Below are 142,922 nucleotides of genomic sequence, written 5' to 3'. Positions count from 1 at the left end.
CACAATACATCTTATGACTCTCCATATAAACTCTTATCAGCAGATTTTATAACAATCATTTTAACCACCATACAGTTTGTAATTCATTTTTTTATGGACCAATAACCGAGCGCAGAAAACATGTTGACTCTCCCAGACTGACTCATAATATAATATTTAATCAGTCAAAAGAGACTCATGCAGGTTTAGTGTTTCCAGAGCTGTAGTCTGGATCTAACTGAAAAAGACAGTTGCACAGTTAAATCTCTAGTCTCAATACTACACTCTTCAGGAACGATGCATCTTATTTACTTGTGTAGTGGTAGCTCACTGGCGCCTCCTTGTGGTTAGATTTTGTTAATAGACCTGCTGGTTGGACTCGCGTAGAAGAACAAGCATAAAGCATAAAACATGGAGGAAAATTGCAAAAATAATCTCCTGTCATCTTACTATTAATGTACCTCTTTTCTACCAGACAAAGAAGATGAAATAAATGATGCTCCTTCTGTCAAACACTGCAGGTAAGATTATCACAAGTGATAATGCAAGAAAAGTTTAGTGAGATTAGAAACTATTGTCGACCCGGGTTCATCCTTCTTTGAGCACTTTTATTCTGCTAAAGATTTCCAGCAAATGTGTCTTCTTGCAGGTGCAGATTTTAGCCTGTTCTTTGTCAGGAATAAATGTAAGAATTGTTTCCAGTGCAGTGGACTGAATGGAGCTTCGCAGGGAGGCTTTCTGCAGCTACTGCGGTACAAAGAAAACACACAAGTAGTAGCATATTGTAGCATAATACTAAAACACTGTTTATTGCATGTTATTTTAGGTGCACAATGCAAATCCATGTGATCAATATGCACTTTGCAGTTTATACGTTGCTATGGATGGAGTCATTTTGATTATTGAGCTGGAGAAGCTTAAACACTTTACTGTTTTAAAAAAATAAATAAAATAAATAAATTAAAAAATATATAAATATATAAGCTATATTATGGATATTTCACGTGACATTTTTATGTACCTATTAATCACCTGTGTGAGTGGGTTTCATTGAATCTGATGAGCATCTGAATCTGTTTAACAGCTCATCAATCATAATCTAAATAGTCAATCCAACTGTAAACTTTTCTATGGATTTAATATTTGGGGGAAATAAAGAATGAAATAAATCCTGTTTTGTTATCTTTTTATTTGACAGCCTTTGCATGTAGACGTTAAAGGGCATCGTATAAAACTAATATATATAACTAATATATCTTGTATGTGGCAATAAATAAATGGTTCTATTTACTTTAAAGTGGTGACAGTAGAGGCCCGTTATTTATTTAACGATGCTGATGAAGATTTTAGGCTACAGATAATAAGATACCACAACTCTCTGAATTTGTAAATAAAACATGATAATCTCATTATTTTAAAAGTCAAAAAAAGACTATTAAAATAGATAAGGTATAAGCTGAACAAACGCAAGTGCTGCAAAGTCCGGATTCAATTTATTCACAATGAGCTCATACTAATATTTAATCGCTAAATGCTTTTTTTTAAAAATTATTATTATTTACTTTAATAGGCTTCATATTCAGAAATGTGCCTGAATTTAACCAAATAAGAGGAAAAGAATTCACCAGCGCTGGTTGAACATTTATTGAGCTTATTTTAGATCCCCAATGTGCGCTTCACTCCAGTTTACTTGAATTAATTGCAAGGTTTTTTTTCCACCCATCATCGACCACCACCGTGCAGAATCCACGAGTGAATAAAACACTTCATGTCTTCGAGCAGTGAGGTTGGCTGCGCTCAAGGACACTGTGGAAAGTGAATGCGACCAGTGATCGGATTCAAGACATTTTAGAAGCCAGAAGCAAGTTTTTATTATTATTTTTTTTTTAAATATATATTTGTAGAACTATAGACTGACTGATGTCGGTTTCCAATTGCTTCAAGAAGCCTTTCATCGTGTATCTGTCATTATTAAAACTAACAAAGTATCCCTGTTCTTTAGTACTGACTTTAACATACTTTTGAGATGCTTCCTTGAAACACAAATGGACTCCAGTAATTTCACTCCACGAGCAAGATTAAGGAATCTTTATATGCAAAAATAAAAGTTACTGAGGCTTACAGTAAATAATAGATGTGAATCATATTTTCCACTGTGTAAATCTGAGGGTTTAAAAAAACTCTGCTTCTGAATTAAACTGAATGGTTCAATGCAAGGTCTATAAGAAATAAAAACTTATCCATACAAATGTTTTTCATCTGACTGCCATGTCATATCTAACTACCTAAACAGAGTCAAGGCAAATGTCATCCTGGACAATTCATTCATTACAAATAAAAAATAATAATTGCAAGTACAATTGGCTATATAAAAATAGCAGGACATATTCCTATTAGTGATTTAATACAATACAATCTGCACTGATTCTGAGATACACCTACGCCGCTGCCTAAAGTGATGCATTTGCTGAGACTTGAACATTTTTCTGTTTCTCTCTTGTTTGTCAAATTATAAGGCAGAGATGAGGGATTTCAAGGACGCATGGACTTCAATTTAATCGAAGAGGCTGAGAGTGGAGTGGAAGAGTGACACACAGAGGAGAGAAGTTCATTATTCTGCTGAAAAGGAAACCAATGGCTTTCACAGTCACCATGGTAACTGGCCTTTCTTTTGCAGTCAGACCTATGATAAGGTACTTCACAGCATTAAGCACAATTATTGCAAGGTAAAAGGGGAAATATTGCTTTCCAATGCTAATAGATGTTAGATATTGATTGGCATGGCAATTCATATAGAGGAGTGCCCCAACTGTTTCACCTGCCTGACTCTCTGCAACATTTAATGAAATTTGATGGAGGATAGGCCTTTGTCATATACAGGGTTAGGGCTAGAGCAGTTCAAGCCCACTTCAGTTACTATTGCATCTTTACATGAAGATGAGAAAAATCAAAAGTCTTTACTTGTGACAGCAGAGAGATGAAGACAAATCCAGCAGTGAAACAGTGAGATAAAGCTGGAAGATAACCAAAAAAAAAAAAGAAAAAAGGAAGTTGTGATTATTTGTGAATGATGAGGAAGCTTTTGGCTCTAGGAAAGAAACAGAAAGGGTGTTTTTTTTTTTGTTGTTTTTTTTTCCTTCTGACTACCCTTGTTGCAAAGTATCTCATAACATAAATACTAAACACCCTCTGCTTCCCATCATTAGCATGTCATTTTGTTGTCAAGTGACCCTGCTCGCACTCTCACACAATGGCAGGTCGGCCTTGGCAGCAGCGAGGTCAGCGCCAAGCACAACTCCAGGCCATGGGGGGGCTGTTGGTTAGTGGCAGCCTGCTTGGTGGGTGAGAGGACTGGAGGATTAGCACTGACGAAAGCACGGGAGCTTGCGTGTATGTGTGTGTGTGTGTGTGTGTGTGTGTGTGAGTGTGTGTGAGCAGGGATAGGGTGGTGGGTGGCAAATTGTTTTAACCCCTATTACAGCAACTGCACGGCGCTTCTCTTATCTAGGCCGCTGCAGCCACTCATTAATATTCCGTACATATGGCACTGCTTTCTGTATCATTGTCTATTAATGGGAGGGATAATCGCTCATTCAATTATCAGGCAGTCAGCAAAAGACCAACCGTGCCTGCACACCCCTAGTTCACACAGTGGCACAGCCCAAAACAGAGGTGTGCCAATGAGAAGGTGAGAGCGATAGCAGGGATTACAACATATTAGCTACTTTAATAAGGCAGGCAGCTGGAATAATGTGAAGCAAATACAGACCTGCAAACATGCCTGAACTTTGTAGCAACAAAGAGGGAAAGGGCAGTATCATCTAGCTTTTTTTTTTTTTTTTTTTCTCGCTCAGGCTGGCTTAAAAGTCATACATGGGCTTCTAGAACACATCAATGTTATGGCCGTGATCCGTGTGATGGTTTCAGGGAACGTTTCATGTCTTTTAAAACGGAAACGACTCTTTTGTGGCTGTGATCTATAGTCAGAAAAGGCCGTCAATAGCTATGCGATAGACTCTGACAACTGTGCTGTGGAAAGCTTGACCCTGACGACTGCAGGCCAAAGATCTGTGAAGTGATCAAATGCAGCGTTCATCCCTGTTGATCTGTGCTTTGTAGCTTTGAGACCGTACTGTGTCTGTGTCCCGGCTGCCAGGGCCGTGGCCTGGATATAAGGGGGCTGCTGATAATAGTATGACCTCTGGCTATTTTGACCTGGAGAGACCTTGTTGAGTCAACACAAGCACACGCTCAGAAAGAGAGTTGGAGTAAGGTTGTTTAGTTATCCTGAGTTTCTTCAGGAGGTGGGCCAGAAGAGTGGGAGTGCAGAACTGCTGCTAGCGGGGGTGTTTTCGGGGAGTGTGAAAAAGATAGGAGGTGAAATGTTAACAAAATCTTATAAAATCCGTAGTTTGATAAATTTTCGCATTTTGAATGAACCGAAGGCGGCTGTGGCTGTGGAGGGCCTTTGTTGGAGGTCCCATTTTCTCTGGCAGAGCAGCACGCTCACAGGGTCAGCGAAGTTACGAAAGTAATTAAAGCTTGGTGATTCACTGCCTGCTGCAGAGAAAAGAAAGCAAGCTGTCATTCTGATTTAGAAAAATAAATTACAATTTTAATAATGGGGGAGGATGGGGGTGCGAGAACATCTAGAGCCTTGGTGGGTTGGGGGGAGGCGGGGGTGGGCATGTTGGATGGGAGGAGGGGTCGAGGGGGTTGCTGGCTGCCTACTTATCAATAGTTGCAATTTTTTGAAACCGCATCGGTAGTACATTGCGAGAGCACAAGTGCCCTTAAAAAAAGAAAACCCTGGAACATTAACATACTGATTTCATGCGCATGGCAAAGGGCCTGAGCCAATATCAGAGAGGACTCAGCAGTCCTATTGTCTGCTGGGACTCTGGTCCCCTCTGATATGAAAATTCAATTATTTTATAACTAGATCTGGCGCCGCGTTTTGACAGTCAACGTTAGCGCCTTGCCAGCTGCATCAGTGTGGGGGACCAGAGGCTCCTGATAGCGAGAGGGAGGCCTTTCAGACATTGACATGTTTTTGGGGGACAAGATTGCCTAAATGTGTTGCATTTAAGGACTGAAAGTTAATCTAATGCGCCACCATTATCTCACTCAGGTAATTCCAATACCATCCTCAATCTATGTTTACGCTCATGCACGCACCCGCATACTCGCACATCCATTCATTCTTCAGCACTTTGAATCTGATTCCCAGGCTTTCTGCATCCAAACAGGTAATGTATTTATTTATTTCTCAGCAGTGCATATTCTCAGGGAACCGGAAACTATATAAAATAGAAGTTGTTTTCTAAGAGACATCAGCAGTTTCTAGGGAGTAATTCTGTAGGAAGACACACAGGAAGTATGTGGAATATGAAATAGTACTCAATGCCAACAAATTCTTTTCAAAACAGAACAGTTTTCATTTACTTTTATACTTTTGGAATACAAGGTGCAAATATATACAGACTTATACTGTATACATTTAACTGTGAAAAATGATTGACACTTTCTCCCAGATTTTCTCAAATGCCTTTGTCTGCAGAAACTAATTTTATGCATTTTATTACTGTACAGTTATTATTCTCACAATTTTGAACGCAGTCCATCCATTTAAATGCATTTACAGCAGTGCACACTGAAACTTTTGAGGTGGTATCCATGCATTCACACAAGCTGGCCCAATTTCACAATTTATGGGACAAATCCTTTCATTACCCCCGTGTTTCATTATAAGTGTTCTGAGGGGGTCTGTTAAGATTAGGGAACAGGAAGCAGCCCCCTGGTATGGCCCTCTCACTCAGACCCCACAGTGTTGTGCTTATTAACCCAGCCTGGGAGAAGACGTACCTGCCTCCCCTCATTAGGCCGCGGTGGAGTACGCGCTCAGCCAGCAGAAGAATAGAACATTAATTAGTATTCTCCACAGGGGGAACTGCCATTAGCACTTAATTAGCAGTAAGAGTACTATTCAGTCAGGCGGCCAGTTAGTGTCTAATACAATATGTTCTGTGTCTTTTCCTTGTGTGTCATGGCAAAACGCTGATGAAAGACCTTGTTGTTTGTGCATGTGCTGCTGAGCAGACAGCGGCTTCTGTATACATGCTAGATGGGTTCAAAGTTTAGCTTCGGGTGCTCCTGTTCTCTTTTCATGCAGCATATAAGGCCAGATATGTCTTGAGTTTAGTCTGATTTCATGTAGAGACCCAGGGAAGCTGGGTTTGAGGCATATTATAGGCCTGTGTTCTGAAGTCAGCATCCCTTTATCCTCTTCTCTGTAAGATTTAACTCTGTGTGCTGCCCTCTCAGTGCTGTTGACCTCCATGAGGGCAAACGCTGTTCTCATCTGCCCGCACAGCTCAGCCCGCGGTGGTAAAGTGGGTGATTAGAGGACTGAGGTCAACTTTTCCCATTGGTCTCAGGGAAGTTCTTTGATCTGCTGAGTAGGCATTCTTCTCTCTCTTTTTTTCTGTGTTCTCTGTCCAGCACTGTCACCACCAAGAAGGACAAGGGAGGCTGTTAACCCACCCCAGTCCACTCCTCAGCCTCACTGGTCCTCACCCTCCCCTCTACTTTAACCCCCCACCCCCACACCACCACTATCCCCTCCACCACCCTTCTTACACCCCCCCAGTCTTCACTTATTGCTTTTGGAGCTCAGGGCGGATGGTGGCTGTGGTACCTTTCACTTCCCGAAATCTGAGAGGTGGAGAGCTGTCATTTGCCAATTTGGCCTGAATGGGGCGGATGGCGGATTGAATGTCGTTTTCCCACCAGGCTGCACCATCCAGACCAGCAGGGGAGGGGAGGGGGAGGCAGGGAGCGGGGTGTAATGTTAGAGTAAAATTAGAGCTTTGATGGCAGCTAATAGTGTGTGATGGGTGGCACTGACTGGATTTCCAGTAAAGACGCCACAGGTTCCCTGCCTCTCTCTCTCTCTCTCTCCCTCTCCCTCTCCTTCTCTCTCTCTCTCTCTCTCTGAGCCAAGTACTGACACACCTTTAAGATTATGCGGGTTCTGCCTTCTTTCTCAGAGCTGTAATTTCTCCCTGATGAGTGTAATTATACATCTCCAACTCAGCCTGCTTAAGTCAAAGGGCCAGACTGGTCCTGTTTCTCTGTGTTTTCTGCTCTCTCTGTCTCACACACACACACACACACACACACACACACACACACACACACACACACACACACACTGTACATACACAAACACCCAGAAATCAGCCTTTGAGCAAGAGAAGACACTGCAGAACAACACTCTCATATTCCAGGGCCAGGTGAGCAGCGAGCACGCACAGATTTAGTTACAGAACTCCTCCACTAGCTGGGTAGAATAAGCACAAAGTCGACCCCAACAGAAGAGTTCATGGTATCATTAATAATCATCAAGAGAAACACAAAGCTTATAAAGAGTGAGAATTAGTCGCTTTTTCTAATTTCGATCATTGTATAAACTGAATGCCACAAAGGTATTGTGTCACATCTGACCTTGCAATGGATATGTGTTTATTTTTCCTCTTTCAAGGTTATATTACAACATGAGTGTATGGCAGTGAGCATTTGTCTTCAAACAAGTAAAGGATTTTTATGTTCACAAGACATCTATGCAGGTTCTAATCCAGCTCTGTGATACATCAGTAAATGGGTTGATGGATTCATGTTGGCCGGGATAGGAAGGGTCTCTGGTGTTTCCTTCAGGGGCTTTAAAATCCACATTAATCACTCTGGCCCCGAGCTTCCCCACCCACCCTGCTCCCACCGAGAGACACGAGGTTGCATGAAACACAACACTGGGACCCGCCTGAGGGCTACCAGGCACACACACACATACACATACACATTACATTAGATGTTTTGATAGCTTCTGAGACACGAGCGGCTCCGCGATGCTGTCACATATGGAGGGTTAAAGGCTTCTTAAATATCCATATCAATCTGCGCGCTTGTCAGCTTGACAATGACGGAAACAGAACACCATTAACAGCGCTGCGAAGTATGATCCTCATCTGTGCAACATTAGAGAAATAGATGGGTCTGTGGACGACATTCCTCTGGATGTTAGCCAAGTAGACGTGCAGAGTGAATTCTAGTTTTGACTTTGTGGCAAACATTAAACGGCTGTTTGTGCTGCTTGACATGTGGTCAGGTGTATTTTGTAGAACTCTAGCAGAGCATGGGCTGTTTCTTCGCATGATGGAAAGTCAGAGAGCTAATATCCTCTTTTAAAATGGATCTAATTGCACAGGATTTATTGTTCTGTTTTGTTTTGTGGTAATGCCTATATGCTTGTGACCGTCCGAGGTGATTGTCCTCTTCCTGCTGCACAGAAAGCATTGTACTCTGCTCTCCCGGGATGGGAGATGTTTTGTTTTTGAGCTCTTTCACACCAGCTCTCTCTTTCTAACACAATGGCCCTCTCTCCTCTCACCCAGTGTGGCAACCCTTTCAAATGGGAAGCTCCAGGTCAGTTTCCCCTGCCAAGTTTTGCAGCCTGCCATGTTGTCTATTCTGCTCAGCTATTTAAAAAATGTTGAATATCAACAATGGCTTTCACTGGTGCATTGTCAACTTTTGTATGAAGCAATCTTGGCTGAATGAGATGGGTCCCAGAGCAGGGAGAGCTCAGCTGCAGTGTGCACTACCACACCAGTGACTGCCCGGCTCTCTTCCTTTTTATATTTCTCTGCTGCACTGGGAGCTGCCATGGTGCTGGTTCTTCGCCGTGAATGGCCGTGGCTGAAGGTTTGGGCCGTGGATGTCATCGCTTTCTTCCAGTCCATTCTCTGATACCTCCTCATGGTCCTTCTGGGCCTGGTGACAGCAAGCTGTTGAAGGTGTGTCTAACAGAAGGATTGGGAAGCAGCAGCCTTGGGAACAGTCAGAGCTTGGTGAGTGTCCTCAATTTTCTGGCCAGAGTGGGAGGAGGTTAGTAGTAAAGAGAGGGGAGAAGAGGGAGGGGACGTTTAGGGAGATGGTGTAGGCAGCTTTGCCTTCTGTGATGTGTGTTAGTTCACTTCCTTCATCTGCTTCATGTATATGTTAAAGCCACATGTGGTCGTCCAGTGGAATCTCTTATTTTTACAGAATGTCACCTGTTGATAGAGATGCCATTCTGATTTTATATAGTAAAAGAACATAACAGGTACTGGGTTACAGAATAATAACATGTAATACGAATCACATTTCTTCCTTCCCTTCACGGAAAATCAAATCTCACGGCTCTCTTATTTGCCTCCACTGTCCAGTCTAAACACTTTGACACCTTAACATTATTCAGATTACCTACAATGCTGGACGTTTGTCCTGTCGGATACGCTGGATGCACCAGTGAGTTTATGCTGAGCACAACCACATACATCTATGTTTGTGTAAGTGAAGAGAAAGATGAAAGCAAGAATGAGAGCTTGCTTGCAGATAATAGTAGCTTAAGCTCTTTGTCCTGCTGTCAGCCACAAGAGGAGCGAGTCTGGAAATCGCTCCAATGCAGCGGCAACATCTTGTATGTTTCATTGACATATCAGTCTATGGGGCAATGAGCCGTCGCCTCTGCACTCCTCTGCACACTTCTGCGCCGTGTGTGTTTGTGTGTGTGTGTACGAATTGGTGGCACAACAGGGTAGTTCTTTATTATCAGTGTCAGTGAAAAGCCAAAGTCAATATAAGGCAAAGGACATCTGCATCAAATACAGGGAATAAAACTTGATCCAACAGTTACATTTACAAATTTACATTAAAAGTAAATAATGTTTTTATTTTTTACAGCACTTTAAAATTTTTCTTTCTTTTTTAAACACTACAGTATTTAGAGGCATAAAGTTGATATCCTAAATATCAGGGATATAGATAGAGCAGACAAAAAAAAAATCCACTTACATTTTAAAATTATGTTTTTCTTCTTGCTCTGCTATTTGACTAGCTATATTTTCATTTATTTCATTCATTTATTTTGAAAATTGTATTTATTTGTCAAACTAAACCCTACAATTTGAATGATAATTTTAGTGTAAAACACCCTCTTTTCTTCTTTTTATATCAAGCTAATTTTTTTTTTTTTTTTTTTTTACAAATTACCTACAGTCAATAAAAAACTCCATCAGCATGGTGCATATTTGTAGGAACTTTATACTAATATCCTGCAGGCTCCCCGTGTAGAGTTGTCTTACCTTCTTGAGGACCTGTGTTGTCCTCTGTGTCACCTCTCAGAGCTCAACCCAAGGCAAGGTGACCAAACTCATCTCAGACCAGCCCATCCATTATCTTGTCAACACAGCCTGCTTCCCACCTTAGTTTGCTCTTCTCCCAGAAGACTTACCGTAATGAAATACGCAATAATCACCACACTCATCTCGTCATGCTCAAGGTAATTAATATATTTAGAGGGCGATGGCTAACTCTTAATTAAATTATGCCTCTTTTAATGAGACCAAGACTGGGACTAAATTTATGACCACTATCTTCTTTATCAAGTGCTTGGCACGCAACAAAAATTTGTCATTTTCTCACAAATCACAGAGATTATGTATAATGGTACTCATGATTTATATATCAATTTATACTTGTTTGTTTCTTTATTTAAGGCTTAATAAATTACCTCTTATAATTACCTAACCTACTTTTGGGTTCTTAAAAACCCCAAATTCTGCAATTAATGCCGTGCATATTGCTGTTACATATTCATTTTGGAGGAGAAAGCAGATAACAACTGGGTGACATTAATCATATTACAAAATTGGGTGTATTTAATTAATTAAAGTTACATTGCAAATTAATTGTGCATTCTCACAATACTATCTTAAACTAATGAAGGCTTGACAAAGAGACTGTTTCATTTTTTAAAAGAGGCTAGATTAGTGGGATCTCAATTATGGCTAAAACAAAAGAGTGCTGCTTGCTTGGGCATGGCGCAAAGCAAAAAGTGACCATTCAGCACTTTCTCCCAAACAAAAAAACGAAGAAAGTTTCCTTTGTTTTTGGAAAACTGAACATGGCAATGATTCAAAAGATACATGGAAAATAATGAGTGTTGTAATTAGCCAGTCAGGCAATAACAGTATTAAAATGATCATCATATAGAGGTGGGTGATAATGCCATTCACTGACAGCAGTTTTCAAGAATCAGACATCAGTTTGATGACAGACCATCATAACTTTAATACTGGAGCCACACAGCATTCAGAGGCCTGATTTAAACTGTTTTTTCCTTTTATTTAGAGCATTTGGTATTTTCCAGATTGTGTCTCATAATGTCCAGCTGTGTAGCAGAAGATTGAAACCAGCAAATGAGATGCTATATTCATTAGGTTCTTTAGGATAAAAGAAGATTAAACCGATCAGAGGATCAAGTGAGTGATGAGCTCTAACTGAGGAAGTTTAGGCATCAGACTTTGTTCCAGACGAAAGAAATGATCATGTTGCTCACTTATTCTAAAACAGCACATGGTTTAATCCGGCATCAGCCACTGGCTCAGAAGCAAAACCATATTTATTGAAATTTTCTGCTTAATTAAAACCGAATTGAAATTTGCTTTCAATAGCTATGAGGTTATAATTCACAGTAATTTAGTATTTTATTTTTCATTTAACGCATCATATACCAAATCTCTTAATATGAGTGTTTCTCCTAATCGGCTAAGTAAACGTAAAGAGTCTTTGTCTAAGAAATGACTTGAAGGGGCTAATAATCATTGTATATTCATTTAAAAATGCTTCCACCGATGTCCTCTCCTGTGATATAATTTCATTAGATTTTAGCTTCATTAGTCAATAACCCCAGCAAATGCATGTGTCAATTACAGGAACTCCAAGGGTCAGTGAGTATATGAATTTTTAACTGCACACCCTGCTGCACGTGATTATATTGAGTGGTCTTGTAACAATGATTAACCCCCGCGCGTGTGTGTTTGCACAACTGAGCAGATTTGCATGGCCCCGTGTGTTGAGCATACTTGATAAAATGTGTTTGAAATGTGCATCTGGAAATGATAAGCAGCAACAACCAAAGAGGTTGAGGTGATGAAGTGAAAAACTATTCCCTTGGCTAGGATAAGTGAGATGGAGCAGAGTGTTGGGTGGTCACGCCTTGTCTGCTCATGACAGTGGCGGGTTAAAGAGATTACACTGGGTCTGTGTCAGCAGCCTTGGCCTTGCTCACACAAGAACATAATGAGGAAGGACATGCTTGGCCTGCCGGGGAGAAAAAGAAGCTGAAGTTTGAAGCATTCTTCACAGACAGACAGAGGAAGAAAACCGCTTCTTGCATGTTGTTTTACAACCAGAGGTCATTAAGTTAGACGGTTACATTCCACAGAGCCGAACAAGATGTCTGTTGAGTGTGAACATATCACTTGTAGAATTCAGTCCCCTCCACCACAATGAAAACACAAATTACTCTGCTGCAGTGGAGGTAAGAATGCAGCGTCCTCCATTAGCCTTGAGTCTTCCTGACAGATTTGCAACCCACCCCTAAAGCTCTCCTGAAAATCAATGCACCTGTCCTCTGAGTGTGTGTTTTGGTTCTTTTGAAGGTTTGAGTGACAGTCTGCCTACCTAATGACTGAACTTAGATGCTTTCACTGCCAAAGATGGGCCCAGACTAAGACATGATCCTGGGGTTGCATCCCAACATGTGGTGAGTTGGATAAAACTGCATCTTGCTCTTCTTCCATTCTCTCTCATAACTGTGGACTAAAAGGCATAACATCATAATATGATAAAATCTCATTTAGAAAACTCTAAAAGGGAATAATTACAGGAAAAAATGCACACACTGTGCAGAGCTAAAAATTTTCTCTTGAAAATCAGTTCCTGGCCTCCAGGAAACCTCACCTTTCAGTCCTGTTTCTTAAGTGCTTGCAGGGAACAAACACTTAAAAGCATCAGAGAAAATTGTCATGAATGTAAGTAAAATATTTTTGTAGTTTTCAGTAAAAGAGCTCTCTCTGAAAAGCCACAAAGTGAACAGTACATGTCATGATATTATTCATGCTGCATATACAGAAATATTTTTCTTCAAAATAAAACAAAAAACTCTCATGATGTGACTAAGCTCCTACTTACAAAAGAAGAACTTCTAAAATAATAAATCAGGCTTTATGAGGTACCTGTTGCTGTTAGAGATCCTTATTATGGGATTTTCAATAAATTATCCACCAGTAAAAATATTTTTTTTCTTAATCACATCAAAGAAATTTTTATGGCAACGTTAAAAAAAAACAGACACAACAGAATCTATGAATCGACGAGACTAAAATGATTCTCAAATCCTGACCTGCATTAAACAACGATATCAAATTTATTTAAGTATTTAGTTAACCTGAGTAATTTTGTCAACCGCGTCTAAGGGTCAAATAAGTCAAATTAACACCAGGAATACTAGCCCTGCTTTGTGAAATAAAGAGGTGATAATAGCAGTACTTTTATTCCTTTAAATGACCCGTGAATATTATTTTACCTGTGTTGAACTGGGAGGACGCAACCATTCACGCCGACACAATAGGAACAGCAGACCGTGCGTAAATTGCATCTTCATTTGCATTCCTGGTCCAAAAATCATGCAAATCTTAATGAGACAGTCTCTATTGTGGCTGTAATTGAAAACCCATTCTTTGTTAATTACTGTTTCTCAAAGGCCTTGTCCACAGTCACTGAGCTGAAACAAAAAAAGTTATGATTCGGGGGGTCGTGGGGTTTAAAGTGGACAAGTAAAAATAATGTTTGGTGCTGGTTTCAGGTTCGACTTTCGACTGTGTAAATATATAACCATCTTCCCTGAGAGTTATTAAAATGTTATTTAAGAGAAAACCTGTAATGACAATAAAAACCTCTAAACGGCAATAAATTACAAGCTGTTATCACTTCGTTATTTGCATCTTAAAAGCCGAAATAATCGATTAAATATTGTTGCAACGCTTTTTTTTTCTTGTGACTTTACATTTTCTGACCAAAGTTCTCCATCACAGCAAAACGGATGCGAGCATCGGAGTGATTTGTTTACAAAAGTAGGATTTATGTCATTTTTGTGTAAATTAGTCGATCTGAATTGATTTTTAATTCCCACTAAATCTCTGGGCAAATATTGCATATCCCCCCCTAAGGCCTAAAGGCCACAATTAGATCTGTTCTTTAAATCGCATTACTTCATTTGATTTGATATCAGGTCTAATGTCGTCCTGAGAGTCAGATTCAACAAAGTATTTATTCTAATAATCAAATGCATCTATATTATGCAACGAATTAAATGAATTTCTCTCCAGACGGTGATTTAAGAGGAGCGTTTGTTTTTGGTAGATGCGTCACGCACATGCGCATTTCATTCCCTGTTAACATTATTTAACATTAAATCTTTCATAATCGTGCTGATTACATGCAGGTTAGGTTATATCCTCCCATCAGGACCTCGACATATTTCTCAACATTCAGCTGTGGGATCCCACAGCCGCGCGCCCTCAGAGCCCCCCGTGGGCTGTCAGGCTCGTTGTGGTTGAATCAGAGCAGACTGTGCTGGTGGTCTCCGTTCCTTAATTAGGAAATTAGCTGCACAGAGGCCCTCATTACCAAACCCCGGGTTACTCCTGGAGGTTTTTTTTCCTTTCCCTTCTACCGGTCAATTTCCATAAGAAGATTACAAGCGGATCAGTATTGAGATCTGCCCAGATAAACAAATAACTGGTCCCTGAGAATTAGATGGCTACTAATTGGACGGTAGTTTTATTGCTTTTGCTTCTGTTTGTGACGCCCCATTGAACGTGGAAATTAAATTCATGAAGTGATGTCTCTTTTCAGCTGATTTACTGTGACTATACCGGTTAGGATCATATAGGTTTTCCCTCCGTTAAGATATTTCTAAAGCTTTTCGTGCGTAATGTGCTCATTAATGTCAAAACCAATAAATGTCATGTACTTTTATTTACTTTTTCGCAGCCTAGACTTAAATGCCTGCACGCACATGGTTGGCGACTTTAAATAAAACACCTGTAAAGTTTTATTATGCAAATGTATATTTCCTTTTTTTTTTTGCTTTCAGATGCATTCATTCTCGGAGCAACATCTCCATGATATCGCTTCAGTAAATATAACGAATGAAGACGTATCCGGATTTTTTTTTTTTTTCGTAAAAAGGCTCAATACAATCAAAATTTTAAACTTTTTCTCGTAAAATCTAACTTGGAGCGCGTCATTAGAATAAATGTAGGAGATGAATGTAATGCATGGGAAATGTGACGGTCTTGTGGCGTCTGCGCGCCGTGGAGTCTCAGGTGGACGCACCGCCATACATCTGTAAATGCAGATTTACTGGAGCTCCATGTCAAAGACCCGGGGGGTGAGAGACTCTAAAATGCACATACCAGAATAATCCCCGAAGTGCTCATCTAAATACTGAGGTGTTAATGGTGGTTTTCGAAGGGTGAATCGCTGGTATCATTAGCAGGTGTGAGTTTTGCCTTGTTGAGCGATTGGTTTCAGCTGCGTTTCACATCGTTTGCAAGGAGACACTTGCAAATGCAGGCCACTCCAAGGTAATCATTTTAATATCTATTAGTCCAGCGGGGAGAAAACAAGTCAGCAAACAGGTTTTTAGGACGGGGCACTGGCTCACATGGCCGATGGAGATGTTTGTCATGTCTGAAACCAAACTTTTCCTCAGGGACCACAGAGATGGCCCGTCCCCTCCACAAGAGGTCGTTGATGTATTACAGTTTTCTTTGGGAGCTTAAACACCGCACAGACACTGACATTAACGAGCACAATTAAATTCAGATAGTTTGTTTTTATTATTTCACCAAACTAAGATGAAAACATCACATGAAATAAGAAGATTCGATCATGTACAAGCTCTAAATAAACACACCTCATTTATTTCCCATTTTAAATATTAAAAATCAACTTTATCTGGTTTTATTTCTACCTTAAGTCTTGTGTGTTTAACATCAAAACACCGACTTGAATGTTATTTAAAATAACTGTTTGCAGAGGGAAGACAGTGAATAAATCCAGCCTTTCGGCAGTTTTCCCCCCTGTAGCTGCTGAAAAGAAATTCAGACTCAACTGTTTACAGTGCCGAAGGAGGCTGCAAAACTCCTGAAAAAACTTCCAAGTTAAGTAGGCCAAAGAGGGATTCAGGAAAAATATAAAACGATAAAAAAAAAAAGACCTAATTGTCTGTGAGCGTCGATTGTAATAAAATCCACTGGAAAAAATTAGGTTTATTTGATGTTGGCGTGTGCTTTGTGAAATTGTGTTGAACACAAAAAAAAGGAATAATGGCATGTTTGACAGCAGGTACAGATGAAAGGGCTCTTCTCCGCCAAGGGCACATTTTATTTTAATATGCCATTCTCCTTTTAACTTCTACTATTTTCACTTATATTTAACTCGCTCTTGGCTTGTTGGGATCCGCAGATGCACAATATCTTTTTATTTTATCCTTCAGAATCTTTGACTTTTTGTCACATTTACGATTAATTTATTTTATTTTTTTATTGAATAAGTCAGGAATTTGTAAAGAAAATATTAATAAATTCATTTTTTATTTATTAAAAAACGAATGATTGGGATCAGAGTGTTTAGCGACGAAAATTCTAATGTAGTTCAAATATGCTTTAATCACACATGACTGACAGACTAAAGCTACTACATTATGAATACATTAAGAATTTGTCCAAGATGCAGAAGTGCTGTTGTTTTAAAACTTTACCTCTCCTTCCTACTCTAACCAAAACACTGCTGTGTGCGCTCTGGTTGGTTACACGGCAGATAGGGGAGCTGCGCGCTGATTGGTCACCTGCCTCTCATTGTTATGCTGTCAATCCACATCACATGGTCCAGCCACTAGGCCTATTAACACATGAGCTTGCCGACCAACTTTTACAGTCTTGTTTCGGAGCCGTGGGGTACAGAGCAGCTCAGAGCGGAGAGAAACCAGAAGCACCTGCAGATACACTTGCCTCTCTGGGCACAACTTTTTTCATCTGCTGATACTGGTTAGTATCTCTACCTCTTTGACTTCGGCGGTGATTTGTGAACTTTTTCTTTTATGTGCCTGTGAGTGAACACTAAAAGTCGCCTGAATGTATAACATGATGGAAACCGAGATCAAGACCCCGCTCCCGCAGTCCAACACGGGCTCGGCGCCGGGCGCAAAGAACAACAGTGCCAGCGACCAGGAGCGGGTGAAGCGGCCGATGAACGCCTTCATGGTGTGGTCCAGGGGGCAGCGGAGGAAGATGGCACAAGAGAACCCTAAAATGCACAACTCTGAGATCAGCAAACGGCTCGGTGCAGACTGGAAACTTCTGACCGACGCTGAAAAGAGGCCATTCATCGACGAGGCCAAGCGTCTACGCGCTATGCACATGAAGGAGCATCCGGATTATAAATACCGTCCCCGCAGGAAGACCAAGACCTTGCTCAAGAAAGACAAGTATTCTTTGCCCGGGGGACTGTTGGCGCCAGGGGCCAATCCAGTCAACAACTCAGTGTCAGTGGGACAGCGGATGGACGGTTACGCGCACATGAACGGCTGGACAAACAGTGCGTACTCCCTCATGCAGGACCAGTTGGCCTACCCTCAGCATCACAGCATGAACAGCCCCCAGATCCAGCAGATGCACCGATATGAGATGGCAGGGCTCCAGTACCCGATGATGTCTTCAGCGCAGACCTACATGAACGCGGCGTCCACGTACAGCATGTCACCGGCGTACACGCAGCAAACCACCAGCGCCATGGGACTGAGCTCCATGGCGTCCGTTTGCAAGACCGAGCCGAGTTCACCACCGCCGGCCATCACGTCCCACTCTCAGAGGGCGTGTTTGGGGGACCTGAGGGATATGATAAGCATGTACCTGCCTCCCGGCGGGGACAGCGCGGAGCATTCCTCCCTGCAGAGCAGCCGGTTACACAGCGTCCATCCGCACTATCAGACCGCAGGGACTGGCGTCAATGGGACTCTACCTCTCACCCACATCTGAGAGCCCCAGGAAGCAGAGACTTCAAACTTTTTAAAAAAGTACTTGGATACTTGAACATTTTTGGTTGCTAAACAACGTTCGAAAGTTTTGTTCAAAAACGCTTTTATTTCAGTATGTCGGAGGTGTCCATTTCACAAGCATCCGAAATGGAGCCAAGCTGAACGTTGAGCCCATCTGAGTAAATTGCATTGCAAAGAGGCTTTTTATCACATGTATAAGCAATCAACTTATGTAGAAGAATTGGACTTCTATATTTTAAATAATGCCATATTTTCTCTCTATGAAAAGGCATGTGGCCTCATGAAGAGGCTGGTGTATTTCAGAAAGATGGATGGAAAGTTGGTTCATAAATGTTTACACTTAATTTGTAGAATGTCAGTTGTATTGACTGTGTCCAAATTTTGTAGTCTTTCTTTTGTTCTCCCCCTCATGACCTAGGTTAAAATGAAATGTTAAGACTGTGCGGGTCGCAAACGCAAGTTTTATTTATAGTATGATTTTTTTTTTCTTTTTAGCTTGTGAACCCGATGTTTTTGTCACGTGAAAATGTTCACTTTGTTTTGTAAAAATGTTTTGTTCTGTGATGGTTTTGACAGTGTCATGTTTACTCATTATCCTGAACGAAAAGGTTTATTTAAACTGACGTTTCTACATATTTTAAGACCATCCTCTATTCTTAAATGCTGAATAAATTTGTACGAAACTTGATCCGTGACTCTGTGGTTTGTGTTGAACAGAAGTTTGGGGAAACTGTCTTTAATCGGTTTATTTAATCAGTTTGAACATAAGATTGAACAGAGATAATTTTGATGGAGATGTTTAAAGATCTGCAACACTTAAATCTACTTTTATTAATTTTCACAATGATTAAACTGGAAAAAATATCTAAGAAAAGAAACTGCCAATTTGTCCTTATTTTATAAAACTACAGGCACAGGCTTATTTTCACTTGGGTTTTTCATGATGGCAAATTCTAAATTTTGTCCTGTCCCTGTGTTAATGCTTTAACATCTAAATAATAATTAACCCTCATGGTCTAAACTAAAGTTGCCCACTTTATGTTAGGAATGTATTTATTTTCCCGTTTTCATCCTAGTTTTATAAAGATAATATTGCTGGATTCCAAATACTTTTTATTTATTTATTAAAAGATTTAAATAGTTATATTTAAAAAAAGCTGCACATGTATTTTTTTATTCGGCTGTGGTGGAATATATTTTGATGTTTGCTCACAGAAACATCAGCTTCATTAAAGCTGGTGTGAAACTATTATGTAGCTTATTTTCTAAAAAAAAAAAATTAGTCAGCTTGTACTGGGTACAAATTTTATATATATATATATATATATATATATATATATATATATATATGTATGTATATGAAATATGGTAACTTAAACAATGACAAATGCTGGATGACCTTGTATTCCGAATGGACTGATATCAAATGTATAAATACATCAGGGTGAAAGTACTTGAACACTTGTTTTGAAACTTTTGTTAAAATATAGTTTGATGCCAGTCCTGATGTACACTGATCAGCTGAGCTAAAATAAAAATTAAGACTAAAGCCTTTTTTTAAAATATTGTTATTTTTTAAATAGACTAAAATAATTGTATTTTAGCATAATTTTTTTGTTATTTTGAAGATGATGTGGTTTTTCCATGCTGTTTTCACATATATTTTGTGATGCAATCAGAGCCACTTTCTTTTTTCTCATGTCCACTTCTGTGCAGTTTCTGTGGAAGTGTGATGATGTGATGAAGCCGTTTCTGTGCATCTTGTATTTGAATAGATCAAACTCGCAATCACTGTAAGATCATAAACGTATTTATCCGTGGTCCTGCTTCATATTTACTGTATAAGGTGAAGGTGTTGTATGGGAGTGCACCGGCCTGCTGCCTCAGTGTACCTGACTACAGAAAGGCTCTGGCCACCAAGAGGGCTGAAGCAGCAACGGTCCTGCTCGCCTTCCCACACTCCCTGTAGGACTTGATCCACAGCTCAGCACAGCGGCCTGGATTAGCCCCACGCACCTTTGTGGAGGGAAAGATTATCCAGACCTCCCTGCATTTACTGACAGGGTCTTAAGTCACTCTAGCGTGCCAGCAGCCACCCGTCACCTAATCACACTCCCCAACTCATTTTTTTGTAATTAAGCAGCTTTTCTCTTACCATCCTCGGTGTCAAAGGTGTTTGCCGTGGAGTGGACAGGTGGATTGCATTTGATAATTTATCAAACTGAGAAAGTTATGCAACTTCAGTACTGGTGTCACCTGCATAACCCTGTGATTAGTACAATACGTTGGGAATTGAACTTTCAGCCTAAAGTTCTTGTTTTACATGATGCAAATGTTTATGTCTGTAGTTTAAAATATTTTCTGTTTCTGTAATCTTAGATTCCTGGCAAATAAATGCCATGCCTAATGATGAATGAATGTTGATTTAATGTTGAGGAGAAAATGTGTTTTAGGAGAAAGGTGTTTGACTGGACACCCCATCGCTATTGATTGTGTTTGAATGTTCTGGCAGTGAGGCCATCGGAGTTGTGCTCCCCACCACCCACATCCCCCTCGCTCTCCCCCTGCTTAGCGCCCAGAGGGCCTCTCTCTCCAGTCATGTGGAGCTCTATGCCCACTCAGCAAGTGCAGGCATATCCCACTTCCATCTGCCTATGACCTCACAGCCCCTGTTTGTTTAACCCCCTCTCCAAAAACTAACCTAATTATAGCTCTGTAGAACATGGATTCAGCGGATTCCCAGTGGATTTTGCCACTGTAGGTTTACGTGCACACATGTATGAGTGTCTGTTTGCGGCGTATGCAAGCCTACAGATTAGCCATGACAGTGCCACAGGCCATGTTTCAGTAAATCCGGTTTTTCACATGTGTCTCTCCTCATATTATGTCAAGACATGCCCTGCCAGTTGCAGGTCTGGTGGGAGTATATGTGAACAAGGTGGTAACAGCAGCATGAGCGTGTACAAGGCACTTTTCTACGTCAGTGTGATGAGTGGAAAACTCATTACACATATCTGGCTGGCAGGCTGACGTTAGTGACATCACTAATTCACCTGCTGGACTGGCTGGACAACTTAGAACAGGAGCACACCTTTAGATCAAACCCCCACCTTCACGCAATCTCAAAGGTAAATCTGGAGTGTCCTCTGATGTAGAGATCAGAAATCACTTTACAGCATATTTTGAGTGTAATGGTTGAAGAGACGAGTGAAGTTAGGGACTGCACCTATCTTCCTGCATTGACAGTCAGACTGTATTGATTTGCTGTGGCTGGAATCTCCAGGAGGCCCTCAGTACTGAGCCTGGAGGGGCCTACAGTTGCCTGTCCAGTTTGGGCAGGCCTGTCCAGAGTAGAGGGACTGAGATTGACAGCAGAGTGGTGTGGTGTGTGTGTGTGTGTAGAGGTGCGGGGGGTGGGGGTGGGGGTTAATCTCCCTGAACTGGGGCAGATGTTGTTAACGAGCTCCTCTCAGGTCGACTCCCTGCGTGGGAAAATGGCATCAAATCCTCCTGGGGTCAGGGCTTTTGGGCTGACCCACTGAGAGCCATCCCTCTCCACTGCACCGTCCTCTCAATCCCTCTCCATTCACTCACCCACTCATTCACTCATTCACTGACAGCACTCAGCAAAGACACTAGAAAATCACATTTGACCAATTTTATACCTCTCCTCTTTTTAAGTACATCCCCAATTTCAGCTCCTTGCCTGAACGTACATGAGCACCGACGGACTTGTTCAGTGCAGAAAATGTCTCATTAATGATAGCTGTGGTTGTATGCCATCGCATTACACAACCACAAGGAATGCTGAGTGGGAAATGCTTCAAAGACAAGCATGCCGCCTTTCAAGAAAACTGCATCCGCCCAAAAGAACTTGTGTTTATGTCTGTGGGAAACAAATTAGCTGAAATAAAACTTAATAGACCTTTGGGTGCCTAGGTGATAGGGTCAGGTACATTTAAGAAATCAATTTACATCTGTAAACACCCTGTTCTTATATTAACTATAAAACTGTGACTTTGATCTGGTATAGAACGTTGTTGAAGGATATTCAAGAAACACCTGAGACCTTGATTTCAAAGCTCAGTGGAACTTAAACCTCTATCTAAATATGATATAGGTAAAAGAGAAGTCAGCCTGTCACTGTACTGTTTTTTTTTGTCCTGTATATTCACATTACTTCATGTCAGTCATATCTCAAAGAGAATTCATTTAGATAGAAAATCTCCTAACCATAGCATGTCAACATGCCTACTTTAGGATTTATTTTGACTTAGCTTCTAATGCGAGGGTCATCCATTAAGGTGTCTGAGTGAAGGTGTGTTTACTTTGTCCCAGCAGGTGTGTGTGAATATGAGACTTTTCAAATATGAGACAGGATTACGGGCTTTTTGTCCTAAACAAAACAAATACAAATCACATGAAGAGTTGAAATGGGAGGATTCTGTTTGCATATTTAAAAAGTTCTTCCGACACGGATCCTTTGACAGTCTGTTCAACTAAGCATTGCTGAGGTTTTACTTGAACTTGTTTTTGCTTGTAATTGTGGATAAAGGAAGCTGTGCAAAACCGCACACATGAAAAGGCACAGAACCAAAATTGCAACAGGATTAAGAGGCCTCATCCTGTATAAGGGAAATTACGCACAAACGGATGATTCTAATATATGTGAAGCTTGTACACTAAAGTAGACTCTCTAGTGTAAAAGTGTGTCTGCTGCAGATGGTCCCTTTCTATACACTTTGTCTATGAACACTGGAGCATGTAGCGTTGCTTTTAATTTGCCAAACCGGAGTTCTGACCCCACTTCTGACCTGTCCTGGAAGCCTCGAAAAATGGGGCCAAGTATACGTGCAAAGATGTATATACGCCTAGGGACAGTGACGTGAGTATGGGACTGCTGCAAGACAATGCAGAGTCAGGGGCTAAGAAGTTAAGGGGGTGACAAGAGGGGAAGATTAGGCGTTTCATTTAGGCCACAGATATTGATTAGTGTTTGCTGAGGACAGTGAGAAGGAACACAGATTGACAGACACACAATGGCAATGTGGTCACTCTGCTCCATAAGAAGCCCCCTGATCATATCACTATTGTCAGGAGGCGTGTTCATGCAGAATGCACATAATCTGTACCCACGTGTGCCGTCTACAAGTACTCCATAGACAGGACATAAAAACTCATGCACACTTGATAGAGAATATGTTATCAAACATCTTCACAGATTTATTCCTCTGGGGGCACTGGTCAGGTTTAGGGCACTTTGTCTTGTGGTGTAGCCCCGTCTGCATGGTGTGTGTGGTTTATGGGAGGGTAACCCTGGGAACTTGGGGGGAGGTGGAAGACACTGGGCTACGGGTCAGTCCTGACTGACTCTGTCACTTATTGATTAGTTGCCATGGAGAGTTAGCCAGGCCATCTCTCTTGGAGGTGTGTCCCCGAGGGCCAGCAGCTCTGCCCAGATGAGCCTGTGGAGGCTTTGTCTGCAGGGGGTCGCTGTGTGTGTGTCTGTGTACACTGTGTGTGTGCGTGAGCGTGTGACCTCGCTAACACTCACTCCTGCTTCCTTCATCCTCATCACTCCTCCTTTACCCCCTGGGGTACTTTTTCTGAAATTTTGGGCCTCACTGGGTGACCCTCCTTAGTGGACCAATTCCCAGCTAATCTGCAGTATCTTCTATAAAATGCACCAGTGCTCATACATACATCAAAACTCATGGGAGCTGTAATAATGGGGATTGCAAATAAATTGTCCAAACTTATTGAGCTGTGTAATCCCCTTCATAGTAGCTGGATTTGCCTACTGATATGATCCTCTCTCATCTATGTTTTTTTGTATTGTCATTGTTTCTGTCGAAGTTTAGAGGGCAGGAGAAGCAGAAGTGGGTGCAGGAGAGAGGTGCGTGTAGGCCTGGGTGATGGAGGTGCTCCACCTGCAGCAGCTGACGACTCTACTGAAGCCCAGCAGGGGACAGCGGTCCAGGGGCGGTGGACTCTTCACACCTCTCAGGGATAATTAGAAGGATTGGGGTCACAGGTACAGAACGGGATCATACTAGTATGTATTTTTATAGGCAAAGTAGAAACATAACTGCAAACAGTATAAAATGGTCAGTTTATTCATGTTTTTTTGCTATGGTTGTGAGTGTTTCTGACAGCCCATATTATTGTATCTCATATAAACATCCTGAACATCCTTAAAAAAATAAATGAATTGTTTTTGTAAACTTGGGTTTAATATCTTGTAGAACATTTTCTATTAGTTAAAAATAATAATAATTGTTTGAATTTCGGGTAATGTAGATTTAGAATAAACTGCCAGGTCAGAGAAAACGAAGGAGAACAGTAAAAGTAGAAATAAAGCCCTGGGTTCCATTCACTGTTTACACACAGTTCATTTTTACTGTTGCACTTAGTGCAGATATGTGTACAATCTGCCTAAAACCCACTTGCAGCCTGTCTAATTGGTTGACTCAGTGTGTATTTCCTGCCCCATTTGACTTCTTTTTTTTTTTAGTAATGTCATTATATTTACAGATCTTAGAAAGCATCTTGATGGTTACAATCAGATCATAATTGGTAGAAACAATGACCAAAACAGGGACAAAAGACCCTAGTGGCCATAAACTGAAATTGCCCTTTAATGCTTTTCTCATTTAGATTTTTATAGCAGTCCATAAATTTAAAAGTTCTGTTTTTGACTGTGATTTTAACTTTAATTTGTGTATTTATTGACAAAATGATGCTAACTTGTTCTCCGTTGGAGAAATTGTACGCAAACTTCTTACACTGAAACTTGACGACAGGCCCCCAGTATCCCTCCCTAATATCACACCTTGGATGCATAAACATGCCTGTGCTCCACACATCACCCCACCCCAGGGGGTCCTGCATGGCTTTAGTGCTGCACTGTGACACCAATCAGAGGAGATGGCGGGCTCCTTTGTCATGCAAACACCAATCGCTTCTTGTCTTATTCAAATGTCTGCCCTCTCTCATTCTCCTCTCCCTCACTCTCGCTCAACCCCTACTCCGCTTCACCCCCAACCATTACCCTTCCACTCCCCTACCCCCGACTCCAGCCTCCTCTCAGTCTCTCCCTACTTCTCAAGTCCAAGTAAATCCTCAGTGAGTGAAGAAGGAGCCTCCGGGCCCGGGGCTGCTGAGGCAGGCCTCTCTCCTGGGGGTCAGCCTGTGTCTCAGTGCATGGGGCTGTTTCCAGGCCCGACCAAGTCCATTTCATATTCAAATGTTACAATCAGGCCTCTGACCCACAGGGGGCTCTTTATGGTTGCGGCCCCAGGTCACAGGGTCAAGATGGTGATTTAATAGCTCAAGCAGAGGAAAGAAGCGGGGGAGCCAAGTGATTTAGGGGATGAATGAGTAATAAAAAAGCATTTTTCCTAAGTTGTCATGTAAATTTCAATCCTTATTCAGTATGAGGCTCCCTCCACATTAGGGGCCTTCCTCAATGGCTTTCTAGTGGACTTCAGTCATTCAAAATTAAGAAAGTCCATTTTCTGCTTTTACTCTTGACTTGTGCTTGGTGTAAACAGTAGCGAACGGTAAAGCGGCAGAGGATTAGCGAAGGAGATAAGAAGACGTTAAAGAGTCATCATGCTTGTATGGTGCCACTGTGTCTCAGATGTCCTCATGCTCTGGAGTGGCCTGTTATTCCTGTCCCCAAGGGTGTGTTCCCAGCGCAGCAGCTCCAGTAACATAGGCAGGTCTGTGTGATTATATATGTATTAGCGACGGAGCGCGAGCTGGAGTGTATGCTTGTTTGTATACAGAGTAATTCATATGGCTGTTTCGACAGGTGGACACTCGAAGCTTCACATGAACTTAGACCTTGAATAAACTGTGTTTGGTAGGTGTATCTTCACCAGCGTCACCACAGAGTTTTCTAACCGTGACTCATTTGGCGTGTCCTGTTCAGGCCTTCCCCAACCTGACTCACCTGAATCACTAACACGCTACCCAAAAGCCTCTATGGTAAGGAGATTAAATTTTAAAGTGATTTCGTCTCCCATTCTCCAAATCATTGCAAGCACTTTCTGAACTGAATCCTGAACTATTTTATTGTATGTTTAATGACAAACTGATGAAACTAAGTAGTCTAATGATGGGAAATAAGATACAGATGTCAAACTAGACCCCTACAGTGTGGATTATTAATAATTCTTGATTTTTTTTTTTTTTTACATTAGAAAAAAAAGTTTCACAACTACAAATTCAGATAAATTTGCCATTGTATATAAAATTTCTGTATATTCTTACAGTTAATGACAACAAAGACACAGTGAGAAAATAACTTTAAAAATAGAAATAAAAATGACTATCTTCAAAAATGTGACATATAATAAAAAAAAAAAAACATGCACTGACAATGCAGCACAGAACTGAAACAAAAATACACAGCATGGCCTAAAAAAAGAATAAGTAAAAAGTAATATAGATGAATAAACATAGTTTTGCATTTGAGAGTAGCTTTAGCTTTGATTACAGCCCACAGTCACCATGGTATCATTTTGATAAGCTTATGCAATGTCACATCATTTCACATTATTTCTATCATTTTTAGATACATAAGGTGTTGATCCTGGACCTGACCAACTGAAGATCATAACACTGGCCCCACAGGCTTGTACTGTAGGCACTAGGCATGATGGGTAATCACTTCATCTGCCATCTGCCTCTCTGAAACAGGGTCAGTCTAGACTCATCAGACCACATGACCTTTTTCCATTTAAACACAGTCTAATCTTTATGCTCTCTATCAAACTTTGTATAGATAAGCTACTGCATCAGTTCAGGTTAAATAAATTACTGTTGATGGAACATATTAACCTCTGCAGTAATTTTGATCTTACCAATCGGCTTACTTAAATCTGGGTTTGGACTTTTATTTTGGCTGGGCTATTTAGATGGCTTCTTATTTCCACCTTGATTTGCACTGTTCTTATGCTACTGTGTCCTAGTGAAGAGGATATTATACAGTAGGAAACAACAGTGCTTTGTAAATCTTATTTATTGCAATGCATTCTCTCAACTGACTCTTTTCAGGTTCTATATATCAACACTTTCCCTATAATACCTGTGAACTAAACTTAACTAAAACAAAAATAAATAGTAAATGAAAACCAGTCAATAGTAAATTTTAAAAATGTAAGTCATGCTCTTGCATTCTGGCTGAAAATAAAGAACAAACTGATAATAAAAAAATCCCAAACTGTAGTAACTCTTATATGCAGACTTTCATATTGCAACCACAGTCAGCAAAAAAAGTAAATAAAACCTTCACAGATTCACTAATCTTGAATTTTTGGCAGTGACTCCACAGCCATCTTACGGTTTAGCTTGTGCCAATTTCTGTAAAAAAACAAAAAAACCCAAACAAACAAAACAACTATGCACAGCAATTCCACTTTGATTTTAATGGCTAAAAACATTCCCATCCACAGGTTGAGCTCCCAGTAGCAGAGGCAGAGGGCAGCATGATGGGATGATATTGAGGGGCCACTGCAGGGCAAGGTAGGGTAAGCCTGAGTGGGCACAGCTGTGGCTCATAGTCATTACTGCTTCTCTGCTGGTTTAGAAGAAAAGGGTCACTCCTGCCACATGGCCACTCTGCCACGCCCGCCCACCGTCCCCTGCCACACACACCCAGGAAGGCCTGGTAGCGCCAGGCGGCACCACTCGCAGTTTGCACTCCTCTCACGTGTAGCAACGCAGTGGAGCAAAACAGAGGGGTTCTGCCGAGGAGGCAAGAGTGAGGGGAAGGATGGATGGGTGTAGAGGTTAACCCGGGGTAGGGGGGCTCTGTTCCTTCCTCTCTTATCTCCCGACTGACCATTCTCTTTCTCCTCCCCTCCTCCACCGCTACACCCCTTCGACTCCTTTCCGACCCCCCCCTCTTCTCTCCCTTTTGTGGCCTGTGCACCTGCAGCCCTTGAGTCTGGGTAATAAAGCTGAAGGATTTGTCTACTGGAGGTTGGAGGAAAAGTGGGGGAATCATTAGACAGCATGGGGAAATACAAAAGCAACAGGTTCAAACTGTGGTTGTTTGATATGGTGCTATGCCATATTCCACAGTGATGCCCTTGATGTAATGCAGTTTGACATAGAAGGAATGAGTTTAAGCAGATTTGTGTCCAGATTTACTCTCTGTTTGGGTTTGTGTCATTATGAATCAGTTTGATCTGACACATGATCAGCTTTCAGCCCTCAGCCTGTCTCACTTTTCTTTTCAGCGCTACATATATGTAAGAAGAATCAACTGCACTGTACTAAAAGAATGGCTTTTGGTAAAACTGACAAGCTTATAGTTTTGGATCACAGGTCCCAGAGATGCTTTAGGGGCTGATGATGACTTCTAATGATACAAATAATGATAAAAAGTGGACTAGAACATGATGTTTAGAAGTTTTTGATGCCATTTTTTAGAATATATTTTTAGGTGTAGTAATATTAAAATTTCCCCATAGTTTCTACTACTTTTATATCAGGGATGGTTTAGGGTCTTTTTGATATTTTTTGATAAGAAAATGCAGATCAACAGCAGCTGTGTTGTTGAAACCTTGACGTGTAATATGAAAATACAATAATTAAAAAAAAAAAATCCCCTTAACTTTGTGTCTGTGTGTGTTTTATTAAAAAAAGTCTAATTAGCAGAATAATGAAGATATACATGCAAAAGGTTGAACACTCCCCAGGGAAGCAGCCTGTACAATCATATGTCCACATGAAGTGTCTTATAAAAGTAAAAATGTTCTCCCAAACTGAATTAGTTGTTTGGTGCAATGGGGATATATAGGTGAAGTGAAATCATTCTTTGCCATATTCTGCAGAGTCTCTGTTCAATTCCCCACCTGTTGTAATGTTATGTTCAGTCATGTAGAACTTTTCTCTCACCCGTTGCATGCCAGACCCCCCACATTGTAAATCGGTGCAAAGGGAAAAAGATTCAGCTCTTTCAGAGTGCGACCATGAAGGCAGGGGAAATCACTCTAAACGGTCTTAATTCTGCCATTAGATGAGAGGGAGCGCTGTGGGGATTGGCTGGCCCTATGCTCCATATTCACAGAAGCAGGATGAGGCTGGAAAGCATGCTGAGAAAATGGTGTCGTAATCAGGAGCCGGCAGTTCTGCCTGATCAGGTACACTAGCCCCTCTTTTCGTTTCCTCTAACCCCTCCTCCTCCTCTACTCTGCCCCCCCTTCATTTCTCTTCCCTTACCCTGCCCCGTAAGGAGATCCTAATAAGAGTTTGGACGTACTGAGCTCTTCTTATGTGAAGACCTGGCAGGAGGGAACAGAGATGAGGCCTGAGGTGGGGGTTGAACCTTGAGGTACAGAGTTCTGGTGGTGGGATGGTGGGGGGCTTGTTTTTTTGTTCCCACATTTGATTATTCAGGTTGGCTGAACTAAATTCTAAACCCATAAAATTCGTATCCCCTCTGGGGGACCATTTGCATATATTTCAGTACCCCCTCCCTCACATCCCAATTCCCCTTTTTTTCTCAGAAAGTGAAAGAGAAGGCGAAGCAACCAGGCTTGTCTAGGCTTTAAGATGTCACTGTGGTGTGAAATATGGGCGAACAAGCAGGGTCTTTGAAACTCAAACTAACCCCCCTACTAGCCTCTGAGCTGCCACCACACACACACACACACACACACACACACACACACACACATATATATATATATATACAGCCCCAGTCATCATCTTGCACTCTACTAGTTGCTGTTCTTAAACAAGAATTAAATTTCACTCTTACTCTGCAACTTTATTTTCAACTATCCTCATTCTCATCACCCGAGGTTTCTTTAGGTGACACACAATATGTAATGTATATTCATGTGTGTGTAAACGCTGGATCATAAACTGCTCCTGTTACACTTGTCTTTGTGTTTGTATGTTTGGACCCTCATGAGTTGAAGGCTTACATCCAGGTACAGGATTGTCAAATTTTCTGTCAGCAGCTTTTATACAAAAGATTGAAAAACCAAACAAACCCATAAACCATGACATACTCTGCCATTACATCAACAGCAGGCTGAGATGAGTTCCAGATCTTTGATAAACATGTCAAATCAGGACTTGTAATTTTGCCAGTTTCTCTCTTATTGTTGTCGATGTAGGGGATTAATTTTCAGACAAAAATGTTCTGGAGCCAGGTCTTAAAATTCCGCTTAGGATGTGTGCCCACCGGAAAAAAAAAAGAGTAAGGGAACACACATGTAGCTGGGCACACCAGCTCAGAGAAGGCCACTGACTGGGGCAGGGCTCTACATACCCAGTCAGCCATAAGAGACACCTGTTCGTTTGTTTGGCTAGCAAAGTCGAGGTTTTGTTTTTCACGGTGCCAACCAGGCCCGCTGGCACTACTTTTACAGCCCATCTGTATGGATGGTTGAAGTTAGATGACGGTCTTTGAAAAAGGGGAGGGGGGAGTTGATACTTGATGGCATTTTGGTCACATGGGGTGAGTTGCTGTCATCCTTTAACCGCCCCCCTGGACCCCCATTCCCTCCCCCTCCCGTGCCCACTCCCTGGTGCACAGGCAGAATGCAGTGTCAGGAGGGTGAGCACTGAGCGCCCATTGTGTGTGCTAACCAAAGCGGAATGCCCGGGTGACAAAAGGGGGAGGAGTGGGCTCAGGGCACACAAAGCCAGGGGGAGGAGAAGGGTGGAGGAGGAGGTGGGGAGGGAAGGAGAGGGGGGCAATCTGCTGGGGGCTAAATAGACCCACTCAGCCCCAAAAACTCTAGGCACCCTAAAAATCTTCTCCCACCTCCCCCACTACCCTCTCGGCCTCACCAGGCCTCCCGGGTTTTGTGTTTGGGTTGTACAGTAAAAGAAGAAACCCCACAACAAATGAATCTTCAAACAGTTAGCTGTTGGTGTCGATGTTATGACTCATGCCCTGTTTTTGCCAGCGGTAACCATGGTTTCCAATCTTGATCATCAGTTAAGGATGTCCAATCAGTCCTCTGTTTCACTGTCAGATACTATTTGTAAGACACACAACTTTCAAGTAACATAAAACTTTAGACCTCAACTTCAGAAAAAATAGATTTTATTTGATAGATTTTATTTTAATTAAATGTTGTAACATTTCCCACACTGATATCTACGCTGTGAATGATGACTATATAACCTGTGGCTTTGTATACATGTGTTTGTGTGTGTTATATGAGGGGTGGGTGAATGTGTGTGCATGTAGTCACCTGCCTATTCTAGAAGCTGAAAGAAGTCTCATCTGTGTAATATCGCACGCCAGAGCCAGCCTCTCCCCTCCCACACAGAACCTGGGGCAACAGTGCGGCCACTTAAAAAACATGCCAGACAAACCCTGAATTAACTCTTTCTTTATACCACTACATTTTCCACATGCAAGTAGGAGCAGATCCATTTTGTCGAGGCACTTTTCAGCTGCAGGACCAAGGACTGATTAATAGTAATTATAGCTTTATCTACTGGATGAACATTTCTGCTTATTATGAAAAGAGAGAACAGAACCCTTATTTGTGTTCCTTACACTGAACTGCAAATTAAAAGATATTAGCTTTATTGTACTTGCATTGATGTCGACAAGAATAATTATTTTATTTAACTAGAAGCATCAGCAGCTCCTATAGCATCTTTGGCACCTATGATCCAAAACTTAATAATATTTCAGCATTTTCAGAGCATAAAGTACTTGGCTGAGGTTGCAAAGAAACACAATGCCACCATTAAAATGTATTACATTTCTCAGGTGAGGATGCTATCACTGACAGTTTGGGTGACCTCCTCAGAAAACCACAGGGTCAATCTGCAGTGAACTTTGGTCCCTTGTGGTCCTTCCTCTTTGCCCAAATGATGACCATGCAGATCAAAGGGGGTGCTCTAAAAGAAACTCTTGATGGTGACCACCCCACCCTCCCTCCCTCTCTCTTCCACTCCCCTCTTATGCTCACTTCACATCTGAACTCCCCCTTTTTCTTTCATGCAAACCTCAGCCTTTCTCGTTGTATTTACATACCCAGCTGCAGGGCAAAGGTAGTTTCCCGTTTTATCTGCTGAGTTCATAGGAAGTAGCTTGCTGAGTTGTTTTTGTTTATGTGTTGTTAGTGAAATGCAGAGGGTCAAATGCAAGCCTCAGGGGTATGTTTAGGTCACAGAGCAAAGCTTGCTGAGTTGATCCCAGTGGCGTTTTAACTCAAACAGTGGGTTTTGTTGGCTGTGTGTATATGCACGCGCCTGCACATGTGCTCATGCATGTATGCACATGTGTGCATGAATGTCAGGTGAGTTTGTGCTGCTGAAGTCAGAGCCCCTCCATCAGTGCTGACCCAGGCAGCCATCATTGTTCTCGAGCTGTAAATCACCCCGCTGCAATCAGGGGCCTGATCTAGGCTTCTCTGAGCCCTCTCCACTCCAGATGATTCCCATCCTGATTGGCCTAACTGGACTCCTGTCTGTGGTGGCAGATTAGCATGGATTGTTTTTTCTCTGTGGCATACAGATTGGGCCATGTTAGCATTCACACCTCCACAGAGTGCCCCAGGGCACTGGAGGGACTTCTCACTCCAAAAAAGCAAGGAAAACCAGACTTGGTTTAAAGCTCTGATAACTCGATAAGAAGAAGTAAGTGACAAATAAAAGATACCTTTCAAACATAGCCTCAAGAACTTAAATCAGACAGGATAGACCTTTGCGATTCATTGATGCATATTGTGGTTTAGGAAGGAATGTGTTGGATCCATAAATTATTGTTGTGGTTTAGTTTTGTATTTATTTATCCTACACTTTTACTCCTCACTGGTGTTTGTAATGGTCTAAAAATGTTAGACTGACATTAACAATAACTTATGACAGGACTGATAGAATCACTTTATTTAATCCTGTGAAATCTTTAATTACCCCAATAATCAACAGCGTAACTCAGTTGATTGGCTTGGATGCTGAAACAAAATGCATCAAAAACTTTTTAAAAGACTTTCAGAAGGATGAGATGAACTGATGACAGGAAGAACCTGAATTTCCCTTAACTCAGTCTGAATGAACACAGTGATTTACTCTCATTTGTACAATTTTTAACATTTATGTATGTTCTAAACCATGTGTTAAACAAAGCTGTAATTGATCTCAGAAAAAAAAAATCAAGACACTATTATAAAGTGATATGGAAATGATACCAAAAATGGATAGGAACATTCATTTATACACATATTTGCTATTCATTCTTTTTTTATAGAGATGAAGCCAAATGTGAATTTGAATAAGTGATGGTTTGTCATTTTTGTTTAAGAAAACATTCTAATACTACATAATATAAAAAGGGACGGTGATGTTGTTGCTTGATTTATTGCACTTCTTCAAAAATGTACTTACTGCTTCATTAAAACTCAACAGCTTTTGGGATCCTTTTACAAAATATCACTTCTGTCCCCCTGTAATACTAGACATATTCTTGAAGCCTTCTACATACTGTGTGCAGTTCTAACTCTTGGGGTCTTTTACTCAGCCCCAGCATGGGGCCTATGAACCTGAGCACCTTGTCAACAGCAATCAAGGAGTAACTTATAGACAAGAAGGCCAGGTCCACTGCTTTCCATGAAGAGGGATTTCAGTTATCTCTCAGTGTCTCTGCAGTTGTTATGGGTGTAGATATGATGACAGGAAATCAGAGAAGCAGGTTCTGATTATGTAGGATTACTCTATATGTTCCAATAGCAGTCTATATTAAAGTGTATTTAATTTCCTTTAAGTACAGTGTGTTCTAGTTAGCGACAAGCTGAGTGAGGATGTTTTACAAGCTGTCTCAAAGTCTTAATTCCATTCAGTATGATTTATCAGCATGAATATCAGGTGAATAATATTAAGTGATATAAGAGTGCCAGGGATAATACATAGATACATTTACATGAAAATGATAAATGTGATTAGTGAAGTTAACTAGTCAGGACCCCCCACACACAGACACACATGATTGTATCCCATAGCTGGTTGAGTTATGTTGTCATGGCGATGCTCATTGTCCGGGCCTCATGGAATCCTGATGACATCACAGTTATTCCATGGTCTGTGTGTTCAGTGAGGATCACGGGCTTCAGGTCTGGATCAGGTCTGAGTCCTTGTCATGGATTACAGAGAGGAACAGACACAGAGCTCCAGGAAACAGAAATCCATCATCTACACTAACATCTAGCCAAACTTACTTTAAGTACAAGAAGAAAATACATTAATACATTCAAATTTGGATGGGTAACCATTAAAGCCTTAGAAGTAGTTTAGCTATGCTCCCAAATACTGCTATCTTGTGCTTTTTTTTTTTTTTTTTTTTTGGCATTTTTCAGTGAAAATCAGGTATTTTCCCATATTTAACGTACTGATACATAGATTATCATTAAACCTCAGACTAAATTCAAAGGTTTTCCTATCAAAACAGAGAAAACTGAAGCAAAATATATCATTAGCTGAACATAAAAGCAAGAATCTACATCTAGTGCAGTTTGACAAAATACATGGGTTTTACTGGTGAATCAGTGAGCCCGTTTACATGACCATAAAAATGTGGCAACTGAGAGTAATCTGATAATTGCCGTAATCAGATGGGACAGTTTTACATGCGCTTCAGAAATGCAATAATCGAAAAAAAACCCCAAAAACTGGTTTACAGGTTTCAGTCCATTATTTGATTTCTTTCGGAGTACGTACGTTATGACGTAAGATGTACACTTCCTGTTATTTTCAAAACATCTGGTCTTTTCTCTGACATTCTAAAGGACAACTTTTGAAATGTGTTGCCATTCCTGTATTTCCTCCCACCAACCAGATGGAGGATGTTGAGAGTTTTCATTTGTTGTAGCTTGAAAGTTGTTTCCTCTTCACTCCAGAAATGAGTGTTTTCTGACTTTTCGCTGCTACATGCAATGTTTATTTACCTTTTTCCTTGGGCTCACGTTATCACTGCGTTTTCCAATTTATTTTTTTTACACATGCGCACATTGCGCAGATGTAAAAGAACGAAAGAAATCAGATTAACATGTATACAGGTGTGAAGACATCGGAGTATTGGGGAGAAATCTAGGTGTGTTAATCCGATTTCTCATAATCAGATAACTGTCATTATTGGATAAAACCTATCAGATTATCCTGTTTGATCACTTGAATAATCTGATAACTCCAGAAATTGGATAATGATCGAAGTATTGGTGTGTATGTAAATGAGCTCATTGTTGCAGAAGATGACACCATTTCTACGATCATTACGGAGCCTCTGAATATCCAAAAAAGAGACCTTTGATGATGCTGAAAAGCTGAGAAACTGCATTTTACCAGAATTATTTAAATGTATTGATAGGATTAAGAGGTTACACGTAAACCATTCTGCTTTTGTAGAAAAACATAATGGAAATCACATGTAAATGCAAGAGTATTGGAAATCAATAGTGGCAGAAAGTGAGCAGTGCATGCTCACTCCAAACCAATAATGATTTATCACAATCTTTTGTTCCAGATCACATTTCTTATGTTAATATCTTTATTTTCAAATCCTGTTAGTGGATTATTGTGAAAGACAGTTTTACCTTGTGCTGCATATGAATTTGTTAATGATGATCTGACGCTATAAACTATCCAACTTGTATTAATTTAATCCACTACATCAGCAGAGACATGATTACTGTATTAAACTTTAAAAGAAAAGAAAAAAAGACAAAAAAGACACTAACTAAACTAAAAAAAACAAAACAAACACCCTCTAAACAGAATGCTTCCCCCCAAAATGTTAGCTCATTACTTGACGTACTCAATCACTATTTGTGAACATCCTTTGTATTGAAAATGTACAAAGTGATGTACTGTTAGTTAGCAATTTTCAATTTTGTAAAACAGAAACAACTACAAAAGCACTCGGAGAGCGTAGACCTCTGCCAAGGCAGATCAGTGCCCCCCCCAATCACCACCAAAATTAAATCATTTGTTCCTTGTGCCAGTATCAACACTTCCTGAAATTTTCATCCAAATCCGTCCATAACTTTTTGAGTTATCTTGCACACGGACAGACAGACAGACAAACAGACAAACCAATGCCGGCAAAAACATAACCTCCTTGGCGGAGGTAATTAAACAATACTTTTGGTATTAATTTCCATTAAATGTTTTGGTTTTTTATTTTTATTTTTTTATTTTTTACTATAACAGCTAAGACTTTAACATTACTGAAATGTTAGATTAAATGTAAAGCATGTTTTCTGGACTTTTCATCTTCATTCCATCTTCATTTATCAGGAAGTAAATGAAAAGTAATTTTATGTACTGAATTAAATTACATTGATGAGGTAATTAAACATAGTTACGTTCCATTTTTAAAAGAGTTTAACCTGTCAACTGGATGTGGTGATAAGGAATGTAGGGATGTTGGACTCAGATGCTCCCTGTCCTAATAATAACACAGGCTGCTCGGTACAAGTGACTAAGTTATGAATCAGACAAAGATCCTCTGGAGGAGAGAGAGACAAACAGAGAGAGAGAGAGGGAAGGAGGTAGGAAATTGCCTCTGGTGTACATATCCGCATGTCTGATAATCCCGCCTCATGTGTCTGAGCGAGACTCTCTTGACATGGGCGTAATGGTAATTATGGTGATTTACGACTCGTTTCTCCAGTTGCCACCATTATATCACAACCCTTGCATGTTTTTTTTTTTAATCAAAGAAAGGAACTGAGAAATTAATCATAATTCTCTATAATAACTAAGGCCTCATTTTGATTTGAACCAACTGTACATGCATCTCCCACTTAACTGGAGTGGTTTTGTACGTCTTGCTGTAGTTGGAGTTTGCATGATAAAGGTGCATTTCTCAGGCCTGAGCTGCAGTGTTTGCCTAATGCTCAGTTGTGTATGTTTGGACGTGTTATGTATGTGTTTGCTTATAGTGTGTGTGTTTACTTTTGCAGGGCGGGGTGGGGTCCGAGGGGTGGATGGTGGGAGCTCCCAGGAAACTCAGGGAGCTCCAGAAACCCGAGCTTGAGCTTGTCAAGACAATGAGGAGAACACGTGAGACTCTGGCACATGGTGGCTAGGGTTACCTGCTCACTCTGAACTTTTGGCCCTGAGAGCAAAACCTCCCCACCCTTATGACTCCTGCACTGCTCCACCTGCCGTGCCACCGTCTGTCTTCACTTCCCCTGGTTCTTTCCTTTATCTTAAGTTATTGTATGTATGTTGTGTATGTTATTGTCTTTCCAGAATTACTTGTAGCAGGTTTATCTCCTGTCTGTGATGCACTAATGCACTGATCACAGGAGGCAAAAGTACATACGTGGTTTTCTTAAGTAGAAGTAAAGATACATGTCTGTAAAACTCTCTGATTCATCTTTTGTACTGAAGTAAAAGCAAAATACTACAGGCTTGGAGATGTACACAAAATGCACCGAAGCCCATAGAGTTGGAATAAAGTATTTTTAACTTCTAACGAAATGATTGTGAGAAAGTGGTTTATTCTTGATAAATAAAGTATAACTGGGACTCACTATAAATAGGAATAAAAAGAGGAATGTGTCTGAAAACAAAATTATTCCAAATTTATGGGCAACAGTGTAGAAAGTAAAGACTAACAGCTCTAAATGTTGAAAGTTAATATAACTTCTCATCATATTAATATAATGTGAAGACTATTAAAATATTGTAACTTAGAATAAAATAAAAATAATGAGCATTAACTTTGCTCCAAGTGTCAACAATAGAATTTTATGAGGAATATTATGAGGCCTTTGGCCAGAGAGAAATTGTCTTTTTCTTCTCTTTGCATCTTTTATTTGGATTTCATCTTGTGTGTGATAAGCACCAATAGATAAACCAAATGACTGCTTTTTCTATATGTTATTGTTCCATGTATTTGGAGTGAAATTGGCTTCGACAAATGCAAAATAATAGGATCTAATCTGTCATTCACCTCAAATGCATTAAAATTTAATTACATGTCAGGAGTTCAAAGTGCCATAGATGTATTTGTGTTAGACTGTAGAGAATAAAGGTAAAAAAGTTAATGAATGAAATGAAATACAGATATTTGGAACAAAGAATCTGCACAGCAACCTCTGCTACTACTCCTTGCGCCCCATAATCTTTACCTCTCACCTTGTTGTGTGTTATGACTAATGATCTTTTTTTAAGGAAATCTTTCATCAGCAGCATTCCTCAGTTTCTGAATGTTTGTGTGTTTGCTGTCTGTCTCCCCAGACAAAAGGCTGGCTGGGCCCCTGCCATCAGATCTCCATGCGTCCACAGTCCACAGGTGAACTCCTTCCACCAGCCAGGCAAACCTGACTTTCAAGTCCCCCACCCACACCTATTGGACTGCTGTCCTCTCACCTGTGCAAATATGAATGAGAGAGAGAGAGAGAGAGAGAGAGAGAGAGAGAGAGAGAGAGAGAGAGAGAGAGAGAGAGGGAGAGAGAGAGAGAGGGAGAGAGATGGAGAAAGGAAGGGTGGAAAAGAGTGAAATGAAAAGATATCCTGGCCTTTGGTTACAGGGTGGGGCGCAGAAAAGAATACCGCACAGCTGAGCAAACCTCCATCGCCATAGGACTTCACCTGTACACTCTTCACTTTTCTGCTCTCTGTTTTCTCTCTTAATCCATTGGCTTTTTTTGTAACCGGTCCCACAGCGATAGTCGGCTAAGGCGTTCTTTTATGGAGCACTGAATAGAGATTTCCTTTGAGGTTATGGAGTTGATACACTCTCCAGCGTCACTTTTGTGCCATGGTCACAGTGTAGAGTGATTTAGTGCCTTAGGGGACACTTACTCCCTTTAGAAGTGTTCCAGTGTAGGTGTAGGTATTATGTGGATATTATTCAGGAAATCCTTTTATCTAACGATATCTGCAGCAGAGGTTTGACTTAATTTGGAAATATAACCTTTTATCTTGGTCACACTATACTAGATCAGCTCGATGACAGAGGAGCAAAGCTGGTGATGCCGAGTGCAATATGTTTAATGTTGAAATCAGAGACTTTCTTTCTGGAGGCTTACATCAAAACAGAAACCAAACTGTGGACGCTCAGAGAGAATAGTAACAGACATTAAAAAAAAAAAAAAAAAAAATCGATCTTGTAGCCATTCCTGAAACACATGACTGCTGAAATACAATGTGTTAATCTCACTGATGCGCTTGGATGAAATGCAGGAGCAGAACAAAGATACAACACCTGCCTGCTCATTTATTTTGGTAGATGAAGGTGTGGATATGAGTCTGGACAGAACTTAAAAGGAAAAACAGAATCATAGAAGTAGACAGTGCAATCACCCGTCTGTACAGAAATAGCAAGTTGTGTATAGAGTTAAAAAGAAACAACTACTTTTAAGATATTACTAAAAAGTTATGTAAACCACAATCTGTGCAGCAGTGACTGTATTCCATCTGAAAAATGGAACGCACTGTTAAGTTGACTGCACAGGTATTTAGTCTGTTAGCTTTTAGTGATGGTGAGATGTAAGTGAAGCATACGACATGAAGGTAGGCAGACTCTCACACCTATTTACTTTCTGCTTCTCTTCCTTCTCTTCCTTCTGCAGGTTTGGGCCTGAAAGACGTGCCAGACCTGCTGCCAAAGCATCAGCCTCCACCTCACCCTGCAGACATGGCAGGACACATACGCATGCATACACACACAAGTACACACCACTCATGCAGCACTCTCACATAAGTGTCTTCAAGCATGTAAGCATAAATTGCTTCTTCATATTGATCTACATCTACTAAACCCTGCCCAAATGATCTATCTGTACGTACACGAATGTGCATTTCACTGTCTTTAAAGTTAGTTTTCTTGATGACAGGGTTGTCATACAATCATGCCTGGCGTCACACCTAGGCACCGTCGACCCACGTTCACACGCTCTTCCTCTGCACAAACATAAACACACGCATGCATTTGGTTTGTCAGTTGTCTCTAAGGCATGCCCTATTTATAAAACTGTGCGTACACCTACACACATTCTCCCATGCTTGGTCACACCCACTGCAACATGTCATGCAGCTACACTGTCCTCAGCTCGGAGAACAACCTGCACAGTTGTAAAGAAGTGAAAATTAGTCAGGTGAAGTAAATCTCGACACCTGACACTAGTGGTCTCTCTTTAAAGTTGTTTGCACCACCGCCCCCGTACTTAATGGTACAGCACCTACTGATTATTGCATGCTCTGAGCTAGTCTGGTAATTGCACAGCACATACCTGTCCTGGGTGTAAGCCCATCCGCTGAACATGGGGCCCCTCTGTTACACACAGTATTGTCGTAACTGAGAGAGGGAGCCTCCTATCTGTCATTCAGTTTCAACCAGTGTCAGTGAGTAAATGCAATCTGTGTGTGTCCAGCAGTTTAAAGGTCAATTGATATCCATTTCCCTGAGCTCTTGAATGGCCCTCATAGTTATATCCTGTTCAAGAAACTTGCCAGAGAACAAATAAAAGATAAAGAAAGGTGCCCATGGTTTTCACTCTTTGCTTTAATCAGCTGGTGTTTGTAAAACATTAAATCCTGGCCAACAACCGCAGCTCAGAAGCTCTAGATAACGCCGGGAACAGAATGAGTTAAGTCATGACGGTTTTTAACACTCATTTGCCAAGTGAATCAGGGCACAGTACTTAAAACCTGTGGTTGTTTTCATGACATCTGAATGAGTCAGGCTCAGTGTGCATGTCTTTGGGTGATGGTGACGTGTGTGGTTGTTAAAGATGTAGTCTAAAACCAGAAAAGCATTTTAAATATCACACTGGGAGATCCCTTCAAAGTTATTTCTGGCATTTTGTTTACTGTTAACACTATAAACACTTTCTACATATTAAATCTCATACGCTGTTTTTTTTTTGTTCCATGAGATTATATCAGTAACTGGTTTTTCGGCTCATTTTGGTCATAAATGCATTATAATTTTCCCTTTTACATACACATCCTCATCAATAATGTGTGAGTCCATTTTTGAGAGAGTGTTGATTTATTATTGTCAAGAGAAGACGAAATAAGGAGGCTAGTAGTAAATGAAAAGAGGCTAAACATTTTAATTATTGAGGAGTGGTTCCTGAGAGAAACAAACTGGAATGAGGAGTGGCTATAAACATTTATCACATATGATCTATCTTAAAAACACATTGAATTCACAATAACACACAAATGTAGTGCATTATTGATAAAATCAGTTTGTTTAGATGTAAACATAGGCCACACACTTATGCCTAAGATACTGTGAATGTCAGTGCAGATTTTTTTAAAAATTCCCTCACATTAGGGGCCTACGAGAACATAACACAGCACGTGTATGTATGGCCTTTAAACACTGTTCTTACTCAAGCCCCTCAAAAGACAAATAAAAAGGATCTCACTACCTGATCAACATTTTCATATTGTCTGCTGATTTAGACGTTTTAAAGCTAATGTGTAAATTGATAATTTCCTTGTAAAAGAATAATGAAACATCAAATTCAGTATGGTGCACTGTATTTAAGAAAAACATCTTTCTGTAGTCTAATGGAAAAAAGTGGAAAATATGTGGAGAGACTGTTTTAATATATTTATTAGAATGTGAATTTGTTCAAATAAAAAATAAAAATATGAGTCTTGAGGACATGTTAGAGTGGTAACACATACAAGTATCAAGTACAGATGTTACACCTGAGGGGATTATGATAAGAAATAAAAACAGGATTAATGCTTTCAACAGACCGTTGAGTGCTCAGAGTGTATGATAGACTTACAAATAAAAAACCCATTTAATGCTGCTCTCTTTTTACTGTAATCACACGTCAAGCCCTCCTCCTACAAATCTTCCAATAGTTGTGAGGTGGTGTTGTTGGTTAGGAGGTGGCTGTTGTTGTTAGTGATAGCCACAGGCCTGTGGGTGACAGTAACAGGAGTTAAAACCTGTAAATCTCCAGGAGACCTCCTTCCTCCCCTCTAATTCCTCATTACCTCACGGTAGGTTGTCTCAGGAGAGATTTAGAAAGCCTGCAGGGCTCCTTCAGTGGTTGGTAGTGTTTTACTGAGTGTGTGTTAACCTCTGCGGTGAGTGTGTAGGGCCGCAGGGAAGTCCTGTGGGTCATGGCTTGAGGACAGAGGTACAACCGCAGACCACAGGCAGGTACTACCATATGGATTTCTACACTTGGTTAGGCTATGTGTCTAAATCTGGGGTTTCACGCTCCAGGTGAAAAATGCTGCACTCTGACTCATTTTTTCAACAGCCGCAATCTAAAATAAGATGACGGAAAACCCAACAGGCTAAAACTAAAGTTCTGTAGTTAAGGCAAGTGCTGCATTTTATCTATGAATTAACTTTTTAATGATGGGATTTGTCGCTCTTTAAACCTCTACATCAGTGTGATTTAACACTGAGCTCTTAAAAACTCACATACATGTTTATCTACTTTGATGCTTCTGCTCTAACCTGTGTCTTTAAACAAACTTATGAAATCACTGTTGGTTCCCCACACAGTCCAAACAAGAACTTTACACAGGGAATCCTCCTGTGTGACACCTGTTTACTGGCTCCCACTAGTGGGGAAAAGCAGTAGTGTGAAAGCAGGCCTGTAGAGCAGTGTGTCAGAAATACCAGTAGAACATCTTGGAAAGAGATAATGTGTATTGTTGTTATTCTAACACGTTGGGAGTTGCACATCTATTCATGTCTTGCATAAACGTGAGTCAACAGCAAAGGAATTAATCATTAAAGCCAAAAACACATGTACTTAATAATTTGCACACTTACATGAATAGCACTTCTTATCTTGTATCATGCTGTAAAAATGCACCGACAAGCAGGTGTAATGACTTTTTCCCTTTCATCACATGAGCAACGTCGTCATGAATGTGTGGTGTTGTGGCATTGAAGTGAATCATTCAGCAGTTTGTGTGATCCCTTCTGTGCCATTGTGTCTCCTGTGACAGTGTTTACTGATAATTGAGTAATTACCTGAACAAATAGCACTCCCGTGGTTCTGTCCAACTATAATCTCCCCAGTTTGTCTCCACTTCAGATCAACTTTTAGCAAGTCTCTGAGCTACTGTGTGTCTGTGAGCTCCATACTGTATGTGAATAAACCTCTCTGGAGCTATCGCCAAACAGCCTCACAGACAATAAAATCACAGGAAACAAGGAAGTGCTTTAAACTCGTTTGCCAACTCTGAAAAGATGATGGTTGGACATTCAAAATTGCACAAAATCATACCAGAGTAATTTGACATTCCTTTGTGAGTTCCACAATCCTGCAGTGAATGGAAAGTTGTAACAGGCACTTTGTGCGTACACTAGTGGCCTCACCCACAATGGCATTTGAAAGACAAACAGCATTACGTGCTGCTGGCCAGAGCTCTGCTGAAGGGAAAGTGGTCGTTCTTTTTGAGTTATGGCTGCCCAAGTTCAGCATAATGTCCGTGTCATTACAGTGTAAAGAAACCTTTGTAAATCAGCCCTGTCCTTTTCCTGTTTTTCTTTGGCTTTTCTCAGTCCAAGTGTTTGAACTCTTCTCTTCTCTTCTCTTCTCTTCTCTTCTCTTCTCTTCTCTTCTCTTCTCTTCTCTTCTCTTCTCTTCTCTTCTCTTCTCTTCTCTTCTCTTCTCTTCTCTTCTCTTCTCTTCTCTTCTCTTCTCTTCTCTTCTCTTCTCTTCTCTTCTCTTCTCTTCTCTTCTCTTCTCTTCTCTTTTACTTCCTGCATTACCTCTCATTCATTCTAACCTTGGGCCTCATAACCTAAGCATGTTCTTTCTCTACACTAGCATAACCTACTTTCTTTTCCCTTTTCTCCATTTTTTTTAAAAAGTACCATGTTCAAACTGGGCCTCAAACCAGAAACTAGTGGTACAGGCTGGAATATTTGGTTACAGATGCATTTCCATTCGATTGTCCTAAAAGGGGACGAGGAGCAGTAAGCGATATGACTTAAGGGGATCATATTAATGTAACGCACACACAATAATCCCACAGGACTTCCTTCCCATTCCCATTAGAAACCACACCCAGGACGACAGGTAACAGGAGAACACCTTTCACAGGGTCAGATTGGAAGAGGTGGGAAAAACAGGCAGGACTGCTCTCTGATTAGTTTTAGCTCTTCATATTTCTCAGTTCTTTTCTCTTACCTACCTGACTTTCTCTTTATTTCACTTTAAAACTATTTTCTCTTACCACCCAAATATCTGATCCATTTAAATACTAGTATTGGCTGATAATTGAAAGTGCCTCATGCATACCATATACCCAAACTGATTGGCCGGTCGTTTTTTTTTTTCTCTTTTTCCTCCAGCATTTGCCAGCGAGTTGGCACCCTCAAAGGGACAGTAATATGCACTGATGTAATGTGTGAGATAGGGATCTTTTGTGGGTTGCGTTATAAATTGTCACCGTAATGCGAGTGCGCAGGGAGTTGGGTTGGGGGGGTGCGAGAGGAGGGGTGGGTGGATCAAGCAGTGTCACTGGAATCCACAGTGTTGTGAGAGCCCCATACCTTTCAGCTTCATTAAACCAATTTCACGCCGAGGTGAGCTAAGAGAGGAAGCTCTGAATCTCAGCAGCGGCAACAATGGTGCATTGAAGGGATGAGGCGAAAGTAAATTAGGTACCACTTCACAGACGGCAAATTAAAATCTGAAAGTTGGATAGGAAAAGTTGAGGGTAGATGATTATGTCTTTATTGTGCCCTCCCTCCTCAATCTAGAAAACCCTCCCTTCCTTTTAGCAACCACCTTTGCCCCCCCACATCCCCACAACCCAATCCTCTAAGAAAAAATAATGATCTATTTCTTGTCTGGTAATTGGTTTCTAAGATGCTCCCACTCAAAAGGCCCGATCTCAAATACCAAGCTGCTTATGGCTCTCCTTTCAGCCACTTAATTTGCTTGAGCTTATCAGTAAGATTTCATATCCAGGAAAATCATATAAATTAAACATTAGTGTAGGGCTTATTTCTGTGCGATCATTGACCTCCCACAGTCATTGAGCTACTTTATCAGGTTTCAGACCCAGTGTTTGTCACTCAAACCCATGTGAAGGTTTTAAGAAATCCTCTCAGACATACACCGAGGCCTTACACTTCAAGAGCACTTACTGAGAAATTCTTTAGATATATGCTATTATATGAACCTCCAAAAGTAAAGGTATTATGTTATGTTGACACTTAAGATAATAGTGTGTGTTGTTGCCTTGACAGATGTGCTGTGATCATGACCTGGTCTTCTTACAGATATGTTGAAGTGTAAAATAAGTGTGTTTTTATCGTTAAAAATGATTGATATTGTGCTCATGTCTCCAAGATTAAGTATTAGAATTTAAGATGATCAAATCTAAAACCTGTGGTTCTGTGTAGAGGACACACTTTATAATGGTTATTTTTAAATACCACTTAATACCACCTTAAGTGTCTTGTAGAAAATCAAAGTGAAGTTATATGCTCCACATGATATGTTAGCGTATAATAGATTAGAAGATAATGGGATTTATGTGCAAAATTTTAGTCATCTATCAATCTAGAATCAATAAAATAACTGTGGTGTAGTAAATAGAAGAAAAGTAATAATTTTAATTCATTATGATAACTGTCAAGAAAATTGGACCAACTTAAAAAATTTATGAAGATTTTAATGCATTTCATTTTAGTCTTTCCAACTTTTAAGAATTGTGGACACATTACACTGTCCTTACGCTGCCTTCTTGTTTGTTTTAGGGCGGTTTTTTTAAGGATTTATTGAGATATATTTTAGATCTTTTAACTCTGTATCAACCTAAGCGCAATTTGAGAGTCTAGAACAGGGGTTTTCTATCTGTACCAGTGATGAGACTGAAAAATAAAGGGGGCTATGCCTTTGCAGTTTTATCAGCAAAACAGTGGAATGACCAGCCTGATAAAATCAGGTTGTCTGAGTCAGTGTCCATGATTTATTTGACTTTTTATAACCTTTTGTTTGCATCATATGTGTGTTTTATAATTTTTTATTTTATTAGTTTCTTTGTACTTTGAAAAAACATGATAAATAAAGGTTATTATTATTATTATTATTATTATGATCTATTCAAACAGTACATTTGATTGCTTTTCACTGTATAATGGTGTGGTTTAAAACAAGAAGAAAAATGAGGAATAAGTTATAATTAACAATGTGACAACAGTACATAAACAGCTGTTGGACTTTCACACCAGAGGGAATGTTCACTAGACACCCCTCTGTTATTTCAATGTATGTCCAGTAGATCCACATACGTCTATATGTGTCGTCATGTGTTTATCGATGCTAATGTAAATACCCATGTGTTTGTACTGTGTGAGCATGTGCGTCAGTCGGGGTGGGCGCTAAAGTGTTCTGGTGGGGTCACCCTGGGAGCCACAGGGGCCCCACACAATGCCCTGGCAGCAGTGTGGCTTTTACTAGGCCTCGCGCCGCTGGCTTTACGAGAGCCAGACAGACGGATCCCCTTCACGCCATAAAGCCATCAACAAGGGAACAAAGAGGGCAGGTGCTGAGGGCTGCATTGAGAGCTCACCTGCACCCAGCGGGGAACAGACTGTGTCCAGCCAAGCCAAGAGGCCCTCCACATTCACATCCCCACTCACCGAGCACTAAAGACTTAGTGTGGGTTACCGCCAGAGAAGATCAGTCCAGTCGTTACAGAGAGCAGTTAAGTTAGTGTAGTTGATGACATACAGACTGTCTCTGTTGTGATAAATGATTTTGTTCAATGAAAGTTGGCTACTGTGAGACACAAAACAGGTTACAACAGGAAGCGGCTGAACACTGTAATTATCAGTGTTTGACAGTTAGTGAAGTGAAGGCTTTGGGATCAGTCCAATTAGGAGTGCTTTGTAACTTTTTTTCCAAGGTGTAATTTCATAGGATGGGAGATATAAGGTGTGTGTGTGTGCAGTGCAGTTGGTTACAAATGTAGTTTTAAAAAAAAAAGAGAAGGTTAACCTTTTATTGGGCAAGTGACTAGTTTTGGTAATTTCTACATACATCACAAGAGAGTGATGGCAAAAATCTCAGGTCAAATGTGGTCTGCAGGGTCTGTAAGGTCCGCCTCTGCTTGAACAGTGAGTGTCAGTGCTGTGTTAGGTACCATGAAGTAATAGTACTAATGTAAGTGAAGATGTTCAAAGTGATAATGTATATGCTGACAGGTGTCTGGATCAGCATTTATGTTGTTGTAATGTTCTGAAAGTGATACTCTTTTCTGGTGTGTTTTTCTAGTAATTTTTATATATACTTATTGAATTTTCTTTTTTTTTTTTCTTTTTTTGCCACTTACGGGTAAGGAACCAAATATGGTAACTTCACTGACCTTGATTTTCTATATAACAATCTTTTTCTTTTTCTTTTTTTTTTCTTTTTTTTTTTTTTTTTTTTTTTTTTTTTTTAGCAAAGTCTTGTTAAGTCCTCCAATAACACACTAAGGTTGAAATTTTGAATTTCAAAGTATTTCTATGAATGGGTTAAGTATGAAATATGTATTTGCATGTGCTCATGAACTTAAACACAGTTTGTGTTGGCGTTATCTTTGTGCTAGAAGATGTTAGTGGCCGTTTCTAAACCAATGGTAGCTATTGTTGTGCACTGTTGCTGCTGTAGAGGAGCATAAGTGAAGCACCGAGGAAAGAGTTAAGTGGCACAAATCTGACCTGAGCCTTCTACATAGAAATCACTCTACAGCCCATTGTTGTCGAGGGAGTTAGGTAAGGTACATATTTTTGAAGGTATGGTCTGATCCTGTCATATTGAAGGAGTTGGCAAAAGGACAAACATTCTTTACTTACACAGAAGTACAGATACTTGTGTAGAAGTACTAATTTAACATCTTTACTAAAAGAGTAAGCTGTCGCCCTTTGACATTTCTACTTACTGTTTTTCTGCAACACTAACCAAACCTCAAGTCATATACTGAACTACAATAAAATTGAAATAAAATATTGAATAATATATTTTAAATAATGAGCATTAATGTCCACTATGTGCACATCATTTTTTTCTGCATTAGCAACAGAATTTGCAAAACTACAAAGATGTTCTTCTCTCTCTATCGCCCATTTCTTATCTACTTCTTCTTGTTGCATTACTTTTACATTGCTTTTGTTTACTTTTTCACCAGATATGCACAAAAGTGAAGTCTTTTCTATCTCTTAATGTACCATTGGTTTAGGTAAAAATCAGTCTTGACTTAGGAATGTTTAGAAGGTGCACACTGATTGAACAATGAAAATGAAAATGTAAAGAGTAAAAAGCACATATATTTGTTTCAAAATGTAGTAGGTAAAAACTTGTTAGAAGATTGAGTACTGTTGTCAATAGCTGTAGAATCTGAGGAGATGTTGCTCTTACAGACCTCTTATAATGGAAAATAACAGACACCTAAAAATCCCACACAAGTACAGTGATCAAATATTTATATTTCATTACTTTCTACCACTGTACATTGGATAAAAAGTCATTAATACATATGAAACTCCTCACATTTGCCACATATTGAACTTCTTAGGTAAGGAATTTGAAAGACATGCTGGGAATCAGCCAAACAACAGAGCTGAAGGAGAGGCAGATGGTAAAGCTTAGTAACAGACCAAACCCCAGCCACAGGTAGGCATGGCGTCAGGCAGGCAGGCAGGCTGTCAGGGGGGACAGACTACGAGCTGCCGCCTGGCTGAAGTGACAGATGTGTGGTGAATCTTTAACTCTGCTAGTTCCCCACTGTCACCGCATCTGTCCCCGACCCCACAAGGTTGCCCCCCTCTTCTCTTCTGTGTGAAAGCACCAACTAAAAAGAGAGCTATCACTGGACTTATTGATTAGCCCAGCCTGCCCTGGCTGGCTTCATTTAATGACCTCTGGGAGTCATTATTGAAAAGTCATTGTCTTTGTGATTAGTTCCCACTTTCTCCCACCATATGGGAATCCTCCTGTTGCGACCATAAGGGTAAAATTTGTATTGCTGTTCGGGTGCACAAAAGTGTACTTGTTGACTGATTTAAAAAAAAAAAAAAAAGATATTTCATTTCTGTTTACATGTCTAATCCGATTTTGAAAAATGAGGTCATGCTGGGGTACATGTTCAACAACAATAACGTAAATAAGAGGCCAGCATATGCTCTCAACTGAAACACCAACCCCTTTCATTGTCTCTATTTCAATCCAACTATAGAAAAACATATCACTGACAGTATAAATGATACATTCCCACTTTATTCTCATGTATACATTCAGTCTAATCTTCTCAGACGGCCCAAATGGCAGGGACAGTGTTCCTCTCTCTAACCCCACTCAGCCATGGCACTGGCGAGAGATGGTTTATTTTAATTGAAAATTAGCAAAACAAAACAAGGGCAAGAGGATCCCTGAATGGGGCCCCTTTCTCCGGGAGCTCCTGTGCCGTTGAATAATGCATATGGGAGAAAGTAAACAGCAGCCGCGGGCCTTGCTGGAGGAACAATGGGCCGCACACAGCCCAACCAGGGCGCCTGATTTTATTACTGGCCTGTCAATCCCCCCAGCCTGGGAACTGTGGGACCTAGGCCAGGCAGCAGCTGCTGACCGCTTCACACTGACCCAACACATCCAACAACCTGCAGGATAAAACTTTCACACCGCTGCATCCTTCCACTCATGCACTGTCCACGTCTAATTTGTCCATGCTGAGCACACACATATACAAGGTTACACATATTGAATCAGAGGACCCACTTCCTTTTTGACAGAATAATCCATATACACTCATTTAAGAGAGGTTTATTTGATAATTATGATTATTTGAATTGTGAGGGATAAATGTACAATCTGTTAAAACACAATTTACTAATGCTTTGATTGATTTAATTTGCAACTTACTGAACAACTTTAAAATTCTGATAAATGATTTCCAGTAAAATATTCAGTTCCTTTCCATTTGGTTCGGTTCAGATCAACTTTATCCCGTCTACGAGGCAGTGGTCTGGGGTCACAGTGGCCACTTGCAAACTTTTTCCTTCCACTAGAACATTCTTTGTGTGTGTGTTCTCTCTCCGGGCATTGAGATTCTGGTCTTGCTTCTGGCTTCAGCCAAGTCCCAGTTGCCATGCCGACTGGCAACTGGTCTCCCAGGATGAGTAATGATGTGATGTGGCTGTGCTCTAAAGTCCCAACAAAGACCTTATTACCGCTGCAGCACCTCATAACACACCATTGTTGTCAAGTGCTCCTGATATTAACCTGCCTGCACCGGGGCTTCCTCCCTTCACACAGCAGATGTGTGATGTGTGTGTATATGTGTGAGTTACTGCAATCGTGTAAGCATTTTGAGGTCTAGTCCTGATGAAAGTTGGTCAAAAAGAGCCACAGTCAGAAATTTACTCCAAATGGATTTGATCATTTTACACCTAAATGAGAAGAATCATTTTAGGTTTAACACTAAATCCATCATGGTGTTTAATTCTAGCTCAGATGAACATTACTTGCTCTTCCTGAGGCTTTTTTAAACATCATTTATGCAGGGCTTCTTTTTGGTTAAACTTTAGACATCTCATTATGACTATTCATTAGCGTGTTTTTTCTTTTAAATACTTATTTTGCTTTACTGTTTCAAAGCAGTATGAGTATAGATCATTGTAAAAAAGGAAACCTGACTTCAAAAACGCCATCCATGAGCCTGTGAACTGTCCACAGTGGTCAGGCCCCGGCCAAGTGTGAACTGCCATAAAGGAGAAGTGTGTGTATGTGTATGTGTATGTGCATGCATGTGTGTGTTTGTGCGTGGCAGGGGTGGGGCTGTGGGCTACATAGGCAGGGTGATGCCACAGGATGTTTGAGTGTTTGACTTGGTTTAACAACATCCTCTGACAGAGACACCACAGGCTGCAGATGAGGTGAGAGATAAGACACAACTGTGATCCCAGGCCTTCACCCCGACCATTGTCCTGCTTATCTCTAATGTAGTGCTATCTGCTAATAATGGGGAGGAGAGAGGAGGAGATAAAGGGAAGGGTTGTCATTAATGACAAAAAGAAACAGATTTTTTTTCTGGTTGTTGACATTTTGTTTACTATTAACAGACATCTCCAAAACATTATGTAGTTGAATTTATTGATCCAAAATTTCACAAAAAGTTTCTAGTACGATAGACACATACAGCACACGTAAAAGATTAACACAATATTTCATATCAGTTGATAATTATAACATGTATCATAATATACATCCAACTTTTATTTCTTTCTAGGTTAATGGTTGAATTTTTATCCTGTGTGAAGAAACCAAGGAGTTATCTGTAGATTAACTTCATTTACTTTATTAACAGAATAGTTAACACAGTTAACAGCAGAACAGAAATCTAATGGTAGGTGGGTTCAAATTATAATGATAAAATCTATTAAATCCTACATTAAAATATGTCAGAAATCATTATTATTTTTTGCCCTGCCCTCTATTTAGCTGCACAGTATGCACCTGCATGTCACGTTGTCACAGTGAATAGGAAAAAACTTGACATAGCTGATACATAGACAATGCTTTGTTGTTTTTTTTCTACCATTTTTCTCAGTGAATGATAATGTTCTTGTTCTTATCTCATTGAATTATTCTATCCTTCATGCATTTGTCATATTGTTCACTATAATGCTCGTATTCATGTGAGTAAAGCACATTGAGCTGAACTGAAAGTTTATTGCCAGCAGTGAATTTGCTTTATAAATCAGTTTTGTGTGAATATGTATATAATATCCATATCTAAAAACAAAATCAACCAGAAGTGGAAGACTGGCCAAATGTTTGCAAAAGATTTGCACACAAGATGCACATAAAAAATGGACACATGTTCATTAGAAAGTCGTATCACATTCACTGAGTGCCAAGTATGTTATTTTGATGTCTTAATGAGCTGCTTTAAAATGGAGCCTCTTTGTTTCAGCCTGATGAGCCATACACTCAGGTTTGTCACACAGGATGTCTTGTCATCTCCAGTTTCCCCTGCCCCAGCCGATAAGGGGCGTGCCAAGGAGGTTATCAGCCCCAAATCACCACTCTAGCACCAGACTCCATCAGGGGAGGGGGGCTCTGGGCCCTCCGTACATCACTGTCGCCGTGGGAAACCGCATCCATCAAATAAAGTCAAGCATTTACCTGCGTGGCTCAGGTGACAGTGGAGGAGGGGCAGGGCAGTTGGGATAGGGGGGATGTAGGTGGCCCAGGGTTGACAGCGTAACCCTGACCCTCTGGAGGCAGTGTGGGGAGTGTCAGAGTGGGTGGGGTGGATGTGATGGGCTGGACCCACTGCACTCTGTGTCCCTTCGTCTTGGAGGCAGAGGGAATTGTGGGAATTTTGTTCCTTCTAACAGTGTCAATGGGCCCTTGGGAAATGGTTCCTCTTCCAGGAATATCAGCACAGACAGCTCATCTTTTATGGAAGTGGGTAAGTGGGAATGTAATTTCAAACACACATTAATGACCTTCAATGGTTAATGAAAAAAGCTGTTTACATGCAAACATGCTTTTTTAATGTGTGCACCGACACTGAGACTATTCGCATGTTTATGTGGGATCTGTAAAATGAGAAGGGTGTGGCATGTGCTCTGTTATGATCACTGACTATGTCATATTTCATAGAAAAACTCCTATTTCAAACTTGTTAAGGAAGTAATTAAAAATAAATCACCACCCCCACATTTATTAGAAACTCAGTTATAGATACTGTAGAAGAATTAATTACACTCCAAAGTCATTAAAAGTAGACTACATCTCCATTTTAATTACGATCATTCTTTAATGTGATCACTTTGAAAATTCATCATATTTCCCAAACTCTAATGGAGCTAACTTCCATCGCAAATACCACATGATTCTTGTGACATATGACATATTATTTATATTCAGTTTCCCCCTGAATAAATCACACCACTGACAATGCAAAACAGGGCTGAAGACACCTCAGTTGATAAGAGGGATATTTGGTTACACCTGGTGATATGTAGATAAGATTAAATTCGAGACAGAAGGATGAGGGGATGGAGTGCAGGATGGGGGTGGGGGGGTGGGGGTGGAGGGGCTTCCTCACTGGTGCATGAAGAACAACATCTAAGGTTGTTGGGGCGGGAATCAGAGGGCAGTTAGAAGACCTGGCCCTGCTGCAAAGTCAGGGCAGAGGTAGACTTTAGGCTCTGAGCTGGATGTTAGGGCTTATGCTGCAGCTAATCCTTAGATTTAGACTCAGACAGACCCCAGGACAGGGACTGGTGGGACTGGGGCAAAGTGGATGGCCAAGGGGTCGAAGGGTCGTGTTTACCTGCGGCAGGTATTTCCTCTGGGAACTGATAAGGCTCGGGGAGGGGAAGTGCTCTGTTCCAGGTGAGTGCAGAGGGGCCCGCAAAATGACACCAGAGTCCAGAGCCTTCACCTTACCCTCTTTCCCACCCCCTTCCATTCAGGCTCCACCCCGACACACACAAACAGCTCATCTTTATGCTTCATTCTTTGACCTGATTTTTTTCAGCCGGGGGGGAAGACATGCTCTTCATTTGTTAAGTGTATCGATAATATAGGTCTCCACTCACATGTAAAAGCTATTTACAAATGCAAGTACAACACAGGTTTGGTGATAAATATCTGTCTGCAACTGTGATTATCCAAAAACTGCAACAAAGATTGAAAAGAATTTGTTTTTCCATTTTCTTCAAATCTGAGGGGTGCTTCTTATTGGGTTCTTAAACAGCATCAGCATGCTTTATAAATCCACCTCTGTTAGATCTTTTGTCAAACTGAATCACTTCTAATGTCCCAGCATCACTTCACGACCTGACCATTGGACCTATTTTAAGTTTGTTGACTGGTAGGTGCTGTGATGAAGTGCTTGGGTGGGATTACTTTCAGGTGTGTCACCGGAGCAGGCAGCAGCTATATGGCTGAAGTGTCACCTTGTTTGTTTTCCTTCTGTCTTCCTATTCCTCTTCCTCACCTGGCTTAGCTCTGAGGCCCTTCCCCCCAAGGCGCTGAGAGGGGTCAGTGAGCTAGAACATGTTAACAACCGCAGTTTCAACCACCGTACTGAAAGACACACACGCGTTCTCTGTGAAAGGGGGTAACAGGTGGGGTAGGTCCAAACATGTGTTAACCACAATTTCAAAAAAAAAAAAAAAAAAGAATGACATTTGATTTGTAGAACATTCATAACACAAGTTGTAATGGACAAGAGATGCAACGTATCTAAAAAAAATTAAATTTACTAAAATGTCTGGAATTACCTAAGCAGGTATTTAAGTCCAATTTCCATGAAGTAGGAATTATATGACTCAATATGAAAATACTAGCACATATTACCCCATAATTACCCAGAGCTACTTTGGTGGCAGTGCCCAAATGAATTTTTCTTCTGTATTTAGCGTTTCTTAAGCAATTCATCACCATTTATTATAATACTATCCTCTATATTTTGCATTTTTCACTGTAAATCATGTATTTTACTATATTTAATTTTCTATATTTAATTTTGATGTTCATGAAAAGAGTAAATTCAGAGTAAAATCAAAGGTTATTATATAAAAACAGAAAAAACTGAAGAAAAAGTGACTTTTTTTTTTTTTAACAAAGATATCATTAACTAAACAAAAAAACAAGTGTGTCCATCCACTGTCATTGATCCAACTCCATGGGTTTTAATGGTGAATTAATGTTGTAGAAGATGACGGTGTTTCCACGTTCACTACGGAGCCTCTGAACGTCCAAATGGGTCATGTCTGATGACCATGAAAAGATGACAAACTGTATTTTACACCAATTATTTACATGTATTGATAGGATTAGTGGATCAACAGGTATTAAACAGTTTAGATCAGTAGATGGTTTTGGTCGGTGGTGGAATTTTGGGTCTTCATGGGTTAATACTGTTAACTAGGGACTGAAATTAGTAAATGCGTCATTCCTGTTTTTAACTTCATTTCCCATCATGCAGCATGGTACTGCACTTCTGGTCAACCAAGCAACATTTGTAAGGCTATTGTATTCCAATATGACTGTCTGCTGAAATATTGGTCCTATCAACTTGCCGAGATATTTAATGTGGAGATGGGACTTTTCCTCAACTGTAGGTATCAAATTGACTGGTTAAAAATGTCTCAGTTTCATCAGAATTGTGCAGATACACACACACACACACACACACACACACACCTACACACACTCACACTCTGAGACCTTCCAGTATTATGATATAGATGAATATATGCATCTTCATAAGAGAAAGAGAATATGCCACTGTATGATAATGATTTATTAACAATATGTAAGTAAACTGTCACTTCAATCTATCTTCTAGTGGGCAGTAAAAGTTGTAAGAAACTTGTGAATTCTCTGATGGGTTGACATTTTTAGATGAAAAGAAAAAGTCTACACCCCAGAGAATGGAAATCCTCTTCCCAGGTGTTACTGGTTGTGATTTTGTGATAAGATTTAGTATAATGAATGACGACTTGTCATAAATGGAAGCCACCAGTTTGCTCTGGGGATAGAGAATATGTGAGTGCTTTGTGTTTTGCGGAGGATCTTTGGTGAATCTTCAGACGTTAACATAGCGCTATCAGTGGAGGAGGTGAGAGTGTTGTGTGAGGTGGGTGTGTAGTGGTGCACTCCTTCTCTGTTCTCCTATTCCAACTCCTCATGCCCTCTCCTCTCCTCCTCCATCTCTGCAGAAAGCCTCATTAGTGCTGAGGAGCTGCTGAGGTAGCACACGGCTGCCATTGTGGCCAATCCAAACATCAGGTCCTCTCCATCCGAACCCCCCACTTCAGAACCCCCGACCAAATCCCATTTTCAGGCTCCGCAGCTGCCCTGCTTTGCCAGAGCACTTAGCCGTGTCATTCTATCCGGCTCTCCAGGCCTCCGAGGAAACAGGCCTGTTTTGTGCTTGGCAGTCTCTGATATGACTCCAGAAATGGAAATGAAGCCATGGATCTTCATTAGCAGAGGCAGGTGTCCACAGAGACCCAGCCCAGGTGAAGGAGCAGGGAGGGGGTGGCTCTGTGAGCACGGGCCACACTGGGTAAGGGGAATTAGATTGGTGGGGGTTCGATCCTTAAAACATGATGATGTGCCTCTGTTACCCTCCCATACACATACACACTTCTTCGATATGCCCCCACCCCACCTCACCACTCTCCTCCACCCCAGCACTTAATTGCCCATGTAATGAGCTGCAGTGAATGGGATTACTTGTGTGGAGGCACTTGAGGACCCTGCACATTGGGGGCACCTCCTGCAGACCCTCATCCTCAGGGAATACATTTAGGATGATGTTTTCTATGAAGCGCAGGGACGAAAACCTCAGTACTCCTTGCTGCATCTGGCCTAGTTGCATTAGGCCCCCCACACACACTGTCCCTCCTCCCCCCACACTCTCACCCCCTCTGGGTCTTTTGTTTCCTTAATTATTCATTACAGAGAGGTGGCCTTCGCTTTGAAACCTGTGGAGGTGGATGAGGCTTGGCGCTGACCCGTGTAGCACCAGAGCATCCTGGAGCCTGAGATGCGTTTTTGTGATAGGACACCTGTTACTTCTCTATCCTCAATCAACTTTGCCCCCTCGCCTCTAACAACACATTAACAAATCAGAAGGGAAAATCATACTCACACATTTGTCTATGTTAATGTAATACAAATGATAATAAACTGATTACCATATGTCCTTTGTGCTTATTTATTTAATATCTGGTTCATACTATATTTATCAACTCCAACACTTGAGAACTAAGTGGTTTTTTTTACATTATCTGCATGTTTTTTATGTGCACAATGCAAAAAGAAAGAACTATAGTAACTGAGAAACCAGCAGCTGTTAATCAATATCATGTAAATCAGCGACACGCTTAGAAAGCCCCTACTTTGCAGGTTATGCAAATGTTATTTTGTGAGGTTTAGTAAAGTAAAGCAGACTGTACTTGCTAATGTGTGTGTAAAGTGTGAAGCGGTACTCACTATGGTGCCCATGCAGAGCTGCTTCTCTTCTCACGCTGTTTTTGGTAAAATATTAGCCCCCGCAGCCCTGTGCAGGGCGGCTGACAAATAGAGGGCTGTTGTCCCCCTTCTCTCACAGGGCTGAGGGTTAATGATCCCAGTTTCAGGGGGTTAAAGCCTGCCAGTAGGTCTTTCTCCTGCACCCTAACAGATGTTGCTAGGACTTTAATGTGGTTATCAAATCGGAGTGCCCTCTGAGCCCCAGGAGCTCTTTGTGTACCGATACATTCCAGGGCCTCGCCGTGGTGACAAGGCATCCCGGGGGCCAAGCTGGGCTCCTGCTGAGTCTTCCAGCAGCCCCTCAGAGCTGACAGCTAGGGCTGCCCCTCTCCCCACACATCCTCCACCAGGCCTTCTCTGTCTCGGCCCCTCATCCTGTCCCCTCAGTGTCATAAAGTCATCCTCCATCTCCCCTCTACCCCACAGTGGCCCTCTCATTCATGGTGCTCCCACAAAGTAAGCCCACTCACATTTTTGGTCACACACATTTATCCCACTTGGATACGCATATACCCACAATGATTTTGAACACTCATTTGTATTCCAGCAGCAATAATTATTGCAATTTAATTAGTTTAAAAGCAGATACAGAGCATTTTACAGAATTAAACGCAATATATGCAGGATTTCTAACTTTCAAAAGGAATGAAGCAATCCCTCTTTTATTAGACATATTTTATTTAGAGGATATGATGCAACAGCAGCCGCCTGATGATTTCTATTTTATCCTTTGCATAATTAAAAAAAAAACCCTGTATCTCACTGTGGTAAACAACATGTAACAGCTTATCTGAATTTGTAAGCAGGTTCAATGTTCACAGGTGTCATAATTTCCTCCCTGATGAATAGGTCATAGTATTGGAGGAAATACTGGAGCCTTAAGGTCAACCTGAGCTTTCTCCGCTCCTTTCTGCATTTACAGTATCAATGCCAGCAGCTGTGGGATTGTTTGTACACAGATGCAGCGGTGCTTGATGATAATTACCTTGCAGCTGCACATCGGGCTGGAACTGGATGCCCTCCCCCTCCTTCTTGGTGGCTTATATTGTTTGTGTGTAAAGCGTTAAGAGCAGGAATGTGGGAAACAGTTATAATTAAAGTTTTCTGTAACTCAATTAAGGACTCTTCCCCATCAGCCCACCTATCCCCTTCTAAAAGAAACCCAAAAGAACCCATGTTCCTAAAGTGAAGACTGGTTGAACTGAAAAAGAGGGGTGCGTTTGATGAAAATGCAAAAGTATATGAGGTGAAGAAAAGACACTGGAGTGGAATAAATGGGAATTGCTGTTCCACGGAGGGCGGTGAACCTGCTTACCACTAAGAGGTGAGACACTCATTATAGCAGTGAGTCATTTTTCATAGGCGGTTATCAACTCACTGTGCACAGAAGATGGATGGGTGACAATTACAGCAATGAAAACCTCGCATAACCTTATTGGCAATAATAGAGCGCTCAACAATATCGCAATATTTTTGACTTATGTTTTCACAAGAGCCGGAATTTTCTGAGTCATGTAAAAAAACAAACCCCAGAACTATTACAATGTCTTCTAAATATTTGGAAAAGTAGCATCATGTCCTTTTTTTTCTGTTTCCCTGACACTGCTGCAGGCTGGTTTCGGGAAAATATATCTAAGCACTTTGAACAATGACAGGCAAAATCAAGGTGCTCAATTAACTGTATAATGATTAAGACATCAATTACCAAATTGATTGATGAGACCAAATGATCCGATTCATTTTCTCCATCCAGCGTAAAAATTGGGAGCAGCAATATGAGAAAATTTGTTGATTAATGGTTTGGATGTGCAGCAAGCACTTTACCATAATATGCGTAATTTTACATTAATAAAATCAGCTGTAAACACCTTTTGAATAATGTCTAGGGGAGAAACACAACGGCCAAAATACAAGAAGAGCATATAGGAAATGTGGCTGAAACTGATTCGTGCGTATTAAAGTATTAAAGAGAAAATCTTAGTAACAGGTTTTTAGCATGTATTTATTATTACTCTTTATGTCTTTCGCTTTGTCCGATAATTACTTTGATTAGATTAAAAAGGTTAATGTATCAGATGAATGTTTTTCATTTCATTGTTGCTATTGATGCTGATGATGTTCCTCTGCCCCTTTAACAATAGCCAAAACAATGTTTGAAGAGCGCCTTGAGACCAGCTTGGACTAAGGCTTTAGTTTTTATTCTGTCCGTGTTGTCAATGTGTAGAGGGATAATTGAAGCGATCCTTGACTATGGGATCTATTTATACAGAGCATAATTCCCTCTGTATTCAGGCATTATCATGGTGTCAGGACAAGCACAATGGCACAATAAGGTCAATATAATGAAACTCCAAAACAATATGGTGACATTCGTATAATAAAAAGTGAGCCACTCCTGATTGTTTTGTAACAATATTTGTGATACACTGAACACTTCTCAAAATTATTAGTATTACAGTGAGATAAATACTTAAAGTTTAAAAAACAATAATAATAAATGGTTGGGGCTATTTCATACCAGTAATCATGAATATATTGATAATGATAAATAGAAGCAGTTTGCTGTAATCCTTTTCTTTTTTAAGAAATATTTATAATTTACAATAATTTCTCTGCAAAAAGGTAAAATTATTTATTGACAATTTTAGAGTATTTTTCTTCTGTTATGGAAAAATATTATTTATGTACATATGTATTTATCTGTTGTAACTGTATTGTATGTAAGTAACACTAATGGGTGATGTACTGTAATACAGTTATAAATATTGTTACATTAGCAGCACTAACCATAAAAAAATCTCCAAGTTCTAACATTTTTTTTGTGTCTAAACAGCTTAATTTTTTTATCTTCAGTTTTTTGTTACACTTTGTAGCATCTGGAGCCAAAATTACATCAGTTATCAGTTTTTTTTTCCCATTAAGAATTTGACAAATACTCCCTTTATAACAGCCCCATATCATTCTGCTTGACTTTCCCCTGGGCCTGAATTCAGTTATTGATTGCCTGTTCAGTTTCACTTGGAAAAGGTTGATAAAAGGAGGTTTTCACTTTCTCAATTCGATGTGACAGCTCCCTAACAAGAATAATGGAAAGCACCCATTCACAGGCAAATCAAGCTAATCCAGCGTGCCCCTCCACTCTCAATGGAGAAGTCACAGTCCTTCCCGGCCCATTCCATCACAAGCGTCTCTCTTCAGAAACCTTCAAAGTTAGCCCAATTCCTCCAAAAGACAACATTGCTCTTTGTATGCCCCTCTCACTCACCATCAAATGGATAAATAGGTCGATAAATGTATACAAAGTCAAAGGGGAAACAAAACTCAAGCATATAATCGGTTTGTTTTATGTGTAATCTGATTTCACTGATTTCCACTCGTCATTCTCTTTGTTGTCAATGCATAGATTTTACCAGAGCTGACGGCTTAAAAGTACATTAGTCTAAATTAACGGAAAAACAACTACACAGTAAATAGGAGGGCATCATCTTGTTAAATGTTTCATCATAAAAATTAGAAAATATTCCATAATTGACAAAAAGTGATGCCCACATTGCTTTTTGCAAATCCTTTTTTTTTTTTGGACACAAACCTCTTGGCAAAGCCCAGGTGCATTTGACAACTCACAATGAGTGAGTAAGCATACAGGCCGTACTACGCGCATTCATGTGCATAGAAAAAGTAGTTGTTTCTGCAGTAAACATGAGAATGACACTGAGAGGGTTAAGCTTTGTCACTTCTTGAGTAATCTTACATTGCATTTGGCATAATCATTAAAAATGTTGCAGAACAGAATTGCATTGGTGAAATATCATTTATACAGCGTCCTCTGCAGATGCGTTATCTGGACCAGTCAAAGGAAAAACAGCATTAATAAAACTTTGAATAATTGTTTGTTGCTGTGTCTCTATTTGTATTTTTAAAGAATGGTTCAACATGTCTTCTGTCTTGGGTCAATTGACTGCAGAGGTCTCATTCACATTTGACATTACAAGACTAAACAATGACTTTTTAAGACTTTAGTTAGGCCATTAAAGTGCCACAGGTTCAGTCCCATTCTGCTTTTAGAAGAGAGAAAAGGGAGATTAACATGATTTTGCTTTATCCACCACATACAGGCCTCAAAACCATAAAACACAACCCAAAGGCATCCCCGTCCTGCTCTGAATGTGCACTTGTTACTGCTCTCAATTCGGCTTTCAGTCCCCTCTAAAGAGACAAGGCCCAATCACAATATTGTCAAGGCTCTGTTGGTTTTCTGGTTCAAATCCTTGTTCACGCTGTTTGCTGAGTACTCATCTGCTGTGACAGCCTTCAGACAAACAGTGAGTCCTGAAAGAGGTCTCCCACAACCAGATCTTTCCTGCTGGGCAGCGGCTGAAACGCTCCTTTCTCTCTCCATCAAGTGGAACCCAGGCTATTGAGTTGGCCCCTGGGATCCCTCCATTGAGGTGGGCTATGGGCCAGTGCTTCGCCCCTCCTTGCCCCAGGCCACCCTCATTCTCCCAGGACACCTGTACCCCTAAACCCCATCGTGGGAACCTCATTGCCGCCTCTGCCACCTGAGCTGCTCACTCTGCCAGCTGGGCACATCTGACAACACCATTGGGAGTCAAAGCACACAGAGACTACAGATAGTCACTGAGCGCCAGCTTCAGTGAGCTCAGAAGTTTTTACTGTCAAAATGTTGTGAATAAAAGTCATGAAGGAATCTCTGCAGAAGTTACCAAGCAAACTTGTGTCACTTTCTGATCCATAGCAACGATATGAGATTTGCATATGTGAAAAATACACTCAAAAACATAATTCCAGCATCAAAACAGACGTCTCTCTGCCTACGCACAACCTCCCTCGTGCACCCTTACCCACTAAATCTCCATGGCACACTGCAAAAAATGGCATCAATTAATCAGCATTCATGAACCGTTTACTTGAGCTCCCCTTTGTGTGCTGCAGGGCCTAATCCAGACAGAGACCAGGCTGTTCTGCAGCAGTGCAGACTGCGTCACTCCACCCTTTGTGGGAGAAACCCATCAACTGGTGTTTCAGGGAAATGTCTCCCCCCACTGAGAGCCTAACCTTCCCCCTCTCTCACCCTCTTCCTCTTGTGCCCCCATAGTACTCAGGGCAGGAAGCTCTATCTCTTAGAGGAGGCCATCCATCTATCTTGCCTCTTCCAATCCAATTCACAGCCGCTCCACATGTATGAAGACATCTGTCCATATTTGATCAGATATTCCATTTTGCTGCAAATGATCCCACCCTTCATCCTCACCCATGAAGGAGGCAGCTATTTAAATGTGCTGATACTTTCCTGCATAATAACCTGCCAATTCTTTGCCTTGCAGAAGAAGCCAGTTTAATTGGGCCGTGCATTTAGAGCTCTTCTACAATTACACAATTACAGCGGAGATGCATTTCTGCACGTTGCGATGTTTGCCCCAATTTACTGCACTTTTCATACAGTTTAACTCTGGTTTCCTTTTCAGAGGATGCAAATTTGGCTCATTTGGCTTCAAATGAAGCATAATTGCTCATATTGAAATCTACACCTTTCTCCAAGAGGTTCCTGCCAGTTAGTTCTCATTAAACCTATGGAGAACAAAAATTCACAATTTCATTTCAGCACACATGCCATCTGTATCATCTTGTGTTAAAAGCAAGGAAATTGGAGACAAAATAGAAGCTAAGTGCATTGGATTGAAAACTCAAAAATCAGTTTGTTCATGTAAGTCAGTAGAGAATAATATTTTTTTAATGTCTATTTTCTAAATTTCTCACAAGGAGCATTAATTGAAAATTTTGTAGAAATGTTTTGAAGAAACGGGGGACATCAGTGATTGAAATTAGAACTGTTTTCATTGTTTTCAAATACAGAATGTGTTTGCTGTGTGTAACCTGAAAAAGCATTCAATTAAGTGCGGCCTAATTAGTTCGAAGGGCATGCATGGCTGGCCTCTCTACATTCAAAAAACAAAATGGTGTGTCAACCTGACATGCGATCACCATTAAAGTGTTTTCCACTCTTTCCTCTTCTTTTATATCACTGTCTTCAAAGTTATAGAAAAAAACCCCTTCTTTTTCCAAAAGGCCCTCTGAGTCTGAAGTGGTGGCCTGAGCCCACTCCAAACAATGCCTTACAAGATACTGTTTAAATTCATATCCGCTCTTCCTTTCTTATGGGGGGACAACACAACAAACCACTGACCCACTGATACACAATTAGAAGTGATGCGGCAGTTAAGGCTACAAGCAACTCTGTTTAACAGTCTGTCTTTGACCCTCCACCATTGAATAAATATAATGCTCCCAATGAGAGTAAGACACTGAGGTGGAGTGAAAAGGGAGCTGAGGAAGATTTTAAGCCACAGATAAGTAGTTAAAGACCTTTATAGAGTATAACACCATTATCCCTGCTGAATAAAAATAGGATTTAGTGTTTTTTCCACTTAATTTAAATCAAAAGAGTCCCCACCTTACATATTGCACTGGTAATGTAATGGAGAGAGACCCACAAAAAAGGCTTTGTGGCTCTGACACCTCCTATAGTGGGACTGTGTTGTCCTGTGAGCAAAAGGGAGAGAAAGGTTTTTCTTCTCTGCGTTGCTATCTGCTAACACATTCTAATTGATGCTGCTGCATACCTCCACTGGATGCATTCAGTGAATAACGAGCCCTGGACTGAATGCCCATGAATTGGTCCCCACCAAGCAAAGCAGTAAAGCCTTTGGCCCCCCATCCCTTAGCCTCCCTGCACCGCCACCATCGTAACCACCAAGCACCACCTCCCCTCCAAACCTTCCCCAAAGCTCTACTCTAGCTTTACCGCCCATTAAAGCACGACCATTGTGCAGAGATGCAGTCCACAAAAGCTGTCAATCTCGCCGGGTCCTCCAAAGCTTGGACTCACACAGACTGGAGTGACAGACCTCCCCCCTTCACCCCATCCACCCCTGTTCCCCTGAAAATCCTCTCCCTGAAAACTTCTCAGCTAACTATCCCCCACCACCCTCTCTCTCTCTCTCTCTCTCTCTCTCTCTCTCTCTCTCTCTCTCTCTCTCCAACCCCAGTGCACAAAGCATCAATCTGTCTTCAGCCCCAGCACCCTTGGCCCTTTGTCCCATCTGCAGGTGCCTCTGAAAGCACCCACGGTCGCCCCAGCCTCTGCGCACGCCACGCCTAGTCCAGGGACAGGAACTGCTGACAAAGGCCCAGTGTGGGAATGAGGGATGTGTGGAGGGAGGGAAGGGGGTGTCGAAGGGGGGCTGCTCTAAGACAGATGGCTGGGGAAGTCTCCCAACTCCTCCACAGGGGCTGTCAGTTTAGATTCAGAACTACGAATGAGACACACAGGGGAAGAACCAGTGAAGGAATGCCCATGAAACGCTGCAGCTACTGTACACTTCACTCATGATCATATAACGAATAAGCAATTCAGACAATCAAGGACTTTGGAATTTACTTTTATAAATAAAAGAAACTGACTTTTTTTTCTTCAGTAATTGTTTCATTTTTTTTTTTTTTTACAGTATAGGACTTACATGTATTAAACATAATGTCAGAGAAAAGTTTTAAGCAGTTATATTGAGGCACTAAATACATTTATTACATATTATCTGAAGATTTCTGAAAGACATGCAGGAATACATTCACGTGTCATTTGGTTTCAGTTTGCAATGAAACAGTTTATATTTAGTCTGCTGTTCTCACTATAATTTTCATTCAGTTGCTGATGTGGATGATAAAAATCACTTAACATTTAACATAGTCTGAAAATGTAACAATTTTTTAAGTAAAAAGAAAGAAAAACAAAAAGAAAGCAAACACTTATTGATTAAAAAAAAGCTCTACATTTTGTTAAATGTATACATTTATATGTTTTACTATATTCAGATTTACTGCTTCTAAAGTTGGATCAGACTATAATTAGTCTTAGACAGTAGTGCAGTGGCTGTGACCTCCGATGCAACAAGTTCTGACTCCTCATTGATGTTACTGGGCTGCCACCATGTGGGCATATTGTGTATTACAACAACCGGTTGCTATTTTAGTGTTTTCGGTTATCCATTAAATGTAAGTGAATTCACCCACGACAACTAAAAAATAAACAACAAAACAACAACAACAACAACAACAACAACAAAAACAAAAACAAAAACAAAAACAAAAACAACAACAACCCTGTTTTACTCTCTTATCTTCATTCCTCAGACAAAGTGACAAAGTGTGTTACTTTCTCACAGGAAAAAAAAGCAGCTGGAAAACTTTCCCATGGTGCTCCATGTAACTTTAACAGTAGATATGTTTAGTTTTATTTTGACAAACGAAATGAATGAATGAATGAATGAACCTCCACCAAGACCATGTTTCCGGTCAGTTTAACAGACCGTTGTTTTCTTTTGTTTTGTTTTTTTAAAAGGAGGAGGGAAAAAAAGAATATTGCTTCGTTCTAATTCGTCAGTTTAACGCTAACTGATGTTTAGTTTAGTGTTGTTTATTAATTGTCATAAATCTAATAGTTCAAAGTTAGCCTGGAGCTCGCCAGTATTAAATCCAGTGAAACACCTGTCCTGCCTTCAGTCCTTTTTATGGGTCTGCCTCGACATTTCAGTGGTTCATCCTTGGCCCATTCCCTATTTCCGTATATTTTAGGTAAATGTGTGTGAAAGTTCTCATTTGCCCTTATCATCGGTGTTTCTTGGTAGTTTTTCTAGGTTCAACTGGAACAAAACTACCAAGAAGAAATGTTTTTTTCACTAAATGGTTTATGAAAATGGGTGCAAAACATGTATTTATTTATTTAGAACTGATAACAACAAACGGAAGTGATCTTAGATAAGTAAGTAAACTATTTCTATAGCACTTTTCACAGATAAAATCACAAACTGGTTTACCATAAGAGTGTAGTGTGCAGCAATAATATTAAAATACGTCACATAAAAAACAAACAAATAAACAAACAAACAAATAAAATATTTAAAAAAAAAAACAAAAAAAAAAAAACACACAGGTAAAAGAATTTTAAAAAAGAAAAAAAGAAAAACAACTGCTCATGTGGCCACACAGTGGCGGTAGAGTCGAACTTACAGCCTTGGAGTCATGTGTTAATCAACCAGGATGTGGTGTGAGGTAGAGCTACATATTTAGGCCCTGCATATGTAACTATATTTACTAAGGTGGGTCGTGTTAGGCTACTCTCATGATGAAACATATTAATGTTACTATCATGAAAATGTGTTCATTCCTTTGTGTGAAAAAAAAATGTATTTGCAACTTAGCAAATTCTTTACTTAATACAGTTTAAATGAAGTGTGAGAATGAATTAACACTAATGATATTTGTTGACTTGCATGACCACTTATAGTAGAACTTGAAACATCTTTTTCTTGTTTTTTGTTTATAACAAGCTCAGTGTAAATATTCACCTCTCCATGGTACATTTTAATCTCCAAAGCTACATGTTGATCAGAAATTACCAATTGTTTTAAAAATTTGTTCATATAATTTGCTAATTATTCTTTGCATTTTTTGCTTGTATTATTTTTTCTAACATACTATTTATGGATTGTTTAACTTGCCATGCCAACTTGCTATGACTTGTGTGTGTGGGTTTGTTCATTATTAGATTTTGTGCCTGACTGTAATAGTTTTTGTCTTGATGCTTGTATGGATTAGTACTGGTTCTTAAAAGTTTAACTAAGACCAAGGTCTTAAAAGTCCTAAATACATGTATAGTTTAAAAATGTTACAATGCCTAGAGGTCTTGTCAATGTGCAATATATATATATATATATATATATATATATATATATATATATATATATATATATATATATATAATGAGCATAAAAAGTAAGAGGACAATGGCTGAGTCATCTGCAGCTCCAGGGAATTGTAAACAGTTGAGCTCAGTGGTGAAATGTAAACATTTACACAGGTACTTAACCAGTGTCATGTTAATCCAAACCTTGCATATATATGTCTGGTACACTGTCTGCCTTTAAGTGCAATGTGTGTTAAAACAAATTTTAAACACACATCACTTTGTCTTTCTGTCTTTGTGGTGATATTTAATTGATATGATGCCATCCCTAGCTGATTATCCTAACTGACTAACATCACAACTAAATGCAAACTTTAACAACAAAAGCATGGAGACATATTTGATTTGATTAAAACAGGATAATCCCAATAAAATATCCTAACACAATATATTTTATCAAGTTTAAATGTTAACTTTTCTTTATGGATAACTAACATTTAAGATTAGATTCTGAGATTCCAGGTAACTCAAAGAACATTCTGTTTCTCCCTCTCACACACCTAACCTTTAAAAACCTTCCACGAACACCACTTGTTTTAGTTTTCATAATAAACAAATCTCATTGCCAGAATGGAGGTCACCAAGGCAAAATGCAAAACTGGTACCACATGCAAATAGCAGCCTGTGTCACTCACATGACACATTTAAAGATAAAGTAGGTCCTGAGAAATCCATCAGATTTCAACTGATGGATTGCATGCTTTTTAATCCTCAGCACATACAGTGTAGTTGAACACATAATGTGCATTGCTGTAGAGATTAAAGATACAAGCATAATCATAAATGTATGCATATATGTGGGTATACATGAGGTGTTGTAGGTTTAGACCTATTGCCTGAGACAAGATAAGATTTCCAGAATTTATAAAGGTATGATTAAAAATAATAATAATAGAAATAAACAAGTGATGCCAGGCACAACAAACCCCGCCCCTCGCATGTATTGTAGCTTATTTTGGCACTGATGAAGCTGATGTCATCATATCTATGCATGTGCTGATGTCAGCATATCAATTGCCTCCATATATGCGCCAAGTTTGATGTAAATTCAAACAAAATTGATGTTTTTATAGACATTTGAAATTTCGCCCGTTATAAGTAAATGGGAAAAAAAAAAAGATTTTAAAAATTCATTAAAAAATTGAAACTTTGACCTGCTTTTCCCAAAATGTATTCACATCTATTCTGGGTCTATCTATAAACCCAATTTGGTATGAATTCAACCAAAAACAATACCCCTTGCCTTTCCTTCGGGTGGCGGAATGATAAAAGATTTTAGGGGAGACCTGGGATAGTTATAACTTAACCCATAAAGACCCAAACATTCATCTATGACCAAATACATCAACTGATGTAAACTGTTTAATACCTGTTGATCCACTAATCCTATCAATTCATGTAAATAATTGGTGTAAAATACAGTTTGTCATCTTTTCATGGTCATCAGATATGACCCATTTGGACATTCAGAGGCTCCGTAGTGAACATGGAAACACTGTCATCTTCTACAACATTAATTCACAAGTAAAACAAGTAAAAGTTACTTGTTCAGGTTTCTCTGTCTTTGATATAACAACCCTCAATGTTAACCTGAGCTTTCAGGAACATCAACATTGATCAGTGAATTAAATATAAGAAAATACCTGATTTTTACTGAAAAAACACAGAATACAGAAGATAATGTTACAATTAATGGTGATAAATCACTTAAAGAAAGTTAGGTATAGGGAAAAATCATTTGGGAACTGACACAAAAGTAACACTGGGTCTTTATGGGTTAGATTATCCCAAACAGAAACAAACTGGAGTGACTCTGCATGTGCTCAGTTTTTAGGTTTTACCTTTACATTTATAGATATAAAGTCTACAAAGCCATGTTAAAATCACCAATTTTTGAGCTGAAAATAGAAAAAACAAACATGTCAAATTAGCTTTAGACTAGTTTATATGAGGTGAAAACATGCGTGGGGATTCTGGGAATCTAACAATCTAATCTAACAGTCCAATGTGTTAAACAACAATAGCTTTTGTCACAAAGTTTGGGTTAGATAATGACTTTTTTCACTGTGTTTATATGCTTTGATAAGTTTATTTCAATTGATTTTGGATATTTCTAAGCTTTTGTGGAGCTATATTTTAAAAGTCACTTGTAAACAGCTTCATGCCAAAACAAAGCATCATGCTGTGATAAATCTGTCCACTGTAGCCAAAGTAACATTTAAATACCAAGTACGAAATGCCTGTGCAGACACCGTTTGACCTTTATACTACAGTGACTGATGTTTTTTGAGACAAAAGATGGTCATTGTGATGTAAATATAATTTAACAAAGGACTTAACTGTCAACATCATGTGAAAATAAAATCTTGCTCACAGGGGATGAGTATATCCTTTCATCTGTCATCTTACTCCTATGTGAATCTGCCATGTATATAACATGGAAAGTAAACATTGTGGTAATCCTGAAATATTAATGACATGTGAATCAACCTTTTTGTGATGTGGTTAAATTTGCAACAGTTTTAATTTGTTCTGCACATTTATTCAGCCTATTTCCTGGTGAAGGACTCTGGGGATGGTCTGGTGTTAATAAATGAAAGTTTCGTATGCATTTTAGGTAGAAATTCAGGAGGCTAATGTCACAATATACTGGGAGATTCACTTAAAGAACAAACTTAAATCTTTTAGAAGAGTGAGGTCTAAAAAAAAAAACTAAAAGGATGATGAGATGGATGACAGCTACATTAGGGAACATTTTTCCATCTTTCAGAAGTTATCTGTGAACGATGAGTCTTGACATCAGAATTGGGGAGTAATGTGTGTGAATGAACCACCTGAAAGACAGATGGGGTGGATTCATTTCCAGATCACAGGGAGTCCCCAGGTTATTATTGTAGTCACATGCAAATAGGGCTTAACTGATAATTAAGTGGGCCCTTCATAAAATAAAAGTATCTGTAAATTTGTTGGGGGGGGGGGGGGGGGGGTAGTGAGGAAAAAAAACAAGAAAAACATTCAGTGGGGGAAAAAAAGAGGAAGAATGTTTGGGGGGGGGGCAGGAAAAAATTTTGTGGGGAAAAAAATAGGAAAAAAAATTGGGAAAAAATGTGTGGGGAAAAAAACAAGAAAAAATTCAGTGGTGAAAAAAAAACAGGAAAAAAATTTAGTGGGGAAAAAACACCAGGAAAAAATTTAGTGGGGAAAAAAAAAACCTGGAAAAAATTTTGTGGGGAAAAAAAAAAAAAACAGGAAAAAAATTTTGTGGGGAAAAAAACGGTATAAAAATTTAGTGGGGAAAAAAACAGGAAACAAATTTAGTGGGAAAAACAGGAAAAAAATTTAGTGGGAAAAAAAACCCAGTATAAAAATTTAGTAGGAAAAAAAACGAAAAACAAATTTAGTTAAAAAAAAAAAAAAAAAAAAAAAAATTAGTGAAAAAAAAAACAGGAAAAAAATAGTGGGGAAAAAATCCCAGGAAAAAATTTTGTGGGAAAAAAACAGGAAAAAAATTTTGTGGGAAAAAAAACCCAGTATAAAAATTTACTGGCAAATCAAAACAGTAAACAAATTTAGTGAGGAAAAAAACAGGGAAAAAATTAGTGGAAAAAACCCAGTATAAAAATTTAGTGGGGAAAATCCAGGGAACAAATTTAGTGAGGAAAAAAACAGGAAAAAAAATTAGTGGGAAAAAACCCACTTTGTTCAACCCACGCTCCTGTCGGTGCTCAGTGGGTCACAGACTGGCCCTAATGCTCCTCTATCTGAGCAACATGCAGGAGAATAAAGCAGAGCGTAGTTCAATTTCAGACCACATTACCCATAATACAGTGTGAGAGAAACTCGCCGCACCTTCGCCGGGTGGAGCCTGTGAACGTGGGAACGTTTGTGGTCGCTGCTGGTGCTGCTGGAGTGAAAATTGTTTGACAGGGAGGAGAGGCGACCTGTGCACGGGGATAGAAAGGAGAAGTTAGTTTATTAATGTGTCGGTGGAAGTTTCCGAGTCAACGGGGAGGCAGAACCGAGTGCGACAAATGCTTCGTATGAGTCTCAGCAACAGGGCACAGAGCGAAATGTCAGGGACTGTTTCAGCCTTGAGCAAAGGGAAGCGCGACTAGTCCACCGCAACGCGGAAAATATTCAGAGGGAAGAGAATGCGAATGGTGCGAAGATACCGATATCAAACAAAATGGAAACGATGTAGCGTCGCTGCGGCATTTCATATAGCTAGAACTAACGTTAGAGTAGAAAATAGATAGCCAAGGAGCTAGCAGGTTAACTAACATACATGTAAAGTTATTCCCCGGAGAAGCTGAAGCAGAGCCTGGAGGCGTCTGTTGACACGGAAGAGTTCATCAGTATTGCGAAATCAAAGAAGATAAACTAAAAGATGCTTCGGAGAGGACTGAACCGTCTGGTATGTTCCCCTGGCATCCACACTACACACACTGTTAGCTTATGACATCCTGCTACTCCTGCTAGCGTTTTAACTGCTGTGATTGTGCCCTTAAAGAATGTGAGCTGGCACTGCCACTCACTTCCTTCGGCTGCTTTTCTTCCTCAGAATTGTTAGCTGTAAAATGTAAGACTAGTTACAAGAAAGTGTTCCGTCATAGTTCTTGACAACACAAAACAGATGTCTCACTCCACCGCTCTTGGTAGTCAGCCAGTTAACATTGAGCTGTTTAACACTGACTTAAGTTCTTCCCAGAAAGTCCTGACAGTTGTGAGTTGGTTGGAGCTAAACTCCCAGACTGTACTTTCACTCTGAGGTCACACACGCTTTCAATAATGTCTGTTTTCTAACAACCGTGTGATCAAATGTAACTGTCCACCTGTACAATAACATTATGTGAAGAAGACCTTGAAACTACAGCTCACTTATCAGAGCATCTGTCTGTCTCCAGGGGCCACTGCTTTTCTCTTGGGTCCTAAACACTAAAAATACCCTCTATTATAAGGAACAAAGACTTTCATCAAAAACATCTGTTTTCTTGTTCGTTTCACTTAAGGGAGGTGTAGTTTAGTTGTTTCTACTTGTTCTTTATAATGTAGTGGTATCCTACAAGTAACCCTTGGTTTTTTTTCCCAGTGTTAGATGTTGGTATATTGCCAGCATGAACCGCTTTGACATCATATTTTACAACTGGTGAATTTAATTCTCAGCCCTTTAAAGTTCATCCATGGGGTTCTGTGCCTTCACATACATTAATCAGTCATGAGTAGCCTTGTTCAGAGTGGAATAACTATCTTCACAGCCAGGTTTATAAATGCTTAACTGCCTTTACTGCCTCTTTATCATCCTCTTATGCACCAGTAACCTGTTGTCACCAGTGGTTGAATCCCCCACAGGCTATGTGAGCAGTATAGATACGGACAGTGAATAAGGAGAAGCAATATAATAATTATAGTGCCTGACCCTCCTCCTGGCCTCCCTCTAAGTGTTGCCAGGTCAGCTGATTTTCTTGCTTCTGGAGAGGATTGCTGCTGTAATTTCTCTTCAGTGTGAGCTGTAAATAATATTTTGTGCGGAGCAGCCAGCCACACTGTCACTGATGCACACAGTGGCGTTATCTCAGGCCTTTCCTCTCTGCCTCCAGATTCACACCACCCTCCCCTTGCCCACGGGAGTTACATGTGCATCATAAAGAGACGGATGGGGAGGGAGAGTGAGTGACTGCTCATACCAAAAAGCACAGAGGATGCCTCATGTGTCTCACTTGGCTTTCCCGCTATGATGCACTGTGCCACTAAACCCTCAGAGTGTGTCTTTGTAAAAATCATTACAGAAGGCTGTGGGAATGAGTGGGGTTGAGTTTTTCATCAGGGGGAAGCTCCAGAGGTTGTAATGCTCTGACAGGAATGCAAAATCACACAGTGGGCTTTGATGTTCGTTCAAGCCCTTGAAGGCAGCAGTGTGATCTGTGAGAGGTGGAGCCTGGCGGAAATGTGATAGTATTCATTGTGGGAGCCCCTGCCTTGACTGCAGAGAGAACAGCACACACACATGAAAACACCACTGCTCAGGCAGCACCTCAGTATCTTTTTTTTTTTTTTGCGCCATGGTAACCAGCCACTACACCTCCTCCTACTCTCTAGCTCGGTCGACATTACACGTGTGAAGTTCCTCCTTTATATTTTGTTGCTGGTGTAATAGCAAATACTCCTCTGTAGTTAAGTAAATACAGGCTCCTGCAAAGTAGCCCAATTCTGCCCAAACCAGTCAGAGGATGGAAACTCGACAGGTGAACTTATCCTGCATACAAAGACAGGAACTGGTCAACAATGTGTCAGTGTTTTTAGAACCGAAGCAACTGGTCAATTGATTATTTATACAACAAACAATAATGTCATTTCTAATGCGCGGTCGACTGTCACAGAAAAGTTCCATAGGTTCTCAAATCCCAATATCAGCTGTTTTTCTGTTATCTTTCAGGATGTAATACCTTTAAGGCAGACAAAACAAGTATGGAATCCTTTTTTTCCTCATTGTGTTAAGGAAATCATTCACCACTCATATTAAACATTAACCAGTTTTGATAATAGTTAATAACCCACAGATCAGACACTTTTGTAGCAGATGTGACACTTTAACTCAGCTGATTCTCTTTAATAATCCCTTGATGAAGAACTAGTATTGTAATGTTCACATTTTGTCTTAGTATCATGTTAAATCAGAAAATCTTCATTTGTAGCAATGAAGTAGCTGTCGCCTACACTGTTTTAGCTGTTTGGAAGATGATTTATAAGCACTTCAGTGATGCATTTCATTTATTTGCTTTTATTGTTTTCTATAGTTGGACCACATTTAGAACATGTAGTCTCCACAATAAATAGAACAAGTACATCTCTTAAGACTGATTCTAATCCAAGGAGGTCATGTTCACCCTGTTTCTCAACTTTGTTTTAGTACAGTTGTCGTCTGTGTGGTAAGATTTGCTGTTTTATTTTCAGATGTTTAATGCCCCCTCCACCACTCTTTCAGCAGGGGTTCCCCCCTCATGCTCAAGCCCTCTTTTTCTGGTCCTCTTCGGTCTTTTCATCTTGTTTCAGGCTGATGCACTGTGTCAGCTCTGTCTCAACTTGACTGTGACCCAGCACGAGTAAGCAGCCCCTCTCCTGGCAGGAGATGTTGTTTTGTAGGAGGAGTTTGAAGGATTGCATGTCAAATGACTTTGGAAGCCCCAGGGCTCTGCAAACCTGTTTCTAAGGTCAGCTAAGAGCACATGCAGGTTTGAGATGTGGACACAGAACCTACATGGATGCACTAACCACAGAGTGAGTGCTGACAATATTGACACGGACACAGACAATGCACATGTAGCTGATTTTCGTGCTCGCATAAACACACAAGGTTAAATATTTAATATTTATCTAGTGTCACCTCTCCTAGGGGAAGCTCATATTTTGTTCAGTAGAGGTTTTTTTTTCTTTTTTTTTTATACACGCTGCTGTACAGTACTCCCAGCTGACCTTGCAAGTTTGCCATAATGCGACTAATTTGAAGCATTATCACTTTTTTCACAATTGTAAACTGTAGCTTATGCATTTTATTGCTCTCTGTTGGCTTATCTGGCTCAGATGACTATCAGATTCAGTATTTTAGATTTTTATGAATGTCTAAATCATTATTTTTATGGTCTTTTACTAAAGCACTACTTTGTTTCAAATGCTGCTGATTTGCTCTATTTGCAGTCACCACTCTGTGGCACATTGAGCTGTTTACTGCTCCACAATCTGGTGTTGTCGAATCAGGGTTACTAATTAAAACTCACATTTCAGGGCAAATGTATGTTGGACTAGTTTTATTTATTTTTACTTTCAGTTAAAAATGTCTTTATATGAAATGACGCAGATAGCTCCCAGTTTTTGTTTTAAGATAATGCTGAAAAGGTCTCCTGTAATTAAACATAGGCTTACTTGCTTATTAGAATTTTTTTGGCTTAAGTATTTTTTAATTTTATCTGCAAATATACACAGGATTCGTACACATTTGAAATTGCGAAATTCCATACTTTTTCCAGACCCTAATTTCCAGATGTCTTGGTAAAAAAAAAATCCAACCAGTTATATCTGGGATTTATGAGCCCGTCGTCAGAGAATTTACATCTACCCATTATGAGTTCTGCCGACGATCATACAAGGCATGTTGAATAGCTCGCTTGCAAACAGTGTGTGGACATCACCTGTCCGCCGAAGCAGCAGTGAAACTTGACGACACCTGGGCGGGCCTTAAAATGGGTTGGAGGAGGATAAAAGCAGAAGGCTGGGCATTCCACTTGTCAGTCTTTTCAAATATTTTCTGGGACACGTAGCCTCCTGTATGTGCTCTCACAAACATTTTAGCTGCACTAGCAAGTGCCTTAAAAACACAGATCAATCCTTTTTTTTTTTTTTTTTTTTTTTTAAGATATTCATAATTTTATGTTTTAGAAAATAGAACAGTGTTAACAGTCTTGGAACCATAAATATTTTTCCATACATTTGTTTCCATTTTGCATACTTTTCCAGACCTGGAAATTTATGAAGTCAAATTCCATACTTTCCATACTTGCGTAGGAACCCTGTATACAGTCCCCTTGATTACTTATGTAGCTGTATTCAGAAAAATGTCACCTGTAAACCTCATTGTCCTCCATAATTCAGATTGCATCAATTTGAATTAAGTTGTTTTAGAGGTGCTCCGGTTTTACATAAACGCGTCTATCGGCACTTTACAGCACCTGTTGGACACGACCTTAAGGGGCTTTTATTAACTAAACTGATTAGACACAAATGTCTTCAAACAGAGTTGTCAGTCTCTGATGAGCAGTTACCGAGTGCATCTAAAGGCCACAGAGCATACAAGGCACGCAGGGCCGTTTGATTTATCAGGCCTGTTTGATTAGGAGAGATGCTTATTGATTAGAGCCGTGCTCAGTTTTGCCGCCATTAGTCTTGCATCGTGAACTGCCCAGCGAACAGAATTGCTTACTCTGATTCCTCTCTTGCTTCCTTCCCCTGGTCTCCCTTGCACTCTGCCCAGTAATGGAAAACTAGCCAAAGGAGCTCATCTGCAACACACAACAGGATAATAAATATATTTTGCTGTGGGGAAGAAGGCGGTGTGAAGGGATAGTGGAGGAGTCCGGAAAGCCCTGCGTGACTCAAATGCGAGAAACTGGAGTGAAACCAAGGGGTGGACCTGTAACCTCTTAGCACCATTTCATCCTTTTCTCCGCTGTGTTCACATAATGGACAGATGCACTTAGGCTTTCTATAGAGGTTAACATTCAAGTGGGTGCGTCTGGGTGGATACAAGGGGACCATGGCTGGCTTTTTGTGGCAATTTTCCACTTTCCTTTAAAAGCTAGGTTCAATTCCCAGTTTGTAGTTCTAAATAATTCAGGTTGCTTCATTTATTTTGAATTCTCCTCACATCGCTCCTCCCTTTCCTGACCCATGTATAAGCATCAGGCTAGCAGCACTCAAAATGCATCCTCATCATCCATATATGTATAAAGACTCAACCAGAGATTTTCTGTGCCATGCTCTAGCTTCAGCATTACCCAGAGAGCAATCGCAGTGAGATGTGAAGAGAATGCTGAGATATGAGGGGGGATTTTTTTTTTTTTTTTAGTGTCTGCTGTCTCTGTGTCTCCCTGTGTGTCTGAGCATGGAGGGAGAGAGGAGGATGAGGAAGAGGAGGAGGAGCAGGAGGCAATCCAGCATCTCTGATCTTTTGCCACCCCAGTTTCTCAGTGTCACCTGAAATGATGATGACTTTCCGACATGAAGAAGAAAAATAGCAGAAATCATGTGGTTATTTAATAGGTCCTTATCAGCCTCAGTACTACTGTTAAGATAGAAAGTTGCTTGAATAAGGTGTTCCAGTCCCTCCCACACACATGCACACCTTAGTCAAGCAAAAGCCTACAATGACTTTCAACAAGCAAGGCAAGTTGTATTTGTCAGTCACAGGGAGCAAAAACAATGTAATTAATGTAATCACAGTTCAATAGGAAGTAACATTTGGTGAGAAACTCCAAAAGTCAAACATCCTCTCTGAGCAGGCGCAAGTCGATTTCTGTCATTAGTCTCATTGCCCTGCTATGCAGTGTCTAAGGATGATTAATTCAATAGTAATTACATCCAGTGTAGCTTGGTGCTTTATTAAGGATAATGTCATCAGTAGGATTGTAGCTGACATGGATATTTTTAAAGCTTGTCAGCATTTGGATGTGCTGTAAATACCTCTTTGTTGGTATTGCATGGCTCTCTGCCAGGCATGCAAGGAGTCATGAAAATTGTTGCACTGGGCAGTTTAAGTTAAGTTACATACCTTATACTACCTAGAAAAAAGCTACCCAGATCAAGCATCTGCATCTAAGTTAGTGATTTGTCGCACACAAACAGTTCAGAGAGTTTGTGCACTTGGCTGGAAAAACCATACTCCATTTATGGCTACACTACTTAAAATTCTCTTTAATTATACATTAAAGTGTGACTCGGCTGCAGCTCAAAGCGTGCTTGCTTTTCTTGGTGTGAAGGTCTTAAAACATGAACTGTGGTGCATTTCTTCAGAAGAACCACAGAAAATAATCTGGTGATCTAAAATGTTTATCTGATAGAAGCAAGAAGGACAAAGTTCAAGCTGTGGAAGGTGGAGTGGCATGTGATCTTAAAAACCCAAACCAAAGCCTCACTTAATGACAGGTTTGGGACTATAAACTAGTTAAAAAGTAACTTGCCTTGTGAAAGGAAAACCAGATCTAGTTTGTGAAGGTCATGCTTTGTGTAGTCTTCATTCCATTCTGGTTCTGCTTTTAAGCGTAGGGCCTTAGAAGCACCAACGACCACAGACCAATGTCAGCATTGTGTGACTTGCTTACACATTTCCTGTTGAACACGTGGATATATTTTGAAATATCTTCTTGTTTGTCTGTCTTAAATGGCTGTGGTAGACTGCCCACACTATGGTTCTGTTTTTCACCTAACATTTACATAGTTTATAGTTAGATAGTTTGTATCTTAACGCAGATAAAACTTAGGAGGAGTCTACGTAGGTTTCTGCCATCAGTGTTTTGTTCTTTGAGACAGATTTCAAGAATTGTCACTAGACCAAAGGCATGCAGTAGTCATCACAATATCTGTTTGTGGTTTAGTGAGGCAACCAAATGATTTAGGAAGCAGCTCCCAGTGCGAGGTCTAGTTTCCCCTCCTCCCTCCCCACTGTCGAGGGACACAGTGTAATGTAGGCCAGTACCAGCCCATAGTACAGTACAGTCTCTGTCTTGTACAGCTGCAGGGATGCTAGTAGAACAATCAGCCTTTGCCTATCCACAACAGCTCCTTAGGATCAGCCCTCAGTTGAAGATGTTATTATTACTCTGTGGGGCTATTCATCACTGGGCATACTGCGGACAGAGGAGAGGGTGGTGTCTGATATGGGGTCTTTATACTAAGTGTTGATGAATCCATAATGGAGGTAACTCCTGTTATAGTTTTATTATGAGCTTCTACAGTAGCTCTGTCATTCACTTCAGTTTTTATTAATGCTAATATGAATAGTTCAGAAAAAGATGCACTGTTTGATTTTAGACCAATATGTTGTGGTGCTGCATTTCCATCACATCACTGTGACTGTCAAAATATCCTGTGACAAAGCACATGGAATGGAAAGTGAAGTAACAGCGGTGTTATCAGTAAGTCTTGTAGTTCTTTTCTTATCAGCGGAGAATGATATTCACTTTTCTGGTAAGTTCAGCCGTAAAGTCTTTACACTGTTACAGATTTTCTGCTGGGTTCATCTATTTTTTATTTTGTGAGTTTTAACTGCAGCGTGTCTGCTTCATATTAGCACTGTTGTTAAATATTTTTATAGTGATTATTCATCTCCTTTTAAATACAGCTAATATACTACTACCTAACAGTTGGGGAATTAACTATTGGCATAAAGTTATTATTTGCTAAAAACACACAATACAAGATCCTCTTCAGTAGAAGAATCCATATTGCTTTTCAGAATTCAGTTAGTGATGGGTAGATTTATACATGTCAGGTTGATTGCAGAGATGCAACCAATCATGCACTCTGTATATATAAGTGAGTGCTGAAAAGTCATTAAAAAGTCAGTCTCACAAAACAACGAAATGTGCAAATGTTTTTAGACTTTGTGTATTGTTTAACAGTGTGTATTTCAATGATGGTTCTACTATGGGGATGAAACTGGCAAAATTTTAGAAAGTGTTGTGTCATTTGAATTTCTATAAAAAGGTGTATTGAAAATCTATTCCAATTAAATACTAATAAGCATCTTTGTACTTAAATTAGACAAATTGTCCTTTGTGTAATTGACAAATTAAACACTTTTTCTTGTGCAGGAAACTCAACAAAGACTCAAATAGTTCCTTAAATCATTACAAAAACAAACTGTTCTATTTTGGGCTTGATGTCTTTGTGCTTTATTAAGATAATGTACCCTCTGCAAATTCATCACTGCCTAAGCAATAAATACTTGGAGTTACAATTAGAGAGCATGCTAGAAAAGGAAAGGAAAGTGGGCTGACAAGAAAGAGAGAATCAAAGATATGAAAGTGCCTGTTAGAGTACTGCAGTGACAAGCAGCATTGACTCAATGTGTGCATTCTTCCCTTGCATTGAAACATTCATCACTCAGCTCTATTCAGCCTGTCATAATAGCAATTTTATGTCGCCGTTATGCTGTTTTTACTGTTGTCATCAACATTTCTTGAAACAGTTTATGGGAGCTTTGGTGTTTTCCTCTGCACTTACTCATCCCTGTTAGGACACCATTTAATGCTTAGGCCTACAACAATATCATAGATACTTGCTCTGAGCTTATCCTCTTATGGTTACCTCTAGAGCTGCACAATATATCGTTTGAGCATCGTCATTGCGATGTATGTGTGTGCAATCGTCACATCACAGGTCCTGCAATGTAGGAGGCAAATGAACTCAATGTGTTCTCATCAAATTTCAAGGGTACCTGACACACACTGCACACAGCGATCCACCAATCACAAATGTTCTTAATCAGTTTGGAGTGAGTCGCTAGTAACAACGTTGAAAAATGAGCAACAAACAAGAGAAAATCACCTTAAACAAAGACTTGGTGCCAAAAGGAAAAGCAACATCAGTTATCTGGAATTATTCCAGCTACAAGAAGGATGTTATTGAAGCACGTGTTCTGTGTCAACAGTGCCTTGCAATTGTTGCCACAATGAGAGGTAACAACTAATTTGTTTGACCATTTACGTCAGCGCCATACAGCTATTATATCCTCCTGAGTATTTTTTCATATCACCATTTATATTGCAGGGTTAAAAAAATCGCAATGTCAGTTTTTTCCAATATCGTGCAGCCCTAGTTACTTCCTTATCCGAGGAGTAGAGAAGCTGATAATAGATAGAAGGTTGGCCTGCAATGATCACACACGTTGACTCTAACATTGTAAAGCCTGATAGGACAGATCAAATGCACTTCAATAAGATATTGTTAAGTAGTTAAATATGATAAGGGAGTGACACAGGCACACATTTATACACAGAGAGCTAACTCCTGGATTTCTCTCGGGTGTGAAATAATTCATATTAAAGGAGAATTTGGGCTATAATATGCAGCATTGTTCATTTTCACAGAGACTTGCATGAAACACAAACTAAGGTCAATGGGAACATGGAGTTTAAAATCAGACTGGTTCCAAGTGCTATTACTACACATGCAGGACACAAAGAAGAACAGGCATAGTTCCCTGGTGTTCTCTCTCCTGTGCATAGCTCCCTCACACCTAATTAAATGTGTTTAAGTAGATTTCCTTGTATATGTGTATATTTTTTAGTCGTAATGGCATGGCTCTTGCATTTTGTCCTGAATAAGCTTGGTGTCTCCTAGAAAACCTCAGCACACACTGATAAAAACACAACTTAACCCACTGTGTTCTTTTGGGCTTTTTTCAATTTCCTGCAGCACTTTTGCAAGAAAAAAAAAACTTCAGTTATAGCATTGATTTTTGTTTGACCACAAAATCGGATTGTGTCAGGATAAATAATACTGGCTGTGTTCTTGTCACTATCTTTTACATTTATACATCACGATAGCATCTTTATTTGCAGTTTGTTCAATTCTATTAAGTTGCTTGACATCAGACACTTTATATCTGCAGATACATATGTATACTGCTTAAGCCACGCTTCAGTTAAACCCTGACGCCAAGCTTGACAACTAGTGTCAAGCAGCACTTTTTTTGCTTCCCAACAGCGTGATGCCTTTGTGAATAAATGCAATGTAAGGAAGGCGAACTTGCTGCTTTGTTCTCAGTTAAGTCAAATTTTAATTTCACCTGAGTGTTGGTACATTGTCCCAGCAACCAAAAGACAACAGAGAACATGGGACTGAGCAGAAGATGAGTAATTTCTTGGATGAAAGGCAAATGATGTTTAATATGAATTAGGTGACTAATGAAATGCGCAAAGATGTAGCACATTTGTCCTGACCATTTTTGCGTATTTGTGTTTTTATACAGTATCTGGGAGTAGCGGAGTAAAAGTATTTAAAGTACATAATAAGAAATGTTTTTTAGTTAATTTTCAGCTTATATGTGGTAATCATAAAACAGTTAAACAGGCTAATTTCGTAAATTCCAGATTATCTCATTCATACATGTTGAAATGTAAAAAACATGGTTAATTTTCCCGTAAGCCTCTTAATTAAAACACAGTAGTAGATTGTGTATATAGTGTAGCCTACCAGTGACCACATGACAGGGTTGAGTTACAGTGAACAGTCAAGTTGCATGCTTGATTGAACATTTTCTTCTTCAGCTCTCTACTTTTTGGACAAATGAAAAGACTAAATATAGATGCAGAAGAAACTGTTTCATGCTGTTATGGGAAAGTGAAGCAGTGGAATTAGAATCCAGACAGAGATCTGTACTTACAGTTACCTGTCACTTTTTTAAACCCCTGTTGTCTTTTGGCTTGTCATAGGAAGATCCTCTACAGCCAAAGAACAAGAGATGACAAGCACAGTAGATGCAGGAATCTTGTTTCCTCTCAGACCACTTAAATTACAACATCCTGAAAAGTAATTATGGCATTTTTGTCCAGTGACACCAAACACCTCTCATGCACTATAACTTTACATATTTGTCATTTATGCCATTTTCACACCCATGTTAATGCTGTGTGAAACCAGGGAAGGTAAACAGCCTTTCTTGGTCCCATTTTATTTTAAGAGGATTAGTGGCAAGGCAGCAAAATCCACCTCAAAAACTAAATGAAAACAAAATGTTCTACAATGAAAATGTAAATTCAGTGTTATTTTTGGCTTTGTTTACTGGTTCACACTCTATGATGCTGTGGAAAACATGGTTAAGGAAAAACCAGGTCGTCATCATTTTACCAACAGAACAAAATATTGTAACAAGTTCAGTCAAGTTTAGGTAGTGTTCTGTGTGAGTGCTGCATCCATTAGCACTAATAGTAACTGAAGTAATGATACTGGACATGATACAAATTTCACTGAAAGGGACTTAATCTGTAGTGAAATGCATCTTACAATCAACCCTCCCAACATATACACACACACATAAGTCTTAGACCACCTTCAGTTTTGTTGTTTTTGCAGGTTTGTAATGAGCATACATGATTTTTTCTCAGTCTCTTTTCTTTAGATACAACAAGAAAATACAAGAAATATGTGCACAGGCCTTAACACACACAAAAAACAGAACTAAATGTGTTCTAAAGGTTAAAGTCACAATTTATTGTGATCCCTGACCCCATGATAAGAAGCAGCACAAACAGAAACATCTGACACATGTTGAATGAAACCTGGTATAAAACATCAGAAAATTAATGCAAGTAATCTCATATTGTCTAAACACAAGGGTTAAAGACATGTTAAGGCGAAGACACACCAACCCAATTTTCAGGGGTCGGACGTCATTGGGCAGTCCAGGGAGGTCGGTGACATGAGTCTGCTTGGTGTGTTCTGTGCGATCAGCCATCGTTAATGTCGTCACCAATCTTTTCAGCTGATTCAACATATGTAATTGTCCACTACCCGTCATTCAGTTGGACCAATCTGATTGGTGGAGAGATAGTCCTTGACTAGTGAACTAGTGAACGAGAAGTTTATATGTGAATACAGCTATGCCAAGGTACTTTACACTATTATTGTCTTCTATAATAGGCCATGAACTGCTCAAATTGTATCTGAATGAGTGCCAGTCAGTGTTGCCTATGGACTTCATTCATTCCATGAAGCGAACACAGCATTGTTGGCATAGTGCAATTTCTCCTTAGTTTCCGCCTGCTTGGTCTATAGCAGGGGTGGGCAATCCTTGTCCTCGAGGGCTGGTATCCTGCATGTTTCAGATGCTCCCCTCTTCCAACGCACCTGGTTCACATGATAAGCCTATCATCAAGCTCTGCAGAAGCCTGATTGTGACCTTCAGGTGTGCTGGAAGAGGGAAAAATCTAAAACATGCAGGATACTGGCCCTCGAGGACCAGGATTGCCCACCCCTGTTCTATAGAGATGTTCTGTCATTTCCGGTTTTACTTATCACGCAAGCACAGAACATATGCTCAAGTCGTTAGTTGATTTGGTGTGTACTACACACTGTTTTGACCATGTCGGGGAGAAGGGAGCTGACTGATCAGTCGGCCTACCTTTTCTGGTGATGATCGGCAGTGGGGTTGGTGTGTCTTCACCCTTAAGTGTGAAGGGAGGTCACACTAAAAACTACCACTTTTGTTTATAGAAACTATTTTTTCCTTGAAACTTATGTTTTTAATGCTGTACATACTTCCCTTTTATCCAGATTAGATCTTAATACAGAAACTGAGAAATATGTGTGTGTGGTGATTATAACTTTACTAAACCAATAAACCGAATTTGGTCTAAGACTTTTTCCACAGTACTGTAATATTCCTTTTTTTGGTTTTCAGCTCATTGTCCTAATGTTCAGGTGAAATTAAATTATGGTTGACTCAATAACAAAGCAGAATGCTGCCCAAAAGTTACCATTGTAATATATTGCTTTACATAATACAAGGCTTTGTCTTTTCTCTGGTTACTTGGTGTCTATCTGTTCTGCTAACACCATGAAGATTGTGACAAAGCGGCATAGTCACTGAATAGTGAGATGGTGTGACAGGACGCAGTGTCATCAGACCCGAGTCATCGTTGGGAGTTTGGCAGTGGTTGAATGCAGACTTACATTTCCTCTTCTCCCTGTGGAACACAAAGTGTGTATAATTTAATTTAGAGCATAACTTAATGTAAAGTTTCAGGGTTTCTCAATTCTCTAATGCACCATTTAGTTCTGACTGAGCAATTACATCTCAGCTCAAATGAGCATCGGATGTTTGCTTTATTGATCCTCATTCATGTTTTGTAGCTAATGCTTTTTCATCAAGGATGAATCTGCTGTTTGGTATTGACACACTGGCACTTGACTCTTGGCCATCGCTTTACTTGCTAACATCATTGGCATTGAATGGTTTTGTTTGACTTTTGACAATGAGGCAAAGATAATGCAATCAGTTCAGTTTTTCCTTACACTGGCATTTTCTCGTGCTCCTGTATTGGGGATGAGCATTGCGATCACGTAACTGCTCAAAAATGAAGTGGACCCCATGGTCTGACCCTTATTATATTTTATGGTGAATTCGCCGCTAAATCAATGGCCATTCAATAGTTCTTTTCTTATCTTTAGAACCCCGGGCCATGGACTACTTCCTCATTTTATATAGAATCCCATTTTCAATATGAATTATGCTTAAGTGCCAACATTTCTTTTTGAGAATCACCACAGAATGTGCTTATGTAGGAGATTCTAAGCAATAATGTTGACTTAGTCTTCCTGAAAACTGCAGAAATATTGAATGTAGAAAATGGAAACTAGAGTTCTATCTGATAGTGTTGTGATTTTAAAGAAACATCTTGAGTTATGTTCTATCAACAACAGTAAAGAGTTGGGCAATTATAATAGGTTGGTACCGATGAGAAGCAGGCCAGCTCGTACTGTTTACTGTGTGACCTGTAATTGTGCAGTACAAGCAAGAGCTGTTCCTTGACTCAGGCCTAATTTGGTTTGTAGATTCTCCTACTTGCATTCACATGCTCGCCCATGCAATTTGTAAATTATTTTTTGCAGCCCTGCTATTTTTTTTAGCCCCCTACTTTGTTTTGCTAATGTTAATTCACTTACTATTATTGTTTGCTTTTCTGAATAACTGGAAGCTGCAATTAAATTTTTTGATAACATTGCACAGAGGAAGTATAACTGCCAGAAACACTGAATATGATTCAGATAAATGAACAAGAGGAGTCTACGGGGGTGTTTTTGGCTTATTGCTTCTCCTGGGGGCTGCTTGTTGTTTGATATAGAAAACCTGGATGTACTTGTGTTCTTGGATCCTGGTGTACTTCCTCTCTCACACTCGTTCTTACTCCCACTCTTTCCCTCTTCCCTCCCTCTCTCTCTGCTGATCGTCTGGCAGCCGGGTCCGTCCGGTCCTGCTGAAGGAGTGTCAGTACATGCTGAGAGGGAAGGGGCTGGTAGATTTGACAGCCATACTGAGGTGTGAACATGGCTGCTCATGAATAACAGAATTATGTAAGACTGCTGGCTTCCTTTTTTTCTAGCCAGGACAGGAGAGAAAATTAGAAATATTTTGCCACTGAGATAAGGAATTTCGCCTTATTTTTTTTTTTTGTTTTGTTTTTTTCAAATCACCAGTAAGTAGAAAGTGATTGGGTGAACATCTATAAATTGGGCTCCAGGTAATTTGAGGCTATCTGAGATCTAACCTCAGAAACTGACTTCAGCTTGCTTTCCAGGTGGCCATTATTCACACATTTTCTGGCACTGGCCCAGTATCAGATATTCATGATGAATCTCTTCCCTCTACCCACATGTTGCTGACCCTTATATTAAATAGCATGCCTGCTGCACTTCAATACTTTACATCCACAAGAATAGCTGTGCAGTATTTATTTGAGGCGAAGTGATACAGCTACATTAAAGAAGTCGTTCACTTGCACAAAACCATTGACTGGACAGGGGAAAAGGATCTGAACTCAGGTGTGTTTTACATACTAATGTCTTGAATTTAATTATTGAACACATGATGTTACAAACGTGGGTGTTTCGCATACATAGTTTTTGCTTTTGGTCTGAATCTGTGGAGTAAACTTGATGTGTTTTCTGTATTTTTTTTTTTTTTTTTAGGTTTTACAAATTGCTACACACCACTTATTGGTCTGATTTGTCTGGGGCGTGAGCAGAAAAATAAAAGCATGTAGGAGGTCATGTTTTTCAGCTAGAGCATATTTAATGTTAGAGAAACGTTGAAAGTGAAATGCAAAGTATTTAACATTTCTGTTTGTGAGCTGTTAAAACTTGGCTCTTCTTCTACACATAGCAAATGAGGGTGAGGGAGTGGTGGTTGAGTGAGCAATAGACTGAATGGAGAGAGTGAATGGTGTAGTGAGGGGAAAAAAACTGCGAAATGGAAAAAAGCATCACCTGATTCTGCCACAGTGGTTTTATTCTAAAGACACAAACACACCCACAGCTTTGCAAAACTCTCCTTCAGAGGTGATAGGCTGAAAGGTCTGTGTGTATGTGGGTGCTTTGCCCACAGTTTTGTCTGTCAAACAGCTTTTCAGCAGATGAGGAGAGAGCAGTATAACTAGAGCAGTATAACTAGTTGCTTTGTTTTGTATATTGTTATGCCCAGGTATGATGCCAGATGCTATTACTGGGTGGAGATATAAACTCACTGTCCAAGGACTGATAAGTAGAAATGTCCTGAACACACCAAAACGAGGAAAATAGACAATACCCCATAACACACTAAAAGGGGGTCAGATGTGATTATTATCCAGAAGGACGCTTGATATTTTTCAAGTAAAATGTCAGTCTACTTTGCCTTTATTCTACAACAATAGTAAGCTGTTTCTTCTACTATGCAGTCTCCTGTCATTTGCATGTTACACCACATCCCAAAATGCAAAACACTGGATCTGGTTAATTCTAACTTGTAGTGCTGACCTGGTAATTTAGGTGGATTGACTTCGGCTCACATTCACACCACAAACAAACTGCTCCAGTGACTGTGTGGAGCGGAACTGAGACTACCTCCGCTAAAGAAACTTTGTGCAGTTGTGCATGGGTTTGTTATTCCAGTCTTGTTCCGTTGCTGATTGCTGAGTTCACACATGCCCCAAGGAATCACAAAGGATTATGATTTTAGTCAAACAACTTATGGCTCTATGTATAAAATACACATCTCAGCCCCGTTCAAACCTGACTCGGGACACTTTAAGATTCATTTCACTTCAGAATCAGAATCATCTTTATTCACCAAGTATGTAGGAACAAGGAATTCTTTGCAGGTAGATGTTGTCTCTCTAGTAAATTATAAATACAAAGTACACACACACACACACACACACACACACACACACACACATATATTATATATAGTATAAACCTGCTAAATGAAAATCAACAAGGCATTTGCATTATATCAAAGTGTTTTAAAGACGTCTGCTATTTTTTTTTTTTTTTTTTACTAAAATAGTGGTTTGCCACTTTTTTTCCCTCTGAGTAAAGAGAATATTCACATTTGAATATTCCAGTTTAGATATTCAATTAATATTTTAGGTGCTTGAAAATTCAATCATTACTAAAGCATATGATTTGTTTAACTGATGTGTTTGATTCACATCAGTTCCTGCAGTTAGCAACATGCAAGAAAATATTCCCCCTTAAAAGCTGCGGGTTGTTTTTGAGACACACACTGAATCAAATTTGGACTGAAATGAAAGCTTGCACTACATTTTCGACTGTAGATGAGCATGTTTATTTGTGTATACTGCAGGAAAGTTAAATCTGAACATAAGTGATCTCTGGAGATGTACGTAGACACTTTCTAATGCCAAACACATTTGCAGCTGGTTACTTGCTTTGAATGCATGTTAATGCAATGACTGAACAGGGCCTTGGACTATCCAGTCTGCAAATTTGTCATTTAGTTGTGCTTGAAATCATACAGTTGTGTGTCTTAACAGATTACACAAAGCTCCATGTGATGCAGTTGCATATAGTGTATAAGTCATCTTCATTTGTAAACTTAAACATTGCATTATGTTTTGAGATATTTGATTCCATAGGTAGTGCATGAATATTTGCTTCTCAGCATTACCTTTAATCACCATTGTTAGATATTTATTGTTCTTGATGACCTGCTTGTCCTGTTTTGGCCTGTTATCAAAACTCAGTTCCCAAAATGTGAGTTATGGAAGATATTTGAGGCTAAGAGAGGAGCAGAGGTGGAAGCAAAAAAAGGATTTATTGGTTTTGGATGATCCAGGATTTACCACTGACATGATTCCCAACTCCTTGTTTCTGTCCACCCCAAGTGTTCGGATGGCTAAATGTTGGATGTCAGGAAATCGAGGTCATTGTGAGACGGCCAAGTTTTCTGTCTTCCTCGGGACAAATTTATCCTGGTTTTGTACACAGTTGTTAATTTGACTGCAGTTTGATCCATGTGAATGACAATGAATCATTTTTGTAATAATCAAAATCAGAATCATCTTTATTCACCAAGTACGTCAACACATTAAAGGAATTTGTTGTGGGTAGATGTAGGCTCTATGGTAAAGTACAAGATATAATAAAAAATGTAAGAAAAAGAAATTTAGAAAAATAAATTATGTATATGTGTAAAGTAAGGGCACAGTATACACTTCTGTAGTTATAGTGCAATTCTTCTGTGTGCATTTGGGATTTCAAGAGAGAGTGTTAACTGTTCATTAAAGTCACTGCCAAGGTTATTATCGTTAACGAAAACGAACGAAATGACGAAAACTAAAATTGAAAAAACATTTTCGTTAACTGAAATTAATAAAAACTCTAATTAAAAGAAAAAAACGATAACTAACTGAAACTGTATCGTGAGCTTACAAAACTAACTAAAACGTATAAAAATTATGGATACAATTCCCTTCGTTTTCGTCTTTGTCAATATCGGATTGATATCAAATTGATTTATTTCGCTCCAGCAGTTTGAGCTGGTGACACCATACTACACTTCACAGTCTGTCATGTCTGGTCACTGGTGGTTTCCAGTTGTCTTCTGGTCCCCACTCTACCTGGAACATACAGACTAAAGCTGGGACAAAGCAGCACAGTCCTGTCTGGGGTTTACTGTAGTGATACATGGGTCGAGTTTTTTTTTTTTTTTTTTTTGGCGTACCGTGTGTGTGCGCGTGAGTGACAGAGACAGAGCAGAGCTAAAGGACAGAGTCAGTGTTGAACTAGCATCCAGGTTAAAACTGGAGAGTTTATCACCATGAAAAGGCCTTCCAAGCCCTGAACTGCACAGTTTAGAAGAGGAGAAAAGAGGAGGATGAAAACTAATCCAATTACAGAGGTATGGAACCTGTTAGAATGTTAAAAAACGTTTGATGTTACTAGCTACAGCTAGTTGAACTGAACTGAAGCAAAGTTGGCTAATAATGGAACTGGAGATGATTAAGAGATGAGATATCTGCTAAGGTGTGGTTTACTGCTGATGAACTGGGTTATATATGTTTATAAGTGGTTTATATATGTTCCTATCTGCTTTAACTGCTGGTTAGCTGGTTTATAATAGGTTCCTATCTGCTTTAACTGCTGGTTAGCTGGTTTATAATATGTTCCTATCTGCTTTAACTGCTGGTTAGCTGGTTTATATATGTTTCTATCTGCTTTAACTGCTGGTTGGCTGGTTTATATATGTTTCTATCTGCTTTAACTGCTGGTTAGCTGGTTTATATATGTTTCTATCTGCTTTAACTGCTGGTTAGCTGGTTTATATATGTTTCTATCTGCTTTAACTGCTGGTTAGCTGGTTTATATATGTTTCTATCTGCTTTAACTGCTGGTTAGCTGGTTTATAATAGGTTCCTATCTGCTTTAACTGCTGGTTAGCTGGTTATATATGTTTCTATCTGCTTTAACTGCTGGTTAGCTGGTTTATAATAGGTTCCTATCTGCTTTAACTGCTGGTTAGCTGGTTTATAATATGTTCCTATGTGCTTTAACTGCTGGTTAGCTGGTTTATATATGTTTCTATCTGCTTTAACTGCTGGTTAGCTGGTTTATAATATGTTCCTATCTGCTTTAACTGCTGGTTAGCTGGTTTATATATGTTTCTATCTGCTTTAACTGCTGGTTAGCTGGTTTATATATGTTTCTATCTGCTTTAACTGCTGGTTAGCTGGTTTATATATGTTTCTATCTGCTTTAACTGCTGGTTAGCTGGTTTATAATATGTTCCTATCTGCTTTAACTGCTGGTTAGCTGGTTTATAATATGTTCCTATCTGCTTTAACTGCTGGTTAGCTGGTTATATATGTTTCTATCTGCTTTAACTGCTGGTTAGCTGGTTTATAATATGTTCCTATCTGCTTTAACTGCTGGTTAGCTGGTTTATAATATGTTCCTATCTGCTTTAACTGCTGGTTAGCTGGTTATATATGTTTCTATCTGGTTTAACTGCTGGCTGCTTTGTGCATCTCCTCTCATGCTTTGCACATCTTCGCATTGTTTCACGTAAGTGACGTTGTGTATGGATTGCACCCCCCCTCAACCTGCTATAGGGAATTTATACATTGTACGGTACATTGTGTCTCTGCTCAGTCCATGAGCCGCCCTAACCCGACCCCCAAATAAAGTGTCCAGGGTAACCCATATCCGCGCCTCACTAATTTCTTTGAATAGGATGATGAGGAAGATAAAATATTTGAAATAACTAAAACTAATACTGAAACTAACCTAAACTAAACTAAAACTAAGCATTCAGAAAAAAATGATAACTAATAAAAACTAACAAACCTGCTCTAAAAACTAATTAAAACTAACTGAATAAGAGAAAAAAAGTCAAAACTAATTAAAACTAAACTATAATTAAAAATCCAAAACTATTATAACCTTGGTCACTGCTTTGGGGAAGAAGCTATAATAATTTATTCTAATAGATCAGTAATGGTACTGAGTTATTGGCCTTTGTTGAGATGTGATCAAACACTAAATCTTGTGTTGCAGTCAGTCACACAATTACAATAATATAGATTGATAAGTTTTGTTAAAAATTTCGCTTCCATGAGCCTTAGGATAAACCTACACATTTCATTTACACTGAAGTGGTGATCTATAGTTATCATCACATCAAAAAATTAACTGAAGTGCCACATAATTAGAGAAACAGATTCTACATTCAATGAAGAACAAGTCCTTAGTAGTTGTATCTGTGTGTCCCCGGTTGCTATTTAGGGCTTCATTTATATAATTGTTTTGACATTTGTATGAATACTTGTGCAAAGAAAACATGTGACTGTGACCTGTCTTCTCCTCCTTGCTTTGTGACTCACCTTACCTGCCTTTTATGGATGAGGAATGCCCAGTCTATGTCTAACGTTGAGACAAGCTCAGCTTGTGTCTGGCTCCCGACCTGGTTCCAGAAGTCTTTTAGGGCTTTGAGCACGTGCACATATACAGGGGTTGGACAAAATAATGGAAACACCCACACCTCAAGATGATAATGCCCCAATCCATACAGCTAGAATTGTTGAAGAATGGCATGAGGAACATTCTAATGAAGTTGAGCATCTCGTCTGGCCGGCACAGTCCCCAGACCTCAACATTATTGAGCATTTATGGTCAGTTTTAGAGATTCAAGTAAGACGTCGATTTCCACCGCCATCGTCTCTAAAAGAGTTGGAGGGTATTCTAACTGAAGAATGGCTTAAAATTCCTTTGGAAACAATTCACAAGTTGTATGAATCAATACCTCGGAGAACTGAGGCTGTAATTGCCGCAAAAGGTGGACCTACACCATATTAAATTATGTTTTGTTGATTTTTTAAGGTGTTTCCATTATTTTGTCCAACCCCTGTAGGTGTGTCTGTGTGTGTGCGTTTGTATATCTCTCTGCCATCTGCATCACAACACGATAGCTCCCCTCATAAGACTGAGGAAAGCTTTTTTCCCCCCTCCTGGCCACATTTATTACTTGTGAATCATAGATGAGTGACCACCTGGGACAGAAGAAATGAAGTTATAGTCCCTGCACAATTGCCATTTTGTCTCACTGACCCTTGTATTACTTTCCTTTGTCCCTTCATTGAATTTATCTGCTTGTGTTCAACAGTTTTCCAGTAGGGTGCTTTTCTAGTCTTTTTAATTTTCTGCACCACAGTAGAAGTTTTAATCTCTTAATTCTCTACCTTTGGATGGAATTTGGGCCTTATCTAGTTGGAACAACAGCTGTTTTTTTAGCGTTGTGGATTTGTTGCAAATTGAGTAACACTGCATCGTAAAACAGCACCTCCCAAAACAGATCTCACGTGTTTGTTCTTCAACGCTTATCCACAGATAGTGTATAAGACTTTAAACTTATTACCCCACCCCACCCCACCCCGAAAGGGAGGCAAGAGGTATTGTTTTTGGTTGGGTTTGTTTCTTTGTTTCTTTGTTAACACTCTAGCAGCAAAACTATTGGTTGAATTCTTACAAAATTGCCTTTATAGCCAGTGAAAATTGCCAGTGGCCCAGAATAGATGTGATTACATTTTGGGAACAGTAGGTCAAAGTTCAATTTTTTTATGAATTTAACCCCCCTGCCCCCATTTTCTTATAATGGGTGACATTTCACATGTGTGTAGCAGCAAAACTATCGGTTGAATTCATACCAAATTGGGTTTATAGATTGCCAGTGACCCAGAGTAGACATGTTTAGATTTTGGGAAAAGTAGGTCAAAGTTCAAATTTTTTATGAATTTTTTTTACAGCTTTTTTCCTCCCATTTACATATAATGGGTGAAATTTCACATCTATAAAAAATATTAATTTTGTTTCAATGTACTTCAAACTTGGCACGTATATGGAGACATTTGATATGTTGGCATCACCACATGCATAGACATGATGACATCAGCTGGATCGATGCCAAAATAAGCTACAATACGTGCGAGGGGCGGGGTTTGTTGTGCCTGCACCACTTGTTTAAGAATCATTTTGCATTGAGATTGTTGATGCTTAATTCAGGTGTTGGTGTAAAGGAATGCCCTGAATTACTAACAAGTGCTTTTTCCTTTCTCTCTTTTTTTTCCCCTGTCTCCATTGGAACCCTACCCTCTCCTTCTTCTCCTTGCAGCTCGGTGGTGACGAGAGAAGAGTAGACAGTAGGACTATCTATGTTGGTCACCGGCCGTGTCCTGCCAGTGAGCCTTTCATCCCACCCAAATTCTGTGATAACAGGATTGTGTCCTCCAAGGTAAGAAGCACAGTCACATATTGTACATGTGTCAGAGCTCCTGTCTGGCCATAACTGAAATTCATATGCCTGTGTTTGCTCCTCAGCTCCTCTCTGTATTAGATTTCACCTGCCCCCCAGCGTATCTCTTCTCTTATCTAACACTTGGAATGCAAAATGAACTCTTTCACAGTTCTGAGCATTCCCATGTCATCCTTTTTTTTATTCCTCCTCCCACTGCCACTCCACATGTTTGTCTTTGCTCCCTGCTGAAGTGATTATTTGTCTGTCAGGGAGGCATCGGCAATGAAATACATGGCTGCTATTAATGTTCTGGCATGGTGGGCAATTTGGTTGTTTTCTCTGGAGCTCTGACAGAATACTACCCACCCTTCACCTAAATCTCAGCCTTCAGTCCGGTGTCAGCAGCAGGCTCGGGCCGGCGCAGACTGGCTTATGGATATGAAGAGTAAAAGTGATGGGGAGAAGGAAGCGGTGTGAGTAAGACGGTAGTGGGATTTATAGTGGTGCAGAGGGTCCCAGTGAGGATGGGCCAATCAATTGGCTGCTGCCAGTATGTCAGGGTAAACAGTCTTTAATTACCCCAGCTGTAGTGTTTATGCTCCTCCATGCCTCTGCTCTCCATCATCCTGTTGCTTTTGCACTCTGCAATGACCAATCTGCATCTCCTCTCGTGCTCTTGTTGCTACTGCACCATCACAGTCAGCCACCCTCACCGCCAACCCCATACCCCCCACCCCCCACCCCCTTTTCTCATTACTTTCTCTCTCTTTTCTCTCTGGCAAAATGAGATGGGCTATTCTGCTGCCGCTGCATTTCAACACTCTCCCCATTCAGACATCCCCCTTCATAAACAGTGCTTATTGCTCTTTCTATGTGAAGTGAGCCTATGCGCATGTGTATGTATTCATGCTTATCACTTTGGTACTTTGTTGTGCAGCACAAAGTTACCAGCAGGGTATTGTTGTGCTGCCTCTCAGGGATTTAAGCAGATAAAAGTGTCATTCTAGCCCCAGTGGTATCAACAGTCATGGCCACTTAAAAAAAGAACACAAACAAAATCCTCTGCCAACGTGATAAGTTCATCGGCTTTCCATTCAAGGGAGATGAATTCAGGAGATAAATCTGTAATCTGAATCAGTGGAGTACCTGTGGGTCTCCCAAGAGCTGTTTCCCTAGGCATTACAATGAATACAGACTTTAAGTTATTGAAGTTGTCTCTTCTTTTCCCCATGCCCAGCTGAGAATGAATACTCATATGCAAGAGTCTGTGAATATTGAATGCCTCTAATCTTCCTCTTCTTGCCAAGCCTTTCTCTAACCTCATAAGTGAGGTTGAAAAACATCCTTCTTCAATGATAAAATTACACAACCAAGAGCAGCATCAAAGAACAGTCAACACTTGATGCCTTTATTTCTCGGTGACTTACATGTATGTTTTTCTGTCTCCCTACAGTACACAGTGTGGAACTTTCTACCAAAGAACCTGTTTGAACAGTTTAGAAGAATTGCCAATTTCTACTTCCTTATCATCTTCCTGGTGCAGGTAAGGACAGGCTTTGTCAGTATGCCAACACAAACAAAGACTTTGTTTATCACTTTCACACAATGAATTCATGTGTACACATTGATTTTGTGAGTGAGGCAGAAGGTGGGCCTTTGCATGAATGTATAATATTAAGACTTGTTATAATTTGACCTGAATATTTTTTTGCTGGTTCTACAACCTGCATCCTGTAGACCAATGTGTGATTTGTTGTATGAAATCTGAGAATAGATGCAGTCATTTGCACGTAGTTGTTGCAGAATATGAGTTTAGATGTGAAAGTGTCAACGAATGTGTGAATTATATGCAGGTTTGTATCAAGTGTTCATTCTGAACTGGTGTGAAATTGCTGTAACATCCCTTAAGGCTAGAACAGTTTGTGCTGAAAGTCATTTAATGGCCATTGCTCGTACAACTCTGAAAATACTTTACATTTTCACCTTTAAATGTTACTCTCAATACTTTTGTCATTGTTGGCCTTAAATGAGGTTCTAAGTTCTGTTTGTCATTGTGGACTGGTGTTTTGTGTGTTGCCCTCTCTTAAAATGGAACTAGCAAAGAGTGCTGACTAAAATGTGATGATTGGCATCCTTATTCCCCTGCTCTGTGCTCTTCAGTGACCCCACCATTTCTCTTCGTCCTGTCTTCTTGTGTCTGTTGGTATTCAGGTTCTTGTTTGCATCTGCTGTTGCTCTTCCATCATCCCTTTCTTTTTTCCTTTTTTTCTGATCCATGGAGATGGAAAAAAAACCCTCTCCCTCTATCCATAACATAAACTATGATGGCTAACAGCCCTCTTGTGTAAACAGGTGCTGGTTTTGAGCCTGCTCAGGAGGGTTGTGCTTTCTGTGGTCACATACTGACTCAATGAGCTCACAGAGTGACAGCTCTGAGAAGCACGGCACTATTTTAACCTGATGAATATATATGCGTCTGTGATCACGTAGTATTATATTTTTCAGTTCAGTAGCAGGTGGATTGCAGTGCTCATTTTTCATCCACCTCTATTAGCACACTTCACCCTTTTATTTTCCGTTGTCAGGTCTGTCTTTATAGTGTCCTCCGATATGAAGAACATGTATTTGTGATGTGATGTGTGAAAATATCATGAACTTTAGCAGCAGTAACTGATGTAAGACTAAACAGATGCGTGTTTACCTATTTCCACTTGTATGTACAAGGATTATGAATGTGTAATGTATGCAGTGTAGGGGGTTGGCGGATTGATACATTGTATGTATGTGTGTGCTTGTGCATATGTATGCAAGTATGACTCAGTGGGTGTCCTGGGCTTGCTGACGGTGTTTACCCAAGCTGCAGTGTGGTTGGCGTTTCTCCACTAATCCACCCTCTCTTGAGGGGCTCCTTATCCTCGGTTTTTCCCCCATGCAGCAAGCTATTATATCACAGAGAGAAGATGTGAGCGAAACAGGTACACAGACTGTGTGTGCACTCATTTTGCACTCGCATCTCACTGACAGAAATAAACCGAATTCCCCTGAGAGACTGCATGCAAATTCTCTACTAGCAACCAAATGTCATGCATCTTCCAGCTCCATCTTACCCCCCCTTTGTCTCGCCTTTTGTCATTCTGTCTCTTTCTTCTTGCATTTTTTTTTTTTCATCCCCTTCTGTCTCTTTCTCTCGCACATTCCCCCCATCTCTCTGCAGCGCTGCACTGCTGACGTCAGCAGCCAGGAAGCCCTCTGTACTTCTGAGTGCCACAAATAGACACAGGCTGATAAAAAAGCACCACTCTCCTATAAATAGCCTTGCATGTCTTTGCTTGAATTTGATCGAATGGGAATAGAGCACGGTCGGAGAGTGAGAGAAACAGTGATGAGGGCAAAAGAGAAATGAGGAGAAAGGGAGAAAGAGAAAGGGGGAGAGGGAGAACTAAACGGTGAAGAAGGTGAAGAAGCAGGACACGAGGGCCCACATTGCTGCCCGGGGACTCCGGGGACCTGCTGTCTGTCGTTCACTGTGACACACTTGCCGGGTCTGATGAAGGGTTTTGTGCGGCTGCGCTCTGCTGCTCTGCTGTCACACCAACACATCAGTGCAGTTTACTCATAACACTGTGATTTTTGGGTTTTGCATTTGGTGCAAGGAAAGGTATTTATCCATCTGGAAGCTTGATGAGGATGGTTATTAATCAGTGCAGAGTCAGACAACCTGTGAAAGACAAATGTGAGAAGGATTGCAGGTTTTTTGGCTGAAATACTGTAGCTAAAGGTTCTCTGTAGGTGTTAACTGTCTTGGGAGAATGATTTGCAGTTTCTTAATCACGATACTTTTGAGACATATACTGTTGTCTGATTTACTTTTTAAAAAATTTGTCAAAGTAAGACTTATGAGAGCATTTCTGTGCTGTGGTCACCTTTTTCAGCTGTCTACATCAGTCTTTCCTCCTGCTGACTTTTACTGCATATAGTACAGCTATAGCAAAATATGGATCAGGGGATATATTGTATTACTTTCTCTTGTGATATGCTATCAGTATATGAGTGCCAAATATTAATATTTTTATTACATGTCAGCACTCTAAACAGATTCCCCTGCCAACTGAGCTTACCGCAGTCAGTGCCTCTTGGAACGGTAGCCCACATGGAAGTTGCAGTCTGTATGAAAGAGGCTCTAAACCTTACCATGAATAATAGAATAATTCCTGCTTTTTGCCTTTTTTCAGTTACAATTTTTACAGTTACGCAGACGTTGTAGTGTATCATATGTAATTGTGTTGCAATGCATCAAGTATCACAGAAATCTTGTTATTGTGGGCAGTGTTGTATTCTAAGTTGCTCTGTGAATCCCACCTCTCCTTTGTAATGAATCAAACTTCGCTCAAGAGCTTTTGCTGAGGGGTTATCCATTGCCCAATCATGTCATGCTGTAAGAGTGTTTTTCTTTCAGTGCATGGTCATGCGAACCGTAATAGGGCTAAAGTGACCCGGGTAAACTCAGGCTGTCTCAGGAGGCATTTAATAATCCACTCGCTTCATGGCCTCTAGGAATGTTCCCAGTTTAATGAGTCTTTAACATATAGCCCCATATGCCGTCTTCATGCGTACACTGTGCTCTTTCGAAACGCTGTATAGGCTCACCTCGGCCTCTTAATACCTGAGGCTACTGCAGCACAATTATTACTTTCTCCTCTGTCTCACCAGAATTGCCAACGACCACAAATATATTGCAGACTCTCATCTGAATCTGCACTCCTCCAAATGGTCGATGTGCCTTAGTCCCTCTCTGCCTTGTAATTGATTTATCTCCTCCAGTTAATTGTAATCACAGTAAAGCTTTGGTAGGGTAGTAGCTCAGTGTTTTTTGTACATTCTACGTGTTTGTGTTTGCCCATAATTCCTGTGCAGACAGCGATTTGTTTCATTAGCAGTCAACGCACAGGTGAGGAAAACACCGGAGACTGCTTCAAAACACATCTCCTGCTCTTACTTGAGCTGATGTCTATCTGACAGCTTGTAATGCTCCTGGTCAGAATACCAACAAGCTGGTCTGGTTGTATTTGTGTGTGCTGTAATGCACGGCCTGGCACAGGGGGAGACCAGACTCCATGCTGCAGGATCAGAAATGCCATTATAAATCCGTCTTATGATGGTGTTAAGGGACACACAAACACAGAGGGCCATTTGTGTGCTGGGGTTTTAGCTGGCAGATTTGGTCAGGTGGTGCCCCATAACTGGTTATTTGGGATTACCTGCTTCCACACACATTCCCTCCACACATGATGCAGCACACACACACGCAGTTTAAGCAGGTGAGGTTATAACACATTTTTATGTTGGCCCTCTCCCACACCTTGGCAGAAACAGAGCAGCTTTGGCATGCCTGCAGATTAAGCACTCTCTCCCTGGCCCACTTGATTAAAAGTTCTGTAGTCCAGAACCGCCCTCCAAAATGTAAATGTCACCCCTGTGTTTCATACTGATGAACACATTTTGGCTATCGTAGAAATGCCTCCCTCCCAGAAAAGACTACACCCTGCATTTAGAAGACTGGCCCCACCTTCTAAACCATCACCCGCACACACACAGACTTCACTATGACTTTGCAGAGATGTACAGGAGCCAATGCCATCTTTACAGATTGAATGCTTTATGCTTGTGTTAACATGACATTTCTCAGAGGTTAAATCTTTTGTTTTTTCCCCACAGGTGATAGTAGACACCCCCACCAGCCCAGTCACCAGTGGCCTACCCTTATTTTTTGTGATTACAGTAACTGCTATAAAGCAGGTAAGATTGACTGTATTAAAAGAAAATGTACCTTTTTGTGATTTCTCTTGCCATCCCCTTATTTCATTGTACTCTGTCATTGCATTACACCATCCCTCCCTCTTCATGTAGCATTTTTATGTCCCCCTGTCGTCACCACTTTCTTGCTCCTCATTTTTGTATTAAGTACGTGACTAATGCTCTCTTGGGTTTAGTATTAATGCGCTCTGCTAGTGAATTCTGATTGGGGGAAGATGAAATGGGCTCTCGGGGATTGTGAGTAAATGGAGAGAGAGGCAGAAAGTCTATTACAGAGATACAGATAATCAAGGGGAGTGTCTGTTTTCATTGACTCTGTTTCTGCCATGTCCTGGCTTTAGATGTATTTTTTTTTAGGATTGACTTTTTAGTTAGGCTACTGCTGGGGCTTTGAAGAGTACAATAGAGGGTGGACTTCCTTCTGAAAATATGGGACACACCAACAGTGCTTGAACTGCCTTTAGCTAGGCTTTGAAGTGGGACACCCAGTCGGTCAGCCTGACTCCATTAGTCAGGCTGAGGTAAAACTGTGTTCTTCAACTGGCCATCTGTGGACCGCCTCTCTTCCCTTTCTCTGTCTTTCTCCCCCACTCACCCACCTGGCATCATGTCTCTGCATCACTCAGCCAGACTCTCCTCAACACCTTTCCCCATAATCCCACTTTCTGGCCTGAGCTCTGTTTTGGCACACACCCTGGTTTCTCTCTCTCCCCTCTGCATCTCTGCACCATCTCCTCTATCTCCATCACTCTCTTAAAGGCTTTGTGCCTCATGTTACTGCAGCCACAGAAATATTTCACTCAGCTCAGTATTATTTCATGGTTTTCTGTCTTAAAAGCACTGCTGGGCAATCACTATCCCATTCTACAGCTGCATTCTGTAGGAAGAAATACCACTTATGATGTTTATTTTATGATTTATAGGCAGGCATTTCTTTCTGTCTTTCACTCTTCTGCCTGATTTGTCAAATCTCAACTTCATGTCAGTGTGTTTATATTCTAGATGTTTCCTTTTTTACACTTTTGTTGTGTTCAGCAAATATCACATTAGTGATTTGTATACGTTGCTGTAGGGCTATGAGGACTGGCTACGGCATAAGGCTGACAATGAGGTGAATAAGTACCCAGTGACAGTGCTAGAGGATGGCCGGAGGATACGAAAGGAGAGTGAGAAGATCAAGGTACGTTTCAGTAGCTACTGTATCTGCTTAAATAAATATTTCCTCAGAGAAATGGCCATAGAGAAGCTGCCAGCAGCATTTTAAGAATATACGCGCAGGGGAGAACAAGTCAGCAGAACTGAGTAGATATCCACACATGGGTGCAGTGGTGCTTATTACTGTATGTTACTCTAATGAAGATTGTATATTGTATCCTGTATGCTTGGTAATAATGTTCTCAGAGATTAATGTTCAAAAGTTCAAAAATATGCTTTAAAGTTAATTTTTTCTAATATGCGTCCAGTGACTGAGGTTCTGTTAAAGGGATCCAAGTGCTGCTACTACCGCTGAGAGTCAACATCCAGTTGACAAAACTTGAACAGTGGTGCTTTTTCTAAAACCACAGGGAGCTGAACCCAGCTCAAAAGTTCACTTAAAATAACCATACATGATGTCTCAGCACAAAAGGGACTAGAGATAATATAAACAATGTGACAGGAGGCAGATGGAAGACTCTGGTGTTGCTTGCTCATGTTAATGGATATGTGTTCAACACTTTGTAAGCAGAGTGTGGTATATTAAAAACAAATCCTGCTTATATTGATACTTAAGAAGTAAAAGATAAAGTATAAAATGCTTGTAATGTTTGGTTGTGTTGTGTTTTGACCAGGTTGGGGATGTCGTCCAGGTGGAGGAAGATGAGACCTTTCCCTGTGATTTAATACTGCTGCAATCTAGTCGAGATGATGACACATGCTTCGTTACCACAGCAAGTCTGGATGGGGAGTCCAACCACAAAGTAACATAAAACTCTCTACCTTTGAATGACTGATCAGTGTTTTGACTTTGAAATAAAAACTGAAAAAAGATGTTTTTGGTATTTTTCCAATGTGATTTTTATTAGGATTAGGGATGAAGATAAACATGTAGTGTTTCCCCGTCACTTATTGTCCTTTACTTTCTTAGACTAGACACAATACCGTAGTTTTCATAATAATTCTTTGTCTACCTTGTTTGAAAGACAATATTTTTTCTTCTGTCTAGTTCCTCCTTTTTTGTACTTGTGTGTGATTCCCAGTAGCAGAGTTTTTTTCATCTTCGTGCTTCCCTCTATTGTCTGTGATTGAGAGTTTGGGGAAGGCTAAAATGAACAGTTGACCCATGCAATCAGAGCTCACACTCTGTCTCTCTTCCTCTTCCGCTTGTCCAGACACACTACACCGTGCCAGACACAGAGAAGGATCTGGAATCTCTCAACGCCACCATCGAGTGTGAACAGCCACAGCCTGACCTTTACAAGTAGGCACTCATCGTGTGGCCCCAACAGATTTACACTAAAAGCATGCTTTGCCTGTAGTTTGTGAAGCAGTAGATTCACTCAACTGCCATTTGAAAATGTCCTAAATGGCTCTAATAGTAACATTTCGATTAAGTTGAAACCCTTTGGCAAGCCATAGTGTGCTTTTGTTGAGTTGTTTACATATTAGGAATGTTGAAATGAGCCTGGTATTCCACAACACTTCAGAAAATAATTCAACTAATAATTCAAACCACTGTCTCCAAAGTTAATTCGTATCGCTTTAAGGTATCTCTTCTCTGAAAGCATTTGGCTCCCTCTTGGGGCAACTATTGGGAATATTGTCATTTAGCCAGACATCAGAGTGGTGTTTGAGACGTGTTAAGTAAGTCATGGTGCCAGATGCTTACTATTGAGTCAGTTAAGCTGACAGGGTGCTACTTGCTAATCACCAGTAATTAGCTGGCTCCCAAAACTCTGCTTTTGACCTTAGATCATTGAGTTCCACCAGTTTTGTCAAAGTGAGCTCTTTATAGATCAGTATCTCAGTTGTACCAGTGGTAGTATCATCAGATTTGATAATATACAAAACAAAACCAAATTTACATTTTTACATTTGACTTCAGGTTATGTTTTTTGTTCCAGGTTTGTCGGCCGTATGCACATTTACAAAAACAATCAGGAGCCTGCAGTGAGGTGAGAGCACTCAAGCACAAACATCTGAGGCCAATTTAAGTGAGAGCAAAATCAAAATACAGTTGCTTAAGCACTCATTTGTTTCCCTTTGCATCAACAAATCATTATTCCATTGATCCGTCATTGCAGACAAGCATTAAAATTAAAACAGGCTGGCATGACTTCAGCCAATGCTTCTAAAGTACTCCCATGGGCATTTATCATTGACTGCTTTGTAATGGCCCTACAAACAGATGCCAGTGTCCTTCTCAAGAACACTGGGAGTGGTGTAAGCCCAGACTGCAGTCATACTGTGTACTGTCACTGTGATTTTGGAGTGGATGCCAGCTTCCCTGCCAAGCATTCATTTAGAGAATGGACGAGTGTGTGGATTGTACAGCTTCTGCCTGACTACACTGTTTGATGTACTGGTGTGATTTCTGCAGGTCTTTGGGCCCAGAAAATCTCCTGCTGAAAGGGGCAACTTTAAAAAATACCCAGAAAATCTGTGGTAAGTCAAGCAAAAATGATTTTACAACTATAATTTGTGCTGCTGAAATTAGCTCAGTGGCTAAATTGCTAATTTCTCATCTTTGGCTGCTTTTCTTGTCTAAGGTGTTGCAGTTTACACTGGCATGGAGACAAAAATGGCTCTCAACTACCAGGGAAAGTCTCAAAAACGTTCTGTTGTGGAGAAGTAAGTTCAGAAAAGTATAAAGTGTCACATAAATGAATTACTTAGATAAACTAGAAGCACTTGGAGAGCGCAGACCTCTGCCAAGGCAGATCAGTGGGCCCCTGTGCCCCTCCACCCCCGATCACCACCAAATTTTAATCATTTGTTCCTTGTGCCAGTATCAACATTTCCTGAAATTTTCATCTAAATCCTTCCATAACTTTTTGAGTTATCTTGCACACGGACAGACAAACAGACAGACAAACCAATGCCAGCAAAAACATAACCTCCTTGGCGGAGGTAATTAGTGTTTCTAAATAACTATATATATATATATATATATATATATATATATATATATATATATATGTATTTTTTTTTTTTTTTTTTAATTTTTTTTTTACCTTTTTCAGGTCTATCAATGCCTTCCTTCTGGTTTACCTTTGCATATTGGTGAGCAAGGCTCTAGTTTGTACTACGCTTAAATATGTGTGGCAGAGTAAGCCTGGGCAGGATGAGCCTTGGTACAATGAGAAAACCCAGAGAGAGAAGGACACCAATCTGGTGAGTATATGAGCTGCCCGGTCAATCAGACATTTACTAGTGTTGATAACATCATAAGGCAAAAATGAGAGGTTTATATCCACCATGTCTGAAAAAGACTGAAATGTATTTCTTTCCCACACAATTCTTAACATTTTCCAACAATATGAATTGTAGTTCAGGTTTGAAAACGCTCTGTAAAATAGCCCAAAGACTCGTTTATGATAAGTCTTTGGGAAATTTTACAGAGAGTTTTCAAATAAAACTTCTATTCACTTCACTTATTTATTGTACTTTTAAATTAAATCAGATGTCCAGGGTAACCTTCCATCATCAATCACCTGCAGGAGTTGTTAGATGTATTTCAGCATAACTGACCCACATCATTACTCATCACTAAGCAGACCACTGCATTTCTGAAGGAATGGCTTAACATGTCACTTGGATTCAACTGAATAAAGCACTTGTGGGGCTTCTTTTAACACAAAGTATAGAAATACCAGGTGTCCAACATCTGCCAATTCACAGAAGAATGAGTTAAACTGAAATTAAAAATGATCTCCACCATATTGAGTTTTCACAGTACATATTGAAATTAAATGTTTGTAATTCTGAAAAACTGAGATTCAGTGCGTCTCAGAAGGGTGTATGTAAATTTCCACCCTTAGCTGTACTTACCTTGTGGAGGCCCATAGTTGTAACATTTTAAGGCTCCATCCATCATATTAAAGCGTTTTACAAGCCATACCCTCTTCTCCTCCATGTTGTAAAACTCTTATCAGCAAAATGGCCTCAGCATACCTACATTGTTACATGGTCCATTTCACTGTTAACCCTCTGCTGTTGCCCTCAATGACCTGTGAACATCATGAGGCAACATTGCACCGGCATCATATATTTATATTTGTTTTTGCAAGATCATTGCTATTGATTTCTTATTAAGGTATATTAAACACATAGAAATGAGTCTAACTGCAGTAACATTCACCAACATTCCAACAGATTTCCCAGGCCTTCTTACGGTGCTACAACAGTGCCTCTGTTTTCCTTTTTCCAACAGTACCTAAAGATGTTCACTGACTTCCTGTCCTTCATGGTGCTCTTCAACTTCATCATTCCGGTGTCCATGTATGTAACGGTTGAAATGCAGAAGTTTTTGGGATCCTTTTTCATCACATGGGACAAAGATTTCTTTGACCCAGAAATTAAGGAGGGGGCACTAGTCAACACTTCGGACCTTAATGAGGAACTGGGACAGGTCAGTCACATATGTTACATTATATGACTTTATAATTAACAATGGCTTCTCACGAACAATTGTGTCTGTAAATTAAAAGTCCATCCATCCAAAACCCAGAAATCTAAGTTCAATATTTGTAATAAATCGATAATTCTTGGACAGTGACTAAAAGAGTAATATTTCCCGAAAAAGCTTGAAGTTGACAAAGAACTGTTTTTCATTTGCTGTGCCTTTTGTGGTCAAGTTGACAAATTATGTAATGGCACTCCATGACACTTGCATTGCGTGGTACTGACTCAACTCCACCATTGAGAGTACCTGGTAGGTTTTTTCAGTTATCCCCGCTGTTGAGTTCTAAAGCGATGCCGAACGGTGACATGAACACAGTGGATTACTGATTAGCCAGAGAGAATCATCACTATCCCAGTGTCATCGTTGTGCGAGACAGAACTGAACAAACTTTGATGTAGTATTTCTCAAACTGCTTTTTTTCTACAGTCTTTTGTCTTGCTTCCTTCAGCCTCTTCTGAAATGACATTTGTCTCAGTCTTTTCTGTAATAAACAGCCACATACTGAGAATTCAGCATTCTGTCAGTATCCTCCACTCTTCTATTATAAGCTCTTAGAATCTTGTTTTATCAAATGTCCTGATGCCTGACATTAGGGCAGTCAGTCCAAGGAAATGATTCATTTATACAGATGTAGAAGCAGTTAGGTTTTCCTGTGCCAGTATGAAAATACTATTAAGGCCATATGATCATTTGTGCCAAAAACATGTCCCTTTGCATTATTACTTTACATAAACTTAAATATTTTTTAATATTCACAACTGTTCAATATGGGCTGCTTATGACAGTAATACCAGCTGGATGTGCTTGACGTTTTCATAGTACTTCTACACTGAACAGTGGTGACATGTGCCAGATAATTATTTCAGTTGAATATGATGCTTCATTAAGTTGCTTAATTATTAATATCCAAATGTTATTGCTGGAACCTGTTAAATAGGTGAGTAATTTTTTTATGGCTCTGGAACAGTCCATAATGCATTCTCATCACATTGCCTGCAGGTGGAATATGTCTTCACAGATAAGACCGGCACCCTGACTCAGAATAACATGGAGTTCATAGAGTGCTGCATCGATGGCTTCCAGTACAAATACCGGGACGCAAGCTCAGAGTTGGATGGTTTCTGTGTCACAGATGGACCTGTGAGCAAACTACAGCAGAAAGCTGGCAGGGTGGGTGTTGTGGTGTTCCTCCATCTGCTGTTAAAGTCACACAAGCAGCAACATATGGCCATTACATAGCTCACTGCTCAGAAAGACCCTTCACAGGTCAAACACATACATACTTCCTGACATGTCAACATATGCACTTAACATGGAGGGTGAGTAAAGTGGATGTGTGCTCTTGACATGAGCACCTGATAACGCCTCACAGGCTGTTACACTTCAACATACATGTTGACAAGGTGTCATTTAGACAAATGGTTGCAAATTCATGGCTTTATCTAAGCCCATGTTACAGTATGTGGTACATACTGAAGACATAATAGTTGCCTTTGAAGCAGTTTAATAATTGATTTAGTTACACTGATTATTTATCAGTGTAAATAGTATTAAGACTTATTGTTGTGTTATCAGGAGAAAGAAGAGTTGTTTCTGCGCGCCCTGTGTCTGTGCCACACAGTCCAGGTGAAGGAGTCTACAGAACAGGGTCAGGACCAAGTGGATGGGCTGACAGACCAGCTGGATGGCCTGGGGGTGGATGGAGAGTTGTCTCAACCACAAGAGCAGCAGAGAGGCTTTATTGCCTCTTCACCTGATGAGATCGCCTTGGTCAAGGGTGCCATGAGGTAAGAGACTGGATGAAATTACTGTGTTGGTTGTTAGCTGATATTGTCGCAATCATTCAAGGAATAATAAATATGAATTGAGTGGTACTTTTATATTTATGTTATGCACATAGTAGTCATGTACAAGTACAGGTATAGTGGTCTAACATTTTGTTATTAACTAAAATTATAGTTTTTTTTTTTTTTTTTTTTTTACAACTTGATATTAAACACATTTCTCTGTCTTCTCTTGTAAGTTTGGCCAATAAAATTTTTTCACAAAAAGGTTCCCTTCCTGAAGCACAACTCACATTTTCCATCATCATCCACACAAAAATAATCAACATAAATGAATAAAGAGGACATCTGTCACATCCTTGTAAACTGGGCAGTTGGATAAAAAATGAATAATGCATAATTTATTGCATTGTGGAATTCAAAGCAACTGTCACATGTATGACTTGTGATGAAATAAATGGGTCAGTAGTGATGTTTTGTCTCCATCTGCAGGTATGGCTTCACATTTCTGGGTCTTGAAAGTAAGACCATGAAAATACTTAACAGGAATAATGACGTTGAAAAGTAAGTCACTGATTTTTGAGATCAAGTATATGTATTTTAAAAATCTATTGTTTTCTAGTATTTTTAAAATATATTTTTGATTATTTGTTTGGAAAATGAATGATTCAATATTGCACTGTAGGTTTAGTTAATATATTTATTTTGAACTTCTTAAAGGTATGAACTGCTTCATGTGCTGAACTTTGACCCAGTGAGAAGGCGAATGAGTGTAATAGTCCGATCCACATCAGGTGAGCCTTTAAATACTGTCCATTTTACTGCCTGAGTTTTAATCCTGGTGCACAACCATGACTTATACACTTTTGTGTGCCTGTGTTTTTCATGTCCAGGTGACACATTGCTTTTCTGCAAGGGAGCAGACTCTTCCATCTTCCCCCGTGTCCGACAGGAGGAGGTTGAGAGGATACGCATGCATGTAGAGCGCAATGCAACAGTAGGTACCAAAAGCAGCAATAAATCCTGTGTTTGATTTCTCTGTTCTTTCTGATTCCAAGGTCAGGCAGGTTTGAACTCGCAACAGATTATTGTAGTCTTTTTTTTTTCTTGTTTTGTGAAACTGATTGCTCCAGGTTGCAACATAATGGACTTTAAAATGCTCCCAATAGCTTATATCACTGAATCACTGAATGGTTGTGGCCCAAAGTGAGCCCGTAATTTATACTTAATGTGGTGAGGCACCATTCTCCACACAAATATAAACGTACGTATTTTTTTTGTTTTTTCGTGTATCTAGGAGTCAGTACCACAGTTTATACTTTATTGCCGTTGTATTCTTATTGTTGAATATTTTACTGTAAAATTTGTAATTAGTTTTAAAATTATGTGGTTTCCTCTTTAATATTTCAGTCTTTTGGTGTTCAAGCATTTTTTTCCCTCTCTGGATGATTGTTTTATTCATGTAAAAAAAACCACAGAATTGCCTTTTTGTAAGAAATGCACATAAATAAACTTGCATTGCCTTGCAGGAAGGATACAGGACGCTTTGTGTGGCCTACAAACATCTGAGTGCAGTGGAGTATGCCCAGGCAGATGCAGGACTGAGGGAAGCCAGGCTGGCTCTGCAGGACAGAGAGGAGAAGCTCATGGCTGTTTACAACCAGGTGGAGACCGGCATGAGTCTGATAGGAGCTACTGCTGTGGAAGACCGGTGCGTACATCACACAACATTATGATGCCTCTCTCCCCGATGGGCCTGGATATAGACTGGGTGATTTCACTTCACACCCAGTGCACTTTTTGAGATGAACTGATCTTTAATGTGTTTCCTTAAATCATTAAAAATGTATAAAGGATTGCGAACTATGCTCATGATCTGATTATATGTCACACACAATACAGATTTATTCCTTTATTAATGTCTTTTTTGTTTCCATCACAGACTTCAAGAGGAAGCAGCTGAGACTATGGAGGCTCTGCAGGGTGCAGGCATTAAAGTTTGGGTCTTAACAGGTGACAAGATGGAGACGGCAAAATCCACCTGTTATGCTTGTCGATTGTTTCAGAGGAATACAGAATTGTTGGAGCTAACTGTTCGAACGCTGGAAGATGGAGGGAGGAGGCGTGAGGAACGGCTACATGAGCTGTTGTTGGAGTATCACAAGAAGGCTGTGCAGGACGCACCACCAGTGAAAGCAGGCGTCACCAGGTTTACAACCAGACTTTTGTTTGCTCTGTTGTACTATTTTACTAAACATGACAGTATTGCTTTATTAATGTTTTAGCAAGTTTTATTGAAGGTTAAGTCGCTTTTGTTCACTGTGATGCAGGAGCTGGTCTTCAGCCAACCAGGACTACGGTTTTATTGTAGACGGAGCCACCCTGTCCATGGTTTTAAACTCCTCCTCTGACTCCAACTCCAGTCGCTACAAGAACCTGTTCCTTCAGATTTGTCAAAACTGCACTGCTGTGTTATGTTGTCGCATGGCTCCTCTACAAAAGGCACAGGTCAGAAAAAAATCTAGAACTAAGGAAAATATTTGTTCATTGCAAATTTAAGTTAATGATTTTTACAGTGAACACTTTTATTTAGACGCCTTTTGTCTTTTTCCATTTAGATTGTTAAAATGGTCAAGAACTCTAAGGGTAACCCTATCACCCTTTCGATTGGAGATGGTGCCAATGATGTCAGCATGATTTTGGAGGCTCATGTTGGTATTGGTAAGATTTCTCATTCTGAATCTGCCTACGAGCTACTTAAAGCAGTGAGAGCGTTGTGTACACTGCAAAAATCAAAATCTTACCAAGTGTATTTTTGTCATTTCTAGTCAAAATATCTCATCACACATAAAATAAGACATAATCTCCTAAAGAGTAACTTTTCAGTGAAATATAAGAACTTATTTTTAGACAATAGATCTTGAAAATCTTATATCAAGAAATCTTACCAAGATGATTTTCACCTGTTCTATTTGTAGAATTTTGCTTATTTCAAGATTATTTTTACTTAATTCAAGCAAAAAAATCACTGAAAATTTACTCTTTAGGTGATTATGTCTTATTTTAAGTGTGATGAGATATTTTGACTTGAAATGAGAAAAATACATTTGGTAAGATTTAGATATTTTCCAGTGTAATCCCTGTATCCCTGTGGTTTCAGGTATTAAGGGTAAAGAGGGTCGACAGGCAGTCAGGAACAGTGATTATGCCATCCCCAAACTCAAGCACCTGAAGAAACTGTTGCTGGCACATGGACACCTCTACTATGTTCGCATTGCTCACCTGGTGCAATATTTCTTCTACAAGGTGGGAACTACTGCTGCCTTTTTCTGACTAAGAAAGTAGGTTTTTGTAACTCCTTTGTTTGAGGATTAAGTGTGTTGACACAGATTTGACTGAATCAACCTTCATAATATTTTTTATGTTGAGATTACTTTCTAAGTACTTATGAATTTATGCTTGTGTTTCACATTCTTTTATGTTTCTGTGCATCAGTATGAGCCTATTCTCTTTTTGTGTTTGCCTACAGAACCTTTGCTTCATCTTACCTCAGTTTTTGTACCAGTTCTTCTGCGGCTATTCACAGCAAGTGAGTATGTCCTGAGGCTCTTTGAGGTTCAAAGATGTTCTGAACATGAAAGAGGGCAGTGTCCCTTGAATTCTCACCTTCTCATCCTCATCCTGAATGCCAAACTTTTCCCTCAGATTGTCCCTCCCTCTCTACTTCCCCATGGGATGTTTGAGCTCTGGCTGATATGTTTCTCCACTGACTGATCTGTAGACGACATTGAAACAGACAGAAATACCAGACATGTCCACGTGTCATGTTTTGCAACTATGGCACATAGAACCTGGACATTATATTATTACGTTATCATCTAGTTTATGACTATACAAGTCGGCCTGTATGCAGTTACGCCTTTATGCAAACACAGCCAGTTATGTTACTTGTATAAAAATGTGGATGTAAATACATCATTTGATTATACTTTTGTGCACATGGATGAATTTATTACATCATTAATGAAGAGATATACATACATATTTATATTTACTATGAGTTAAGATTGTTTTGATATATTTTGTGTTCATATACAAACTATTCTTGACACACTGATGTAAAATAATTTAACAAATGTGTTGACCTTTGTAACCTTAGTTGTTAAACATGAGGGTGACTATATTTTCCCTTAAGACACATGACTCCATTATCCTTCATGACCTCATGAAAGATGTATACAAGCTGGCTCAGTAAAGTGTATGCATAAGTATGTTGGTGTGTCTGAGTTTCATCCTCTCCTTGAGATATTAACCCCTGGTTGTCCCGCTGCTCCCTCTCCTTTGACTCCTTACCACCACCACCCCTCCTTTCATCTCCTCCTGCTCCCATGATCCTCAGCCCCTGTATGATGCGGCCTATTTGACGATGTACAACATCTGCTTCACCTCTATGCCCATCCTGGCTTACAGCCTCTTGGAGCAGCACATCTGCATTGAAGTTCTGTTGGACAATGCCACCCTCTACAGGTAAACATGGGTAATGTCACTTAAATGTATTTTATTATGAGATACTGTCTGTAGAAATGCTTATGTTGCTTTTTTATGTTAATTAGAACAAGAATAATACAAAATAATAGTCTATTTATTGTGTTACAGGTCTAGGATCACTGTTTTGGGAAGTTATGATCTGACAGAGCTTTATTTAGTCTTTGAGGTGCTACTTTTGTCTGTGCCTTTTGTGTTTATTTTTAGTGTTTATAATAATAACTTTGTGGAGCTTTCTCTTTCATAATGTTTTTAGAGAGATTGCTAAGAATGCCATGTTGCGATGGGGGCCCTTCCTGTACTGGACTATACTAGGAGTCTTTCATGGATTGCTCTTCTTTTTCGGTGTTCGATATTTGTTCAGTAACCCAGCACTGCAGGATAACGGCCAGGTGTGTTCTCACATTCACCTTCTGAATGGGTCTGAGGTTGTTTCACTTCATTGTCCTTTGTACAGCTGCTCATTTGTCCTTTTTCAATCCAGGTTTTTGGGAACTGGTCATATGGAACCATTGTCTTCACTGTCCTTGTCTTCACTGTTACACTAAAGGTAACCTACTCCCTATTTTTCATTTATCCCTTCTAATAAATGGTGTGTAATTTCAGTAGCTTGTTCTGTTATTTGTGCAACACTGACAGTAAGTTTTCAAATTTTCAATGTTCATGCATTTATGATTTTCTCCACTTTTTAGCTTGCGTTGGACACACGGCACTGGACATGGATCAACCACTTTGTAATCTGGGGCTCCTTGGCTTTCTATGTGTTTTTCAGCTTCTTCTGGGGAGGAATAATATGGTTAGAAAAAATTAAATAACTAGTAACTCAAATAAAAAATAATCCTACACATTTATCTCTGTTCATTTTTAAGATTCATGTCCTTTTTTCAGGGCGCTTCTGCCATTGTAAACCTAAGTCTTCTCTCCCCCGTAGGCCTTTCCTGAGGCAGCAGCGTTTGTACTTTGTGTTTGCAAACATGCTGAGTTCAGTGTCAGCCTGGCTGGTCATCATTCTGCTCATCCTGCTCAGCCTACTGCCAGAGATCCTGCTTGTGGTGTTCCGCAAACCCCGCGGCCCCCACTCACGACAGGTACAGCTGACATGCACACATTGTTGACCTGACACATATTTGTTCTCTACTTCACTTCTTAGTTCTCTTTCTCTCTCTCTCTCTCTCTCTCTCTCTCTCTCTCTCTCTCTCTCTCTCTCTCTCTCTCTCTACTACTACTCTCTCTACTCCCTCTACCTATCTTCTTTTTTCTAGATTTGTGATGATCAAATTTGTTCTGATTTAAAGTCTCCATGAAACAGCTAGTGGAGTGCATTTCCTGTCAAGACTTAACAGAGAAAAAAGCCAATTCTTGATTGTTCAAATTCACCTGTAGAATAGTGATACATAACAACCCAATTCTACACCAGTCGGTTAATGCTCAAATTTGTTGTCAAGCAGAGGGGCATACAATTTTTGTTTCACTGGCTGCAAAATTAGTGTAAACCTCCAAGTGCAGGATGAACCATTAAGATTTTTTTTTTTCCAGGAAATGAGTGTGAACTGTAAAATACCATTAATAATACCTACAACAGTACTTTTTTCACAGGCATCTCTGACATTAAAGTGTAGTTATTGTGTAGTGTAAGACTTTAGATCATTTAAATCATACAAAAAATGCTTCAGCATCAACTTTGATTTCATGGGGACTTATTTTGTTTTCCATGCATTAAAAACAAAAATGTCTAACATTTTACCTATTTTTTTCCAGAAAAGTTAGAAACCAAGCCAAACCAAAGGAGTCAGAATGTGATTATGTATAAAAACTGTCTAACTTGTTGGGTTTTATGTTTGAGTGTTTATCTGATTCACTCAACCAAAAACATATGAATTATTTCATGTTTTTGTTGATGTGTGCTGAGACTCGCACACTGTGGATTACGGTGTTTGCAGTACAAATATAAGATCGCAGTTGTTCTTATAGGTAGTGCAGTCTAACAATCCCATAAACCCCCTTTAACCCTGCTTTAAATCATTTCCCAGCTTTCCAGCTTGGTTTTTCTAAATACTACTCTCACTTTTGCACTTTACACATTCTCCTGTCTCTGTCTCACCTTATTTCCTCTCTCTTTCCCTCTGGATCTGCCTTCCTAAAGATGAAACATCGCCTTCCTTCCTCGGGGACATCTACTATCTTCATGTTGTCGCAGACCGCTAGCACTCACAGCTTCTCATGGAGTGACTGAGGTCTCTTTTTTCTCTCTGCCAGCTCCTTTTCTTAAGTCTTCTCTGCTCACACAGTTTGTGTGTCTGCCAGTCTTGCTTGTTTCCTACCTGTTTTGTCCTTCCTCTCCCACTGTTAGACTTCCATTCTTACTCTTTAAGCAACTCGGGGGTGGTATTTTGCAGCTTTTTTCTTAGCTGGACTGATCAGATAAGACAGTTAACATTTCAAAAGAAGCTTTTAAAACCCTGCCTTTAGTCGCTTTCTGAAGATATATTGAGTTGGAAGGTTTGTTGTTTAGCGGTGGGTGTGTGCCCAGGTCCCATCAGTGACTCTGAGCTGAGCTAGCAGTGTGGACCAGGACCAGATGTCCATGCTGAAAGCGTGCAGTCAGTCTTCTATCTTTGTGTGTCTAGTTGTATCAGTCAGTGTCTCATCCCAGCTGCCTGTGCTGCTCCAATGCCTGCTGCCTCCGCATGTCCAGTAGGTGAATGCAGCACGCCACAGCACCAAAACGTACTATACCTGCATGAGGCTCAAGTCAGCAACCTCATCCTGGAGTCTCCCCACAACCACTGCGGGCATCTGCATTTTGTCTGTTTGTGCGCGTCTTACATAGTAATTTTTTTTAGTATATTTGGAACATTAGTATCTTTGTATTAGTGCAGTTAATAATTCTGCTGTTGTCTATAGGTCTGCTTGATTCTTTATTCTTTTTCTTGTAGAGGCTGAAAATTATAACAGAGGAAAGGTTTTAAAAAAGGCATTTGGTTTGACTTTCATTGTCCGCCTGTGTCCCAGTTGTTGAAGTCTTTGTGTCTGTATATGTATGTTCCCTGTGTGTATGTGTCTTGTATGCTTGGAGAGAGGCCAAGTGTGTGTGTCTGTGTCAGTGTAGTGATGTCTCTGGTGTCTCTTGCCTCGCCCTTCTAGAAGAAGCTGGTTCAGTCGAGCGTGGGGGGCCTCCAGTCTCCCAGGTCTTCGGCCAGGCCCCTGCTCATGAGAACGTTTTCAGATGAGTCCAATACTGTCATTTAAACAGGTACCAGCCCACCTAAAGGCCACTCCAACCAATCAAAAGCATACTCCCCAGTCTACCTGTTCTAGCAGTTCGGGGCCAAACTCTCTAAAACATTCAGGCCAAATTCAGCAAGACCCAGTTTGTTCCTGTGTGTTACATAGCAGTTATTGGCTGGCTGAAGTGATGCAGCTTTTCCATGTCTGACTCAAGTTTATTTTTAGACATTTAGTTCAAGTGGTCAATTGATGCACTCAATACATGTCAGTGCATCACTAGACCTTAAGTTGCAAACCTTTACAGTTTCTGTATCGTCACATGCTCCTTTCAGCCTCCCTCCCAATTTGTCAGACTGCATGTGCTTCTAAAAAGCCAATCTGTTGTTGGGTTTTCAGAAGCAATGTTTTTTGATTTCTGTCCATGCTCATTTCTGACTAGGGTTATCTGAATGTGAAGCGATGGCTGTCAAGTTTTTTTTGTTATTGTGTCAGTGTGAGACAGCAGAGCTGGTCTGTGTTTAAATCTGTCATTTGTGGCCTGATTGTAATGTTGTGTTTTGATCTGTTTGTCCAAATGTGTGGTCTTGGTCATTGTGCGCTTACTTGAAGCTGAGCTTGGCTATTTGCATGTTTTGACTGTAACTTAAGGCTGAACACTGATGCATTACATACAGGGGGTTGACAACATGACTAAGAGAATCACCGTAGAAAGAAACCTTATAAGGCACAACCAGAAAATCATCACAGTCAGTTATGTGATTGGCTGTTCCTTTACTCTGAATAAGCAGTGTTTGTGTTATTAATAAAACTGGTGCAATTACGTAAATATAGACTTTTAGGACATTTTCAAATGAAGATTTTTGACATTACATTAAACTTACCATAAATTAATAGTAGAATGCTAGAAAAATGAGCAGAACAAACTGTGTCTATAATGTAGAAGATATTGTCTGAATGAAGAGTTTTCCTTTCTTGTCCACCCCCTGTAAGTGTTTCTGAATGTTATCCCTTCCATCCCTTTTGACAAGAGTCCTAAGTACCTGTTGCTTAATACTAGCACAAGCCACCTTTCACTACCTTCCACTGTTTAACCTGCATTTTTACTCTCCCTGTAGCTTTCAGAAGGTGGCCTCCTACAAACATCCAGGTAAATTTCTGAGACTCAAACCTAACATCTGTGTCTGCTCAATGTCCCAGCCCAGCTTGGATGAAATCGGTAGACTTGGCTGAAATCGGGAGCGTTACTAATTTCTGTTTGTCTCTGGTGGAGGTGTCATTTTTATGTGGCTGTGTTTTTCCTTGATGATTCTGGATTATTTCAAGGTGTCTTGTCCTCGTTCTCATGTAGCATAAGCTCATAAAACAAACATTGAAGTAAAAATAGTCTGCTTGTGCTTTTGCAGATCGCAGCTGTCACACCAATATCCTATAAGAACCTGAAGGGGCGCGAGTGAAAAGCAGCGAGGACTCGCATCAACCAAGGCAGCAGCCACATTCAGGGTCCATCTGCCAGTCAGGTCAAAGCAGTCTGCCATCTTTCCTGAAGAAGAAGAGAAAGAGGAGGAGGAAAAACCTGAAGAAAAAGAAACGTACTGATTTAAGGATGAAATGGGGTTCAGCACTCTTTCGACCTGTTGGTGCTGCATTTATCTACTCCGTCCTTTTCTGCCCAATTCTCTCCAACGCATGCCTGCAGAGCATTGCCCTGCTTTATTTTTAAATATCTACTCAGATGACGGGCATGAGTTTTTTGCAATTACTTTTACTTTTTATTTTTTTTATACAAGCTTACAAATGAATGCAAACACGACTGCCTTGTCAGTAGCTCAATCCAACTGCTGTGTTTTAACAAGCAGTTACAATATCCCCTCTAAGAATGGTTCACTTGCATGAATGAAGGCTCAAAAGAATGCTTCACTTCACTGATGCTCAGTCACTGTACTCTGCAAGTTTTATAAGACATGATGATCCCATTTTTAGCTGTATCACTTTGAAAATTGATTCGACTTTGCAGTTAATACACTTTTCACATTTCAACGGTTATTTTTAAACGGTTATAAAGCATTTCAGAAAATGCACTCATCCACAGGTCAAAATCATTAAAGATGGAAAGTTACTGAATGTGTTTTGACCATCGCAGAGCAGCAAACAGATTGTTAAAACACTTTTCCAGTGTCTAGTTAATTGTGTGACTTTTTTCCAGTAAGAATCTGCAATCGCTACTGAATACTAAGATACCAGAAAGGTTAAAGGAGGCCATATTACCACTCAATCCAAAAAGTGTGTGTGTGTTTATGTAAGATTGAGAAATAGATTAGAGATGTTGCACATCCTTTAGCAATGGAACATTGCTCAGAGTGTAACCTAAATCTTCCAACCTCAGAGATAATTTAAGAGACTACACCTCAGATGAGTAAATTAATATATGTGCTGTACTGTATATATAGCTTATACATGTATGATATTATCTGCTCCAAGCCAAAAAGATTAAGTCTGAAACAGACACAAAATACTCAACACTGTCCAAACAAGTGTGATCTGAAAAGACAAGTCAGTGTGTGTGTGTGTGTGTGCTACATAATTGCGTCCAAGTGTGCTGGATAACAATAGCCAGAACTGAATAAAAACCAGGATTACTTGAACCTTGAGATGTAGTACGGTTAGACATTTTCTGCACTATTAAGGAAACTGGTTTGTTCATTGCTTAGGTTGTCACAAAGGCATGCGAACATATGTCTGAACACACACATCACATATCAGACAGATTACAATAACCACACAGCATACAAATAAATGCACACTGCACTAAAGCCTAAATGAGGTATTTATGTTCATTATCCATTTTGTAGTTAGCGTCATTTTTCTGAGACAGGCTGAAGTTGGACTGTAAAGATGACCAGCTTCAGCCCTGCAGATTGAATATAGTTAATGCCACTGTGAGGCTCTGCGCTCCACCTCCTTTCCACTGATGTTTGTTTCATCTACTGACCTTCAGGATGGAGAGAGCGGACCGTTGGGCTGTTGTTCCTTCCTTTAACTTGTGTGTAGTGCTTTATACATTCCATTTAAACATGCCATGATTTCTGACACTTTTAGATAACTGTTTTGGAATATTTGTTTCTTTTTTTCACAAACATGTATTGTCTATTTGGCATATTTATTGTTAAGTGTAATTTTACTCACAAATGTTATATTTTTATTACATGAATCTTTTTTATTGCGGAGAGTGATCAGCTTTGTGCCAGTTGTTTTCGCCTGTGTCAGCCAAGTCTTGATGTGAGCCCGTGCCAATCCCATTTGATAGTCTTTGTCATATATACAAAGACAGGCAGCCCCCATCACACTCTTAAGATATTTATTTATTAGTTGGTTTTATATTTTAGTACTTAATACCCCAAACTCTGAATATTAGTGAATTACTTTCCACAACTTGTTTTTACTCTGTTAACTGTGGCTTGACATATCTGTGTTTTAATATAATCATATAATCATCAAGTTAATGCCAACTCGGATATAAATGCGCATATATATCATAAACACGCCTTTTGTTTTATCTGTTTTTATATTAAATTTGTCTGTTGTGTGATAGAAGAGAGAAGAGGTGGTTGTTTATTCTGTGACACATCACCTCCAGACTGCACTGTGCCAGAGAAATGTAATAACTGAGAGGGGCTGCCTGCTTTGTTAAAGAATAAAAAAAAAAAAAACCTTTAAATGACATCAGAGATGCTATTTTCAGAGCTTAAAATATATTTAATTCTAACGTTTTGCTTGTCAAAATTGAGAACTATAAAAGAATGGATTGTATTTTTAATGCAACCTTTTTTCCAGCCACTTTTATAAGAAAATCAAAATGTTCAAAAAATAGCACGAGGCTCTGTGGTAACGGACTTTGTCCTTGTCTGTGAGGAGTGGAGGGAGCGCTGAGGTGTGGTGCCGCCTTACAGTGGAGGTGGACACCTTCAGGCACCTCGCCTCTGCATCTTGTGGTAGGGACACCCTGCCGCAAAGGCCTTTGGGTCTCCAGCCTCAACACTCCAAACCTCCAAGCTGAATGTACCTCTTTGAAACTTAGTATATTCAAAACCTGAAGATTTTCTGTAATAAAGCAGAATGTTTTGAAGATAAACATGTCTTAGTGTTCTGTTATTTCATGTCATTGGATCTGTCTGATGTAAGGATGTTTGTATGTGTGGGTGGTTGTTGTGTGTGTGTGTGTGTGTCTGTGTGTGTTGGACTACACTAAGCAGATGCTGTGCAGTAATGAGATGGCTGAGAGGCTAAGCTGGATCAGCTGAGTGGCTGCATATCAGGTCTGAGTGCTGCTGCTCCTCTACTGCTCCATGTGTAGCCTCATAAAGAAAACTGCTCTGTATAGAGGAGGGTATGTATAATTTTCCCCCTGACTTCTGTAAGTGAGTACTGATCCATTCATAGTATCTGTAGGCTGAGCAGTGGGGAGCTGAGCTGAGAAAGGCTCAGTGTGTCAGAATGTACACAATGACACCCTTTCATATTTGTTCTTCTGTTTGAATGTGATTGTTGTGTATTAAAGGCTGTGCTCATTGGCCTAAGTTGTTGGCTGAGGGTGCGGTAGATTTTCATTTTCATTTTACAAAGGGTCCCTTTTCCACTGAATGAGCTTTTATATTTGACTTAATGATGAGACAGCCAAACAATCCTGCTTACTGTAGTAAAGTGAGAATTGTACTGACCGCATAGAAAACAGCAAAAAGGAGCACAGAGTGTGAAGGAGAGGAAAAGTTGGGACTGGGAGGGAGTTGGCAGCGTATCACGAGTACACTCTTGAGCTCTGCACAGTTGCAGAGCTGACGCACTAAAGCTCAGAGAGAGAGGGAGGGAGGGGCAACAGGGAGACAGGCAGGCAGCAGTGGCCAGATGGAGCCCTGTTTGTTTTGAAGTGGCTGACTGCTGCTGAGGGCAGGACAGTCTGCCAGACCAGCGGCTGACAGGGAAACACACCCAGTGTAGGAGGCAAGAGGATGGTGACCCAGTGTTTTCTGAGAGGCCTGTATCTGTTTTAGGTGTCCTGTTCTGTGTGAAGGCCTTCTATGCTGCTCAAGGTCAGGAAGATCCAGCAGCACCCTCAGGGACCTGTCCCAACTGGATCAGGGGAGCTGCAGAGGCAGGTGAGCCCAAGTTTCTCTGCTGCTGTTGTCAGCCTCTACATGCGGACACTATGGAGGACTATAGGACTCTGAAGAGGATATAAGGCCTGGACCAGTGTGAATACTTCCCACAACGGCATAGGTCCTTCCAGCCTGATCCTGAGTCAGAGACAGGGGGAATGGGCCCAGCGTCACTGCAGGAAGAGAAAGAGCTGGAGAAAGAGCCTAAGGAGGAGATGGAGAGCTACCACTGCCTTCTGCAGGCTGGCTCTCAGCTAGAGAGCACTCTGCAGCGTGAGTATACAAGATGCTGACCGTCCTCGTTTAACCTCTGGTTACCACTCGCAGGCATTAAATATGATCTTTTATCTGTTTTTATCAACTATTCCCCATTTTGACTTCCTTTATGTTAATTAATTCAACTGAAACTTAAATGACACGAAGAAGTGCACTGTTAAATCTCATTTGCAGTGTTTTAGCATTTAATTTAAAACACATAACATAAAGAAATGACAGGACTGCATCCTGTATCTTATGCTGGTCAGTGTCATTGAAGTGCCAGTTTCTGCAGCTTTGCTTTCAGAGTGGGCCATTGCAGGGATTATGACAGTTATTTTAAGCCATCACAGATGGATGGATTTTTGTATGTAGTAATAATTTATAGTCTTTATCTGCAAACTGTTGGTTGTACATCACTGGGGACAGTGATGAAAGACAAAGCAATTTTCCTTCATAAATCCTACTTTGTATGTGCTATAGTAAAGCTTTCACTATTCAAGGGTCTGTTTTACAAGGGGGCTAAAGAATAGAGAGCAAGGCTTTTTTAAAATTTCTGATGTATTATTAATACGAAATATTTCTGTTCCATAATCCTGTCACCACCTCTTTTAGTGAGGCTCTTCTCAACTGAAGTTTAAACAACAACAACATCAACAAAAATGAACAAAAAGGAGGCAAGATGATGGACAGAAATAGTGTCTGATGTGACTTACAGCTCAATGGATCAGCTTCCTCCAGAGGCTAATGTAATTACTTTGGGATCTTGGCGAGCTTGAGTTATTGTTTAATTGATGGGCCCTTGCCTTTTATGTCCTCTGTGGGTTCATTGGACCTATACAAGGGTGTGTAGGTAACATAGACAGCAGAGAAAAGGCCACTGTGAATTTCTATTTATACCAGGTGAGATTGTTTCTCCTCTATGTGTGTAATGTGAACCCAATACTCCGACTTGTCCTAATCTTCTTACATGGGATGCAGTGTGAGCAGAATGAAGTCACTGCTGCATGAAGCATATACCACATCACATACCTCATCATTTTCATAATGAGACACAATACATAATTGCTTACACTGGTCATGTTTTACCCTCTCTTGTCAATATCAGCAGATGCTTAAAAACTTACAAGCACATGAGTTTTCTTAAGGTCATTTAAAAGATTTCAGGATTTCCATGTAAACCAAGAAATGTACATGTCACACTAATGTTTCATCATAGTCACACTACAACCTACACACTACCTTTCACTTGGCAAAATTATGACCAAATATGAATGAAATCCTCTACTCTGAAAACTAAATCCAGACGAGATTACTGTAATTATAGGTATACAGAAATATGAACATTTAAGGCACTAATATTGTGCTGTGTTTTCCTGCTTTTCCTCTTTAAACGTATCTAGTGTCTCCATCACAGCTGATGGAATCCATAGTTTTCTTGTGGAGTTTCCATCCAAACACAGGTACACACCACTCTAATCTCCTTAGCATTGAAAGCTTTGTTTAGCAAAATATCTCATGACCTAAAAGCAGCATTAAGTGAGGTCTCTGTGTACTATGAACCTGCTTGCATGTGCACAAAAAGGATTTGTTGCACTGCAAGGGATTACATGTTAGTATTTGGACAAAAAAAGAAAATCATGAGTGAACATATAGATGGGTGACCTGGAAAATCTACCGGGATGGTTGTCGTCATCTATAGGTGATAATGCATCATTGAATGGTTTGATGAACAAGACAAAAATCCACTCACCAGTAATGTACTTTAGCTGTAACCTTTCAAATAGCATCAATATTCTTCAAACTTCTAGGGAGACTTCTTGTAAAATCGTATATAGATGGTCCATCTTAAATACCCCAAATCCCTTGGTGTTACATCATGTGATCAGTTACCTTACAAAAAATACACATAATATAAAGAGAAAATGGCTTTAAGAAAAAAAGAGGGATAGGGTTTTCATAACGTGCATTGGACAAGTTTAGAGAAAACAAAGTCCTCCTGTACAGTAATATGAATATATAGACAAGTACAAAAATATATATACAAAGAGTGAATTAATATGACAAAGGAAGAAAGTAAACCTAATATTTAGTGGAAAATCACGTTACACAGCCATCATAAATACTTAATATCTATCATCTCCATCTCCATAGAGGTTAAGTGTTATGAGGGATGTGTGCATTGATAGACATGAAAATGCTCTGAATCATATGCTGTGGTCATCACAATCAGCAGATCTTGACCTGACTGAAAACTCTCAACCACCTTCAACACAACCTCAACTGATGGTGAATGTTTTGGAAGAAAGGTTCATCTCTCCAGTGAACTTCACAGACTGTAACTCAATGTCAAGGAAAAACATAAGATATTCTGGTGCTTTATGTTGGTTTTTCCTTTAATTTGTCACCCATCCATACATCCTCCATGTTGGGTCAACCTAGAGCTATTCCATCGTTATTATCATTTCATGCCTTTTCCTCAAGGGAAGGGATTGAGTTTTATTTGCTTAATCTTTTATTCTTGATATAGTATTTTATTTTTTTATTCGACTGTCTTCTCTCTGTAGCACTTTGAGGTTCCACCGAATGAAAAGTGCTTTATGAACGTAATTTATTATTATTATTAACAACAATCCCAGTATTTGAGATTAATATTTTTCCATCCCACCAACTCTTTAAAGTTGCTAAGAAATACACACAGTCTTGGTCACTACTCTGGTTTGACTTTAACCCATAAAAGACCCAGTACTACTTTTGTGTAAGTTCCCAAATTAATTTTCTCTCTATTTAACCTTTCCTAAGTGATTTATCACCATTTATTAAAATATTATCTTCTGTATTTTGCATTTCTTTAATAAAAATCAGGTATTTTCCCATATTTAATTCACTGATCATGTAAATGTTCATAAAAGCTCAGATTAAAGTTAACTGTCATAATATTAGAAAAAGAGAAAAATTAAGAAAACTTGACTTTTTCAGTAAAATCTATCACTAACTGAACATAAACTGCATGGGTCCATCCACTGTCATTGATCCAACTCCATGGGTTTTACTGGAGAATCAATGCTGTAGAAGATGACAGTGTTTCCACAGTAACTACGGAGCCTGTGAATGTCCAAATGGGTCATATCTGATGACCATGAAAAGATGACAAACTGTATTTTACACCAATTATTTAAATGTATTGATAGAATTAGTGGATCAGAAGTTATTAAACATTTTATATTGGTAGATGATTTTGGTCGCCAGTGGTTGTTTGGGTTTTATGGTTTAATATACAGTGAATGAGTCTTAGATAGGTATGACAAAACCTAATAAAATCCACAGTGACTGAGGGTTGTGAAAACCAATATATATATATATATATATATATATATATATATATATATATATATATATATATATATATATATATACAAAAGTTCAAGGAGGGTTCATTGTCTTTATGAAAGCTGTATGGAATGAAATGTGTGTGTGTAGATGGTTATCTCCTGTTTGGTCAACAGAGATAAGCCGTCACCATCAGCTTTGTACACTGACTGGAAGGATTGGTCTGAGTCTGGATCTGTTTAACTAGCAGCAAATCTCTTGTTTCCATTCATGCTGGTAAACATCTCCCTCTGTGCGTAAGAACAGTGGTTATTTGATTGTCGTCTGAGCAACTGAACCTGCATGTAAGCTGTAGAGATCAGGATGCAAGCTCATGAATACTGCACAAAAATAGTCGCAGAAAAAATTATTAGATGCAATCAAGTACTAACTCCTGTGTGTATCATGTGACTAAAACAGACAGAAAAGAAAACATGGAATGCCTAAAAGCACTGTTTTTGTCAGTACAATGCCATGGCTATTGATGTAAGAACTGAAGTGATTTTGGTTATTATCAAGAAAACATGGAAAATGGATAGATATCAGCTCTGAAATTAAACTCTTATGTGATATTTTTGTTGTCATCATTATATTTGTCCAAACAAATGTACCTTTAGTTGTACCAGGCATTAAAATGAACAAGAAATTGAAGAAAACAAGGGTGGTCTAATAATTTTTTCCGCCACTGTAAATGAGTGTCATATGTCTTACTTTGTGTTTCCTGTATTTGTCAGTGTGACATATAGAGGATAATTGACATCAAAAATAAGCATCACTTACTTTTTTGCCAAATATATGGTGAAACGATGACAGGTGGACAATAGACACCACTGGGATAATAATACAGTCACGGAAAAAATTATTACACCATCGAAAGTCGTCAAAAACAATGGTTATGCAATCAAGTACTAACTCCCGTGTGTATCATGTGACTAAAATAGACAGAAAAGAACATGGAATGCCTAAAAGCACTGTTTTTGTCAGTGCAATGCCATAGCTGTTGATTTAAAAACTTAAGTGATTTTGGTTATTATCAAGAAAACATGGAAAATGGCTAGATATCAGTTCTGAAATTAAACTCTAATGAGCTATTTTTGTTGTTATCATTATAGTTATCCAAACAAATGTACTTTTATTAGTTGTACCAGGCATTAAAATGAACAAGAAACTGAAGAAAACAAGGAGTGGTCTAAAAATTTTTCCGCTACTGTATAAGTGATTGAATATTAAGTTTTCTGAAACACTGCCCTCATATTTAGAGGCTCAAACTATTTATTACATAACACACAGTGTACAGTTTATCAGTTATTTCAGTGGAAAATAGGCCACAATATTCCATTACAGATGTCTATTTGAGTCCTGTCTCAGCTTCCTGAAGGTCTTATTGCATGCAACATAAATGATGATTTAGCCATTCTACTGTGACTGTAACTTTACTCCTCCTCTATGTGTGCATCGTCCTGCCTAAAGTCCTGCTCCGGCCCTGCCCTGCTAAGCTCCTCTCTGTTACAGACACATATTAAATATTCAGCAGGTACCAGTAGAGCTCATTACTGCTCTCTGACAGCCTGATGGACACTGTTACTGCAGTCGACGCATTGGAAAATAACACCTCCTCCTCTTTGTGTTTCTTTAGCATTCTCTCATCTATTTTTTTTTTTTTTTTTTTTTTTTTTTTTGCTTGTCTGTTTCTAAGTCTCTATTCTGTTTAATTTTGTATGTGTCTATCTATTATGGATGGAGAAATAATGAAATGTGAGGGAAAAACAGCAGCTGTGGATCCGTTGCATTAGCTGCTGGTGGAGTCATCTAATACAATGTGGTTTTAACAAGTTACAGACTCAATCATGTTTAATGTTCTTGCTGAGGGAGTGTCTGGAAATGAGTTCAAGTTAATGATGTGGTCCCTTCACTGGTAGTTCATTGCTTCTGTATTAACATGAATAAAGAACATATGACCAGAGCTTCTTTTGAGCTGTACCGACTGGCTGTATTTCATCTTAGAGTGTACAGCTAATGGCACCAAACATGAGCAACCGGGCCAATTGCCAATAAACATGACATGACAGCAATCCAATTCCAATTGCACTGTAAATGAGCTAATGTACTTTAATGATGTAACTGCCTCACATGCACCAGATGCAGCATTTACATCTGCCACAGTGAGGCACTGTCAACAACTGTCAGCTGGTTGACAACAAACACAACATCCACAGTGTTTATTTCCCATTTAAAGCTAGAAACTGACATTTATAGGCAAGTGGGTGTATTTATGTAGGTCAACAAGTAACTTAATTGGATGTTGGAAATGTTTAAAGAGCATGTTCCAGGCTTTTTATTCTATGTGAATACGACAGACAATGGTTTGATGGTGTTCTCTGCAGTGTTCTCTCCATTTATAATCTTATTTTGACATTGGATTATCTCCTTTGAATGTACTATTTGACTTGTGATTAAATCAGCTGCTTTAATGGATTACAAATACCACATACAAATCCTTTAAGCCTGTATTGTTTTTCTTTTGTTATGTTCCAGAGGTGACTGTACCTGTTAGCCTGAAGGAAGTGGGAGGCTACATAGAGAAACAGGTGGCATACCTCTCAGGTGAGGGTTGATGTTTATATCCCTAGAAAATCTAAATGTACTCAAAACATCTGCTCCAACCACACAAGACTTTTGACTGACTAAAAAAAGCGATTTGCATTTGCTCTCATACCTAAATCTAATGCGTACTGAAGACTTAGGATGACTTTTTTTCTAATTTTGTTCCCTAGGGGGTCGTGGGGAAGACTCTAGTGTCATCATCACGCTCCCTGAATGCTCAGCGTTCAGTGACATTCCAGAGGAAGCTTTAACCAAAGTCTTTACATACCTCACTCTCATCCCTCGGTATGTTCTCCATCTGTTCCTGTTGGTTTTGCCTCTTCTCCTCATCCCTGTCTGCAGTGCACCAAATGCAAAACACTTGTATTCTGAGCACAGCTGGCCTTCTCTACTCCTCAGCTCACTGCCAGATGTCCTCCTGGTGTCCTCAAAGCCTAAACCTCACTCTCCCAAGTGTTCAGAATACTTAAAACTGGCTCCAGTCCAGGGCTTTTTCCTCTTCACGTGTTATTGCAGTGAATGATCTATGATTAAACAACTGATGCATGTGCTTGTGAAGAACCTGATGATGCTTTCACTCATACCTATTGTCTCTGATTTCATTTGTAAACCACAGAAGCATCAAATTCACAGTGATTGTATTGAATGTCATTAAATTAATATGAAACAACATAACTTTTTCTTGCAGAACGAGGCAACCTGGGGTCAAATTTATCATTATTTTAGATCGAAGACTGGATACATGGGCATCTATCAAAACTGCACTTGCAAGGATAGCAGTAAGTCAATTTGTATTGAATCAATATTGTTATCAGAAAGGCTGATGCCAATTATCGATCACAGAAACAATGTGAATACTTTATATTACTGTTCCTGTGCTGTTTAATATGAGCTGTCCATGGTGCTGAAAACCTGAACATGTTCCATCCTTGAGGTTTTTTGCTTGTAAACGATGCAACGTGTGAAATAGAGCCCAAACCTGCACTCTGCACCGAGACACAACTATTGCATATTGCTGCAAATGTGTGACTCAGCAAAAGCCGCCTGTGACGCGGAGAGGAAAGGAATGAGGAGGAAGGGAGGGAAACTTTGCAGTCAGCGCTGCCACCCTCCGTCTGTGAGGCAGCAGCAGCAGCAGCAGGGCTGCGGCTGTGGTCGGCCAGCCGGACGGAGCTGCATACCTTAGCTTGGCACGGCACGGCTGGAAGAAAACTTAAAACCACCGAGGATGGCTTGTAACACCATGGCTGACTGCTTTTATCGGCGGGGAATGCCGAAGATCCGGAGGAGCCCGGTAACAAGCTGATGATTAATTTGATTTGCCGTCGCAGAGTTTGGGCTGAAGTTTCTGGGCGGGAGGGCAGGATACTGCAGTGGCACCGGCTGTGCAGCACTGCGGTGCAGAGAACACTTCTGCTTAGTCATGCGATTGTCTTGCGTGTGAAACCAGAATGAAACCTAAACCGACTGAAGAGCGGCGGTTTAATGCATGTTTATCCTGAAATCAGAGGCTTGAGTTATCGATCTGGTGTGGACTCAGGGCAAATGAAAGACAAAAGTTGCGTCGCATGCAGATGCATTGGTAGTTTTACAAAAATAACAGGCTAGGTAAACAATATTTGTTCAATGGTGCTCAAGGACGAATTTGCAGAACTCATACATGCAATGAAAGTAGGCTTAAACAATGAATCGAGTAAATTAAAGATAATAAGTTATAAGATTATGCATTCATTTATTTATTTTTTCTATTTCTTTCCTTATGCACTAGTCGTTACTTTGAGTCACCTTCAAGAAGCTGAATCAGTCCTTTCATTTATATACTACGATAACAGAAGCTGTCAGTCTTCTCTGTATTGTATATAATGCGCACACACTGCCACACAGTCCGACAATAACCTCACACAGCCTGAGGATGAAATGCAACATATGATGTAAGTGATGGAGTGACTGAACCCTGAATCCATTAGGCTGACAGTAATCCACCGACGGTTCAGACCTGAAGTCTCTGTTGTCAGATGTGGAGGATGAGAGCTTACAACCTCTATTTTCTTGACTTCATTTCTTCCCATGTCTTTGTGCAAACAGGAGATAAAATTACACTGATTTGAGGATGTTCAGATTTTGTGCTACAGAGACTTTAAAGTTTATTCTCAATCCCTCTCTGTATGCAGTGAAATGTGCTTTCTTCTCTTCAAGGCTTCCTTCCCTGGGAACCTCCACCTGGTCTTGGTGCTTCGCCCCACCAGTTTCTTCCATCGCACTGTTACTGACATTGGTTTTCGCTTCAGCCAAGAGGACTTCATGCTTAAGATGCCAGTAAGGCAGCTCCTCCTCAGTTACCAAACATGTCCCACACTACAACAAGGTACACCTTATTTTTTGTTATGAGCTGATCTCCATGAGTCTAATGTACTGTGGGTGACACAGCCAAGAACACCATACTATAAAGGTGCTATATGCTAAATACTCTCATTCCTCTAAAGACCTAAACATAAAGATACTTGAATAAACTATTTAAATCTAAAAAAAAAAAAAAAAAAAAAAAAAGGATTTTATTAATACTGGGTAATAATATGGAAGAACTTTCATAATTGTACTTGATATGCCTGGTGTTTTGCGTGGCCTCAGCTTTTCATATGCACCTTTAGGTGGTAATGCTGAGCTCTGTAACGGACCTGCTGCACTACATCGAAGAGAACCAGCTGACGTCAGAGTTTGGAGGGACTTTGGACTACTGTCATAGCGACTGGATTGTTCTACGTACGGTAAGCTGCAGATCACTGTCCAACACCCTGGGCTCCCTGCAAAGTGACAGGTGTTCTTCTGTTAGAGGTAGAAATCCAATAACAGTTCACTGTCTTATTGACACTGAGCCACAGATGGTTACTTTTTCCACCCCACCAGTGAGCTGACCTTCAGTATTGTTTGTTTATCCATACAGCGGACTTATAATGTTCCTGTGTCTTCTGTGTGCTTTTTACTTTGCCAACAGGCTATTGAAAGTTTTGCTGTTACAGTCAAAGACATAGCTCAGATGTTACAGGGCTTTGGCACCGAGTTGGCAGAGACAGAGCTGCCTGATGAAGTAAAAGCCATAGAGTACCTCCTGGAGTCCCACACTGACAAATACAGGAAACTCAAAGTAAGACATATGACACTTATTTATTATTATTCCAATGGTGTCTATTGTCCACATGTTATCTTTTCACCATATATTTGGCAAAATAGTAAGAGTGATATCTATTTTTGATGTAAATGATCCTCTATGTCACAGGATGCAATCAGGTCAGTGTCAAAGGAGGGACGTCATCTTCTCGCAAGCCTGGAGAGTTCTGGGAAAGATGACGACTCACATTGGGATGTGAAGTTGGACTGGGATACTGTGCAGAGGTAAGACCAGTGTTGTATAAAGTACTGGAAAGTCACACTTGAGCAGAAGTACAGGTACCTGAGCGAAAAATAACTTTGGCAGAAGTTCAAGTCACCAACTGAAATGCTACTCAAGTTAAAGTCTTTAAGTATCTATTATTGACTGTACTTAAGTATATCAAGTAATCTACAATTAAATATACTCAAGTAATGAAAGCAAAAGTACAAGGACATGTTAATAACAACCAAAGGCAGTTGTAAGTTTGAATGATTCGCTGCTGCTCACATCAACAGATTGCCGACAGGTTGAGTGTGGACCGTCGTTTGCACTTACTTATTTCACGATTAGGCCCAATGACCAGTCAGCTTCCTGACTTTGTTGCAGTCACCAGTAATCACAGCGGTGAAAACACCAAATTTCCTTTAATTTATTTTTTTGTAACAAGTAACAATACTTTGCATTAAAAATGTATCAGAGTAGTAGTATACAATTGAGTTAGAAAATGTAGTGAAGTAAAAGTGAAAGTAAACAGAATAAAAAATACTTAGTAAAGTACATATTCTCCCAAAACATACCTGAGTACAGTCGTGAAGTATTATTATTTCATTACTATACAACACTGGGTAAAACATCTTCAAACAACACTTTTGGTGTCTTTACTCTATAAATTCAAAAGGGCAGTAAGTGTAACTATAATCTAGTACTGACCTAACTGCTAATTTTGGTTACAGAAAAAATTATGTATTTTTTTGTAACAGAGTAAATCTCAGGAATTTCAGTACTTAATGATCTGTGAAAAAAATGAGCTCCTTGTCTTCGTGTCTTTCTTTAGGCTTCTTGCTCAGCTCAGAGATATGGAGTCAGCCTTTGATGGTTTCTTTGAAAAGCATCATCTGAAACTCCATCAGTACCTGCAGTTGCTCAGATATGAGCAAAGCTTTCAGGAAGTGAGTATGTATTTATGTATGGGTATTGATCATCATGAGGTTAAAATCATCATATATACTATACACACAAACTGTGAGTGAGGGTGAGCCAAATTGTAACACATGCTTACATACATTAACACTGTCAACACTGAGAATCACAGGTTTTTTTAACCCTTGGCTCATGTTATAATGACGTTTTGTTGCCTTTCAAGGTTGCATGACTGGTTTCAGATATTGATCTTTTTTTCTTTTATTCTCTGTTCATCTCAGATGGAGTTGTGCTTGGAGCATCTCTTGGCTCAGGAGAAAGAGATGTCCATATCTGTCGACACTCTGCCTCAAGTGGAACAGGCTCTAAAAAAGCTGGACAGCCTGGAATCAAACGCACAGGTCAGTTTTGCAATCTGGTTGTATAGGATAGTAATGGATTTTTATACCAGATTGTTTCCAGAAGAGATGAGACAGTCTTTGTAATCACAGTGTGTCTTTTCATGTCCTTTGTTGTCATTATTAGGATGTGATGGCTCGAGCCCAGATAATTATCCTTCATGGACACCAGCTGTCAGCTGGTCACCACTATGCCATGGCTCTCATTATGCAGCGCTGCAATGAGCTTCGCCACTACTGTGATACACTTAATGCTGCTCTAAAGACCAAACACACGCATCTTCTGCAAACACACCAGTTACTGCTTTGTCTTGGGCAGGTATGAAGACATGTTTAGCTACACACAGATGCTGATTCAAATCAAATCATTTTTTATTTGCTCATATTTGACTTAGATCTTAGATATTTAGATATTTTGATATTATGATCTTTTCATTATGTGGTATATATGGTCCTATATATGGTACTATAGCACTCAGTCAGTTAAAAAATGTGTATGCCTTCATTCTCATTATCATCTGCTCAGAACTTTCCTGGCTTTGCATCAATTTATTAATAAAGCTGTAAAGAAGATTTCATGATTATTACTGTGTGACTGCTGGCTGTGTGTGATGTCTGTTATTATTTATTTATGTTCACTGAAGTCAGTTCAGGACTGTGACATTACTATTAGCTACACTGAAAAAAGTAAAAAAAAAAAATCCTATCAGAGTAATAAATCCAAATTGAACACTAAGGCTTCTAGTGTGAATGTACTCACATTCACCTGTATATTTGTTTTTGTGACACACATGTTCTCTACCTTTAGGCCCAGTCTTGGTGTGATAATGGAGCATATCTGCTGGCGAATCAGCTGGTAGATAAGTTCCAGTCTAAGGAGGGGGCTCAGTCTGCTTTAAAGGACATTGAGAACTTCCTGGAGGGGGCGCCATCTCTGCTGAGTTCAGGACCTGAAATACTGGCCATCGAGTATGAGGCTGTCATCACACCTCAGCTGCAGGTCTGGGAAAAAGGAATGTGTGGGAAAAATACTATTAACATAACAAAGAAATTTCTTTATTCTGCCAAATGAAGCATTGATATTGTCATGTAGAATGAGTGACCTCCACCACCCCCATATTACATCATGTATATGTGCAGTCACTATGTGAATATGTAAATATCTTTAAATTTAATACTTAAATTTTTATACTTTTAAGAACATTTATTTATACCTGCCTTTCTTTTGCACTGGTGTGTTGCATATTGCTGTTGTAAACTGTTAAATTTCCCCATGGTGTGATCATATGGGTCTTATCTTATCTTATCTTATCTTATCTTATCTTATCTTATCTTATCTTATCTTATCTTATCTTATCTTATCTTATCTTATCTTATCTTATCTTATCTTATCTTATCTTAACCTGCTAATGGAACATTTAATCATCAAACCTCCTGTTCATGTGTTCATTTTTATTCATTTAAACCATCTATGGATGTCACAAAAAAATAACCACTTACTTTTTTTTATCCACTTTCAGGCTCAGATAGGCAAAACGTTTGAGAAACATGCAGCTGTGCAGCAGATGATCCAGAACCGACAGGCTTGTTTGAGAAAACTGGCAGATAAACACATACGACCAGTCCAGCTAGTGGCCCCAAGGCCTGAAAACCCACCACGCTCCAAGTCTCCACTATTCTCCCCTAAGCATAGTATGTAACACACATTCATGCTATCACACACACACACACACACACACACACACACGAAAAGGAGAATCTGCAGTGAATATATTTTGTCACGTCATTCGTTCATTCTTGAAGATTGAACCTGTGTTGTAATAAATTATTTGTCTTGCTTCCCTGTGGTTGATATATAGAATTTCCTCGTACCAGCTCCCTAAACCCTCCCCCAGTTTCCCAGGCCCAGTATGGGGTCTCGTCCAAGCTCTTTGGCCTGGCAGGATTTCCCTGCCCCTTGCATGTTTCCTTTAGGCACCAGTGATGAAATTAACACATCACACAGTCCCAGTAAGCTAGCTTTAGGTGTTCCTCAACAGGCTTCAGGGCTAAGGGGTACCGTAACAAACAAGCTGGAACAAGGGTAGAGGGTATAATCAGTCCACTGGGAAGCACCTGACTGCTCTATTAGTCAGGATAGCTGCTGTAGAAGCATATGTGGTTCATATACATTAAAGAACCTTTCATCTTGCTTTGTGTCTCAAGGGAGGTTACACAAAACTCGCCATATACAGTAGTATCCAATTATTAGTGTATGTGTTATCTGTGTGTTTCTTTTATTTGAATGTGTTTTCCTCCATTGAGAATTTCAGTGTACAAGGATGCACATTTTTTGTCTTTGCCTTTATGATTTTGTTGCCCATTAAAAAAAAAAAAAAAAAAAAAAAAAAGGGTTAACACTGATGAGAGTAAAAACAAGAAAGAGAATGCGAGTGATTGGGATCCCCTCTGAGGCTGCTGCCTTCAAACTCCACATAACAGCCTTTTAAGGAAGGAGATGAAGGGGAAAATGGTTAGCTTTGATTGATTTGATCTGGTACATGCATGCACACACATACATGCATATATGCCGCTGATGAACATGTAACTTGGCACGTGCAAGGGACCAATTCTCGCTCGCTCGCTCTACTCTCGTAGCTGAGGTTGGACTAGCATGTAAGGATTCAGCTACCGTGATCAAAAGGACATCGACAGTTGTGCCAAATGCTGCTTCAGATCTGTACATACATTTTCCAATCTGCACCTTTGGAGGAAGTGTAGGATTATCACTGATTACCTTAGCTGTCTATCATGATTGATTAATGTTTTATTTAAATTACAAAGGAATAAAGGTAGGTCATGGGTAGGGCAAGTCACACCCTTAGAGACTCTGTGATCACATAGAGCAGCTTTAAAAGTAATTATATATGACATACTGTTGACTTCTAAACTAGCCATCTCTTCAGAGCATATAGAAACACAGATTTTTGTGCATAAATTACACTCATAAACTTTAAAGAACGGCTGCTGCTGCTGCTGATAATGACGACATTTTGGTTTTTGTAGGTGATGGTTTGAAGTTCACATTTGACCTCTCTTTGCCTGGAAAGCGGGGGTCAAGAAAGAGCCCCAATGCCCGAAAAGTAAGGAGACAAGAACTGTGTGATCATTTTTTTATGATATTTATGGATTTTTTTTTACTTTGTTAAAGCTGTGTTGAACATCAAAGAATACCAACGCTAAAATTTTAAGTTGCGTTATTATCTTTTATTCAACTTCCCTGTTCGGTTCAGCTATTAAATCACTTGTGTCCACCTCGTGTTGTGTTCAGATCGAGGTGATTCACGATTACCAGGAGAGTCGGAGCTGTGTGTCATACGGTCTGGAGGGAGAGGACAGCCCAGATCTCCTTAAGCGGTGAGTAGGAGGCAACCATGCACCTATCTGTCTGCCCTCTGCACTCTTGATGTTTTTACTTTGTGATTCTCTTTGTTCAGTGTTAATGATGCCCTCTGGCTCTCGCTCTGTCAACTTCTTTGTGTTTGTTCTATATGTTTGTGTTACAGCCATGTGATGAGAGAACTCATAGAGACTGAGAGAATATATGTGGAGGAGCTTCTATCCATCCTATTGGTAAGAAAACCCCTTCAACCCCTTTTTTCCTTTCCAAAAAAACATAGTTAAAAAATCTTGTCATGTCTGCACACACTATATGTTCTGCTTTTTATCTTTTACTACATAATGCATAACTTCTATTCCTCCATATTTTCATTATTGTGATTAAACACTGCAGGGTTACAGAGCTGAGATGGACAACCCAGCTCTGTCTGGACTTCTTCCCCCAATTTTGCGCAGTAAAAGAGACATCCTCTTTGGAAACATGCCAGAAATCTATAATTTTCACAGCAGGTTAGTGAATAAGAACTCATAACACTCTATTCTCCCTTACGCTCATTAAGGTCATCAAACCAGAGACTCTTGATGGTTCCCGCACCCAATTTACAACCAGAGGAGAACGTTCTTTGCATACCAGTGCTCCCTGCCTGTGGAATGCACTACCTCTAACTCTATGTAGCATAGAGTCCATTGACTTCTTTAAGAAGGAGCTTAAAACTTATCTTTTCAGGCAGGTGTTTAGCCCAGGTTGATGTTTTGTCTTTTCTTTTTGGGCTTGTGTTATTGTCTGTTTCTCTGTGCTATTGTTTTTTTTTTTTTTTTATCTTGGTGTATGTATGACATTTTATTCTCAACTGTAAAGCATTTTGTGATTTTATCTGTGAAAAGTGCTATACAAATAAAATTTACTTACTTAAAACACAGGATCCTTTTATAATAAAAAAAAAATTCTAAAAATTAATATTTGATTTGTACGTTATAATTCCTCTATCTCACAAGCCTCCTATATAATACTATATGTTCATGAAATACTGCCCTTTGAAAATAATTTTTGTTCTTAATAGAAGACGAGGCTTTTGAGATCTTAATTCATGACTTTTGACCTTTCTGTGAATATAGGGTTTTCCTTCAGGATCTGGAGGGATGTCTGGAGGCACCCGAAACTGTTGGGGCTTGTTTTCTTCAGCGGGTAAGATGATGAGTTTCCCCTAAAATTGTGATTATTTGAAGTGGAGCTGTGTGATATACTTATCTATAGACACACTGCTGTGGTCACGTACACAGAAGCCACCAGAGTCACACAGTCCAGGGGTTTTTGGTCCACCATAACCTGTATTTGTTTAGTTTGTGTTATTATTTGACTAACAAACAGGCCCACTGACAGACTGGTAGACAAGCAACTATTATGCCCTGCAAATTATGCTATTTTTTTTTTTAGCCTGTAGGCTTTGACACAAGTAATGTAGCTGTTTCAGGTCTCTTATGGAAATGACTATCTGACAGCAAGGTGAATTTTGCATATACTGTAATGGAAATAGATTTTTTTTTTCTAGATTGGCCTTTTTAAGTGGCTAAAATGCCATTTTCACAGCAGTACATTCATGCCTTATACTGTCTACAGTGCTGACAACGTCATACTTACAGATGTTTCACTGACCATGGATAAAATTCCTCATACAATCCCATATTATTATGTTTCTCCATATTTTCAGAAGGAGAATTTCCAGATGTATGAATGCTACTGTCAGAACAAGCCACGTTCTGAGGCTCTATGGAGACAGTTCTCAGATTGTGCCTTCTTTCAGGTCAGTTTCAATGACATTACATTTTCAGCTGTTAGTTTTGTGTAGTTCATTCACTGTTTCTGTCACTTTTACACAAAAAAATTATTTTTGTCTTTTTTGTGAAGGAGTGTCAAAAAAAGTTGGAGCACAAACTGGGTCTGGATTCATACCTGTTGAAACCAGTCCAGCGCCTCACCAAATACCAGCTGCTGCTTAAGGTTAGACACTGTGAATATGTGATAAATACAGACATTTTAATATGATGTATGAGCTATCCTTCAGTAGTATTGTTGATGTTTGAGTGGGTCAGCTTTAATGGTCTTTTCTTTGTATTCAGGAGTTGCTGAAATACAGTACAGATTGTGAGGGAACATCTGAATTGCAGGAGGCGCTAACAGCGATGTTAGATCTACTGAAATCAGTCAATGACTCCATGCATCAGATCGCCATCACAGGATATGAGGTGAGCCAAGTCTTTTCACACTGACTGATAAGAAACAAAACTTCTTTATCTCCTAAACTACAATTATTTCCTGATAATTGCTCCTTCTCACCACATTCAGGGAGAAATTTGCGACCTGGGCCGAGTGTTGATGCAGGGTTCTTTCAGTGTGTGGATCAGTCATAAAAGAGGTCCCACTCGCATGAAGGAACTGGCTCGCTTCAAACCTATGCAGAGACACCTGTTCTTGTATGAGAGAGCTTTGCTGTTCTGTAAACGCAGAGAGGAGCATGGAGACGGCTGTGACAAGACGCCCTCATACAGCTTCAAGCACTGTCTCAAGGTACGCCTTCGTCTTTGTGTGTGTGTTTCTATACACACAGCTATGTCTTCAAGAAGTACATCAGCTTTTTAGACCCTTGGCCCATATTAACATGTCTCATATGAACACCAACCGTGAAAGTCTTTGTAAATAACTGTATACTGCTGGGTACATTCTAGTAGTGTGTAAAAATATGTAAATGAAAACTGTGGGAGATTGGAAAAGTTCATGTAATTTAGGACTCTACATGTAATCTAATCTGTACTCTGTAATCGAATTCACTGTATTTCTTTACATCTTTATATTTTTTTGTTCAGCATCCCTGGCAATTTAAAAACATATGTATTCATCCCAAAAGTTTCCAATTTGAAAAAAAAATGCAGGCTGAAAACTGTATGCAAAGTCAGGAATGGGGCAAGGTAATGATTAATTGTTCTGGCTTCTCTTGTGTAAACTAATATTTGGATTTTTAACCCTTTATAGGGCACTCATTGAAATATTCTCCAATTCAACCTTAGTGTGTTATTGGACATCGTCATCTGCCTCCTTGTCAGTTGGCATGACAACAGTCTTCTTCCTTTTGCCATAAAACATCTGAGCAGCACTTGCTAAAAAGTAAACACATGCAATAAAACAACAATTATAAGGTCATAAACTGACAAAAATCACTCATATTCACTATTTACAGCTTCAAAATGTCTATAAAATCTCTCTGAATCACTGTATAGTGTTATAAAAAACAACATGCTTCTGGACCTCACGGAGACACAGGATTGGCCCCATATTTAATGTCTGACAAAATTACCAAAAATAGTCACTTGCCCAATAAAGGGTTAATATATTGCAGGTAATAAATACTTAGATGGTATCAGCTCTGACGTAGATCCCCACACATGACCCTTTATAGTGATCCGTACCTGAGCTTTATTAAAACACGTGCTGAACTATGTGTAAGTCGCCCATCCGGCCACAGAAGCTGATGTATTCCTTTAAGACTTCTTTTGTTGTATGTGTTGATGTGTGGAAGGTGTCACAGCTGGCACCACCAGCAGCTGCTGGTGCTCTTGATTTATTATTGAGGCTGTTGGGAGGAAGCCGTCACACAGCGGAGGTGTGAGTGAATATGAATGTTCGTGTTCTGTCAAGACAGATGTGTTACATGATGTAAGTGTGATGTATCATGTGCTGCCTATGTGTGTCTGCATAAACAGTGTATGACTCTTGGCAGATGACTGCTGTGGGGATCACAGAGAACGTCAAGGGAGATGTAAAAAAGTTTGAGATCTGGTACAGTGGCAGAGAGGAGGTGTACGTGGTTCAGGTAAGCATGATTTATCAGTTATATACCTTTGAATTCGTCATATCACTGTGATGAAATTATAGGCCTAAGCAAAGAAATTAAATGTACCAGTGTAGTAAGAGGTTTGTTTTTGAACCTGTGATGTTTCTGTGGTGTTGCAGGCTCCGACAGTAGAGGTGAAGATGGCCTGGCTCAATGAGCTGCGCAGAATCCTGACAAACCAGCAGAAGCTGCTTAGAGGTCTGTACTAAAGTGAAAATAATAACGAAAATAGAAGTGCAAAGACGCGCGCGCACACACACACACACGCTCCTGTGCTTTGAAGTTAAGTTGAAATATTTTAAGCTTTGAATCTTGACCTATTTTCACAGTTTAGTGGCCTCAAAAACTAAACATTGGTTCTAAATTTAGAATCAAATGATTCAATCTGATCAAAGTGTTCTACAAATGAAACCCATCGTTCTATCTCATTCCACAGATGAGGCGTATCAACACAGCCAAATGGTGGAACACATGCAGCTTTCTCCACCGCTGTCAGAGAGGTCAGTACCAGTGGTTGTTCACAGATGCAGTATTTCCAGTAGTGCATTAAGGGCATGACTGTAGCCACCAGTAGCACATATATAACACACATGCAGGGGTCACATCTGATCACAGCTTGAGTGTATGTGGAGGTTTCATTTCATGGTGGCCTGGTAAAAAGCTTTATGTGTGGCAGTGTGTAAGAACGGGCGCAGGTGCCATCTGTCCAGTGCTGTCTGGTTGCCTATCCCCACTCCTCCCATCCCCCACCTGCAGGGGCATGCGGCCGTCCAGAGGGGTCCCCAGGGGCTGTCTGCCGGGGCTGGACTTTGTCTCGCTGTCGGCTGATGTGTTTCTCTGTCTGCGTTCCCGGAGCCCACGTCCCCGAAGCCCCCGGCAACGGCCCCGGCCGCGCCCCCGCCACCGCCCTCAGCGCCACTGACCTGCCCTAACGCTCAGTGGTAAACTCAGCCTGGCTCAGCCTGGCTCAACTTCACCTTGTCCTGGCATGACCCACTTGGCCCAGCTTGGGGACCCAAACCCAGGGCCACTCTGTTTGCATACTGACATCATCTGCATCTTTTTAGAACCTCCATTCTGGTTCATAACTGACCACCATCCCCCCTGAGTCTTGACAGGCCTGTTTCTCAGCAGCTTGTGCGTTTTCCACTTTTAACAAAAACTACTCTTATTTCTGCATCATAGATTTGCTATTTTGCATGTAATGCAAAGGGCAAACAAAAAGTGTCATTCCATGAGTTTTCTTAATTTCGTCATGACAGCTGCTGCTTTAGATGGGGCTCATTTTTGAGATCAAACTACTGCATAATTTATTTTCCAAAATGTTCTTACTTTATAATTAAAGCAAATCTCCAAATGTGGAAGACCAGATCTTTCTTGTGCTGACACATGTCTGCTTTATGTGAACACTGTGTCAGTCCGAGGTCTCTAAGACCCGAGTCCCACACTGTACAGAGGAGTTTGCACATGGCTGTTCTGTGTTCAGTCCTGCTGTCTGGCTGCCTGAATGGTCATGGCTGTGTGAAAAACAGGACAGAGTTGTTCTTTGACACTGATCTGGGGCCAGCTTCACTGTTCATTGATTTCAGGGTATGGATAGTTCTCAGGAAGTGAGGGCTGACCCAAGATTTTGTGGTTTAGAATAACCTCTATCCTGAGTCTGCTGACTCCGTGCAGGACACTTTTGTGACACATTGTTTGGTGTTGTTCCTCCAGCAAGCAGCAGAGGGCATCAGTGAGTTCAGAGGACACTGAGTCCGGGAGGAGCAGTCCAGACCCCCAGTCCCACTCCCCAAAACACCAGCACAACCGCAGGAGTGAGTACACATTGTCCACACACATCAATGTCAAAATTAGGTAGATACTTAGTAACTAAATCAAAGAATATGTCAGTGAATTAATGCAGTCCCTCTACTTTGTACACTGTTGATGCTGATTTTCTTCATAATGTCAAATTGATGTAGAACTGTGGCTTCTTCCTCCTCAGCAGTTCAGGTCTACAGTGACTTGGAGAGCCAGTTACATCGAGGAATATGGGGGAAAAAGACTCAGCTACTGAGATTAGCTATTGATTCTACGTTATTGTTAATTTCCCAGTAAGTGACAAGGGGTCATTATACTGTAGACAGAGTTACTAAGTATCTACATGGTGTCTTACAGGAGCAGTGATCTGAAAATGCACTGATCAATACCTGTTACAGCCGAAAACAATGGTGTATGTCACAGGTTGGCCCGGAGCTCACCACTCGGTAGACATCTGCGAGAGTCTGGAGGAATGGCCTGGAGGTCAGGACGCCTTCCACCCATCTGACACAGAGGAGGACACTTTGGTAAGTCTGGATCTGCAGATACAATCACAACAGAACAAGTTAAATCAAGTACGTTAATCCATATTAGATCTCACTAGTCAAATTTAAAGAGATTTTGGAAAGAGCCACCCCTTAACCTTCACTAAATATATTCAAAGGCTGTTGTTTTTCCTTCATACCAGTCTCCAGGTAGATACAGGGCCATGGCTGACTGTGTCCAAAATGGGCCAAGCAGTATTATCATCAAGTGTGGTGATGTCATTCAGCTACACTGTGAGGACAACAGGGGCCTCTGGTGAGTGGGTTTTTAATCTGTCATCCCATGGTGTGATGAAACCGCTCTGCCTCAGTAGTGAACGATCAGACAAACTCTCAGAGTATGTGCAGCAGTGCTTTAGATAACATAAAAGAAAAGGGGCTCTTTTGTTGGAATTTCTGATTAGACTTTGTGTAGAATGATTTTAAATGCAAGGGCAGATCATTCTGTTCCGTTGTTTTTCCTTTCATCCAACTGTTCTGGGTGCACTTTTCTTGTCTGTAGTCTTTGTCACGCATATGTTTTTCTAAAAAGTTGATCTAAAACCTTGTTAGACAAATGTAAGACTACTGCTCCTGCATTTATTCATCTAATATCCCTCTCTTTCCTTCAGTCTCAGTCCTTTTCTCATTTTTCTCATTTTTCTAGGCTGGTAAAAAACCTGAGCCGGCGACAGGAGGGCTTCCTTGCATCTGGCAGCCTGCGTTTGGTTATAGGAGACAACACTCGAGGACCCTCCTCCAGACTAGGAGGTAAAGAAACTGACAATATAATGATGAGCATTTTATCTTTTAACTAGAACTTTAAAATGATTATTCAATTTTTCTGTAGATCCAGGGAACCTGAAGGTGAGAAAACTCAGCTCCCCGTAGAGAAGAAAGCACAGAATATGAATCAAATATTGATCTGATGAACAAACAGAAGAAACAGATTGAGCCATAGCCGTCTTCATAACTAATGCACTTATCAGCTGCCCACTCCTCATTCCCTGGTGCCGCCTGCTTTCTTCAACAAAGTTCAATCATTAAAATAAAACACGGAATCTACAAACCTGATTTTCTCCCAGATTTTCACTGATGGGCTCCCGGAGGGTACAGTACAGGACGTGGACAGGAAACACAAGATGGCACCAGCGCAAAAGGCACAAAGAACTGTTAAGCTCTCTTAGACAATCAGTAGCCGATATCTGAATCCTGTTTGGTCTTCCTCTTTTTGATAATCAAGGTTTCTTCCTTTTGGCACTCCATCTGCAACTCACTGGAAGTGACGTTACTTCTGCAGGAGGTGGTCACTTCATTATTTGTGGACTCATTTTTCAGTCCTTGTTTGTTCCAGCTAAAATTTGAGGCTATACAGTACGTGTTTGTGTTTGTCTCATTGTGCGCCTATTGGATTCTTATCCAGGATTTGCCTGAAACATTTCTTAAAATTTTGTACATATACAGTCTCATTTTTAACTAATATAATGTATTTCCATCGTTGTGTAGTTAGTTGACATTTTACATTAAACTACTTCATTGTATTTTTTTAACATTTCATTCCAGAAGGCACTGCTGTTCTGTACAGTCTAGGAGTTAAAATGCCAAAATGTGCCATGCCATAATGCCTTTTTATTCCTGCTCTTTTTTGAGTCTCTCCTCTCTTGTATGTACTGTTTGCAATATGGAATAATCCTCTTGCTTTCTTGCTTCATCCTGACCTCACAAATATTCAACAGGCACTTTAATAAGGCGGAAAGACAGTAGAGAAACAAATCCATGATTGTCTCCTCATTGTGTTCTCTGCTTGACGCCATGCAGTCTACTTCCCCTTATTTATGCACTTATTTACTGTTTATTGCTGAATGTAAGGTGTGTTATGGAGGCAGGGGAGACATACCCCCCGCATGCAGACAGCAGATGACATGTCAGTGTGTGTGATGTAAGACAAAGGCCGATGTGATTAAGATGGATGGCAACCAGTTCCTTAGTGTGTCCCATAGACAAAAGGGAGGCGGGAGAATGAGGAACTGATTGCTGTCATTTTCCTGTGGATCCGTTGGGAGTGGACTGTCACAGTGAAGGGAATGGAAAACAAGGGATATTGAAAGAAACACACAGAGAGAGATTATGCTCTGTCTGCTTTTCCATCACGGAGGCAGATTGTTTCCTCCTCATCATTACTGCTCCGTTAATCTTAGGTTCTCCATTAAAAGGGATCATACAGCCAACATGAAATATACCCTCTGTGTCGAACGCTTAATTAAATATTGATTGCAGACTTATATGAATTTACCACATCAAATCGAGGCCTCAGTTGGAGGGCTGGCTTTGATACGCTGTGTTTGATATGGTAATTAGTTTAGAAAGCAGCAGGAGCTGCTACGCACTACACATTTCCTATGTTGTTGATTTATTTATTTTGCTGTCATGTTCTTTCTTAATATTATGAGGTATGTGTGCAGCCCAGAGCACTTGACTGCACAGCAACACCCCTCCCTTTTCGCTTATATTACCAAATGATTTTATTGTAACTTCAATCCCAAATGCTGCAGATTTTGCACAGATTTTCCAGGTTGGAAAAAACAAAACAAAAAACCCATGCTTGAAATATCATGTATCCCAATGAGCCAAGTAGCCTAAGCTTACAGCTGAATGTTTATTTAAAAAAAAATGCATGGCAACTGAACATGAGCAGGTTTGTATTCGACAGTCACTGTTCCAAACTGGTTTCTTTTTGTACAGCTTCAGTACTGTAAAGAAATAATCAAGGAAATAAACCATATTTATTGCAATAATTGAGATTTGTGTCAGGAGTTGAAATCATTCAAAGTCTTTAACATGGCGTATGTTGATATATTGTGATATTATTTTATCTAAAAGAACTGATGTTTGCATAATTATTTCCATCACCACCACAGTCAGTTTATTTGATTCACTCAAGAAAGCACTTAAATAATGAAAACTGTATGGACTTTTTCTTGGTAGTTCTACGTTCAACTGGACTGGTTTAGCTCTTGTGAAAACATTTTGTCTCTCATCCAAGAGACTTCTTTAGTTCTGAACTGATACTGAAGAAGTCTCTCGGATGAGAGA

General features: G+C 39.9%; 3 protein-coding genes across 16 annotated transcripts; all 3 read left to right on the top strand.

Annotated features, from left to right (window-relative positions):
- Nucleotides 1–16,873: 16,873 nt before the first annotated feature.
- sox3 (SRY-box transcription factor 3) lies at nucleotides 16,874–18,674 on the top strand. Its single transcript, XM_030146265.1, has one exon. The coding sequence runs from the start codon at nucleotides 17,064–17,066 to the stop codon at nucleotides 17,964–17,966; it is 903 nt and encodes a 300-aa protein (XP_030002125.1). The 5' UTR covers nucleotides 16,874–17,063; the 3' UTR covers nucleotides 17,967–18,674.
- Nucleotides 18,675–70,659: 51,985 nt separating this feature from the next.
- Nucleotides 70,660–117,937, top strand: atp11c (ATPase phospholipid transporting 11C (ATP11C blood group)). 9 transcript variants are annotated; one of them, XM_030145476.1, is made up of 31 exons: nucleotides 70,660–71,213; nucleotides 93,018–93,137; nucleotides 94,594–94,683; nucleotides 98,856–98,936; nucleotides 100,027–100,134; nucleotides 100,784–100,912; nucleotides 101,324–101,412; nucleotides 102,056–102,106; nucleotides 102,532–102,596; nucleotides 102,701–102,782; nucleotides 103,175–103,325; nucleotides 104,365–104,562; nucleotides 105,616–105,786; nucleotides 106,192–106,403; nucleotides 106,893–106,964; nucleotides 107,121–107,194; nucleotides 107,294–107,397; nucleotides 107,930–108,111; nucleotides 108,343–108,609; nucleotides 108,731–108,908; nucleotides 109,019–109,121; nucleotides 109,561–109,706; nucleotides 109,930–109,989; nucleotides 110,800–110,927; nucleotides 111,202–111,337; nucleotides 111,430–111,495; nucleotides 111,638–111,741; nucleotides 111,877–112,033; nucleotides 114,093–114,198; nucleotides 115,289–115,320; nucleotides 115,577–117,937. In XM_030145476.1, the coding sequence occupies exons 1-29, from the start codon at nucleotides 71,187–71,189 to the stop codon at nucleotides 114,192–114,194; spliced, it is 3,453 nt and encodes a 1,150-aa protein (XP_030001336.1). In that variant the 5' UTR covers nucleotides 70,660–71,186; the 3' UTR covers nucleotides 114,195–114,198; nucleotides 115,289–115,320; nucleotides 115,577–117,937. The 9 variants fall into 9 exon arrangements, 8 of the variants coding, with proteins under 8 accessions (XP_030001336.1, XP_030001334.1, XP_030001337.1 ...); XM_030145474.1 differs by having other exon boundaries at nucleotides 114,090–114,198; XM_030145477.1 differs by lacking the exon at nucleotides 114,093–114,198 and adding an exon at nucleotides 113,089–113,179.
- A 1,134-nt stretch (nucleotides 117,938–119,071) lies between these two features.
- On the top strand, nucleotides 119,072–142,628 carry mcf2a (MCF.2 cell line derived transforming sequence a). Of its 6 annotated transcripts, XM_030145575.1 has the most exons (30): nucleotides 119,072–119,596; nucleotides 125,483–125,551; nucleotides 125,722–125,836; nucleotides 126,240–126,330; nucleotides 127,748–127,867; nucleotides 128,200–128,316; nucleotides 128,544–128,693; nucleotides 128,826–128,941; nucleotides 129,754–129,868; nucleotides 130,121–130,240; nucleotides 130,365–130,556; nucleotides 131,046–131,237; nucleotides 131,758–131,929; nucleotides 133,283–133,359; nucleotides 133,548–133,633; nucleotides 133,783–133,849; nucleotides 134,010–134,125; nucleotides 134,732–134,801; nucleotides 135,325–135,417; nucleotides 135,522–135,614; nucleotides 135,734–135,859; nucleotides 135,960–136,181; nucleotides 137,389–137,481; nucleotides 137,622–137,700; nucleotides 137,939–138,002; nucleotides 139,219–139,319; nucleotides 139,729–139,832; nucleotides 139,994–140,106; nucleotides 140,497–140,600; nucleotides 140,680–142,628. In XM_030145575.1, exons 1-30 carry the CDS (start codon nucleotides 119,482–119,484, stop codon nucleotides 140,718–140,720), a joined length of 3,333 nt encoding a protein of 1,110 aa, XP_030001435.1. In that variant the 5' UTR covers nucleotides 119,072–119,481; the 3' UTR covers nucleotides 140,721–142,628. The 6 variants fall into 6 exon arrangements, with proteins under 6 accessions (XP_030001435.1, XP_030001437.1, XP_030001436.1 ...); XM_030145577.1 differs by lacking the exons at nucleotides 140,497–140,600; nucleotides 140,680–142,628 and adding an exon at nucleotides 139,493–139,598 and having other exon boundaries at nucleotides 139,994–140,107; XM_030145576.1 differs by lacking the exons at nucleotides 140,497–140,600; nucleotides 140,680–142,628 and adding an exon at nucleotides 139,490–139,598 and having other exon boundaries at nucleotides 139,994–140,107.
- The last annotated feature ends 294 nt before the right edge of the window (nucleotides 142,629–142,922 follow it).

The sequence above is a fragment of the Sphaeramia orbicularis genome, chromosome 10 (assembly GCF_902148855.1).
Source record: "Sphaeramia orbicularis chromosome 10, fSphaOr1.1, whole genome shotgun sequence".
NCBI classification, from domain to species: domain Eukaryota; kingdom Metazoa; phylum Chordata; class Actinopteri; order Kurtiformes; family Apogonidae; genus Sphaeramia; species Sphaeramia orbicularis.
Note: the sequence above shows the minus strand (reverse complement) of the source record. Positions and strands in the feature narration are given on the sequence as shown.

Coding starts and splice junctions, on each gene's coding strand:
- sox3 (XM_030146265.1), top strand. CDS start 17,064: ATGTATAACATGATGGAAACCGAGATCAAGACCCCGCTCCCGCAGTCC.
- atp11c (XM_030145475.1), top strand. CDS start 71,187: ATGCTTCGGAGAGGACTGAACCGTCTG. Junction 110,928..111,201: donor GACAATGCCACCCTCTACAG/GTAAACATGGGT, acceptor TAATGTTTTTAG/AGAGATTGCTAAGAATGCCA. Junction 112,034..114,089: donor GCGGCCCCCACTCACGACAG/GTACAGCTGACA, acceptor TCGCCCTTCTAG/AAGAAGCTGGTTCAGTCGAG.
- mcf2a (XM_030145575.1), top strand. CDS start 119,482: ATGGGCCCAGCGTCACTGCAGGAAGAGAAAGAGCTGGAGAAAGAGCCT. Junction 131,238..131,757: donor TCATCACACCTCAGCTGCAG/GTCTGGGAAAAA, acceptor ATCCACTTTCAG/GCTCAGATAGGCAAAACGTT. Junction 134,802..135,324: donor GGGCTTGTTTTCTTCAGCGG/GTAAGATGATGA, acceptor CCATATTTTCAG/AAGGAGAATTTCCAGATGTA.